The sequence below is a fragment of the Myodes glareolus genome, chromosome 11, assembly GCF_982192425.1.
Source record: "Myodes glareolus chromosome 11, mMyoGla1.1, whole genome shotgun sequence".
Classification (NCBI taxonomy): Eukaryota; Metazoa; Chordata; class Mammalia; order Rodentia; family Cricetidae; genus Myodes; species Myodes glareolus.
The window spans coordinates 65,483,008-65,627,186 of record NC_142036.1 but is presented as its reverse complement, the minus strand read 5'-3'; the positions used below and the strand labels follow the sequence as shown (position 1 = coordinate 65,627,186).

General features: G+C 41.4%; 4 protein-coding genes and 3 pseudogenes across 5 annotated transcripts; 4 read left to right on the top strand and 3 right to left on the bottom strand.

The window, feature by feature from the left end:
- The first annotated feature begins 665 nt into the window (after window positions 1-665).
- LOC125387676 (PRELI domain-containing protein 1, mitochondrial pseudogene) lies at window positions 666-1,307 on the top strand (annotated as a pseudogene).
- Window positions 1,308-4,668: 3,361 nt separating this feature from the next.
- LOC146892400 (RAD9, HUS1, RAD1-interacting nuclear orphan protein 1 pseudogene) lies at window positions 4,669-6,713 on the bottom strand (annotated as a pseudogene).
- Window positions 6,714-36,303: 29,590 nt separating this feature from the next.
- On the bottom strand, window positions 36,304-85,499 carry Sec23a (SEC23 homolog A, COPII component). The gene is made up of 20 exons (XM_048415431.3): window positions 85,352-85,499; window positions 80,153-80,398; window positions 77,865-77,922; window positions 77,326-77,412; window positions 74,575-74,811; window positions 72,919-72,998; window positions 71,407-71,551; window positions 69,066-69,224; window positions 67,948-68,063; window positions 65,322-65,445; window positions 62,789-62,869; window positions 61,812-61,901; window positions 60,128-60,234; window positions 58,396-58,549; window positions 55,516-55,593; window positions 53,992-54,153; window positions 51,913-51,999; window positions 48,551-48,706; window positions 45,907-45,972; window positions 36,304-37,711 (listed from the first exon to the last, which is right to left on the bottom strand). Exons 2-20 carry the CDS (start codon window positions 80,371-80,373, stop codon window positions 37,622-37,624), a joined length of 2,298 nt encoding a protein of 765 aa, XP_048271388.1. The 5' UTR covers window positions 80,374-80,398; window positions 85,352-85,499; the 3' UTR covers window positions 36,304-37,621.
- On the top strand, window positions 46,136-46,430 carry LOC125387712 (small ribosomal subunit protein eS27 pseudogene; annotated as a pseudogene).
- A 1,576-nt stretch (window positions 85,500-87,075) lies between the features above and the next one.
- Gemin2 (gem nuclear organelle associated protein 2) lies at window positions 87,076-104,216 on the top strand. The gene is made up of 10 exons (XM_048415639.3): window positions 87,076-87,317; window positions 87,674-87,758; window positions 90,044-90,133; window positions 90,364-90,423; window positions 92,574-92,687; window positions 96,474-96,518; window positions 97,725-97,793; window positions 100,091-100,201; window positions 102,451-102,509; window positions 103,737-104,216. The coding sequence occupies exons 1-10, from the start codon at window positions 87,181-87,183 to the stop codon at window positions 103,774-103,776; spliced, it is 810 nt and encodes a 269-aa protein (XP_048271596.1). The 5' UTR covers window positions 87,076-87,180; the 3' UTR covers window positions 103,777-104,216.
- Window positions 104,217-116,263: 12,047 nt separating this feature from the next.
- Window positions 116,264-131,453, bottom strand: Trappc6b (trafficking protein particle complex subunit 6B). Of its 2 annotated transcripts, XM_048415634.3 has the most exons (6): window positions 131,148-131,446; window positions 123,462-123,529; window positions 122,105-122,222; window positions 119,689-119,772; window positions 117,654-117,747; window positions 116,264-116,826 (listed from the first exon to the last, which is right to left on the bottom strand). In XM_048415634.3, the coding sequence occupies exons 1-6, from the start codon at window positions 131,226-131,228 to the stop codon at window positions 116,795-116,797; spliced, it is 477 nt and encodes a 158-aa protein (XP_048271591.1). In that variant the 5' UTR covers window positions 131,229-131,446; the 3' UTR covers window positions 116,264-116,794. The 2 variants fall into 2 exon arrangements, with proteins under 2 accessions (XP_048271591.1, XP_048271592.1); XM_048415635.3 differs by lacking the exon at window positions 119,689-119,772 and having other exon boundaries at window positions 131,148-131,453.
- A 3,872-nt stretch (window positions 131,454-135,325) lies between these two features.
- Window positions 135,326-143,893, top strand: Pnn (pinin, desmosome associated protein). The gene is made up of 9 exons (XM_048415553.3): window positions 135,326-135,521; window positions 136,166-136,237; window positions 136,919-136,987; window positions 137,399-137,471; window positions 137,574-137,668; window positions 137,800-137,875; window positions 140,117-140,272; window positions 140,351-140,489; window positions 141,480-143,893. Exons 1-9 carry the CDS (start codon window positions 135,409-135,411, stop codon window positions 142,844-142,846), a joined length of 2,160 nt encoding a protein of 719 aa, XP_048271510.2. The 5' UTR covers window positions 135,326-135,408; the 3' UTR covers window positions 142,847-143,893.
- Window positions 143,894-144,179: the final 286 nt, after the last annotated feature.

The following is a 144,179-nucleotide window of genomic DNA, read 5'->3' as shown; positions in this document are numbered from 1 at the left end:
TTCCTGTAAGTGCCCATGTATAGGAGACCTTCCTTCATAACCTCTGGGCTTCGTTAACAGTTTTCAATTAGGGCTGACCCAGCAACTCCGCTTTTATTCTGACTGTGGTGATATGAATGAGAACTGTCCCCCGTAGGCTCAGGCTCTGGAACACTCGGTCCCTGGGTAGGGGTGCTGTCTGAGACAGAGCGGCACTGGAAATGGGCTTCCAGAGTTGATAACCCTCCCTGCTTTCAGTCCTCTCTTCCTCTGCTCCCTGTTTGTGGTTAAGGACACGACCTCTCTGCTTCCCACTCCTGTCTGACACTTGCTGCCACCCCTACCCACCATGATGGACTCTTCTGGAACTGTAAGCCAAATAAAATTCTTCTGTGAGCTGCTTTGGAAAGTCATAATATCGTATCACACCCGCAGAAGAGTGACTGTACGCTGTCAAGTTCCGCTTTTTTCTAAGTGTTATATCAAAATAACTACCTATGCTACAGAATAGATAATATACAGTTAAAGAAAATTCACAGCCCTGTAGTCCCTATGGCCAGGGCGGCAACTTGTGCCTAGACCAGCAGAGGCTGTGGTGCGAGCCTGGCCGACAGTCAGCAAACCCTGTTCCCCCTGGCGCTGCACCCTGATGCTGTGCTGGTGCTAAACCTCCCCAGGCCACAGTGATGGTGGAGTAGTTCCTGGGTCAGAACGTGCTCTAAGTGTGTGGGACTATGTGTTCACTGCCGCGTGGCAATGGCACCTGAATCCCTATAGCAAACAGAGCTTAACTGGACACGCAGTGCACGGGGAGGTGACCCCTGACTGGAACCTTCCGTCCCAGATTCTTGACCAAGACAAACAGGGTGGCACATTGGGCAGAGGAACTGTTCCTGCCAGTGTTGCTCGCTTGGTGTACATTCTGGAGGACTCTATTGGGGGACCACAGAATCACATGACCACCTTCACCGGGAACATCAACCACACCCATCTGATGGTATAAAGAAACGATATTTTCCCTGTGAGCTCTGAAAACAGCTGCTGAATCGCAACCCACAGGAAGCCTTGGTCTCCTCTAGCTTTTTTGGCATCTCCAGAGCTGTCCAGGAATTTGGTCTTGACCACTTCAAAAGAAATTGTGATCAAGACAATGAAGGGTTTTGAGTACATCTTGGCAAAGCTACAAGGTAGGGATTGCTTTAATACACTTGTTGAGACAACAGAAGAGGCCAAAGAGAAAGAAAACAAAGGAAAGGAAACTGGCAACTGCAGAAGAGGCCAAGAACCTGGCCCACAGGGCTACCACCAAGCAGCAAGAGCAGCAGTAACAGTGCGCACATCCCACGGGTCAGTGCGACTCTGCGCCCTCCCCCTTCTCCCCATTGGATTTTATCATTAAAAGCCCACTTCCAGGGGCTGGAGAGATGGCTCAGCGGTTAAGAGCATTGCCTGCTCTTCCAAAGGTCCTGAGTTCAATTCCTGGCAACCACATGGTGGCTCACAACCATCTGTAATGAGGTCTGGTGCCCTTTTCTGGTCCGCAGACAGAATATTGTATACATAATAAGTAAAGAAATAAATATAAAAAAAAAAAAGCCCACTTCCAGATCTGAAGGATTGGCTCCGTGTTGAAGAGCACTCGCCGCTCCTTCAGAGAACCCGCGTTTAGTTCCCAGCAACCACATGGCAGCTTGCAACCATCTGTAACTCCAGCTCTGGGATTCCAAAGCCCTCTCTGGCACCATCTTCAACGGCACTTGGCATGCACATAGCGCACATATATACGTGCCTATGAATAATTAAGTAAATACATCCACAGAAACAAATTGAGTCCACTTTCAGCCCTTTCTGCTGCCTGGATGGTGGGTGGGAATCTTGTTCCTCGTCTGTGGCACACCAGGCTCGGTGTCCACTCAGATCCTGACCTCAACCCCATTGGGCAGCTGATGACAGGTGCACAGGGGTTCAGCGACTTTCCAAAGGTCACAAGTCGTACATGAGCAAGGTAGTAACAAACAAGCGACAGTACATACGGTCCCTGAGGGCAGGGCTCCTTATTATTCTCTGATACGTCCCAATTGCATAGAAAAATATTTAGCTAATGACAGGTGCTTTATAATGCTTGATTTGATTGACCCCAGAGCAGAAAAGAAAGAAAGAAAATTTAGAAAACCATTAAGAGAATCCCACCAGGTGATAAGATGCTACCCAGGCACCACCATATAGGTCCAATGCACTAAAGAGGGAAGGAGGAGGGGACAGAGACTCTCCTGACAGGTCCCAACATCTCCCTCACTCCACCTGACTGTTTTCCTGTCATGCCCCTGAACGTCACTGGACACCATGGCCCTCAGTCTTGAACATCGCTAGACATCGCCCTCAGACTCGATCCAGCGAATAAGCAACGCCAGTTTCCTCTAGCCTCCGGACAACCTCATCCTGAGTGGATAAAGTCGGTATAGATACTAATGGGACCACACAGCAACATCTTTTGTTGTCATGAGTGTCCTGGGGCTAATTTGGAAACTTCCTATTTAATGAGCTCAAAGAAGAGTTCTTTAAGATGTCAGACAACACAGAAAATGGAGGAAGCGCGAGATAAAGAGGAGGTGGGGGGGCAGGAGGAGAGGAGGGAGGGAAAACTGTAGTCGGGATGTAAAATAAATGAAAAAAATAATTAATAGTAAAAAAAAGATAAAAAATAAAAAGAGGGGATAAGTGAGTGATTCAGACACATGCCAGTCACGAGCACCTTTGCCTCCGGCCTCCCAGCAGTGCGCAGCCAACTGAGCCTCTGCGGATCCGAATCCATTCCATCGCGTAAGGACTCAGTATTTTAGTGTTTAATTTATTTTTAATTCGGCCCAAACTACTAATCTTTAAAAATTAACCCCCACAACTGCACAATTTTTTGCATTTTTACCTTATGTCATTGTGTCTTGTGATAAAGCCTGCTTCTGATTGAGAAAATGAACCCGTGTTTATTTCCAAGGGAAACAGTGACAACTGCCTATTATGTGGTGACTATGTAGGCGATTGCCAGCATAAGAGACTCAGATTTCCAGAGGGCAAATACAGCTCACAGGCATGTTTCAGTGGGGCTGACAGTATAAACTTCAGAGAAATAGAGTGTAGATGGCAGGTAAGACCAATCATAGTGAACTGGACAGCAGGCTTCATGGTTAAGAGCAAGTGTTCTGCTTGAAGAGGACCTGGGTTTAGTTCCCAGCCCCCACATGGTGGTTTCCAACTGTTTGTAACTCCAGGAGATCTGATGCCCCAGGTAAAACACACATACACACACACATACGCATACACACATACATACACACATACATACACATACACACATGCACACACGTACACACACATATACACACATGCAAACACACACACGCACACACACACACACAAATAAATCTAAATTTCTTTGAAGAACAGCGGTATTGCTATGACCTTTAAAATAAATTAGACTTTATTCCATTTTGAAAGCTCTCTTTAAAGTCTCTAATATCCTCTGACAAAGGTGCCTGAGTTAAACCATTTTCTTCACTAAGATATATGTTCTGTCCTTTTGATGCTTTTGCAACAAAAAAAATATATGGTTTTTTTAATATAATGTAATTCTTTGGAGTGTTTAAAAAAACATCCATCTTGAGACAAAATGAGAACATAAATAAGCACTAGATTTGGCTTGACTGGAACAGTTACATTTACAGTAATTACAATATGTGATTACTGAAATTATATATTGGGGGAGGCAGCCATTTATTTACAAACATTATAAATATATGATAACACAAGAAAAACACTTGACAGTTCATCACACTAAATTCAACCGTGATACTAGGTGTCTTACAAAGCAAATCTAGAATGAATTCCCTTACAACTTCTGAGGTCTAGGTAAATCTTTTTCGTTTTTGTCCTAACTCTAATTTATTCTTTCCATATATGCATCTGAGCCAAAAAAGTGACTTTAAAACCTCGGTGACAGTCCACAGTTGTTGAGATGAAGTTGATGTCTGTGAAATCCAGTCAGATCTTCACAAAGGACTGGCTCCTGCCAGTTCTCTCTCTCTCTCTCTCTCTCTCTCTCTCTCTCTCTCTCTCTCTCTCTCTCTCTCTCCTTAAGGAGAGCGAAAAGCTGCCTTCTTCCCTCTCCATTTGACCTTCATCCCATGTTTCTCAGGGTGCCCTTAACCAGAACAGGCCCAGGCTCTGGGCTTTTCTGAGTTCCAGGGCCTAGATTCAGCCTAGAAGACTATTTTCCCTCTAATCTGGAGATGTAATGAGAGAACCAAAGTTACATTTTAATTTTTAATGACTGTACCTAAGAGATCCGTGATCCCTGACGCCTCTGATCTGCAAGCCCCTTGCCCAAGGACAGACAGTTCCTAAACTGCTGGAGGCTGCTGTTTAAGGGAGATAACAAGCCACGTGTTTTCACCTCCCTAAACGAGTTTGTTTGGATGTGCTTGATCACATGTGGGTAGGAGGTTCACAGGTAGGAAATACGTCAGTCTGTATGCTTGTACCTGATTGGATCTGATGGAAAATACTTAAACTATGGCAAAACTTGATTCCGGGCTATTATTTTCAGGGAAACCAGAGATGAACCCATCCACCTGACCAGTATTTAATTAAAGCTTGTTTCAAATTTGACTTTAAACTGTGGTAGTGGTCTTATTCTCATTGGGTGGGATTAACAATGCCATCTTCTCTCACAGATGACCATGGGGTCTGGATATCAGGGGCCATGAACACATGAGGTGAACTTGGAAGTGCTTGTACTGACAGCTCCCCTCTGCTCTGGGGACTGAGCAGTAACCAAAGCCTTCCTGGGAAGGTCTTTTTCTGAGTGACTGGGCTGCCTCTCTGTTTAAGGATATAGCCAGTGTCTGACTAGAAGACTGAACTCCCGTGGGTTAGCCGTGGAAACTTGCAGAGAGATTTTCTAGGTAAGGGTCTTGCCTAGTCTGGGTGACGATGTTTCCAGAGTGCTGGAAACCAGTTTGGAGCGGCTGCATCAAGCTGAGGTGATAACCGGGAAGGGATCCTGCCCCAGCTTGCAGGGCGCCTGTAGAGTGTAGTTCATAAGAGGCAGGAGAGATTCAAAATGGTGTCTGAGGCCCTCCAGTGGCTGTTGGTGAAATAGCAGCGGGGCTTTCTGGAAATGTGCAGTCTCCTTGCAGGACGACTATAGGTAAATAAACGTGACAAGTTGCGTTCCTGGTCTGGGTCAGGCTCCAGCTGCAAACCATGCCTGGAGAGAAGAAACAAAAGAGTTCCGAGATACAGTTCTTTATGTTGGGGAAGTCATGGCAGCAGGAACTTGAAAGAAGCTTATTGTGTTCCCATCACATCATCAGAAAGCAGAAAAAGGCTGAAATTATAGTTTTTAAAATCGGGGTTTGACCAGCTCATCAATGGCTGTGCACACCTTTGGTCCCAGCACTCAGGGGGCAGAGAAAGGCGAATTTCTGTGAGTTCAAGACCAACCTGGTCTACAGAGCAAGTTCCAGGACAGCCAGGGCTGCTACTCAGAGAAACCTTGTCTCAAAAAAAGAAAGAAACAAACAAAAAAAAAAAAAAAACAAAAGATGGAGTGTGACCCTGAGGATCTTACTTTAGAAATAATGTGAACCTACCTCATGATATTAATACATATAAATATATTTGTTTGTTATTGATATATTATTATTAGATAAACATAATGTCTCGACTTTAAACAAATTAATTTCATCACCACAACCATTTAATAATGAGTCTTGCATTAGCTCGCAAAAATTTAGGTGCAATATTTAGTATTAAAGCTCAGAATCATGCCCTTAAGGTAAAATTAAAAGAAGAAGGAGTGATGGTGTAGATTCGTGAAGGAGTTTACTAGCCTGTACAAGGAGCTGGGTTCAATCCTCAGCACGGGGGAGGTGGGGAGGCGGGATTTCCGGGGGGGGGGGCGGGATTTCCCAGTTGAACATAGTAACATTTCAGTGCCGGGAGCTGGGGTTGTGGGACGCAGCTCCATTGGTGGAGCGCCTGCCTAGCTCGCACAGGACCCTGGTTTGAGCCTCACCCCCCCCACACACACACACAGCACATAAAGGTAGCCATGATGGTGCACACTGTGATCCTAGCACCTTCAAGGTAAAGACGGGGAGATCAGAAGTGCAAGGGCACAGTAAGCATGAAGATAGCCTGCGTGAGCTACGTGAGAGCCGGTAACAACAAGCACACACACACACATACACACTCTTCCAGGTGTGGTTTCCACTAGTGATGCACGCCCATCGCCCCAACACTTGGGAGACCATGGCAGGTGGACCAGAAGTTAAAATCATCCTTCCCACACTGAAAGTTCATAGCCAACCTGGCTGACATGGGAGCCTGACTCGAGGAGAAAGGACGGGAAGAAGTGGAGGAGAGGTCAGCTGGGGAGATATTAAGTAATTTATTGTAGACTACATGAAGAATTCTATGCCATTCCCAATGAGGGGAAAATGTGCTGAGGTTAGGTGTTCCTGCCATATTTTTAAAAACTTAAAGGAGAAAGGAAGGAAGGGGATATTCCTAGGGACATGCCCAAACTGTGCACTAGGCCCTGGGAATCCCACAAGGAACAACCCATGTATGCTTCCTTCTCTCCTAGAGTCTATGTGTGAGAGACTTCAGAAAACTCCATATCACAAGCTGCAATGAAGCAATGAGCCCACATAAAGGACGCTGGGAGCCTCCATGTCGGGTTAGGACCTCCCCCTGCTCCCCACATCTTGTGTGCAGATTTTTCATAAAACCTTTATCTTAAGGTTTTTATTGTTGATTACTATGGAGGGTAACAAAAATTAGCAACACTTTAAAAGATTGAGAAACCTTACCTAAGTCTTAAAAACACTGGCCAGGAGTGCAGCTCTTGGCCTTTTCCCCCTCAAGTCATAATGAAGTCACGTTTGCTTCTAATTGAAGACAAAAATTAGGAAGAATAATAAATCCATTCCAAGAGTGTCTTCAGCGTAATGGGAAGTGAGCCTCTGTTCAGCCAGCCTGGAAAATGGGAAGGGTCATCAAGGGCTTCACGAGCCTGAGACTGATGGTTAAAAGCCCAGATCGAGCGCTGTGACGACACCACTTCACTAGAAGAATTCCCGAATATCAGCTACAAACGTAGCTCGGTTCAGACCAAGCCAAGGGCGCAGGGCGTAAACTTAGTGTTAGGCGTCTTCCAAATGAGGAAACTGAAATGCGGAGTGGTTGTGTTTAATTCATGGACGTAGCTCAGTGGTACAGTGCTTGTCTAGGAAGAGTAAGAACCTGGGCTCTTTCCTGGTGCTGTGTTTGGTGGAATGTGGAGAAGAAGGGAGGGAGGGAGGGACAGAGGGACGGTGGGACGGAGGGAGGGAGGGAAAGAGGGAGGGAGGGAGGAAGAGAACTTGAGGAAGGAAAAAGGAAGGAAGGAAGGAAGGAAGGAAGGAAGGAAGGAAGGAAGGAAGGAAGGAAGGAAGGAAGGAAGGAAGCCAAACTTACCTAGCTGGAAACTACCTTCCCCGTATTCAGATCAGTTTGATTCAAACCTTCCTCTCCAGCAGAGCACCCCCTCCCAAACCCTTTGGTCTTAAGAGAGTCACTGAGGTGCTTGCTAGCATATAGATCACTGCCTTACCCCAAAACATCAGAATCAGTCTCTCATAAAGGAAAATCAAGTTCCACTAGGAACAGCACATTCAGGCCAGCAATCTGATTTTTAAAAAAGAGCCTGGGTTAGCCCTTCATTCAAGGAGGATCCTATCTCTACAACCTCGTGTTTCCTTTGCATAAGAACATGCAGAATGCACACAAACTGAAACAGACACTGTTGTGGAATATTATTTTAAGGTGTGTTACATTTGTTTATACTGTGGAATATTTGTTTAATGATGCAATGGTTGCGTCTTTAAACAAGATGCAATGGTGTTGCATTCTTTTATGTTGCATTTGTTTAACTCTGTGAAGCTGTGTTACGTTGCCTGTCTAAAACACCTGATGTTCTAATAAAGAGCTGAATGACCAAAAGGGAGGCAGGAGAAAGGATAGAAGGGCTGGCCGTCAGAGAGAGTAAATAGAAGGGGAGATCTAGGAGTGAGAAAAGGAGAGGAGTTAAGGGGCCAGCTACCCAGCAAAACAATAAATCATGGAGTGAAAAGAAAAGAAAGGTATCTAGGAACAGAGAAAGATAAAAGCTCAGAGACAAAAGGTAGATGGGATAATTTAAGTTAAGAAAAGTTAGCTAGAAACAAGCCAAACTCAGACTGGATATTCATAAGTAAGAATAAGACTCTGTGTGTGGTTTATCTGGGAGCTGAGTTATCAGCCCTCCCAAAGCAAAACCTCCCCCGAAAAGCCAAAAGAGTAAAGAATAACACCGCCAACAACAGAGACGGTGCCTGTGTGCTAACACCATCACCCTGTGAATTCTATCTGGCTGACACATGTGAGTTATTCTCCTGAAATATTATGAACATTATGAAATTCTCATTGTTTTTTCCTATCCTGCACGAACTGCCTGGAAGATGAGATGCAAATTAACACATAACATAATTATAGTTCCTCTCACCCTATTCAGAAGTATTTTTCTTTTCCAACAGACTCAGGTGAGGGACCCTTATTTTGTTTAATTTACAACATCCTGTTCTAGTCCTGGAACCAGGAAAGAAAATGAAGAACCAAAGCAATCCTAGGAAGTAAGGACGTAGATGGAGGTATCACAACATCCAAATTCAAGGTAATTTTGGAGATATAGTGATTTAAAAAAAAAACTGGTGCTGCCATAAAAACAGACAACTAGCCAGATGGAGCAGAACAGTGGACCCAGAAACAAACCAACAAAGCTATGGTCATTGTGCTAGCTGGTGCTATGTCAACCTGACACAAATTAGAGTCATTTAGGAAGAAGAACTTCAGTTGAGAAAGTACGCACAACAGACTGGCCTCTGAGCAAGCCTGTGCTACATTTTGTTGATTGATAGTTGATCTTGAGGTGGTAGGGCCAGTTCACTGTGGGTGGTATCAGCCATGGGCTAGTACTCCTCAGAGCCATCATAATTCAGACTGAGCAAGAAATTGGGAGCAAACACTAAGCAGTATCCCTCCATGGCCTCTGCATCAGCTCCTGCCTCCAAGTTCCTGCCCTGTGTGAGTTCCTGCCCTGACTTCCCACAGTGATGGACTCAACGAGAAACTATCAGCTGAGATAGAGCCTCTCCTAGCCAAGGTGATTGTGGTCATGGTGTTTAACACAAGAGAAACCTAACTAAGGCACTCGTCTAATTTTTGATAAAAGTACAGGGAGGGGAAAGATAGCCAATTCAACAAACGGTACTGGTAAAACTGGATATTCACCAACAGAAGACTAAAATTAGATTCATATCTTTCACTTTGTGGAAAAAATAAATTCAAAAGACATCAAAGCCCTTAATTTAAAACACGAAATGCTGAAACTCCAAGACAAAAGCATGTGAAAGAGACTTCAAGACATCGAGGTTAGCAAAAGCTTTCTGAATAGAAAGAACTTCAATAGCACAGGAACCAGCCCCCAGGATCAACAGATGGGAGAACACAAAATTAAAATTGCTGCACAGGAGAAGGAAATATCAGGGGAGCACACAGAATGGAAGAAAAAATCCTTGCCAACTACATTTCAGACAATTCAGAATTTGTTAATAAAAACGAACCTCGGAAATTCAACGCGAAGGGAGTAAAACTGCCAATCAACAAGTTGGCTAATTAATTGAACAGATAGTTTTCTAAAGAAGAAACACAAATGGCCAATAGCTACTTTTTAAATGTGCTCAAATTCCTACTTCTCAGGCAACCTGAAATTAAAACTACGTTGAGACACCACACCACTCGAATCATAAAGAAATCCAACAACACATGTTGGGAAGGGTATGGGAAAAGTAGAAACATTGTTCACCGCTGGTGGGGGTGCAAATTAATCAATACAGCCATTATGAAAACCAGTTTCGTGGTTTGCCAAAAAATTAAAAATATAACTACCTAAGACCCAGCAATTCTACTCCTGGCTACATACACAGAGAGCTCGGCACCTCATCATTTGCATAGAGACATTTGCACATGTATGTTAACTGCTACTCTCTTCACTAGAGCCAGAAAATAGAATCCGACAGTATAACCATCAAGAGGTGAATGGACAATGAAAATCTGGTACATGAGGACCTGACTTCAAATCCTCTGGAGCTCTCATGAAAATCCATGAGTGGTTACACATGCCTGTAAACCCAGAGTTGTGGGGCCAAAGACAGGAGGATCGATGGCTAGAGTTTACTAGTTGCCAGCCTAGCTCCAGGTTCAATGATTGTCCTTGTCTTAAAAGAAGGTGGAGAGTGAGAGAAGACCCTTGATGTCTTTCTTTGTTCCCTGTGTGCATGCATGGGTGTACATACCTGCATACATGCATACTCACACACCACGCACATATGCCTCATACATACCCAGCAACAAGAATGAAATAACAAATAACAAATAACCTTGTGCTTCTGACGTGTATTATTAACCGGGAGAAATGTGAAAATACATAAAGTATGAAATCATTCTGTACCCCCTTATCTTTTTCTACACCCTCAGTAACCCCTTTCTGCCTTCATGTTTTTTGAGTTTTCTTAGATTTATTTATTTTATTGCGTGAGTGTTTTGCCTGTATGTTTGTATGTACACCATGTACCTGCCTAGAGATGGAGATCAGAAGAAGGCATCTGATATCCTGGAGAGGAGTTTCAGATGGTTGTGAGCCACCCTGTGAGTGCTGGGAATAGAACTGAGGCCTCTATAAGAGCGACAAGATCTCCCAACTGCTAAGCCATCTCTCCAGCCTCTCACATTTTTCTTTTAATCTAGATTCTGCATAATTGAAATTTGTAAATGTATTCCCTGCCCTAAAACAAAAATTTTAGTCTGTTGGTACTTAGTTCTCACACATTTATTTTTGTCGTATTTCCCCAGAATTGTCTGTACTTGTGGTTAATTTCTTGATTTTGTCTTGATTTTTTTTGTGATATTCAAATGTCCACATGCATATTTTAATATAACCTATCTGCTTGGGCTTTCCCCAAACAATAAAGGTAAGATGGGCCAGAGAAAAGGGGACAAGTTCAGAGCCCTAGATGATGAGTGGTGAGATTTTCATCCTGTCTTTCTGTATGGTGGTTAGCCAAGAAGGTCAAATAGAAAATGAGTCACAGTTGAGAGTTTATTGCTAACAGGCATGTAGGAGGCGCACAGCCTCGTTCATTATTCTATTTCGGATTCAATATTAACATGCCTTGGATCATAATGCTTCCTCTATTGTTTCCACCATTAGCATGGTGCACCCAATGGGAACACTGGCCCAACACTAATGAGCTATTCACAGGAGAAACAAGGGCAGGGTACCAGGAGCCAAGGTAAAGCAATTAGAGGGAAAGGGAGATGCTTGGCTCCTGACCTAAATTGAATTGCGTTTAAGAGACAGAAACAGATTTTTAATTATGTAATCTCTTTGTTTCTCATTTCCTTTAAAATGTAAAGGTCAAATTCCCCTTGCAAATGCTAAAGGCCAGATCTGATATTTATTGTCTGTGATGACTGAGTTGACTAAAGCCAGAAGCGCCCCATCTAGCCAGATGCAACAAAGCTTGTTTCGTTGTTGTTGTTTCCTTTCTGTTATCATCCAAAGTACTATTTGGGATAATTAATAACCGCTGTCTCTTTTCCCTTTGCATCCTTTTGCATCTTTTCAAATACTGCTCTAGGATTGGGAACGTGAAAGAGTATTTGCCTAGCATGTGTGAATTTCTGGGTTCAATCCCTAGTACAGGAAAAAATAATAATTAAATAAAACAAAAAACTGTTCTAAGAGACACAGTCCACCTTTTCTAAGGAAGGGAATTATTTAAAGACACGAAGGTTTGCGACAAGCAGAAGTCTAGCTAACTTTTGCTTTTTCAAGACTTCACTTTACTTACAGATTGCTTCAAGCTGCCCCTTTGTGGGCAAGAGAGATGGCCCAGTGTGTAAAGGCACTGGACACCCAATCTGATAACCTGAGTTCAACCCTCAGGATCCACCTGGTAGAAGAGAACCAGCTCCCGCAAGCGGCCACCCGACCTCCATGCATGGGGCATGCATGTAGATGCACACAAATAAAAAAAATAAACAGATGCAATTTTTAAAGTTTAAAGCTGCTCTGCTGCGGGAGCTCCTTCCACTCCTTCAGCCAATAGCCGCTGAGATACCAGCCCATTGGGGCCGTGGTCTCTCTCTCTCTTTAAAAGAGCAGCGGCTGTCCCCCATTCTCTCTCTGGCTTCCGGCTCCACTTCTGGCTCCTAGACTCCTTTCCTGGTCGGGTAGAGGGGCTGTTGTCTGGGACGGTGATCTGTAAGTTTTTCCCCTTTGAATAAATAACCATTCTATTAATCATAATTCCAAACTGGTGTGAGATTGTTTGTGACTTACGCCTTCCCTGCTCTTCCTCTTCTTGCATCTCATTAAATTTTCATGTCAGTAAAGAAAGAGAATTTTCTTCTCACACCTGCTTTTCAGCCTTTTATCCTGCTCCCTTCTGCCCCCATCTCATCTTCTCCCTCCGTCCTTGGAGGCCAGCGAAAATAGCCTCTACAGCAGAACCCCCCCCCCAGCTCCGTCAGCTCCCCTGCCTTGCTGTTCCGCACACTGCCGTGCATAGTGTTCGTGTCAGTACTTAAACTCACATTGCTTCACCTTTCAGTGACAAGAAAACTATCGAGTGGGCTGCATTTGTTCATACAACAGAATGTGGAAGGTGTGAAGGGGCGGGTGTGCCCAGAGCTTGGGTCCCCATCATCAGACCCTCTTCCTCCTTTATTTCTTGACTCTGCAGTTTCTTTCTCATTTGAACTCCTTCAAAGTGACTTATAACCAGCACTTAGAGGATCCAAGAAAAAGAGACACCATTCCTGCAGAAAGCGTGAAGACATTTCCCCCTACAGTAGACAAGCCTGAAACATCAGCCAGTCTCATCCTTGTCTTGATTTTGCCAAATACTTTTCTTCTTTTCCTTTGCCACGCACATTTCTTTCCCTGCTGCCCTAACCTCTACCTAATAAATTAGAAGCCTTCTGAGGAATGATGGTGGCCTAGAAATACTCTAAAACACATCTATATGGAGAGAATAACAATCATCAGGGGTGTGGGGCTATTGCAGTCTGGGTGACCTTGGAAACACACAGTTGACTGCCTCCCTCTTGGCAACTTCTATCAATCTCACAAGAATTGAGCTCATTCATTGCTGTATACTAGTTTTCCTCTGAGATAAAACATTCCATCTTAGAGAGAGGCCCCTTAAGATACCTGATATTCTCAACAACAACAAAAACAACAACAACAACAACAACAACAACAACAAATCATTCCATCTTGCAGGGAAATTTGCTAAAACTGGGCAACTAAATAACTCAATCGCTTCAATTCATTCTAATGCACAGCCAAGTTTGAAAGCCACTATGCTAGTCCATTTAAAAAAAAATATATCTACTTCAAGTAAACTATTAGTGTTTACATCTCTGAGAATTTGTTCTACTGATTGCATGTGAACATGATGTGGCTTTTAATTATATGGGTTGTCTGTCTTGACATCTTCAATTCTCTAGATGTCACTAGCCAGACAGACTCTCTAGTGCTGACTTGTCTAATAATGTAATATCTGAAAGCATGAGTTCTTCAAAACCATAATGATCATCCTAAAGATGGAACCACTCCTCTACAAAATGACAAAGGAGATTTAGGTTTGGTTCTTTGAACAGATGCTAAGTTATCTTTACTATAATGTTTCCAGCTATTGTAAGTCTTATATATAACCAATAAGGATATTTCAATCAATATCATACCACATCAAAAGTGGTATATACTGTTTAGCCTAGGTACACAGCAAGCTATACCATCTAGGTTTGTGCAAGCACACTTTGATGTTTCTGCAACTACAGAGTCACACAACAATGCATTTTACAGAACACAGATCCATCACTGAGTAATATACCACTGTAGCTCAATAAATATTCCTTAAATGTATTTTAAAATATTTACTAGCCTTTATGTTTCTCTCTTTACTAAATATTACTAACGTCAAAATTAAACTTATTCTGGTTAGAATCCTCCAAAAGAGCTACCTCTATATTTGCACAAAAATGTCTATAAAAAATATGTGGCAAGGGACCATTGAAATGGCTTGCTGATTAAAGGCACTTGACACCAAACCTGATGATCTGAATCCAATACCTTGATCCCCAAAACTCACATGGTAAAAGGATAGAATCAACTCTTGCTAGTTGACCTCCACTTGTATACTGTGGCCTATGTGTGAACACAGACAAATAAATAAATGAATGTAAATTGTGTGTGGGTTTGTGTGTGTGTATGACCAAATTGATTACACACAACTAAGTGATGAATAACTTCCTGCCAGGGCTCCACAAACTAATGAGATAAAGACAAGCATGAATATTGGGAAAACAATTTAACAAAGTAACATCAAAATATTATTGACATATTCCTTTTCATATTTTACAGTGATCTGCATATTAAAACCCAGATTATGCTAGCAAAAACTGGATGTAAATTAGAAATTGGTAAGAAATTAAAAATTGAAAAGTAAACAGGGCCTCTCAAGTAAGGTAATCAAAGACATGGCTGTACTCCTCAACACTTAGAGAGATGTAAGTGAAGAGGTGCTTTGGAAAACAAAAATTTAGAGCGAAAGAGACGTATTGGAACAAAGTGTAATGTCATCTATGTGGAGGAGAGAGACTGCAATAATGAAACCCACTGCTTTGCGTGCTTACTTTAATTTTAAAAACATGATCTTTGAGCTAGGTGGGACAGGCCTGTAATCCCAGCACTTTACAGGCTGGTGCAAGAGAATGAGGAATTCAGAGTCATCCTCTGGATCACAGCAAGCTGGGAGTCAGGTTGAGTGACATGAGTCTGGTCAAATAATCCGAAAACACCAGCAACAAAACTTTGTAACTAGGAGAGAGAGAGAGAGAGAGAGAGAGAGAGAGAGAGAGAGAGAGAGAGAGAGAGAGAGATCAAAGACAGATGAAAGCAAAAGAAAATAAGATCTGTATTTCAAAACAATGGAAATGCAAAGAATTATGAAAACAGAACATGAAACAAGATAAGAGAGACTAAACGTGCAGAAGTCAAAGGGCTTCAGGCTGGATGCAAAGCCGCTATTTTACAGAGATCCACAGAATATAAAGTGACAAGGATGGGTGAGATAAAAGGAAAATAAAAGGAAACAAAGGAAGGGAGGGACGAAGGAGCAGTGCTGGAGTTATAGGCATCACATGAAGACAGTGCCAAGGCAAACAGGGGCACTATTAATAAACATGTATAAGGCAGTATTAATAAACATGCTCCTTGGGGCCACATTAATAGTCATAAATGCAAAGTCTGATCAGAATTGCTCTGAAGTACACGCTAGAAGTGATTTTCAACACCGAGGTACATTTTCGGTAAGTCAGCAGTTGTGAGAGACTGGCAGAGCCTCCCTTCATTCTCACAAATCAAGTAGGCAAAATGTGAGCCAGGCCAATGCTGTAACAAATGCCTCATAAGACCAATTAATGGTAATTACCTGATGCAAATCGCATCATGCACCCCACAATCAAAAAGTTACCTCTCAAAATCTTCTAACCATTTGTCTTAGGGGGAAAAAACTGTTATTAGAATCTATTTAGAGATAACAAAAATAAAAACATAACTTAGAAAAGAATATGATATCAATGAGGCACTATAAGAAAACATAAACTCTTTTAATAGTAAGAATAAGGGATCAAAATTAATTAGTCGAGTGCACGTGAAAACAAGCAGTGAAGCAAGTTGGGGTAAGCTAAAGAAAGAAAGTTCTGAAAGGAAGCTGGGAAGCTGAAAAGGTTAACGCGGCAAAGAACCCCCAAAGACGGCCTCCGGAAAGAACCAGTAACATGACAAATGTCCTTTAATAATCTCATGCATGTACACAATGCTTTTAGAATATACCCACCTCCTACTACCTCCTCCACCTCCTCTGAACTCCCACACCACATTTCGCTCTCAACCTCGACTTGGTCCGTTTTGTATTTTAATAATCCACTGACTACAGTTAATACTGCCTATAAGCCATGGGTTTAGAGACATCTACTAGAGGTTTGGCCACCTACCATGGGCCAACGAAAACTGACTCTAAAGGAAACTAACTGACTGCTCTCTCCCCCAGCAGTTCCGTGGGTACGGGTGGAACCTCACGCGCTCCTCCCAGAACGGTGATAGGATACTGACTGGCTTGGCCTTGTGCAGGTCTTGGACAGGCCATCACAGCTGCTGTGAGAGCAGGCATGACATGGCCCTATCATGTCCAGAAGACACTGTTGTGCAGCAGCCCCCTCTGACCGCTTTAGAGCTGGAGCGGTGGGGCAAGCAGGGGTGAAACTGTGGCTCCATAGAGGGCCAAAAAATTCCAGAGTTACTATATTTCTTGCATTTGACCAATGCACAAACAAAATATCACCACGATGAGTCTCTATATTAACTATATTCAGCTACAAAAAAAAAGGCTTCTTTGATGAAGAGAGGAAACTGCATTATCTATAGGGATAAGGGTAAATACTGTGAAGGCAATTTGATGCTACACCCACTTAGCCAAATGGTCGTAACAAAGCATGGGTTCCCGCTTGTGGAGTGGGTCTTAATTTAATCAGAAACCTGTTGGCTACTCCCAAAACGTTCATTTCACTATTGCATTCATTTAGGCAGATTTTGCTAGGCTAGTTAGTGTAGCTCCCAAGGGTCACTGCTGGGTAAGACTAATGATAACTCCTCCCCCACATCTTGTGTAGCCCCTGTCAGCACAGTGAATGTAAGGCAAAGAAAGGAACTGAATAGTAAAAACCTAAACAACTGGCAGAATATAACTGCTGAGTAGAAGCAAATGCTACAAAGCTTCACAAAAGTGAACTCCACCATGAGAAGGTGGCGGGAAGAAAAACTGGTGGCTGAGGTCCTACTCCAGCCATCTTGGCCATCCCGCCAGTCCTAACCAGCCATCTCTCCTGCTAATGACTTCGTCTTCCTAGGGATAAGCTTTAGTAGCAATTACTTTTCCTGGGGGGGCGGGCGGGAAACACTTGTCTTAAGGCATCGCTTTCATTTTCATTTAAAATATTGTTCCCTCAAATGAAAGAAAAGTAAAAAATACTGTAACTTAAAAACAAGAGGCAAGGGCTGGGAGATGGCTCAGAGCTTGAAAGCACTGGCTGCTCTTCCAGAGTCCTGAGTTCAATTCCCAACACCCACGTGGTGGCTCACAGCCATCTGTAATGAGATCTGGTGCCCTTATCTGTCCTGCAGGCACGCATGCAGGCAGAATGTTGTATGCATAATAAATAAATAAATCTTTTTAAAAAAAAGCAAGAGACAAATTTGTGCAGAATCAAATTAGGAAACAAGAACAGAAAGACAATCACAGAGGACTAGACATTCAGGCGGGAAAATATTTTTAAATAAAAGATTGAAACATAGTACTGGGAAAATAGTTTGATAAATGAAGGGGTAGCCTTGTAAGCTCAAGGACTTGAGCTAAATCCTCAGAATGCACACATACACACACATACTCACACATACACACACACACTCAAAAAAATTGGGGAAGGAAAAAATTGGTAAAATGTGTTTGCAATTCAAGTGCCAGGGCAATGGAGAGCAGTGTATCTTTGACATCCATTGACCAGTTATCCTAGCCTATGTGGCATATTCCAGGCCAATGAGAGACACACACTCCCCCTTTAAAAAGAAAATAAAACATTTGAAAAGTCTTTACAAAAAAAAAAAAGATACAATACCCCGTATACACATCCCCAGTTACTCTGAAAAAAATTCTAGCTACTACTGCCTGGATATAGTTGAACACATTAAGTTTGTCCCCAGATGTAGTAGAGGCTGCTCGTTTGTTTCCCAGCTGCCCAGACCCAAATAATCACACAGAAACTATATTAATTACTACACTGCTTGACCTATTAGCTCAGACTTCTTATTAACTAACTCTTACTTCTTAAATTAACCCATATCTACTAATCTGTGTATCAGCACGAGGCTGTGGCTTACTGGTAAGGATCCGGCATCTGTCTCCTTTGGTGGCTACATGGCATCTCCCTAACTCCGCCTACTATATATATATACTATATATATATATATATATATATATATATATATATATATATATATATATATATACCAGCCTGGCTATAGTCTGCCCTGGCATAGGCCAAAGCCAATCAAAGCAACACATATACAGAAGAATATCCCACATCACCCTGAAAACTGCTTTGGATTTGAGGAGAGGTAAGACAAGAGATTAAGGAATTCAAAGTTGTTCTCCAAAAGCAGCAAACAGGAAGTGCAAAAGATGTCTGCCTAGGAGATGGGAGGGAGAGCAGACGGCTCTCTATGACATCTCATATTTTATTGCGGCAACACAGCAATCTCTGTCCTCCATGGTCAAAGGGGCATATAATGCAGGGCTACCTGGCTTTTTATCCCCAAACCCATTAAAAGTTGAAAATAATTTGAACTCCACAAATTGACGAGGATCACTCTAGGGCTGTGCCTTCAGGCGCACTGCAGGCTCTAGGAGTTCTCATTCATCCCCACTCAGGGGCCTCCATAAAAACGCATGGCCCTCATCGTTCACAGAGTGATACCTGCAACACTGTTTCAATTGATTCCTTCCACTCAGTGAACAAAAAAATTGCCAGACTTTTAGATGATAAACATTGTAATAAACCCTAGAAGTTCCAGGCTTAGGGGTAAGAATGCTTGCTCCCATGGAGCATGTGTGTTTTCATGGGAAAGAGAGACAGAATGGGAACACAAAAAGGTCATCATATTGATTATATATGTGGAGAGCTATGAAAGAAAGGGAAATTTCACTGAGAAGGAATCTCTAAGAATAAGTAGGGGCGGGAGACAAGATAGCTCAGAACGTAAAGGCATTTGCCACAAACCCTGATAACCTGAGTTAGAACCCGGAAACCTACATGGTCTAAAAGGAAAGAACCAATTCCCAGAAGCTGTCATCTGATCTCTACATGTGTACACACCTGTATATAGAGACACAAAATTAGAAAATAGGGTGCAAAATCAGCAAATGGTTTTAAGAATGAGTTTGTCAATGGTGACATTGGAGCATTTTTATCATGAGGCTACCCACCTGCTGTCTAGTTGGGCTTAAGATGTACTCAACAAGAAGGGGTTCGTGCCTGCTACACCAGGGGAGGTTACAGACTTGAGAAGAGAATGTACTTCCTTCAGCGTCCTAAACTAATATAATTTCTGTTTCTTAAATACCTACCTTTATACCCATATAAGTGTGTAGCTCTCCTCAGCTGACCTGAGTTCATGGGAGCTCCCCGACTCTGGACCAACAGCTAGGAAGCCTACATGGGACCGATCTAGGCCCTCTGCATGTGTGTGACCGTTTATATGTTGGTCCGTTTGTGGGGCTCCTAGCAGTGGGATTAGGTGCCTGTCCCTGGCACCTGAGCTGCCTTTGGGGAACCTATTCCCCATGCTGGGGTGCCTCACCCAGCTTTGGTGCAGGGAGAGAGCTTGGTCCTGCCTCAACTTGATGTGCCATATTTCATTGATGCCCATGGGAGGCCTGGCCCTTTCTGAATGGAGACAGAGGAGGAGTGAATGGGAGGGGAGAGGGGAGGTAGGGGAGGGGAGGAGGGGAGAGGGGAGACTGTGGTCAGGATGCAAAATAAATGAAAAAATTAATTAATAAAAAAGTGTAGCTCTCACGCACACATCATCTATGGAGACTACTGCAGAGATCCACAATAGGTCAAAATGCAGAGACTGAGTGATCGTGGGGTGCCCAGCCCCACCTGACACTCTGTAATACAAGCCCTACACCTGAAACTCAAGGAAAATCACAGAAGGGAGGGAAAAAAGATCGTAAGACCCGAGGCTCAAGACGCCTGTGGATAGACAGCACCCTCTAGACACGACAGAGAAAATACTTCAGAAGCTACCAGAAAGCCTAAAATCAGCACACTGGACTTGGGTGGCAGTGAGCAGTCACAAACAGTGGACACAGGGACAGATCAGGAAAGTTATGACGGTCCACAGCTAAGCTAGCAAAAGGACATCAGCGTCCTGGCACCAGGAAATCTGGGCTGATGTCTCCTGGGATGGTCACTGAGAGAAAAATCCTGGACTATATGGTGACTGTCGGGTAAGCCAGAGACCAAATGGGCTAGAGTATTGGTCGCTGTCTGGGGCAAGGAAAGGGGAAGGGTGCGTGTTCCGGGGCAAACTCTCTGCTGACAGCGCAGATCAGTGCTATGGGGCCTGTCTCAAGGCAATCCTCAGCACACAGACCAACCACATGCTCTCCGTGTGCAGTGGAGCCTCCGTTCGTGCCAGGCGCCACTAAAGACTGTAAGTTTGCCCTTTGCCAGGCATCCGTGTGCAGTCTCCTATCCACGGAGTAATCTGTGGGTATCATCACTGTTTGCCGACACGAAACCCTTATTGAGATTCCTAAACCTTTGTTTCCATCTCTGGAAGGGCAGCTGACGATGTGGTGTAGGTCACACATGAGAGACTCAAAGGCCTCCTGCGATAGGAGGACAGACAGAAATCACAGAGCATTAATTACAAGACAGACAGTGTTCTAAACATGTTAGAGCACTCAGCCATTAACTCTCACACACTCTGTGTAGGTCTAGGATTTTCCCTTCATGAATATAAGGAAGCAGAGGCAGAGAAGTTAGAGAACCTGCCCAGAGACGTCCAGCAGCAGGTGGCACAGCTGAGCCTTGGACCCCCATGGTGTCCCAGAGTTTCTGGGGCACACTATCACTTCCTATGTGTGTGCAAAGTTAACATGAATCAGATTTCTCCTTTTAAAAAAAATGCCCTTGTACCTGTTTCCCCTCTTTGCTGGGTAAAGAGCCATTTGATAATACTTCTTCCTTATTTAAAGTCTACTGCTGCTGGCCCTGTCAGAGGAGCAGCAGATGGCAAATGACCTCAGGGGACCGGCCCAGCAGAAAACAAAATCATGATGGGTAAAGCTGGGATAGACAAGGTTCCCGGACCACAGCCCACAGCCCCAGTGTCTTTTGCCTCGCTCCTCCTCTGACATGGCCACTGGCGGTGTGCAATGTATTGTATTATAAAATACTAAGTGGATGAAACACATACAAGAATTGTGAGCAGCCTATAAACTTAACTGAATATGGTAAAAGAGTGTAGCTACTGGAGCAGAAGAGAAGTTTCTGATCCCAGAACTACTAAATCAAACCTAATCAAAACATAAATATAGTCTTTCCCATTGGAATTAGCACTTCATCTTTTAAATATCCTACATATACACTGAGATGAGTGACAGGGCCCTTCTAAAACAGTTGGTACATTTTCTACTGCTTTTGTAAATAATCACTAAATGACGTGCCTGGATCTCATAACTTGGTGAGAGAGACTGAGAGAAAGAGGGAAGGGGAAGGGAGAGGAGGGGAGAGGAAAGGAGGGCAAGTTTCATAGTAAAGCACCGGGTTTCTCAAAATAATAATAATAATAATAATAATAATAATAATAATAATAATAATAATAACCTCCCAAATAAAGGGAGAGCCTGTTTTCTTTTTGTTTCAGGAGCACAGTCGTCTTGGAAATTTTCTTAAATGTTCAGATGGCTAGAAAGCTGAAATGGCTTCCCACAACTCAGTCATTTATTCTTTTCTTGCTGACAAAATGGACCTCAAATGGAGTTATCAAATCTTCATTATCGGAAACAAATGAATAAACAATAACATTGGCTTTTAAAATACAGACAAACAATTTTCTGGACAATTTCAGTTTAAATATTTCATTTAAAAATTACAAAAAAAGGCTAAAAAGCTATACTCCCATCCTGACAACACTTTTTAAAAGATTTAGCTTTTTATTTTATGCACATAAGTATTCTACCTAAGACATGTATGTGCACCACAAGAGTGCCTGGTGCCTTCACCTGCCAGAAGGCGTCGGGTCCCCTTGCACTGGGACCACAGACAGTTTTTAGCTGCTGGGTAGGTGCTGGGAACTGAACCCAGGTCTTCTGTGAAAGCAGCAAGCCTGCTTAAGCACTGAGTCATCTCTCCAAGTCTATAGCAAAATTCTACGAGCGGAAGATGTAGACCAACTGGTAAAGTGTTTGCCTAGCATGTACTGGGTACGGTCACACACACCTGTAATCCCTTCACTTCAGAGGTAGAGGCAGGTGAATCAGAAGTTCAAAGTTATTCTTAGCAACATAGTGAATGGAGGCCATCCCAGGCTACTTGAGACTTTGTCTTTAGGAAACAGTTCTGGGGGGCTAGAGAATGGTTCAGCGGTTAAGAGCACTTTCTGCTCTTGGGGACGACCTGAATTCAGAACCCCGCACAGGATAGCTCACAATTGCCCGCGACTCCAGCTCTGTGGATCTGATGTTGCTAACTCTGTGGGCGCTGGCACTCAGGTGCAGAAACTTGAATGAACAATATACACAACTACAAATCATTAATAGCAAAATAAATGCTTTTTTAAATTCTCTATATAAACGGTTGGGTTATGCAAACTGGATCCAGCCGGTACTCAGAAACGGCTGATTAGAAATAGCTCTCCACAGCACTTACCACAGTGGCAGAACTCCACGGAAGAACTCCGGTCACGTGGCAGGTGATTGGCGCAAGCAAGGGAACTGGACGCGAGGCAGCGTCAAGCTGTAAAATCGTCCCGGTTGGGGCTGACTCTTGCTGAGTTAGGAATAGCCTCATACCCCCCAATCTATGCTCTGGTTGTAGACAAAATGGAAATTTAGCCAGTATATTAAACGCTGTGCATAAGGATGGAAGCCAAACTTGGTGTCACCTCTAGGGATGCAAGGCTGCTGTGACTTCCATGGCCACATGGGCTTCCATGTGCTGCCGGGTAATAATTTCCACTTTTAAATGAACTGAGTCACAAACAAAATTAAAGGCCTCATGTACTTACCATTTTCCTATGGGAACACAGACTCTACAAGCTTTTCACTTGTGTTGGAAAGCTAAAGTGTTTTCCCATTATGAACGCTTTCAGCAAACTGTATTTTACTTTTAGGGTCCAGTTATTTCAGACAGAAACAGATATTAGCTTCCGAAGATGAATTATTAACAAAGCATGAATGTTGGTAGGGTGAAAAATCACTTAAAGTATTAGAAAATTTTTCCAAATTTAGAGACCAGAAAGGAGTCCGGAGTTTCCTGTTATGTGGTAACTCCTGCCGCCTGGTGGAGCAAAGGTGCTAGTGCATCCAAACTGCATTTGGCGCTTGATGGGCATGATGACGTATTGTCCTGTTTCCTTTCAGTGTATGGTTCCTTATTTCATTTCTTTAGGAATTGCATCCGTTGTTCACTGAAAGATTCATAAGGACCGGAGTGGATTTAAATGTTCCCTCAAGAGCTACGGGAGCAATTCTCCAAGTCGGTGGGTAACACAACAGAGAGAAACACAGTGACACACGTCCCAGCCGAACGACAAGTCCGGAATAAACTGCATCTCTTGAGTTTTGCTGTTCAACACTCTAAAATTTAGCGATAAATAATACTTGGCTAGAGATAAAACTCCATAGCTAATTTTGTCAAATCACAAGATTCACCAATAAAGGACAAAACTCTAATGCCTGAGTCACCTAGCCCATGGAAAAACCTTCCACTGATGATCTGAAATGAGATCATGGTTTTCGTCCCAGAGAGTTCGGGGAGGGCAGAGGATTAAATATCGTGTGCCTCCCTCCCTGAAGATATATGGCTGGTGGGTTATTTCTGTTCCTGCCGTTCTCGAATCATCAGCAACTGATACTTTTAGCACGGGGCGCTGCTCTGTAAGTCATTCCTCCTCTAGTTTATCAGCGCGTACGTCACCTGCGTATGCTACAGAGAAGACGACTGAACGGTAGCATCCCTGGACTGACATTTACCAGTGTCATACAAGCCTGTAGACGCCAAGCAAGCAGGAACTTTCCTGACTAAATGCCTCTCCTTGCCGTAACTGCAGTCTGCAAAGGATACAACCCCCATCCCCCGCCACTGCTCAGAACAAAGCCAATGGACAGAAACTCTCACACATACCAGGCCATATGTGGTGGTGACCTCAAGTAATCATTTGCATTAGGAGCAGAAGGGGGCCACTACCCAGCAGTTTAGAGACAAGCATGGATTATCTATCTACCTATCTATCTATCTATCTATCATCTATCTATCTATTTATCTATCATCTATATCTATCTATTTATCTCATGTGATACCTGTATGCATTTTTTGCATATGTAGGCATGCTCATGTGTGTGCCGGTCCACAAGTGTGTGGAAGCTCACAGTCGACAGTGGGTATCTCTGGGTGGCAGAATCTCTTGATGAACCTGTAGATTGCCAGGCCTCCTGGTCTAGCTAACTAGCCTCTTGCAAGGATTCCCTAATTCTTCCTCCCGAGTGCTAGCAACCAGTATTTGCATGGGTCCTCACACTTGTGTGACAAGTGCTCTCTTCACAGCCAAAGCAGATTTTCATCAGGATCAGTTGCCATTCAATTCTTGCCATTGTACACATGATGAGAAATCAGATTATGCTCACAAAATACTTGCAATTTCTATGTGTCTGTGCTTAGGGGGAAAAATCAGCTTTTAAGATTTGGGGGAAAGTTGATAAGCAAAATCTATGATGATGAGTGAAAATGTTTTTAAAAGAATTTTTTTAAAAAGAATTTCTATGTACTAGAGAGATCATTGTGGGACAAGAGTTGAGTGGATGAATCGCAATGGAAATCTCCAGGGACTAAATGAAGACCAGATAGAACAGAGCCATTCCGAAGACAGTGATTAAGAACCATCCCTTGGAATCGTGATGAGGATTGACTGTATCATTTATACTCCTCCGGTGCATAAATATGCAGCAAATGGCTTGGACTAAAGTCAAGAAAACACAGGAGATTCCACGTGAGCTGAGCTAAACCATCACAGGGAAGCATAGATAAAATGATTTCTTAACACAGCACAGGACAAAATGAGGCCGTTGTTGAGTGGAGATATCTGTAATGGAGAGGCTTTTACGTGATGCCAAAATCATCAGGCTGACAGTGTTCCCTGAGTGGCAGGACACTAAACAAGATTAAAGGGACAGCTGGAGACAAAAATACAGTAGGTGTTTTTGATAGGGCCTGGTAGTGTATAGTTCAACAGTACTCAGTGCTCAGAATGCATAAGGACCTGGATTCAAGCCCCAACATCACACACACACACACACACACACACACACACACACACACACACACACCTGTCAAGGGACAGGTGTGATGAATCACATGCCTTTAATCTCAGCACCAGGGGGTGCAGAAGCAGGCAGATTTCTTTGAATTCAACTCAAGCTTAGTGTACAGTGAGTTCCAGGTCAGCTGTGGCTACATAGTGAGGTTCTGTCTAAAAAACAAAAACAAAAACAAAAAAAAAAAAAAAAACAAAAATCACCTTCTGTGATTATGTAGCCCTTGTTTAGTCAGTGTGCTAACTACAGAGGCCTGTGTTGAATCGCCTGTATTTCCCATTACTGATGATGCCCTTCTGTTGTTGGAAGATAAGATGACTCCATAGGTACAGGTGCTGGCCCCCAAATCTGATGACCTGAGCTCGGTTCCTGGAACAGAATGGTAGAAGGAAAGACGCCCACATGGTTGACGCTCACATGGTAGACGCCCACATGGTAGACGTCCACATGGTAGATGCCCACATGGTAGATGTCTACATGTTGTCCTCTGACCCGCACTCATAGCTGTGTATACAAATAAATAAAGGAACTTTAGTGTTTTTAAAGTCCTAGTCTACTTAGAAAGTTGTAAACATGAATTCTGCTGGATATTGTTAAATAAGACACCTCAGCTGGGTGGAATTTATCTTTTCTAAGAAAACAGATGCCAGGTGGTGGAGCACATGCCTTTAATCCCAGCACTCAGCAGGTTGAGGCAGGAGGCTTTTTGTGAGTTGGAGGCCAGACTAATTTACAAAGCAAGTTCCAGGACAGCCAGAGCTGTTGCACAGAAAAACCCTGTCTCAGAAAAACAGAGAGAAATAGAAAAGAAAAGGAAAGGAAAGGGAAGGGAAGGGAAGGGAAGGGAAGGGAAGGGAAGGGAAGGGAAGGGAAGGGAAGGGAAGGGAAGGGAAGGGAAGGGAAGGGAAGGAAAAGAAAAGAAAAGAAAAGAAAAGAAAAGAAAAGAAAAGAAAAGAAAAGAAAAGAAAAGAAAAGAAAAGAAAAGAAAAGAAAACTATTAGAAAGCATCTCCTGGACTCTGACCCAATATGCCACAGAATTCATTTGTGGGTTGGTTGGGAAACACTGGATACCTACTTATTCCAACGCAGTCAGGTCAAAGGGTAAATCATTAGTCACCAGGACCTTTTACCACAGGTAAGTTTAATTTGTCTCAAATAATGCATAGTTATTTCAACAGTTGAACTCACTTAAAAGCAATGGTCAAAGGAACTCACGGCCATGCTTCAAGCTTTAGCACAATCCGGGAACCATGTTGCAGCAGCAGCCACTGGCAAGCCTTCACCTTCATGTCCCAGCACCAAGTCACTGCTTCTAGAGCGTGTTGTTCCTCTGTCTATCCTCTTTCTTCTCATCACGGGATGCCTGGTGCCTTTGAATGTCCCTATCCATCCTTTGTAGAATATAACTGCTCATTGACCATCATTAATTATCCTTAGATGGAAACTTTTCTACACCAAACTATTTCATAGATCAGCAGTTAGTCTTCGGACTTGGTAGAAGAGAAAACTGGGTCACATACCTTTGCTTAAGGAAAAGACTGACACTGGTTGCTTAGTTCAGCAGAGCAGCAAATGAGAGGATGTGAAAACAATCACTGACAGGTCTAATCTCCTGTGGTGAGGATTTGGATATTTTACTCTGGATACGAAATTATTAACAGGTTTTAGTATAGGGATAGATCAGAACGTAACCTACAATGTTAGCTACATCATTATCAAATCTATTTTGTGATTACCTTCTTAACAAAAGTTGGCTTTGCATAATCTAACACATCCCTGATTGGCAGTCACCACTTTAATAATTTAACCATTAGAAATGCATCAACCGGGGCAAGGTGGCATATTCATTTAGTCCCAGCACTAGAGAGGCAGAATCTTTATGAGTTTGAGGCCACATGGTGAGTTCCAGGACAGCCAAGACTACATAATGAGACCCTGTCGAGAAGGAAGGAAGGTGTGTGTGTGTGTGTGTGTGTGTGTGTGTGTGTGAGAGAGAGAGAGAGAGAGAGAGAGAGAGAGAGAGAGAGAGAGAGAGAGAAGGAAGGACAGAAGGAAGGGTGAAAGGGAGGACAGAAGGAAGAATGGAAGGAAGGAGAGGAGTCCCTCCACAAAGCTATTGATTGTTTTGTGGAAGAGCTTGCAGAAGGTGGAGATTTTCCAGTCCAGTAGTCAGTTTCCTTAGCAGATTCAGGAAGACTCTTCAGTGTTACAGACAGCTGATGATATAGACTTAGATTCAAAAGGTGCTGAGGGAGAAGCAGGTATGGCTGTCATTATACACGCCGAGTAAGCACACAATTCTGTCTTGCCAAAAAACGTGCAATAATAAAACAATAGCTCCCTGAAACCAAGCTGAACTGTAGATACCAAATGGAAACTAATCATCAGTCATTTACCATGAGTGTGTGAAGAGTGTACATGGCACTCAATAAATAGATGCAATTGGAGTGCCCTCTTTAAATGAGAAAAGCAATGTACAGCAAACACTATGCAGAAGTCTCTGTTTCAAAGTCAGATCACAGTGAAATTTATTTTTTTTAGTTTCAGGTAGAGCCATGTCTATGCACCCTATAATAGTTAGCTAACCAATTACTAAGCATACCTAAGTAGGAGCATTTAGTAACCTGCTTTGGCGTTCTTTTACAAATCCCTAAATATAAGATCTTTCTTAATTAAGAGAAACTGTTAATTGAACCATTTACAATGTATTACTCAGGATCTTATTTTCTTCACATTCCCATTAAAATACAGACCATAATTCTGGGTATTATAACCCAGGATTCAATGAAAACATTCTCTTTAGTTAAATGATATCGTACTACCATTAATATTTCAGCAACTTGATAGCTTTTTTAATAGAAATACTTCCTTGCTGAAAAATATATATTTGATAAATCAGTAGGCTTAATGTTCTCATTAAAAATAGAGGTTTAGAATTAAACATCATAAGAGCCCATGCATGACAGTATAATCCAAGCCCAAGGAGGAAGACTGTGTCTGACACTTTGCTCCCTACATACCTTGTTAGTTCCTAATAAATAATTAAAGAAGGGACATCTCATCTAGTTGAATAACTTGAGTTATCAATTCCATGCCCGTGGTCCCCAAACCTGAGTCTCAGGATTCCAAAATGCACATTACCCACTGTCTATCTTCCCCAGAAAGTCAGGAAACATCGAAGACACATTAGACTCCCACAGTGGCAGTGCTGGTATCTCCTTGGAGCTGTTAAAACCAAAAACTTCCCTACAGAACGGAAGGCAGCATTTTGTCACCACACACACACACACACACACACACACACACACACACACACACACGTGCACACGCACATGCGCACACGCACGCTCACACACACACACACACACACACACACACACACACACAGTGTTTCTATGCACGTTCAAGCTGAAGCAGCACTGAGTTGGGTGCTCTTGTTTCTGTTAAATTTTACCTCTTCACAAATGTTTCTCAACAGTTAACCTATGAGCATCTCATGAAGATTTCACAAAGATTAATTTTTAAATCTCTGGAGATTAAGGTATTTTTACACTGCCTTGAAGAAAGGGCTCTAAGTCACTACAGAGTAAAATGTGATTCCTTCTTTTTGGAGGCTCTTAGTAGATATGCCACTTCAGAGCAATCTTTATTCACAATTAATCTCCAGATTTGTTATTCTTAAGATTTTAATCCCTATGACGACTGATTTTATGAATTTCCCGATTCATCTGAAACATACAGTGTGGAGGCCAAAAAAATGCAGGCCCATTTCCACCTTCTCTGATGGTCAGAGAGTTTGGAGATTGACAGGTATAGTTGCCCATCCTAACTCAGGAGGTGACTTATTTAGTTCTTTTGAAATTAAGAGAGCTCCATGCTATCCTGACAGGTGGTCAGGATATACAAACGTACTTCCTCTCCTTCTTTTCTAACTATGAGGTCTCCTAGGGAGGGCCGGTCTTCAGCACCTTTGCTGACAAAATGCTAATGATTTGATGCCTCAGAGTGATAAAACCATTGACTGTGTGTTATCCTTTTGTGTCATGTTATTAGAGTCTTTTGTTACCTTCCCCATTTATATTGGGTATAAAAGCTGTGTAAAAAAAATTCAGGATTTCAGTCACTGGAATACCCTCCCAATACTTTCTATGGTTTCTTTCCTGTTACTTTTTTTTAATGTGTCTTCACATTCTTTACTTATATTTCTTCAGTTCCCACGCCCGTACCCTGGTAAGGAGTATTTTTGTTGAGGCTAGTCATTGACATATGGCACCCAATGTGGGACTGACCGGTAAACTCCAAAATGCATAGAAGTGTGGCCAGGTGTACAAGAGAGTACATGAGGAAATGCACCACAGGCAGAGAGGTGAATAATAGGCACTCAAAAAAATATTAGCTAATAAAAAAATGATAAAAAAATTAAAAGTAAAACTGTAAATAGTTGTAAATATGGGACAAGAAAATAATATTCAGTTATTGGTACAGTTGCTTAAATGTACTTTGATATTTAGAGCGAAAACAAAGACAGAGATATTTAGAGTTTGTAAATATATTTCTGACCCTTTGCTGGCAGGGCTATTCCAGGTCTCAAGGAGGCCAAAGTGCGGCCTTGCCTTCTCCTGCAAGCGGTGGTGATTTGGTCACTGAGCCACAGCCTCTGTTGCTACTGAACAGATGAAAAGAGTAGCAAAAATACATTTGGCTTAGCAATGGCCTAGGTTACTGCTGAGATTGTGGCAGTTCACCCACACACGCTGTAGCCAGCTGAGTCTGACACACGCTGTGCAGTGGAGCCAGAAAAGGCAAAAAAAAAAAAAAAACAAGTTTATAGGGCTCTACCTCCTATAGTCAGCGTCCAGAGCCGGGCAATGGAAATGCATACAGGCTATTTGACCCACAAGCCAAAAAACCTATATGGATAAATCTATAGCTTTTAACAAAGGTGAGGATTCAAAAACTCTCCTAATTTTATAATTACAAGATTTAAAATAAATAAAAATAATAATAAAAATCAAATGGCTCTACCCACCTAAGCTTGTAGTCTCACGCTTCGGTCTCAGAGCCGCTACAAAGGCAATATCTGAGAGCCTGTAAATTATTCAGCCTCCTCTAAGACTGGCCTCTGATGGGACTGTTAAACGTAAAACACATGGCCTGTGCCCAAACACTTCAGGCAATGAGGGACAGGCACCTCCTGGTCCCTAGTACCCAGACAGGACAACTAAGCAGCAGAGAAAACATGGCTTGCACCGTGCCAGGCAGCCCAGCTACCAAAAAAAAAAAAAAAAAAAAGCCTCAAAAAACTGCAGTTTCAGGCCAGTCAGGTATCTGTAAAAAGGTTAAACATGCTTTCTTTTCTCCATTTTATACTTGTTTCTTTGTCAAAAATCAGGTGTGGTCCCCAGAACGGGTTGAATACACACTTAGGAACAGTGTGCAGATGTGTCCCCAATGGGGCTGGGGAATTGGCTCAGCAGTTAAAGAATACTTGAGGCTCTGACAAAGGACATGGGTTCAGTTCTCAGCATACACACACACATGGTGGCTCACAGTCATTCATAACTCCCAAGCATTCACATGGTGTAGATTCACGTATTTATGTATGTATGCACTTTTTTTTTAAATTATTTATTTATTTATTTATTATGTATACAATATTCTGTCTGTGTGTACGCCTACTGGCCAGAAGAGGGCACCAGACCTCATTACAGATGGTTGTGAGCCACCATGTGGTTGCTGGGAATTGAACTCAGGACCTTTGGAAGAGCAGGCAATGCTCTTAACCTCTGAGCCATTTCTCCAGCTCCATGTATGTACTTTTTTAAGGCCATGTAGCATTAATCCCAGCAGCACTCAGAAGGCAGAGGATCCGTGATCTACATATTGAGTTCCAGAACAGCCAGGGATACATGGAGAGACCTGTTCTCAAAAAAGCCAAAAAATAAAACAGTGACTTCCCCAGCACATCAGGCCATGTTTTCAAAGTAATAGATCCATAACACCAGGATTAACTAAATTCCCTTCTCTGACAAAATATCCAGGTTACTGCAGCTGGGAAAGGGTTCGCAGTCCTGTGGGCCATGTCTCTCTCTGATGAACTAATTCAAACATTTTTTCCACCTAGTCAGCAACTGAACTGGCTGCCCTAAATTCCTTAAATGACAATATCATAAAGTGTCAGGTGGTTTAATAGGTCAACAGTCATAGTCCTTCAGAATGTGCTGGTTTTGTAAAAGAGATTTAAAGATTGTCCTGTAAAAATCCTGGTCAAACCTCATTTGAGTATGTAATATTTAAATCCTATCCAATACACTGTTTACTGGTCTAAAAGTATAAGCTGCCCACAGCACTCAGCAACTTGGTTTAATTTGTATTAAACTGAAGAAAAAAGAAAATCACACACACACACACACACACACACACACACACACACACACACCTTTGAAATTGACAAAGGGGCTCTTCAACAATGAACAAGGTCAGAGTAACAAACTTGAGTAAGTTTGATAGAAGATGGTTATGTTACCACCATGTCTTATGACATTTGCAAGAAAACTAGTAATCTATAATACTATGAACTCATCACTGTGACAGACCAGAAGATATCGTTTGCATTTTCACAAAACACATTAAAAAGTTTTAGCCTGTTATTTTGTTTTTGTTGTTTATTGGCTCCATTTTTCCTTTGCTAGTCTTTCCTCATTTTGATAAAATCACATTTGTCCCCTACTTTCCTCTTCTGGTTTGTAAGTTGTGCATCTGGTTGAGATCTATCTCTATTATCCCTTTTTTTTAGTGTACATTTACACTAACTTCTTTTCTCATTGTTGTGGCCAACAGCCTGCCTGGCAAAAGGCTGCTTAAGGGAGGAAGGTCTTACTTTGGCTTGAGGTTTGGTGAAAGAAGCAGTTCCTAATGATGGGAAAGGTTTTGTGGGAGCTGTCCTCACCTTTGGCTGCAGGAATAAGGCTGCTCCCATCTGGGCAGATCAGAGAAAAGGGAATGGCAATCTTTCTCTTCTCCCATTTAGGTGGACTTTGCCTCCTAGTCAGTCCTCTTTAGAAACAATCTTGGGGACACACCCAAGGCTGTCTCCTGGGGTTCTACACTGAATCAAATTGGCAGTGCAGATTAACAGTCACAATACTAAAACTATTACTCGTTGGAGGAGAAACAATATAGAAATAAAAATGTAAAGACGGAGAAAGAGGAAGAATGAGTTGAATTTTTAAAATTAGATGGTTAAAACAGGTACAAAAGATAAGTCAAGATGATCAGAATGAACTGTTTTTAATCTGTTATTTGCTGCCTCTAAAACTGTTATGACCAAGGCAGAATGATTTAAAAAAAAAAAAAAGTTTGGAAATAAAGAAATAAAAGACAACATCTGCTCAACAGAAAGCAAGCTGGTATGTTTTTATTAATGATACAAAATGATATAAAGTATTATACAGGACAGAGCAAACACTATCCGACTGCTAATATATTCTATTAGGGGAAAATGGTAAAATCAAAAAAAGTATGGCAAGACGTAACATGTAAAGGACATAGGAGTGATACAGAACATAGCCAAGTACAAGAACACAGACAGGCACACTGCAGTCGTGGAAGATGAAAACAATTCCAAAAATGGCGTGGGAAGGTGGCTGACAGGTCAACGGCATCTGTTGTCTTTTCAGAAGACCTGGATCAGTCCAGAACCCACAGGCACCCGTCACTCCAGTTTCCAGGAGTCCGACACCCTCTTCTCATCTCTAAGGGCACCGGACACAGATGTGGTGCACGCAACACGCATGTGGACAACACTCATACACATAAAAAAACTAAACATGCTTTTTAGTGCCAAGGTCATTAGAAAAAAATAAATTTGAATTTTCAATACTATTTTTAAAATGACTGAACAACTACATGCTTACAGATGTCGTGACAAACGCCCATAATCCTCGCCTCAGAAGGTTGAGGCAGGAGGATCGTGAGTTTAAGGCCAACTTGAAATACATAGCAAGACCCTGTCTCAAAATAAAGAACTGGGCAATGGTGGCACACACCTTTAATCCCAGTATTCAGGAGGCAGAGATAGGAGGATCTCTGTGAGTTGGAGGCCAGCCTAATCTACAGAGGGAGTTCTAGGACAGCCAGGGCTACAGGGAGAAACCCTGTCTTAACAAGGCAATATATAAATATATAAATAAAGCCAGGTGTAATAAGCCACAGCATTTAATTTACAGAAGTCGACAAAGAACATGGTTTGCAGCCAAGTAGATTTAAAAAAAAAATGCTTACTCTGTATCACTAATTGTCAGAGAAATGCAAAATCACACTGAGGTACTTCGCCCCAGGCAAAGTGGCTATTACCAAAGAAGTGAAAGCTAACACACTAATGAGAATGCAGAGAACACAGAACTTTTGCAAACCTCTAGTTACTAGAGTGTAGTTCTGCTTTCTTGTTGGGCTGCCTGCCTGCAAATGATGACACAGAGACATTATTAATTATGAAAGCTTGGCCTTAGCTTAGGCTTTTTCCCAACTAGTGCTTATAACTTAACTTAACCTGTCTCTATTAATCTACATTCTGTGACATGGCTTGGTTACTTCTGTCTCTATTAATCTACATTCAGAGTCTCACTGGCGTCTCCCATCTCTCTTCTTCCTAGAGTTCTCTCTCTCCCCAAAGTTCTGCACATTCTCTCCTGCCTAGCTATTGGCCATTCAGTTCTCTATTAAACCAATCACAGTGACACATCTTCACACAATATAAACAAATATTCTTCAACCCTAGAGTCTAGTGGGAATGCAAATTCAAATACCTCTTAAAGAAAATAGTTATGGGGTTCTCAAAAACACTAAAAATGGACTCACCACAGGATTCAGCTATCACTTCTGGGTTATTTACAAACAGAAATGAAATCATTCTATCAAAGATTTATCCGAACTCCTATGTCACTTACAGCACTAATTTATAATAATCAAGGACTCAGATGAAGACATAGATAAAATCTGGTATAAGCAAGAGTGGAGCAGGGGAGTGGGAGAGGGCAGTGGGGAAGAAAAACAAACAGGAACAAAGTGTAATGACATATATGTGTAACAATGCCATAATGAAACACATAATTCTGTATACTGACCTAATACAAACTTTTAATTGTATACACACACACACACACACACACACACACACACTGGGGTATTGCTGAATCATAAGAAGTTTTAAAACTTACTATTTATAGCAAAATGCATAGAACTGGATGTCATTATATTGAATAAACCAAACCTAGAAAAACAAATACATGCTCTCTTTCATATGTGAAAACTTTTTAAGTTAGCCAGGCATGGTGGCACACGCCTTTAATCCCAGCACTCAGGGGGCTGAGGCATATAGATCTCTGAGTTCAATGCAGTCTGGTATACAGAGTAAGATCCAGGACAGCCAGAGCTACATGGAGAAACCCTGTCTCGAAAAACAAGAATGTAAAGTTAATCTCAAAATAGAAGAGAACAGTGGTTGCTGGAGGTTAGTGGTTGCAGGCACCAACAAACAGATGGAAGTCTTAGATTCAAGAGCAACCATGGTTTAAAATAACCGTCCATGACTTTTGTAAGAACCAGAAGACATGAGTTCCAAAGTTAATACATAAGGAAATGAAAAAAGAAGACTGATAACCCTGACCATTGCATGTTACATGTATGTAACGTAAGAACTGGATCACATTATGAGCCTAAATGTGTATAATTATCTCTATTAAAAGGAAAAGTAAACAAAGAAAATATATATTGGGTTTTGTTACTACACAGATCCCAAATAACACACCTAAAGCTAACACTTAGGTCAAATTAGACACTCAGCTCCACACTACTTTTCAACTATGTCTTTTGCACCATTACCTAGGTGAAGGGCTAGACTCTGGAGTACGTTATATGAGGTGACTAGGCTGAAATGTTTGAACTTTGTTGTAAGGGCCAAGGGAGGTCCAATTTGTGTTTCAGAAACAGAATTTGGCCATCAAGATGCCTTGGTGAATAAAAGCACCTGATGCAGAGGTCAACAACCAGGGCAAAAGCTGGATACAGTAACACATGTCTGTTATCCCAGCACTCCTAGGGAAGATACCAGTGCAGACAGGACAGTCATCTGGAGGCTCAAAAGTCAACTATCCTGGAGCAGCAGCATGGCAGAAACTAGAGACTGTGCCTCAGAGTACACAGGTAAAACTACTCTCAGAAGTTGTCCTCAGGCAGAACATGGAGGTGCACGCCTTTAATCCCAGCACTTGGGAGGCTGAAGCAGACAGATTTCTGAGTTTGAGGCCAGCCTGAGGTACAGAGCGAGTTCCAGGACAGCTAGGGCTACACAGAGAAACCCTGTCTCAGGGGAAAAAAGTCATCCTCAGATTTCTACCACTGTGGCACTCATGCACTGGAATTCACATATATGTCTCTCTCTCTCTCTCTCTCACACACACACACATACTCATACTAAAGTAGCATAGTAGTCACTGGACACTAGGAAGAAGGGATAGAGAGGAAGGTACCAAATTATAGCTGAACAAAGTCCCACTGTTCTTAGCACAGCTGAGTGACAACAGTTTACAATTTATTGCATATTTTATAAGAATCAGAAAAGTCTGAAGGTTCCCCACACAAAGGAATGTTGAAGAAATGAAAATGCTAATTAAGGTAATCTGATCATGACTATACAGAGGTATTGAATTATCACACGTACTTAAAATTTGTACAATTGTGTGTCGATCAATCAAAAAATTTAGGCCTGGCATAGTGGCGCATACCTTTAATCACAGCAGAGGAAAGTGGATCTCTATGAGTTTGAGGCCAGCCTGGTCTACATAATGTGTTCCAGAACAGCCAGAAATAACATAGTGAAGCCCTGTTTAAAAAAAAAAAAGTCTAATTTTACATTAAGCTTCCTGGGCTTTACTAGATTTTAAAATAATCAAGAACACAGAGAAAGTTATATTTTATTGGCATATTGGCCTAGCACAGTTCAATTCAGATAAAACAGAACAAAGCAGTTTATTTAAAGAGTTGAGTATAACAATTAGATGTTTCTGTTTTGCCATCATCTGATTGTGTTCATGCAAGTACAATCACAGTCACCACTGTCAGAGCACCTCCGTGACATCACCACCGTCCTCAGCACCATCAGAGCACCACCGTGACGTCACCACCATGCATTTGCAGCACGGATACACAGAATTCATTGTCACACTTATCTGCTTTAGCAATGTAAACATTTGCTACAAGTAAACTTTAAAGGTAAAACTGAATGATATTAATCAATAAATCAAACAGAACTATCTCCACATGACATAATTAAACATTATATAATACTGTCTCAGTAAGAACCACAAATTAATAAATTTCACAAGAAAACAGAAACTAAAAGTAAAGTGAAAACTCCTAAAATAGTGTTACAAAAGGATACAATGGGAAACTTATCTAAGAAGGGGAAACAATCAAATGATATAACAAAAACAAAATGTGATTAATAGTTAAAAATAATCTTTTTACTGCAAAGAATTTCTTTAATCACCCTAACAATAATGCTTTATTTTTCTAGCTTCCTTTAAAAAAATTACTCTAGTTAGTCACAGGAGTTGGGTACTTTGTGGGAATTTCACATTTAATGTCAGCAGTGAGGTTGTAACCTCACTCAAATTTTTTAGCTCTAAATAACTTTTGCAAATAACCAAAAAAACATTAAATTCCCTTCATAAGAATTACTACTATAAAGTCAAATAATTCCTAAATAAATCACAAAAATAAATCTACCTTAACAAAATACAGAATAGGGTATACATGTGTGCTTAAAAAAAAAAAGCAGAAAAATTACTTAACAAAGAAGCAAATTGTTCGTATACCATCACTACTAATTTGTTCCTTTCTGGCTGCTATTAAATACTCCCTAACAGGTCAGCGAGGACACAGGGCCACTTTGGATCCGGCTGCAGACACAATTAGTGGTTGTCTGCACTACAGCGCAGACCATTCTAACTCTTTAAACATAATTAAATCATAAAGACCTCAAATTTATAAAACCAGTTATAATACTGTACCAAACAAAACAAACTTGTTCTCATTGCTCTTATTATACTTCAGCTTAACCTACAATCATCAACATTTTTTCATAGGTCGCCTCAAATCATATTGACACAAAACAGATTTAGAGAGAGATTTCTGTTGTTTCCACAGATAAATGGAAAAAGCAAAAGAAACCGGAGTAGAATTTCATCTTGAATGTCTACCACGTCTGGCATGTCAAGCAGCACTTGACACAGCAAGTTTCTTCAAATGATCCATGAACACTTGTAAGCTAACGTCATCTGTGAGAATCGGTGCTCCAGACTCCTGGCGGAAAAGAGAAGGATTTGTGATTAGAACACACAGTGGCACTAAGAATGTACACATAAGCTCTACAACAGACAAGGAACTCACTTTTAATACTGTAATGGCTACCGTAAGGCATGGTTCCTGAGAGGGAACTCAACTAAATCCCCAGGGCATCCTGAGTAGCAAGACAACTTAAGTCTCTACTAGGAAATGAACTACCTCAGGATGGAGCTAGTTACCACAAAGACCAACAGTATGAGGGTGCAGGATTAGGGCTTCCAGATGGCCTGACCTGCGGGGGATGCAGGGAAACAGGAGCCACCATTGCTGGTGGAAATGTGTGCCACCATAGATACACTACAGATGCTCTTCAAAAACACGCCTTAATATTTTCATTGACGTGTCAGCCAATGAAAATGTTAGCAATTCCTTCAAGCAACAAGCAAAACCGGAACTGTTGCTTATGAGCCTGCTGTCCTGCCTCTGAGTGGTACTCAAAGGATCTAAGTCCCATCACAGAGATGCTTGATATTTGCACACTCACATTTATTACTGAACTATTCACAATATCTAGGCTAAGATTTCTATGAACAGATGAACAGATACAAAAAATGTGGTATGCATGCACAATGGAATATTATTTAGATGCAAAGAAATCATGACATTTGCGCAAAAATGGATGAAACTTGAAATTATTATTAAGAAAAGTAAGCCATTACTGAGTGAGGTAAGCCAGACCCAAAAAGAGGAATATGGTATGTATTCACTCATAAGTGGATTCTAGCCATAATTAAAGGTCTTTGAGCCTATTATTCATGATCCTAGAGAAGCTAAATAAGAAGGTGAACCTGAAGAAAATCATGTAGTTATCCTCCTGGAGATTGGAAATAGACAAGAGGGCCAGAACCTTCATCTGGCAATGGATGGAGATAGAGACAGAGCCCCACATTGGAACACTGGACTTCACTCCCTAGGTCCAAACAAGAAGCAGAAGGAAAGAGAACGTGAGCAAAGAGGGCAAGACCAGAGGAAACCTTCATCTTCATCTGACGATGGATGGTGATACAGACGGAGACCCACATTGGAGCACCGGACTGAGCCCCCCAAGGTCCAAATGAGGAGCAGAAGGAGGAAGAACATGAAAAAGGAAATCAGGACCGTGAGGGGTGCAATCACCCACTGATACAAGGGGACTGATCTAAGGAGAGTTCACCAAGGCCAGTTGGACTGGGACTGAACGAGCACGTGATCCAACCAGATTCTCTGAATGTGGCCGGATTCTCTGGATGTGGCTGGCCCAGAGTCTTTCTGAAAAGCCATTGACAATGACACTGGGACTTGTTTCCTCTGCATATACTGGATTTTGGGGATCCAGTCTGTCTGGATACTCACCTTCCTGGACCTGGAGGGAGGGAGGAGGAACTTGAACTTCCCACAGGGCAGGAAACCCTGACTGCTCTTAGGGATGGAGAGGGAGGAGGAGAGGGAGTGGGGGGAAGTGGGAGGGTGTTGGGAGGAGGGGCGGAAATGGGAACTTTTATAGTTTAATAAACTTTGAAAAAAAAAAAAGAAAAGTAAGCCAGACTCAAAAACACACACAAACACGTTTTCTCTCACACACAGAACCTAGGCTTTAGAGGGAGAGTGTGTGTGTGTATGTGTGCATGTGAGGTAAGATGAGGAGATGGTGAGAGTGGAAGAAGTTATTTTAATGGAAGAGTATTGCAATAGGGTGTATTTGATATGAAAGCAGAAAGGGATACTTAGGACAAGAAAAGGGAAGAAGACATAGGAGATTGAAAAAGGCAGAAAATCAGGTAGACAAATTTGAATAAAATTGAGGGCTCTAACTCTACATGTGTGCATACGCGCACACCCACATATCCCAGTAACAAAATTTAAAAACAAAACAAACAAAATACATCCGGGACTAGACAGCGAGGCTCAAGCTCTCCGTCACTTAGGATGTGAAGTGCACAGCAGTGTTCAGAGATGCCCTCCTCAGGCCACTCACGGAGAACCCTCATCACTAGAGCTCTGGAGGTGTACACATGCATGCGTTCTTTTTATTATTATTATTAAAAGTCATCATTAAAAGCCTTTATCCTCCACAGGCCAGGATCTTGTTTATATATTTTGATTATTCATCAACGTGTTTCTTTTTCCAGAAGCAAAGATATCATTCAAAATGTTTCTGATGTCCTTATTTTTAACTTGGTACTGGCTGAAACAAGTTCACTATCATTCCCCTCAAGGACTAACTCATCTCTCTGGGACTGAGATCTGAACAAACAGCACGTGTCCCCCACGAACTCTGCTGGAGAAGCAAGCACAGGAAGATCTCCTTCTGTGATGGAAGCCCAAGTGTGACATCCTTTGCCACGGTGTGCACTGACCACAGACAGTACAGCAGCCAGGTCCTTCCCAACCCTACCATCCATCAGCCCACAGCCACAGCCTGCTCTTCCCAAAGAAACTGAGTTTGAGACAGATGTGACCAAAGTTCCTCCAGAGACTTCCTCGGGAGCCCTTCACAGTAACTGTGCATCCCTTCACAGTGATGTTGACGTTTTCTGGCATGCTGACATCTGAGTGCTGAGAATGGCCTTCATCCTCGTAACACTCGAGGCAGAAAAGACTTTTAGACTTTTAGACTTTTTCCTTTGGGGGGGGGCAGGAGGAATAAGGACATGTACCCAGGGCTATCCCCAAACTCACTATGTAGCTAAGGTTGACCTTGAATTCTTGATCCTCCTGCCTCAACTTTAAAGGCTGAGGTTCCAGGTGTATGTTAACATGTGCAGCTATCACTGGGTTCTTGATTTTTAGGAAAAGAAGAGATCAGATTCCATCAATTTTTAGCAAAATATTTAGCTAGTTATTCCAAAATTGCAATTATTAAATTAATTTTAAATATAAATTCTGAATCTGGCCTGGGTTTAAAACATGTCCTTGGCCATCCTGGATCTCACTCTGTAGACCAGGCTGGCCTCAAATTCACAGAGATCTGCCTGCCTCTGCTTCCTAAGTGCTGGGATTAAAGGTGTGCGCCACCATGTCCAGCTTTTGTTTGTTTGCCTAAATAAGTAAATAAATGGTTTGTTTTTGCTTATGTTGTTGTTTAACCACATGTCAAGAAAGACCTCCAGGCCAGGGTCAGGTGTAGTGGCACAAACTGTGATTCCAGCCCCAGGAAGATAAAGCAGAAGGATCCTAATTTCAAGGCCAGGCGAGGCAACAAGGTAAGATCTAGTCAAAAAAAAAAAAAGGGAGGAGGAGAGCTGGGCATGGTGGGATACACCTGCAATTACAGCACTCAAGAGGCAGAAGGCCTGGTCTACCTAACACATTCCAGACCACCCAGGGCTCACAGTGAAGTCCTGTCTCCAAAAGAAGGGACAGAAGGACAGAGGAAGAAAGAAACAATCCTGTTGTTCAAGTTTACGCTTTTAAAACCCTGCTTCTGGGAGGTAATAATTAAACTCCAGGTCCAAAATAGGTTTTCTTCCCTATGTTAAATATTTTGGGGTGTGTGTGTGTGTGTGTGTGTGTGTGTGTGTGTGTGAGAGAGAGAGAGAGAGAGAGAGAGAGAGAGAGAGGAGGAGGAGGAAGGGCCACAGTGTCCCTGTGGAGGTCAGAAGACAACTCTTGAGTTGGTTCTCTCTTGTAGAACCAGGGGATTGAACTCGGGTTATCGGGCTGTCCCAAGAGCCTCTACCTGTGGAGCCATTTAACCAGCCCCTATGTAATTTTTTTGGTTCTGTTTTTGGGTTTTGATTTTGTTGTTGTTTTTTGAGACAGGGTTTTTCTTTAGCCCTGACTGTCATGGAACTCTATAGATCAGGATGGCCTCAAACTCACAGAGATCTGTCTGTCTCTACCTTCCCAATGCTGGAATTAAAGATGTGCGCCACCACCACCCAGATCTGTGTTATTTTAAGAAGTTATTTTCCAATGGTAAACGGAAACTAATAGTCAATGTGTACTAGGTATCATTGTCTGCATGGAGGACATATAAATCTTACACTCTGCAAACAGGAAGTGAAGGCAGAGAGAAGTAAATAATTTAGAGAGTTTGCAGTCCCAACTAGCATTCCAGAATGATGTTCCTTCCAGATTACCAACCTGACAAGTTATTTCCTATATACGCCTGTCAACTATATCTTCATACTGAAACTTAAAGCCAAGAAAGAGCAACGACAGGAAAGCACTGCTTCTTTGAAATGTTTAATTTCATAAACTCATGGTTTACAAAATACAGAAATGTAGCAGCAGAAAGCTAGTAGTGTTTTATTAGCTTTTCTCTTTACTATTTCATTACATTTGTGTGTGTGTGTGTGTGTATCCCCGTCCGTCCGTCCTAAGGTCAGAGGACCACTTGGGAGCATTAGTCTCTCTTCCACTATGTGGTCCTGGGAACTGAACTCAGGTCACCAGGCTTGGTGTGAAGAGCTTTACCCACCCATCTCACCTGCTACCTGCATTTGGTTTTTCCACTTAACTGTGTCAATGGTCTTAATCAGCAGAAGGGAAAGTGTAGTTGCTGCCTTTAAAAAGGAAACTGCTCGCTGGGTGGTGGTGGCTCATGCCTTTAATCCTACCATTCAGAAAGCAGAGACAGGGGGATCTCTGTGAGTTCAAGACCAGCCTGGCCTACAGAGTGAGTTCCAGGACAGGCTCCAAAACTAAACAGAAAAACCCTGTCTCAAAAACCAAAAAAAGGAAGGAAGGAAGGAAGGAAGGAAGGGAGGGAGGGAGGGAGGGAGGGAGGGAGGGAGGGAGGGAGGGAGGGAGGGAGGGAGGAAGAAACTGCTCTTCCCCACAAAGCCTAGCTCACCACAGACTGACACTGAGTGCCAGGTTTTCTTAAACCCAGCTAGCCAGCTAACTTTGCTTGTCTGCCAATCAACTGGCCCTTTTAGGAACTCACCTGGTTTTTAGGAGCACTTAATATATAATCCATCACAAATATTATTTTATAACTTTATTTGTTATTTTATGTGTATGAATGTATGTGCATGTATGTATGTGAATCACATGCATGCAGGGCCCACAGAGGTTAGAAACAGGGGCATCAGATCCCCTGGAACTGGAGTTAGCCATGACTGTGCAGCTATATAGCTTGCTGGGAACCACACTCTAGTCCTCTGCAGGAGCAGTAAGCAGTCTTAATGACTTACCTATTTCTCCAGTCCCACAAGTACCATTTTATTTTAAAATCTCCTCTTGCCCCCTTTTCTCCATGTTAATTATTACTTACTTCTTTGAACTAGTTATTGGTGCTATTTTCTTAGCCTCTTGGTTTTGTTTTTAGTTTACGTTCTTAACTATATCTAAGTTTTCTTACTCTGGAATCCAAAACCAAATTCAAAACTCAGTTCTCAAAATTAAGTACAGTAGAAGGCTGGTTGATGAAATACTCTGTGTCAAAAACTCTATTTCTTAGTATTACACTTGACTTCTTGCCCCTCCAGCAAAACAGACGTGGGTGAAAGACGATACTGATAATGTATATGTATGCTTAGTCATTAATTCTTTCATATAGTCATGCCCTTTCCACACTCCCAAGATTGAGTTTCTTTCCTTACTATAAATATCTCCCCATCTTTCATGACTTTTCAATTTTGGATTTGATGTATGTGCATCACAAAACCTAAAACAAAAAAGAAAAAAACCTCCCTAATTCCAAACCACCTCCACATATCTCCCATACACTAGGCTCTGCTCTCCTGGCACGGCAGGGATAACACAGTCATCAGTCACACAACCACAGGACAGATCTCAGGGATTCAGTGAAAGGGCACCAGCCTGGAGCTGGGGTAGAGTGAAGAAACAAAAGGGCATCAAAGCAGATGAGCTTTGGCTAATTTGAATAAAAGGTCAAAATAATAGCTTTGTTTGTTAGTTTGTTTGTTTAAGGCAGAGTTTTCCTGTCTACAACTAGTTCTCCTGGAACTCGCTCTGTAGACCAGGCTGACCTCAATCTCACAGAGATCCACCTGCCTCTGCCTCCTGAGTGCTGGGATTAGAGGCGTGTGCCACCACTACCTGATCAAAATGGTAGCTAACCACAGAAAAGATATTTGGGTAGAGCAGTAAGAACCCAGTTACAATATAGTGAGTAGCTGATATCATATGTAATTTAGTCAAGAGTGTTGATTTTAGAAAGACTAATCTGAGGACTGTGAAAATGGGATAGCTGAAGTCTTAATATCACTTAGCAAGGAATTCCAGCAGTCTGTGACAGGAGTAAGCGGGCCTGGCCTTGGTCAATTGCAAACATGAGAGGAAATGGGTAAATGAAATAGACAAAAAGGACGTGAGTAATCAGAGATGAGGGAAATGTTGTAAATGACTAGCTTTGAGCCTTGGGCATGAAGAGACCTGAAAGGTGCTCTGTGGAAACAGAAAATCAAGAAGGTCAAGCTAGTGTATAAAAGGAGGTAAGGTCAAGGCCTTCCATGTCCATAGGAAATTCAAGTCTACAGCTCACTTTGAAGCCAAACTAAAGATGAAAGCTGAAGCCATAGCATGGATGCAGTCACCCAGAGAAATCATCAGGACAAGTTTTGGCACAGGTCTATAAGCAAGAGGATGTGCTTGTGTGATTGCTGTTTCAGAAGGAAAAACTGTGGTGGGCAGGGCTGATAAGAGCGGGCTTGTTAGAGCAGCGGCTGCAATGAGGGCTCTTAGCACCAGGCAATGGTGCCTGTGGGCTACCGGCTTGAGGTCTTCCCTGAACAGCTAGCTATTGCTTATTATTCTTCCCATCCTGGGTCCCATAGCTAGTCAGTGAGCACCACTCTACAATATCAATATCAAAAATCAGTATTTTCTTTCCACTCTCCCACTTACTGGCACATGTTCTCCCAGAGATGTGGGCACAAACCTCCAACTTACATTGTTCCCCTCTCAACTATTTTTAAGATAGTTAGGAAGGAAGTACAATATGCAGTCACACATGGGACACCTAAATTCACTGGTTAACACTGAGCCATGATGACTTTATGTTTTTAAATTTTCCCTTTTCTTTTTTCTACTGAATCATTTCTGAAAGTGTGAAGATGTCAAGACATTTTACCACTAAATGTATCCAGATGGACCTTCTAAAAGTAATGACAAACGTCACATAACTCCAAAACTATAATCACACTCAAGGTACTGCATTAGTTATCTGACAGTGTGTTTTCAACTTCACAGTACACCACATTCACATTCCTTGTAGCTATCCCCTCCATCTAATCCAGGATGCAGTCAGGATTCAGACTGTGTACGGAGCTTCCCTACCCTGGAGTAATGGAATTCCCGCAAATTCCACTGAAGTGCCATGAAACCTCCTTTGGAAAAATGTCCTGAATCTATTCTCAGTGTCACCTTGTTCATTCCTCCTCGCTTGCATTACTTCAATTAATACCTGCACATGTCTAAGACTCAAATTTGCTCCTCTGTCAAGTGAAGACAGCTCAGTCTTCACCCGGGCATTCAAGTTCCTCCACAATTTACTCCACAGTTTTAAGATCTACAACCCATCTCTACATACACCCTATCACCTTAGCCCATACTTTCTGCTAGCTGAATTCCCTGCTCAGCCATCTCCACCTATGGAGATAAAGCCTTCCTTAAACTAAGGTCTTCTGACTGAGCTCTTTCCTCCTCACACATCACACACCCTCTCCTGTCACCACCACGGGACCGCTTCTTTGTCTTCCCCTCCAATCCTCTCTAGTTCTCTGTAGTCACACTTTGCAGATTCCGTCTTGTACTTCACTGATGTGGCTTATCTCTAGTACTAGACCACGAGCTCTCCAAAGATGGGGTAGGCAGTTTTCACACACCCTGACGTGCTAGCACAGAAGCCCAGGAAGACTGAGTAGTCTATGAATGTTGGCATGTTTGCTTCTCCTTCTTAATCAGAATTCTTGGGGTCTCCTGGCTTCCTGTGGTCTTCTGTAGCTCACATTACATTTGAATTATCATATGCCTATCTTACAGACGTGATTGCTTTTGTCTCCAGTGTATTGGTTCTAAACTTGAAATCCGAGGAAGTTTTATGTGTCAAGATTACTCTTTTATTTTCTAAGGTAGTACCAAATGTTAATTATATTTTCTATTCTCTTAGAAATCATCATTAAATACACAGGGAAATATAGCTTTTACTGAAATAACTAAGAGGACAAAAAGAAATTATTTCTGAGACTGTCATTCACACTTACCTGTCCCCAGGCATACATGTTATTATGAGTCTGTGAGGGGTTGACTTTGGAAAGGAGGAAACGTGCCTTAAAAGCAAACATAAATAAATAGATAAGTAAATAAATGAAAGTGCCGGTCAGAAACAGACTTAGTAAGAAAAGCTACATACAACCATCTAACATCAACTTAACTGAATATATTGGTAAAAATAATTTTACTACTTTCCGGCGGTGACGACCTCCCTATGAGAACATGCCTCTCGCAAAGGATCTCCTTCATCCCTCTCCAGAGGAGGAAAAGAGGAAACACAAAAAAAAAGCGCCTGGTGCAGAGCCCCAATTCCTACTTTACGGATGTGAAGTGCCCAGGATGCTATAAAATCACCATGGTCTTTAGCCATGCACAGACGGTGGTCTTGTGTGTCGGCTGCTCCACTGTCCTCTGTCAGCCTACAGGCGGGAAAGCAAGACTGACAGAAGGATGCTCCTTCAGGAGGAAGCAGCACTGAAAAGCACCTGATTCAAGATGAGTGGGAACCATCCCAATAAACACATTTTGGATAATAAAAAAGGAAAAAAAATAATTTTACTAAAATTTAACACGTAAAAGGATTACATTTTAAAATGCACAGGCCACAATATAAATAATATATTCTTTCAACAATACATATTTTAACAGTCATAAAATAATAAACCACTGAATCCCAAACTCAGCATATAAGAATTATATATATAGGACTAGAGAGATGGCTCAGGGGTTAAGAACACTGGGTGGTCTTCCAGGGGACTTGGGTTGGATTCCCAGCAAATGTAGTGACTCAAAATCATCTGTAATTACAGTCCTAAGGGATCTGATACCCTCTACCCACTGCCTTTGGCTCTACATGAATGTGGTCTACAAATGTAAATGCAGGCGAAACTCCCAAATACATGAAATAAAAATAAGTTTAAAAAATGCTTTAATTGGGGGCTGGAGAGATGGCTCAGAGGTTAAGAGAACTGACTGCTGTTCCAGAGGTCATGAGTTCAATTCCCAGCAACCACATGGTGACTCACACCCATCTATAATGAGATCTGGTGCCCAGAATACTATATACTATATATAAATAAATAAATTTTAAAAAAATGCTTTAATTGTAAACATAAAAATTATGTTAAAATATGTCTGAAAATACAAGTTTTAGCAACTAGTCTGAAACCTCATAAAATGATGCAAACAAAAAAAAACATGAAAATCTACATTCTTTTACTTTACTGAACCTCAAACTTTTTTAAGTCACAGACAATAACTTAGGTAAAATTTTATCCATCTTTACTACAGTTAATCATCATGAAATCAATCATAAAGTAAATAAATAAGGAACATAATACACATTAAGATATTGATGAGTGAATTTGCCAAAAATTTTAACTCATTTTAAAAGAACAAAAGCAATCTAACCTTGAAAGTTAGAACCATACAAAATCTTTTCCTGCTCTTAAGCAGCACTAGTCCTACGGTAAGAAACCTAGAATTCAATTACTAATGACTAGTTGGGTCGGCTGGGTTACAAATGTAACCTCAGCATCCAGGAGGCTGAGGCAGAAGAAATGTTCAAGGTCAGCCTGAGCTATACAGAAAGATACTGTTTCTTGTTAAAAAAAAAACAAAAACAAAATGAAAATAAAAATCTTAGCTTCATCATTTAATGTGCTTCCTTGACTACAAATAATATGTCTTAACTCTATTACATACACAGTAGCGATAACAACAGATAGGCATGAGGCGCAAATGAAGGAGGCATGGAAAATACTTGCAAAGTCTCACTGCATGATAGCTCGTATTATAAATACAGTAAAACTAATAACTGACACTGTATCTAAAGTTGTTGAATATCACTGTGCTAGAGGCTAGGGACATGACAATAAGCAGACTATGCCCTTCTCTTATTTTTGGAGCAAGTAAAATGTGTAATAACTTAAAATTAGAGTGTTGTTGTAACTGTGGCCAGAACAACACTGGCAAAATTTCATGAATGCGTGCTAGGCAGCCCTAACCTGACTATGCACATGTGTGTGCACAGATCTAATCACTGCGCTGAACTCTAAGAACCATAAAGCCCTTTTCTTTCTTTTTTTTTTGGTTTTTCCAAACAGGGCTTCTCTGTGTAACTGCCCTGGCTGTCCTAGAAAGCATTCTGCAGATCAGGCTGCCCTGTAACTCATAGAGATCCACCTGCCTCTGCATCCCTGAATACTGAGATTAAAGACATGTGCCACATGTGCTCACAGAGTTCTCTTTAATGCCACAATGCTTTCCTTTAACCTGATAAGTTACTTTCTACAAAACTAAAACAAATTACCAAAACTTCATATTCATAGGCCTTACCAGTAAACAACTTTAAGAAAAGCACACTAAATCATTTTCCAAACTGTTGCTATGTTGCTATGGCACATTGTCAGGATGGCACAGCATGGCTGCTCTAAGAGCTATGGTGGAAGCGGAACTAAAGAATGCAGCTGTTCTAGGCAACTAGGCAATAACTGTAATGCTTTGTTTTCAAGGCATTGAAAAAGGTGCCTTCGCTTCCTGTCTCTTTCCCTTGCCCTTGGCCTTCTGTGGCAGCCTGCTCAGTTACAATCAGAACAAGCAGCAGCCTGCACACAACACGGGGACGCTCCTCACCTGGCTGCCACCGTGCTCAGTGTCGATGTATCTCGGCATTGGAAATCTGGAGTGAAGAATCTCCTGTGCGTCATCTACTGGGGCTTGCAGAAGGTGCCGGAAGTTTTCATATTCTGGCATGTCCTGATATCCTGACTTCCGCCACTGTGCTATGGTCTAATTTTAAAACAATTAAAGAAATTATTTTAAATTTCTTGGTAATCTAAAGTCCTTGAGTAGAATCTTCTTCAAAGGAGGTTATCTTCAGAAAACAAGAGAATAAAAGAAGATACTTCCACTTACCTCAATTTCTAAAGTTACAAGTACTTATTTCAGTAGAGAACATTTAAGTAAAAGAATATATTACTATATTAATATTATTAATATAATATTAATAATATTATATTAATAAATATAAAATTAGCATACTTCTTCCCCAATTTAAGAGTAAAACAAAACCAGGAACATGCCTGCATTGTTGGTGAGAATGCAAGCTGGTACAGCCCCTTTGGATATCAGCACAGAGATTTCTCAGAAAATTAGAAAACAACCTTTCTCAAGACCCAGTAATAACACTTTGGAGTATATACCCAAAGGATGTTCTATCATACCACAAGGACATGTGCTCAACTATGTTCATAGCAGCATTGTTTGTCATAGCCAGAACCTGGAAACAACCTAAATGCCCCTTGACTAAAGAATGGATAAGGAAAATGTGGTATATTTACACAACGGAGTACTACACAGCAGAAAAAAATAATGACATTTTGAAATTTGCAGGCAAATGGGTGGTTCTAGAAAACATCACATTGAGTGAGGTAACCCAGACCCAGAAAGACAACTATCATATGTACTCACTCATAAGCGGTTTTTAAACATAAAGCAAAGAAAACCAGCCTATAAATCACAATCCCAGAGAACCTAGACAACAAAGAGGACCCTAAGAGAGACATACATAGATCAAATCTACATGGGCAGTAGAAGAAGACAAAATCTCCTGAGTAAATTGGGAGCATGAGGACCATGGAAGAGGGTTGAAGAGGAGGGGAGAGGAAGGGAAGGGAACAGAGAAAAATGTACAGCTCAATAAAATCAATAAAAAAGATAATAAAGTAACAATCAACCTTTAAAAAGTTACATTCTGATAAACTTTACTAATGCTAGCAATAATGTTATAAAGACAATGCATTGTAAAAGGGCAACTATATCCACTTTTATATTAAATAAATGAGTGTAGAAGCATATCATTTAATTCAGAATTTTAAGGCTGGTTTAGAATCTAAGTTATCTGAGTCAGCCAATGTGTAATATGTATAATTTTATATTTTGCATTTCAAAGACTAATGAACTTTGGACTTCTTCAAATAACAAAGTTAAAGCAAAAATTACCATTAAAGAAGAAAAAACGAGAAACCCTGTCTCTATTATTCTTTCTAAAATGTAGGGTGCATTAGAAGCTGGTATCAATTAAAAATAAACAAAAACCATAAAGTAGTAGCTAGAGAAGTGGCTCCATGGTTTAGAGTACTTTGCAGAGGGTGCAAGTTCAGTTCCTAGCACCCACGTTAGGCAGTTCCTAACTGCCTGACTCCAGCTCCTCTAACTCCATTAGCTACTGCACTCAGGGGTGCATGGGGTCCATGAGTAAACACTCACACTTAAAAAAAAATCTTAAAAAATACAAAACAAATAATTTAAAAAAATTTTGAGACAGAGTCTCACCATGCAGCCTGGCTGGCCTAAACTTGCTATGTAAAGCAGATTGGTCTCAAACTCACAGAACAGACTTCCAAGTGCTGGGCCAAAGACATATGTCACCAAGCCCAGTGAATAAATCCTTTTTTAAAATACTGGATAGTATTATTTAAAAGGATATTAGATGGCCACCTGTGGTGGCTAACACCAGTAATCCCAGCACAGGAGGTTGAGGATGGAGAATTTGGAGTCCAAGGAACGGCTGGGCTATCATATCAGTGTGTCAACACTCAGTCATCCTCTCCAATAAATAAAATATAAAATAATATACAAGTAAGGCAACTAGAAAAATAAATCCATTTAAGATATAATATACATTACAAGCTCAAGCATGGATCCAGGAAAAATAAACTTGCCTTCCAAACTGCCCGTGGCAGTATTTTCATACATGGGGGATATACTAAGGTATTGGCTAAATGAATAAATGCAGGAACAGATTTCTGCTAAATACCCAAATTAGAACTTAACAGCTATCCACTCTTTTCTTCCAGCCACTCATCACTTCAAAAAGTTACAAGTTTCCATTTATGCCTTATGAGTTTTCAGGTTATACTGAACATGTAGAAAAACATTTAGAGCCAGGCAGTGGTGGCGCACACCTTTAATCCCAGCACTAGGGAGACAGAGGCGGGCAGATCTCTATAAATTTGAGGCCAACCTAGTCTACAAGAGCTAGTTCCAATATAGGCTCCAAAGCTACAGAGTAACCCTGTCTCAAAAAAAATAAAACAAAGCAAAAAAACAAAAGAAAAAGAAAAACGTTTAGATTATATTTAGTAATGAAAAGACAAGTTTGCCCATTGACAAAAGCTGACTTTTTCCCTCTGTTTCTTTAGATGAAACCTAAGAGAGTGACACGTCCATGTTTATAATCTTTCATAATACTGCGCTATATGTAAATCCATTTGTCCACTAGTGTGTGAACAAAACAACAAAATAAACACAAGCAGGCTAAGTTAGATTGATGCCTAAAATCCTATACCACAAAGGAGCACACACACACACACACACACACACACACACACACACACACACACACACATATATATATATACATACATATATATATATATATATATAATATTTTGTATATAAATCCCTGAGAGAAGAAGTGCTATGGATTTCAGGTCCTTTTATGTATTTATATGTATATGTCCTAGGAATGTATAGGTTCATATTAAGATACTTTGGGGAATGGGAACCAAGTCTAACACAAAATTCACATAGGCTTTAAAATGTCTTATGCCTAAAGACAGTACTTGCATTTCAAATAATTTTGAGCATTAGGGCCAGGAAGATGGCTCAGCGGGTAAAGGCATCTGCCTCTGATGACTTGGATTGATGCCAGGGACTCGTATAGGGAGGGAAGAACTGATTCCCACAAGTTAGTCTTTGACCTCTGCACATGTGTGTACATTCCTCTCTACACAGAAAATAAATAAATAAAACTAATTTTACTTAAAAAATTTAAATAACTATGAATGTACTCAAAATATTTAGATATTGAAATACACTAATTTTTTAATTTTGGGATTAGACAGTCAACCTGTATCTTATTATAAATCAAGGCTTATCATGGACTAAATATGAATCACACACATACATAACTTTAAATGTAATTGTCTTACCTCTCCGTGATAAATCAAAATCTGGAAAAACGTGTCCATGAGAAGAATGCGATCTGCAAGAATGCTGCTGCTATCCAGAAGAACTGGCTGAAAGGAAGCAATGATAGATAGGAAGGTTACCATCTAAGTTCTTTCCATTTATGTTTTAAATTTGCATATCAGGTATTAGCTATTACAACACTATCCAGCAAGTGTGCTTTTGTAGCTACTTCTCCCTCTTCATCTGATTTCTTAAATTTTAAATTTACCAAACATAATCTGACATTATAAATTCTCAATAGATTTTCATTTTCTAAGGAATCTAACAGTGAAGTAACAATTTTAAAAATCAATGTGCCAGGCATGACAGTAAACAACTCTAATCCCAGCATTTGGGATGCAGAGGCAAGGACCTTTGTGAGTTCCAAGCCAACCTGGTCTACACAGCAAGTTTCAGATTAGTCAAAGCTATATACAGAGACTCTGTCTTAATAAATAAAAGAATGAATGAATGAATGAATGAATGAGTGAATGAATAAATAAGATAATTAAGGAGACATCAAAGACAGTCCTCAAGCCTGATGACAGTAACACTGAGGGAAAGAGGAAGGCTTGGGAAATAAGAGATTTAGGGTACATGAGAAAATAGCTCTGAATATGAAATAGAGCATCCTGAATTGTTTATAAGTTTGATTAACACATAAACCAAGACAGCAACCAAAGCAATAGGTTTAGACTACATCATTTAAAGAAACTGAAGGTAAGAAAAATGCAAAGACTGAGACCATGTCAAGTAGAGAGGCGTATGCCTGTCATCTCGGCTCTTGGGAGGCTGGAGCAGGAGATAAGTCCAGGCCAGTCTAGGCTACAGAGGAGGAGACTGTCTCAAAACAACAAATAAAAGATTAATTTCTTAATCTCTTTTAAAGACTTGATTTAGAAACCAGAAAAATAAGACTAAAAAGTTATTTGTGGGTAGAAAGAAAACCGAGAAGGAATAATAGGAGACAAAGTCCAGAGCCAAAGTTTTGAAGGAAAGAGCCCTCTCCAGAGAAATGCTGCTGAGAATTTGTTGAAGGACACTGTCCAACAAGTTTGCTGCATATAAGCTGAGGAGAGAATGTGAGGTCAGAAAGTACAGACAACAGGACTGAAGAGAGAACACAGAAGCTAACAGCACTTGCTGCTCTTCCAGAGGTCCCGAGTTCAGTTCCCAGCAACCACATGAGGACTCAAAACCATCTGTAATGAAATCTGGTGTCCTCTTCTGGTCTGCAGGCATACATGCAGGCATTATACTGTATATATATAATAAATAAATAAATCTTTATTTAAATAAAGAAAAGTTACTATGCTAATGAGAATGGCCCAGATAGAGGAATCTGAAAGAAAAACATTAGCAAACGCAGTTACACAGTGGCTGGGACTGGTCAGGGACAGGTGCTCCAGCTGGAGAACCCCGGCTCTCTTCTAAAATGTTCTACAGTTATCAGCTGGAACACACCTGTACTGGAAAGCAGAAGCAGGAGGATCTCTGCCTCAGTGCTGGAATTAAAGGCAGTTATATAGTTTTATATGGTAAAACAGACAATTCAAATTATCATAAAGAAAGCTATTTATTTGATAATGATAAAGGTGTGTGGAACAGTTTCCCAAAATAGCTGAGGGTGACTTTATCACTCTTCCAAATCCATACCTTTATAATCAATGTATCATATGTTATCAAAGGACCAGAAGCAAACAAGACACGTGAAAACAAGAGACTTGACTGTACACCTTGTCCTCTCAGACAATAAGCTATGAAGCCAGTCATCTCCTCCAGAACCAAGATCATTTCTGAGCCTCCAAAGACTAATCATAAACTCTAGGGAGCGTTGTCAACCAAACACTAAACACAGTCACCTGAGTATATTCTATAACAGTTTTGTATTATTTTATAATATAACTACCACACTATATAGGGAACACAAGTAAGTATTTTTAAAGTAATATCTTGCAATAATAACTTAACAAATTCCACCTTCATTTCAAAACAACGTTGTTTTCACTCTCTCATGCCACCCGTCACAGTCACAAGACAAATCAACTCTTTCCTCTTACCTCTGGGGGGCCACTAAACGAATAGGCATACAGGATGGGCTGAATCATGATTAGAGACTGGGTCAGATCTTGACGCATGAAATGGTGACGATAATATGAACTCTCATCAGGACTATTATTAAAAACTTGCAAGAAAGGAGATCTTCTTAAATGAAACATAAACTACAAGATAAAACAGGTGAGATAAGCTTTTACTGATTTTAATATAGCAATAGCAGTTTTCTAACAAAACATTTGCTTACACTATTGTGTGTCACATTAACAACATACAAAAACACATTCTGTTAAGAATATACTAAAGTAAGACTAGAGAGATGGCTTAGCGGTTAAGTGTACTTACTAATGAATTCAGGGGTAAGAGGCTTTCAATTACCAGAACCCACAGTGGGTGGCTCACTACTGCCTGTAACTTCATTTCAGAGTATCAGAATCCCTGACCTGTGCAGGCTATTGTACATACATGGTGCATATAAGCTCATACAGACACATACACAGGCATTTAAAATAAAAATTAAATGTTTTCTTTAAAATATTCTAAAGTATACCCCAAGAAAGCCTACCCTGATACTCATGAGCTGTGTCTGGGCTGGTGAGAGAGCTCTGCTGTAAGAGGGCTTGCTAGGCAAGCGTGGGATAGGAGCTCTGCTCTGGCACCCAGATAACGAGCTATATGAGAAGTCAAGGCATGCCTAGGCTGGAGACCTTGCCTCACGAGGGAAAAAAGAAGGGGGGATTGAGCGGTAATGGTACACACTTTTAATCCCAGCATTTAGGAGACAGACGCAGGTGGATCTCTGAGTTTAAGGCCAGCCTGGTCTACAGAGTGAGTTCCAGGGCTACACAGAGAAACCCTGTCTCACAAAAAAAAAAAAAAGAAAGAAAAGAAAAACATTAAAAGTTGAAGTTTCAGAACAGTTTCTATGAGCAAAAATGAATTTCACTGAAGCACTAAAGTTACAAGTATATAACCCCAGCATTTGGAAGACTAGGGCAAGAACATGTCAAGCTCAAAATGAACTCTGGCTACAAAACAGAACCCTGTCTCAAAAACGGTGGCGGGGCGGGGGAGAAACGACTCGACAGACAAGCACAGAGATGGTAAAGGAGCTGTAAGGCAAGTTAGACTCACGTCTCTCACCTGGTACAGCACTATAGAACTGTTCTCAGATGATGAATATCCCCAGATTACATCATTGGTAAAATTACTGCACGGACACTCTATCGGCATTGCTGTAATTAGAAGTTCTTACCTCAGATGGCCCACTAGTGGACATTAGCCTTGCCTGCACCCACAGCACCTTCAGCTAAGCCTTCAGGCACCAAACAGTGACTATTTATAAGGCCCATATGGGGATATTATATTCTTTTCATTAACCACAGAGCATAAAATTAATTGCTGAGTTATCCAAAAATTTACCAAACTAAAAGAATAATCTAATAAAATAAATGCACAGATGATTATTAAAAGATGAAACTCAGTGCTATTGGTAACAAGAGAAAAGAGCAGCTCTTTGACCTGCTTACCTGTGGATAAAGGGAAAATGTTTCTGAAAATCGGAAGGAACTTGGATCATCCTTGTGATATTCTCCAAATTTCTGACACTAAATGGAATAAAATATTAGCAATTTGTTTCTAGTAGACTAAAGAAAATTCTGCACATAAATATTCTACTTATAAAAAAGTTGCTACTTTTTAGGAGACAGATATTCAACATAGGGTAAAGTTGGAATATTACATATTGACTTAGCAAGAGATTAATTATAAGCAAAAAAAATTTGAATTTCAGAAATGCTCTAAATATACTCTAATGCTCTAAAGGTTTATATTTGTTTTAAGCAAGTGACTTTTGTAGCAAATAAAGATTATGTAAAGGCCAATGGGGTGGGCAACAAAGCTACCTAAGACTATCAGAGTATCTTTTTCAATACTGGCCAACATACCACAGCAGCTGTTAGCACAAAGTTTGCCATACTGAGAGTACCCAAAAGAAAAAAATAAATTTAGTAAAGAAAAGGATTTACAGAAGCAAAATTAGGATAAAATAAGGTCACTTGCACAGGTAACAGGGAAGCAAGTCACATACAAGAATATGGCAAAAGGCATCCAGCTGCCTTACACAATGGTGAACTCTTACTACAACAGGCAATGGCCTTAACTACCAGCCTCTCTTTGTCAAGCAAAAACTCTCTGTCCTACAGGCCTATGTGTTAGAGGCTTGGCCCACCAGTCACAGCACCAGTGGGGAGGGAAAGGGCCTAATGGGAGGTATTTTCATTTCTAGGGGCATGCTTGAAGGGAACTATATAATCACAGTCTCCCTTTCTGCCACAACATCACAGGCCAAGGATCATAAATCAAAAACCAAAAAACTATGAACCAAAATAATTCCTTCCTGTGCTGTGGTGAAGCAAATGTGACATATTTGGATAAAATCATTCTCAGTTTTGGACACCATAAGCTAAGGCACAAAAAATGAGCAATAGATGTTTCACAAAAAGTAGAATAGTAGCTTGATTGCACCAGCCTTCCTCCCAAATGACCTCCACTAGTCTCCTCTTGATGGGTCCCTCCACTCCGTCTATAACCTGCCCTTTGGCCTAGCTGCCTTGCTCTGTGTACGTGTTACAGAATGTTTAGTGTGTGGCTAGGAGCTGGCTAGACACAGTGAGGAAAATGTTGCTTTGTGCCTAGTACAACTGTCTCGCTTGGTTATTCACTAGACCCTTTTGATTTTTATTAGTGTTTCTCTTTTTAAAATATAACAGGTAATTACAGCAGTTTGTGAAGGTGATATATGAGATAGAAAAGAAGCCTAACCCTGTTAAGAACTCTTTTAAAAATTGCAAGCCTAAGTCTTTTGTGCAGCAAACGTCAAAGAAAAAAGACCACTTTTTTCCTCAATAAAAGGTACTTAGTGGATTTTGTTGCTAAAAAGCATCATATATGACAACCTATGAATACAATAGCTTCAGCAAGATGGAAAAGGTACTTTACTAAAATCAGCACTGCCCAAGTACACACACCAGATACTTCAGCTTTTAGAATCTCAAAACAATAGGGTATTTATTAAGACAAATCCAAGGCCAGGCAGTAGTGGTGCAAGCCTTTAATCCCAGCACTCTGGAGACAGAGGCAGGTGGATCTCTGCGAGTTCAAGGCCAGCCTGGTCTACAGAGCAAGTTCCAGGATAGTCAAGGCTGTTACACAGTGGAACCCTGTCTTGAAACGCCAAGATAAATACATAAGACTCAGTTATTTTCTTTGAAAAGGCTTAGGAAGCAAGCTATTTCAGAGCACAACTTATTAGCCACAATTGGAAAGTTCACATGGTTGGTAAGATCCCAAAACGCCAACATGTAAAATTACAATCATTTTGCTAGGGCAAAATGCAACCCAGGAAACAGAAACACTGCTATCTGAGAGCATAGCGCTAGAGCAACAGAGTCAGCACACTTAAGTATGATCACCAACACAAGAAAGGTTAAAAAAAAGTTTCATTTAAAACAGTACACTGAGTCAAAGTGCTGGCTACATGTCATGTGATGCTAGGAGGGCTGTGCAATAAACTGGAAATAGCTTTTATCCTGGTTGCAGGCTCAGGAATGTATATGGATCTAATGATAGTCAAGAAAACTTTTCTGCTACAAATACATTCTGTTGTTTTAAAGAAACTCAAATAAGATCAAAGACCCATGGAGGACCTGTGCCAGCATTTGTATTGGCAGTGTTCCATCGCTGGTGGACTGTACAAGGTTGAAGCTCACTTGAAAAGACATATTTACTGTCACAACACTGCTTTCTTCACAAAGAGGAGGTGGGAGAAAGGAAGTACTCTTAGGTTGGAGAAATCTAGACAATACTGCACAATAGCTAACCTAAACAAGCTTAGCCGTGATACCTCACGGACAGGTAAAAGGCACTGCTCTTGGTTGCTAACAGAATTCTAAACCAAGTGTTTAAGTTGATGAGAGAATTAAAAAAAAAGACAGAATTTATAAAGTAAAAATTAAAGGTTAAGAACTACTTGAGCTAATAATCCCAGAGAGTACATTTTAGACCAGCCTTACATAGTGATATTCCACTGAAATTAAAACAGAAAATAAAGAGAGAGTAAAGACTAACACACACAGTAAGCTTGACAGCAAGCTCCAGACCAGCCAAGGCTACACACAGAGACCCTATCTCAAAACAAAATCCTTAGATTTAATGATATAAAATTAATTTCTAAACTAACTTCACACCAGCCAACGTAAAGGGGAGCATACTTGCCATTCACTTTGAGGGAGGTGAGTAGAAGGCTCTTTACCACTAGGTCTCGTCCTTTGAGAGTTCTTCCTGCAGTTCTCCCCACCCACTGTAAGTGCTTTAAAGGACAGCTGAAAAAGTACATGTCTGCTTCTTACCAGGCGAATGAGCTGTCTGTCCAGCCATCTAAGCACATCTGGCCCTTCCTCTGTTTCTGCTCTGTATATTGCCAACCGGGCCATGAGAATGGCAGCTGCTTCCTGGTCAAAAGATGCTGCAATGTTTTGGATTTGAGTTTGAGCATCTGCCCAGCTAAAGAAATAAGAAAGCACAGAAGTATAAATGAGTTATATAATACCACAGTTGGCTACCACACAGAGCTACACTCAGAGAATATAGAGCGCCTCAATATTTCAAGATTATAGCTGGGTGGTGGTGCTCACCTTTAATCCCAGCACTTGGGAGGCAGAGGCAGGTGGATCTCTGTGAGTTTGAGGCCAGCCTGGTCTACAGGCGAGTTCCTATCTCGAAAAACAAAAAATAAAAACAAACAAAAAAAAAGGTTATAATACTACACAGATTAATTAGCATTACTAAAACATCACAACTAGCTGTTCATTACACTGATTTTCTTAAAAATAAAACCAAAACCTTAAAATATTTTCTAAAATAACTCTAAAGAAACATCTCCAAACATATTCTTTAAGACATCAAGACTTTTATAGTAAAAATAATAGACTATGTATGGGTCAGAAGGATTGCTCAGTGGGTAGACACACTAGCACAAAGACCTACAATATTTATATATGACATATTTTATATATGTGTATATATACATAAAAGTATATATGTACATATACATATGTGGCTACTAAATAACATTTGATTATCCCCATGGAGATAATGTAAATAAATCTGTTTACTTATCTATTTATATTTTGCTGTTGTTACTAATTTTTATTCAGGAGTGTGTATATGTAAATGTGTCTATATATGTGTAGGTGGGTGCCTGCAGAGGTCATAAGAGGGCAGTGGATGCCCTGAAACCAGTTACAGGCAGTTGTTAGCTACCTGACATGGGTGCTAGGAACTGAATTTGGGTCTTCTCCACAGCAGCAATGCTCTTATTTACTAAGTCATTCCTTCAGCCCTTTGCTTGTTTGTTTGTCTGCTTCTTTGAGAAAGTTTCATGTATGTCAGGCTGGCTTAACTCCATTAGAATGACCTAGATATCCTGATCCTTTTGCCTCTACCTCCCAAGTGCTGGGATTACAAGTGTGTGCCACCATACACGCTTTTAAGTGTGTGACTCAGGAGCACTTCTGTGTGCATGTGTGGTTGCACATTTGTGCATTTGGATATGGAAGGCAGGGAAGTATCTCCCTGAGGTGTCGTCCTCAGAAGCCAGGCACCTTGAATTTTGACACAGGATTCAGACTAGACTAGTAGGAGAGTGAGTCCCAACAATGCATCTGTCTCTATCTCCCAGAGCTGGAATTACTCATGGGTCCACCACATCCAGCTTTTTCTCCATGGGTTCTGGGGACCAATCTCAGGTCTTCATGCTTGCAAGGCGAGCATTTTACCAACTGGGCTATCTTCCAACCCTGAGGAGTATGTTTCATTTTGTTTTGTTCTTGGTTTTTGAGACAGGGTTTCTCTGTACAGTCCTGGCTGTCTGAGGAGTACTGTTTAAAAACTGACTATTCTACAAAATAAGCTAGGTTTGAAAGAAATAAATCACAAATAAACCCTTAATCATAAATGCTTATTTTCTAGTCATAAACATTACCCAAATAAGAAACCTAGTTTCAGAGTATGACCTACGATAGTTTTAATATATAATTAAACCTCTAATAAAAAAATTAAAATTAAATTTTAAAAACTTACTTCCTAGCAATCGTGGTCACTCGGATACGCCTCTGCCCACTTGAGTGCTGATACTGGGTCACAAATTGGACTGCACCTCGTCCTCCTTGAGGAATTGGAGCATTGTGCTGTACAAAAATAAAGAAGCAAGGATAAAATCTAAAATCTACTAAGGACAAAAAGGAAAAATCTACTATGGTGATGTCACAGTATCAAAGACTACATCTTCTCTAGCACAAAAAAAAAAAAAAAAATCATTCTAGGGCAAGGAAAAGTCCAGGGGCTAAAGAGATGACTCAGCAGCTAAGAGCATCAGGCTCCTATCCCACTTTCCAGTCATCTCTCAGCACTCTTCCCCTTCGCCCACCCCCAACCCAAACCCTCAGTTTCCCATACCCACCCACACACAGTCCAATGAGCTCTCCTCCTCTATTTCCCCTTCCCAGAGAGATCCCTGTGCTCCCCCCTTGAGCCCTTCTTGTTACCTAGCCTCTCTGGAAACGGCTAGCCTGGCTCATGGGAACTCACAGAGTCTGAAACGACAACCAGAGAGCCTTCATGGGATGGACCTAGGCCCTCTGCATATATGTGAAAGAAGAGTAGCTTAGTCTATTTGTGGAACTGCTAGCAATGGGAGCAGGAGCTGTCCCTGGTGCTTTGCTGGCTCCTGTGAACCTATCCCTCATGCTGGACTGCCTTGCGCAGCCTGAATACAGGGAAAAGTGTAATCCCTGCACTTGAGAGACAAAGGACCAGAAGTTTAAGGCCATCATCACCTATGCAGGGAATTCAAGGCAGCCTGGCTACATAAGACTGTCATAAAAAAAAAAATCAGTAACATTGTCAAACACAATTCTCTGACATGAAAAATCAACACTAGCATAGAGAATTCAATGGTGGAACATCTACCTAGCTACCTAGCAAGAATAAAGACTTAGTCGAAGGGGGAGAAACTTGGTTCAATCCCCAGCACTGCTGAGGGACAAAAGGAAAGGAGGTGGAGAGAGGGGGAAGAAATAATCCCATTTATAATAGTGAAAAAATATCTATAAATAAATCCAAACAAAGAGTAAGGAAATTAAACAAAGACTAAACAAATGGAAAGATATCTTTGTTTGTGGACAGGAAAAACAGTATTTTTAAATTCTGCTTACAGATCCATTGCCAATCTATCAAAATACCAATGACATGGTTCACAGAACTAGAAAATAAATCCTTCAATTTATATGAAAGATTCAGTGTCTTAGTTTAGTAATTGTTTGCTGTAGGAAGTCTTACAGCTTGTGGTTACCTACCTACTGGGGTGTGGCCTCTTATACTATATATGTTGATGCAGAGCCTATGTCTGCCCCTTCTTCCCCAGCTGCTCTTTGGGATTGCTGGATTTGGTCTCTGTTCTCCATTCAAACAGAGAATTCTAATTTGTGAGTTTACCCCTAAATAAATAACCATCTATTTCTCAATTCTGAGCTAGTGTGGGATTTCTTTTAAGCATCCTTTCCACACTTGTTTACCTTCCAGTATTAAAAGGCAGTCAGATATGGTGGCATACACTTTTAATCCCAGCACTTGGGAGGCAGAGACAGGCAGATCTCTATGAATTCAAAGTCAGCCTGTTCTACATAGTGAGTTCCAGAGAATGGGAGCTACATATTCTGTCTCAAAATACAAAAACCTATTTTTAAAAAAATATAGACAGTCATACCTGGTTAACAACTTCAAAATACATGGCTAAGGTTGTAGTGGGACTGAGTCCACATATCTTCCATTGACAAGTGCCACCTGTTCCAATCTCCTATAAAAATAAAACACAGGGTGCTTGAAAGCTAAAGAATATTATTTATCAATTTATAGGAGGAAGAAAAGCAGGAATAAGCCTCCAGTAAGAAAAACACACAGCGTTCAGATTTATTCAATAAGTATCAAAAACTTAAATAATTTAAACACCATAATCACAAACACATAATTAAATACAAGTAAGCAACCTTTTATGACAAAACATTAAGATCATTAAAAGGTTTGCTGAGTAAATTAAAAGGATACAAGGTATTTTGAAGCATGCACTATTTAACGAAGGATTAATCAGTAACATTATCTTTCTACCCAACCTTCCTATCTCTGTAAAGGGATTCTATATATATGCCTATATGACTAGGTCCTCTGCACGAGGATTATAAGCATTCTAAATGTCAAGAAAATTTAGACACAAATGTTTTCATAAAAACGGCATATAAACTGATTTTTTTTGCTTTGTTATTTTCAAAAGCTGATTATTTTGTGTTGTGTTATCATCCTATCTACAACTACATATCTGTAATTTTGAAATGCATCATAGTCTCTCAACAGGCAGAGAAAATAAAAGGAGTTGAAATTTAAATCTCTCTGATTTGATTGTTCTGTTGCTAATTCTGATGACAACCACTTGAAATTAATTCTGGCTTTCAGAAACCTAAAAATTTCCAAGTCGTGAAGATTCACTTAAGAGCACACTAAGACAAGGAATCGCTCAACCACATAAAGTAGAGCACTGGTGGCAGTGTACGGGGGAGAAGAACTACACATGGAAGTGCAATGGAAACTCAACCACGCAACAACTTTAAGGAAAATTAGAGGCTTCCATGATGGATCTGTTTTGTTCTAGCCTAGAAATTGACTGTATTCTTTAGGACAAACATTACTTACATTTTCAGATACGCAAGGTCCTTTAGAGTTAAGAGACACACAGGGTCCAATAGCTCCTGAAATCTTTATTTCCCTTGAGGTCTGTAAATAAGAACATGGTACATTGGTTCCCTCAAAAGTAAAGCCAGGGCTTGAAAGACGCTTGACTGAATAAAGGCACTTGCACCAAGCCTGACCACCTGAATCTGAATTCCAGGGACTACAGGGTAGAGAAAGAACCAACGCTTCTAAGTTGCCCTCATGCCTCCATACAAGCAACACAGCATGTGCATGTGCGCATATGTACACACACACACACACAAAATATAGTAATTTTTAAAATCAATTCAGATGTTTATAAGTGTTTAAGAATATAAGACATTCTTCCATATTTAAATCTCAAAAGTCAGTGAAGAGACAGGTATGGTGGAGACCACCTTTAATTCGAGCACCTAGAGACAAAGACAGGTAGATGTACATGAGGTTGAGAACAGTCTGGTCTATATAGCAAGTTCCAGGACAGCCACAGTCACATAGAAAACTCCATCTCAAAAATAAGGCAATAAAAATATGCTAAAATTAAAATAATTAGCCATTAAGCTCTAATTTAATTCTTGTCTTCTATTTCCACCAGCTGTAGGAGAACTCCATTTGGGAATCTGACCCTAGCTCCAAAGTCATGCCATACCTAAGTTACGTACATCAAAACCCTAGGCTTGTCTACTGCTTCTCCACAGAAAACACTTTAAGATTGATCTCTCTTTTTTAAATATCTTATGTGTTGGAACTTTTTGCCTGCATGTATGTCTGTGCACCACAAGCATGCCTAGTGTCCACAGAGACAAGAAGAAGGCATTGGATGGCTAGAAACTAGAGTTACAGGCAGTTATGAGTTAATGCTGAGAATCATATCTGAGCCCTCAGGAAAAGCAGCCAGTGCTCTTAACCACTGAGCCATCTCTCCAGCTCCAAGACCAGTCTCTTTTCAGTTTCTCCTGCTATCAGATTTAGGTTACTACATTGTCTTACAAACAAAAATTAAAAAAGGCTGGGAGTGTAGCTCAGTGACAGAGTACTAGCTTAGTATTGAAAAAATTTCAATTCCAGCACTGGAAAAAAATCTACTTTTCTGGGCATGGTAGCACATGAGTCAAGTGGCTCTTCATGAATTTAAGGACAACCTGGCACACATAGTGAGTTCCAGGGCAGCCAGGCTATACAGGTGAAACAAGGTTTCTCATTAACCCTCAAATGACAGAATTACACATCTCCAATCTGCAAGCAGCTCACATAATTAATTCTATGGTTCTTATATTTCAACAGAAACCATCCACTCTCACAAGACATTCTTCTCCAACATCTCATGTTGATGCTCACCTTCACGACTCCCCTCACACTGGGCTACTGAACAAAATTCATTTTCTTCTCATGTTTCAGAAATTAATAAAAGCCACACTCCCCTGCTATTTTGTTTTAATTTTTGAGACACAAGCTTTCTCTGTTGGACCTGACTGTCCTTTGTAGACCAGGATGGCCTTGAAGTGAGTGATTCATCTGCCTCTGCCTCCCAAGTCCTGGGATTAAAGGAGTGTACTACCACACCCCACTCTTGCTTCTCTTCCTAAACTACACCACTTTGTTTTCTACTGCTAGTTCACATGATCATATACATTAGATTAATCTCTCTCTCTCAAGATGAAGTTTCCCCATAACAAGACCTGTAACTGGAGGTTTCTCTCCCACCCACCAAATTACCACTCTGAGGCCTTTAATCCCAGCATTTGGGAGGCAGAAATAGGTGAATCAGGTCTCTGAGTTTAAGGACCTCCTGGTCTACAGAGCAAGTTTCAGGAGAGCCATGGCTACACAGAGAAACTCTACCCCCCAAAAAACAAACAAACAAAAAGCCCACACACACATACACACAAACAAACAAACAAACAAAAACTAACATATGCTGGGCATGGTGTTGCATGCCTTTAATTCTAGCACTCAAGAGACAGAGGCAGGAGAATCTCTGCATTTGAGGCAGTCTGGTCTACAAAGTGAGTTGTAGGACATTCAGGGCCACACAGAGAAAACCCATCTTGAAAAATAAGACAAATAAATAAACAAAAACTGACATATAAATTTAGTATTTATATATATATATATATATATATATATATATATATATATATATATATATATATATGTAATGTTTAGTGCCAGGCATAGTAGAACACATCTGCATGGCAACACCTAGAAAGTTGAGGCAGAAGGACCAGGAGTTAGAAGACAAACTGGATGAGACCTTATCTCTAAAAAACAAAAATACCCAACATAAGAAACTTTACTTACATGACTCCCCTTCTCTAACCATTATTAGAAACGATCCCAGTCTCATATACTCTTAATGAAACCTTTTTTTGGGAAACAAAATCTCTAATTCAAGGTTCTAAAGTAACCATTATTTTTAAAGTATATCTGAATTTGACTAATATTTTAAAGTTACCATTAAGCCTATAAGGTTCTCACTTGATAAACATCACAAATGTCAAGTTTGGGTTCTTACCTTTATTTCTAATGTGCCACCAAAGCCCATTTTAAATTGTCCATGTATATCTTTGGTGAAGACTCTTTGAAAAGTCTGCTTGAATAAGGAAGTGTTGAAAGAGTCACCCATTACCATGTATCCTCTGCACAAAAGAAAGCAAATAAACATACGGAACACAATTAACTGGGCTCATGTGTTACCAGAAAAAAAATAAATTACTTAGACTATGAACAAATAGTAAAGACATTCCCCAAAACAAATGTAATCAACACTATTTTCATTAATAATTCTTAATTGCATTAATTACATTGTGTATATGGGTATGCACACAACACAGCGAGCATGTGAAGGTCTGAGAACAACTTTCAGGTCACCAGTTCTCTCCTTCTACCATGTGGGTCCCATGTACCCAACTGAGGGCATCGGGCTTGCCAACAGAGCCTTTGCCCACTAAGCCATCCAACCAGCCCAGATTTGCTTCTTTCATGCACATCATCTAAGATTATCCATTCTACACAACACTTGATCATGTATAATGTATTAATGACTGCTCATTTTTACAGTAAATATCTACAAAAGTTGTCTCTACTTCTCACAGTGTGGTCCTTGGTCCAGCAACATTAACACCACTAGCAACCCTAAAAAGGCGATTTCAAGCCCCATCTCACACATACTAAAAAGAGCACTGTTTTTTAACAAGAAACCCGAGTTACAATACCTGAGAACCTCTTGTCCATATCAGCTACTTCCAAGTCTCTCCTGTTGTCTTTCTAATTCACTCTAGGTCAACTTTCATTGTTTTTAGTGAGATTTTCAATGACCTTCACAATGCTGAATTAATTCATCTCCACCCTGCATTACTTCGTGTCTATAAAGTTTGGCACAGATGACCAGGGCCTTTACTTCTAGACCTTCCCTACTGAGCTCCTACCTGTTTACATTTCCACAGGTATATCTAAGAGAATATCAGATGAAGCTGAACCCCTACTTTACTTTTTTTCAGCAATGAAAAGAAATACTGGCTATCCTAAATGTGCATAATAAAGAAGCCCATGGAGGGCTGGAGAGATGGTTCAGTGGTCAAAAGCACTGGTTTCTCTTGCAGAGGATCAAAGTTCAGCCTCCACACTTACAAGGTGGCTCATAACCATTGGAAACTCCAGTTCCAAGGATGCAACTCTCTGTTCTAACCTCCTTGGGCACCAGGCAAACACACAGTACTCATACATAGGCAAAATATTCATACACATAATTTTTTTTAAAAGAAGCCAATGGTAAACCACCACTTATTACTCCTTTTATAAAAAACATCCAGAAGAGGCAAGTAGTATTGCCTAGGCAGGAGAATATGGTGAGACAGGAGAGAGGAATGGAGAGTGAGAGGTAACAGGCAGTCTCTCCAGGGCCAGACAAGTGTTCTAAATTTAATCACAGTAGTGGTCATATACTTGTGAACATACTAAAACTTCATCAAACATTTAAATAAATAAATTTCAAGTTGTGCTGTTGTGGAATATTATTTTAACTAGGCAAAGATGATTACATTTGTTTACACTGAAGAATATTACTTTAACTGTGTAAGGGCATATTACATTTGTTTATGCTGCATTTATTTAGTTATGAAAAGATGTGTTGCTGTTTCGTCTTGCCTGCCTAAAGCTCCTGATTGACCGGTCTCATAAAAAGCTGAACAGCCAATAGTTAAGCAGAAAAAGGAAAGGTGGGACTGGTAAGCAGAGAGAATAAATAGGAGGAGAAATGGAGGCTCCGGGGAAGAGAAGAAGAAGAGAAAAAGAGGTACATGCCCAGGGCCAGCCAGTCAGGCAGCCACCAGACAGACAGACATGGAAGAAGCAGGAAAAGTAGGACATACAGAAAGAAAAGGTAAGAAGTTCTCAGGTAGATAAAGAGAAACAGGGTAAGTTAAAAGAGCTAGCCAGAAATGAGCCTAAGCTAGGCCAAGCCTTTATAAACTAATAAGTCTCCTTGTCATGATTTGGGAGTGATGTGGGATTCCCCTCTGTATGCTGTGAATACCACTGGTGAATAAAGAAACTGCCTTGGCCTGTTGATAGAGCAGAGCTTAGGTAGATGGGGAAAACTAAACTGATTGCTGGGAGAAAGAAAGAGTCAGAGAGAAGCCATGTAGCTCCACCAGAGACAAATGCCAGAATTTTATCCGGTAAGCCACAGCCTCATAGCAATACACAGATTAGTAGAAATGGGTTAAATTAATATGTAAGAGCTAGTCAATAAGAAGTTAGAGTTAATACGCCAAGTAGTGATTTAATTAATACAGTTTCTGTGTGATTATTTCAGGGCTGAGCAGCCGGGAACCAACAAGCGGCTTCCTCCCTTCAACATGGGAGATTGTTGGTAGCCCAATAGACCTGTTACAATGTGCTATCTCAAAAACACTACCAAAACAGAGCAACTTTAGAATAAACTTTTTCAAAAGAACTTGTGCCTTTCTAATCCTGCTTTTTCAGAAAAAAAAGTAACATAAGATCCAAAGAAGACACAGCAAAGCTGTCAGCAAATATTGCCATAAAGCTGCAAGATGATGAGTAAGTTTTTCATTTCCCAAGCTCTCAATGTTTGTTTATACCTGTAAGCAGGCATTATTAGATATGCACATACATACCCAGTAAGGTTAGGGCAGCACTTCATCTCCAGAAGACCGGTCTGGTCTAGTGCACATGCGTAGATATCAATAACATGCCCAGTCGTAGCAGCTCGATTAGCCAATGCTTCAAAATGCTACAAGAGATTTTTATTAAATCAAATATATAACCTTTCCAATAAATCTTTTCCTATTAACAGATCAAAATAGTTTAAGAGTAAAAAGATAATTCATCATAATTTACATATGATTTAGTCTCATTCAATTTTCTACAGTTTCATAAAAATGATAAAATGACTTCTAGAAGTCTCACCTACAGCCAGACATGAAGCAGACATCTGAAATCCCAGCACTGGGGAGGCTACAACAGGAGGATCAAGGGCTGTACTATATACAAAGATTTTGTCTCAAATAAATAACTAAAGCCTGATATTTTAACATCTTTGATTTCAAAGCCATTATTTTCAGGTCTATTCCTAAGCAAAGCAAAACTGAAGAGAGGCATACATTCTCTTCTTCAACACAAACACACACAAAACAGAGAACTACACAGCTCTTTTTCCTAGTAACCCATAGGCAAGAAACAAACACATCTGAAAAGAGACGGAAAAAAAGAAGATAAGTAAATCTAAAGCATTTTTGGCAACTTTAACAAAAAAATAAAATTTCTGAGCTCAAATGGGAAACTCATTAGACAAAAGCACTCAGTGTCAAAAATTATGACATCAATTATTGTTTAAAAATATATCAGTGGCTACCAAAAAATAACAAACAGTACAGCAAAATTAAACTAATAGTCTGAACTAAAAATAAGAATAACAAGGACATCAACAAGCAGAAATAATACCAAAAATTCAAGAATCACCATTAGCAAAATATAGCTTTGCAAACCACTCCTTCTAAAAATGTAAAGTTACAGTCAGGCGGTGGTGGTGCATGCCTTTAATCCCCACATTTAAGGGGCAGAGGGAGGCGAATCTATTTGAGTTCAAGGCCAGCGTGGTCTACAGAGCGATTTCCAGGACAAGCTCCAAAGCTACACAGAGAAAGCTTGTCTAAAAAACCAAAAAGAAAAAAAAGAAAGGAAGAAAGTTACACAAATAGAAAATAATTCACAAGGAAAAAAAACTAAAAATTACCTTAGTTCCCTTTTTAACATACTTGGCATTATCCTTTTCAATGTCATGCCAGGATCTTATTGGTGTCTTTAATTCATCTCCAACCACCATTCCAGGCCCCTGGGTAGCAGGACCACCAATGAACATCATAATCCGAGCACCAGTGTTGGGGAAAGTACACTGTTGGAGAAAAGAAACTCGGTCAGAAAGTATAAAGGACGCAGGTACATACACTCTGTCTCAAATAAATAATTTCCCAGCCCACACATAGCAGCTCACAACTGCCTGCAGCTCTAGTTCCAGAGTACAAGACACCCTCTTCTGTCCTCCAAGGGCTGTTACACACACACTCACACAAACACACACAGCACACATGAACTCTCTCTCCCTCCCTCCCTCCCCAGATACAAATAATAATAATGAATTTAAAAAAAAAAAAAGACATCCTTCTCCAAGTCTAACCAGTAAGTGTACAGGGAAAGCATCACAGAAAACCACAACCAAAGAAAACGCAGAGTGGAAAAGCACAGTCCATCTGAAACATCCACAACACAACTCTGGATGTTTTTATGTCAACTTGATACAAGCTACAGTCATCAAAGCTCCTCTCTGATGACTCATTTGAGAACTGCCTCCACAACATCTGGCGGTAGGCTGGGCGATAGTGGCGCATGCCTTTAATCCCAGCTCTCAGGAGGCAGAGGCAGGCAGATCTGTGTGACATATTTTTCTAGTCTAATCAGCACTACACAGTAAAACCTAGTCTCAAGAGGAAAAAGGAAGGAATGAAAGAAAACGAATAAGTATAACCCAAGAAATCACATGGCCCACTAGATACTAGAATAAATTAACTACAACAATCATCCCACTAACAGATTTCAAGCATAAAGAAAGCTTACGAGCTGAACACCACTAGGCAGTGACGCAGTCAATCACTCCTCTGTAGTGAAGCTATTATAAACAAATCAGGATGCAGGGGTGCTAGAGAGCCGGATCAGTGATAAGAGCACTGCTGTCTTTGCAGGAGACCCACACTTAATTACCAGCACCCACTCGGCAGCTAGCGATCATCTGTAACTCCAGTACCAGAGGAACCAATGCCTTCTTCTGGCCTCCATGGGCAACCAGGCATATACATGGTGTACACACATACATGTATGTAAAACACTCATAGATTTTTATTTTATATATTATAAATAAATAAATAAATCTTTTTTTTAAAAAAAATCAAGTTGGAGATGGCTTACTAGAAGAGCAAAGTTCAATTCCCAGCATCTATGTCAGTTGGCTCACAAACACCCATAACTCCAGCTCTGCCTCTGACCTCTGAGGGCACTTGTACACACACACGCACACACACACGCACATAATTTAAAATAGCAAAAATAAATTCCCTTTTTAAAAATCATATGGACTGGATTTGGAGAGCTTCTGGATAGCTAAACCCATGCTGCTTTCTAGAGTGTGGTGTGTAGAAGGGACATGCCCTTTCTCTGATATCTCAACTGTATGCATTTCTTCTATCAGGGTGTGACTCTTGCAACACTCTATCAGTGATACATAAAGTAAAAGGTTTCTCTAAGTTCTCTGAGCCAGACACTATAGCATTAATCAAACCTGAAAAATACCCAACTCATAGATAGAAGTACTTGTATCTGGCATTCCAAGTGAACAGCAGGTTCATAGAACCAAGCCCTTAACTGTGAGAACTAATGCTACTTCTAGTAAAAATACACACAGTTAGCTTCCAGAACTGTGCCGTCCCAGAACGGCCTGAAATGTGGAGCTTAAACAAACAGTATTGGGGGGCTGGAGAGATGGCTCAGTGGTTAAGAGCACTGGCAGCTCTTCCAAAGGTCCTGAGTTCAATTCCCAGCAACCACATGGTGGCTCACAACCATCTGTAATGAGATCTGGTGCCTTCTTCAGGCCTGCAGGCATACACTGCAGGCAGAACACTGTATACATAGTAAATAAATAAATCTTTAAAAAAAAAAACAGTACTGTACATCAATTACTGAATGAGAGAAGAGAAGAGCCACGCAGGGTGGTGCACAGCAATGAGAGTCCTACGTTCAGAAGTCTAAGGAAGGAGGACTGCCGTTAGTTCAAGTGTAGCACTAACTGAACTATATAGCAAGACAGAAAAGTAAGATGACAAAGATGAAGACAGAGCAAGAAAGAATAAAAAGATGAAAAGAAGTAAGAAAAGGAGGAGAGAAAAATAAAGGACACTCACACCAACCACCACCACGGTGTTCAGCTCACAACTTTACTATTCCACATGTGCACACACACTCATGTGCATACACGCACACACACAGACTCTTACATTTCAAAAGTACATTTTCATCATCACTACCTCAAGTAGCCCTACAGCTATAGAAAGTGCCACTCCTGAGGAACGCAAAGGTCTCTTTCCTTGTGGTACAGGCCAAGGATCTCGCTGAAGTTCTCCCAGAAGATCCGTGAGATTCATGTCTATTTTCTGTACTGGCTGTAAGAATCTACAAAACAACAGTAAACCAAATGGCATTTACAAACGTGATATCTTAAGAATTTTTCCTAAAAACAGAAAAATATTTGATGCACAGCAGACCAGCAGTTCACAATTTTCTGGGAGCAGCAGAACGCACAGGAGTGTCTCTTCAAAAGCGGTTGCTATTGGGGAGGTAGCTCAGTCAGTAGAGAGGGCTTATCTAGCAGGTAGGAGGCCCTAGGCTGGATCCCCAGCAATATATACTCCAAGGAAGTGGGGGGGGGGGGTGGGGGAGGAGACTGAGAAAGAGGAGGCAAGAGGAGGAGGAAGAAAGAAATGAATCAGGCATAGTGGTATATGCCTGTAATACCAGTACTAAGAAGGTGGAGGCAGGAGGATCAAGAGATCAAACTCATCACTAATATATACTGATGTCCAGAGAAAATGTGGGAGGGCTATTACTAGGCCCCATACTATAGTCTGTTTCTCACTTCCAGTCGTATTACTGCTACCAACCAAGGAATTAATACAATTGCTATCAATTTCATTTAAAGTTTTAAGGTTACCAACATAGTTAGAAGACACATCAGTACATCAATCAATTTTATTAACAGCACCTCTGATTAGGTTACAGGAAAAGCTACCTGTAAAAACAAAATTAGAAGTTTTTGAGGCCCTATTTTTAGGGCCTCAAAACCACATAAAGGTTTTATGAACTTAAAAATAAATAAAAAGAAACATGTCAAAACTAAACTCCTAACATCATAACAAAAAAGAAATGAACCGTTTCAGTAAAAAAGAAAGTGCCTCAAAAAACTATAGTTTGTTTTTTAAAATTATTACTGCAATATAAAAATATTACTGCAATCTATTTATATCCCTGACAATACTAAATATTATAGTATCACCTAATGCTTTTGTTCAAGTTGAGGGCATGATGTTTGTTTGTTTGTTTTAGTTTTTCAAGACAGGATTTTTCTTTGTAACCTTGGCTATCCTGAAACTCACTTCTGTAAAGCAGGCTGACCTCAAACTCCCAAACTCTGCCTGCCTCTGCTTCGCAAGTGCTGGTATTAAAGGTGTGAGCCACCACCGCCCAGGCAAGGGCATAATATGTCTTTTGTTGTTCTTGTTGCTGTTTTGTTGTTTTTTGTTTTTTAATATTTATTTATTTATTTATTATGTATACAATATTCTGTCTGTGTGCATGCCTGCACGCCAGAAGAGGAGACCCCATTACAGATGGTTGTGAGCCACCATGTGGTTGCTGGGAATTGAACTCAGGACCTTTGGAAGAGCAGGCAATGTTCTTAACCTCTGAGCCATCTCTACAGCCCCCCATGATATGTTTAAGTACTTGCTTGAATTATAGAATTCTGTTGCCATATTAATTACCTATTGGAAGGAGGTGGCTGCTGGACCTGAGGACCACGTGTGGCTTGAGTTACAGGTACTTTTGAGAGTCCCAGCATTTCCTGTGAAGAGATGATTTCGGTGAGATCAGTTTATTTACTTCAACAATATTTGTCAACTTCTTAAGATGTTCACAATGCTACGCTACAAATTAGGAACACAAATAAGCATAAGGTCTCTTTTCCCAGAAGGCAAACAGTCTAGCTATGGAGACTGAGCTCCCTAGAAACTCACCAGGAGAGAGCAAATGCAAGGTATTAATTTAGGAGTACTTCTTACCTAATGCAGTCAAAATACATTAATGATTAACTTAAATGTCTTTCTTCTTAACTTATATGCATTTAAGCTTTTCAGCAACTATTTTCTTAAACACCTACTCTGTAGCAGGAATATAGTAGTTTAAATAAAAATACTTTTTGCTCTCATAGTAGTTAAAATCTAGGAAAAATGGTATTATCTAATAAAGTAATGTAAAATCCTAAGAAGAAGAAAGGAATGAAGCTATTTGATACAGCAGTTAAAAATCTTAGCAGCAGCATCATGAGGAAGCACATAAGGGGCTGGAGACACAGCTCAGCAGCTAAGAACCTTGCAGCTGCTGCAGAAACCAGAGTTTGATCCAGCACCTCTAGCACGTGGCCCTCACATCAACCTACCAGTCTTTAACAGCCTGTAACCCCAACCCTAGGGAATCCACTGTCCTTTTCTGCCTTTGCAAGTACCTGCACTCATGTGCCAGGCACTAGTAGTTTATGCCTTTAATCCCAGCACTTGGGAGTCAGAAGCAGGGATCTCTGTGAGTTTGAGACCAGCCTGGTCTACAGAGCAAGACAGTGTAGTCAGGAAGAATGTTTATGACTTAGGAAAAAATTTGCCTCAAAAGCATGAAGAACTGTGTCAATTGCAGAATGAATTAAAACAATTTGGGTGAGTCAGGCAGTGGTGGGGCACATCTTTAATCCCAGCACTTGGGAGGCAGAAGCAGGCAGATCTCTATGAGCTTAAGGCCAGTCTGGTGTACAAAGTGAGTTCCAGGACAGGCTCCAAAGCTACAGAGAAACCCTGTCTCAAAAAACAAAACAAACAAAAAGAATCTGGATGTAGTGGTGCACACCTGTAATCCACTACTTGAGTGACAGAGACCTGGGGCTTAATGGCCAGCCAGCCTCGCCTAATCATCAGGTTTCAGGCCAAGGGGAGGGCCTGTCTCCAAAATAAACAAAATATAAAAATAAAGTAGAGGGTGCCTGATGAATAACAATGCCTTAGGTTGTCCTAAGACCTACACACACCACAACACACACCTGCATATACACAATCACTAACTAAACAATGCATACAGTAACATCCTAATAAGAACACACAGTGAAATTCTAATAAAGCCATTTACAGAAATAGAACAGGTTACATATGTGGTCATGAAGAGATATCAAAGACACATGAAAAATAGAAAGTCTTCAATTTTTATGACAGCTAAATTATATAAGAAACAAATTGAAGTCAATCAAAAGTTAAAGCCTTGTCATAATGTAATTATAATAAAATGAATTCATCATGTTTCTTAAAAATGCATGCATCTAGAAAGTATTAACATACATAGTACACGAAGAATCGGTGAGCACTCCCATTCTCACTCACCTGCAGCTGTTTGGCAGACAAATCCTTTGTTCCCCTGAAGACATAGCTTTTTGAAATGCCTTCACATCCAAGTTCATGAACCTGCACCATTCTCCCAAAAGTAATAAGTCCAACCAAAGCTGTAGGTGGCAAAAGACTCAATGACATCTGCATGGATTCCTTCAGAGCTTGTAAATCTTCATCTTCTATGCAAGTATCAACCACATACAGAAATATCAAAGGCATTTGGGGACCACGCTTTAAAAAAAATGCAGTAAGAAATGGATTTTAGCACAATAATCAAGATAGTCAACAAAGAACTAACTAAAACTGTAAACAGTGAAATATTAATATGTGCATACAATGGAATGCTAATAGCGTCATCATGGAAAAGAAACAGGTTATATATGGTCTAGGAGAGAGCTCTGAGGCACAGCACTGAATGAAGACTGAAGTTTAAGGGGCTGACAAGGTGACGCAGCAGTAAAAGCATTTGTGGCACAAGCCCGACAAACTGAGTCCAGCCCCAGAATCCTCAGTAGGAGGACAGCTCTGACTTCTGACCTCCAAACACATGCTACAGCAGCCACAAACCTGTGCTGTGCACACATGTAATAAAATTTTTTAAATTCAAATGTGAAAAATTAAACTTAGAAGCATATGTATAACTGGGCATGGAGATGCACACCTTTGATGCCAGAACTTGGAAGACAGTCAGGTCAGGAGGATCAACATAAATTTAAGGCCAGCCTGGCTTCACACAAAGACCCTGCCTCAGGTTGGGGATTTAGCTCAGTGATAGAGCACTTACCTAGCAAGTGCAGGGAGGTCCTGGGTTTGGTCCTCAGTTTGGGGTTAAGGGATGACACACAAAATAGCAAAACAGACCAAAAAATAAAATAAAAGGAGAGTAACAGAAAGACCCTGCAAAACAATATGTGCATATACGTATATTTAGCTGGGTGTGTTAACACACCCCTTTAATCCTGGCACGTGGGAGGCAAGAGGCAGGCAGATCCCTGTGAGTTCCAGACCAGCCAGGGCTGTAGAACAAGATCCTGTCTCAACACACACATACACATGCATGAGGGGTTATTTAACTACATGAGGTCTAATTTATTATAAGCATTTATTACTTTTAAACTAAGTGTGGTAGTGCACACCCGTGACCCCAGCGCAGGACCACCAAGAGTTGAAGGCAATCTTCATCTACATAGGAAACTCGAGGCCAGCATGACATACATGAGAATATGATGTAAATAATAATAATAATTTTAAAGTATTTTCAAATAATCATTTAACAACTACAAAGTTCAGGCCAGGTATGGGCACACCTGTAGTCTCAGCTACTCAAGGAGAGCTCACTTAGAATAACAAAATTAGGACAAGCTTGGTTTAATAACAAACTGGGGTACTAGATAAAAAACAAGAGATAATATATATTACTTTAAAATTATAAACCATGTACCAAGTTTTTGGTCAAAACTTGAATAAAAATAGAGTAAGTTAATATCCTTCTACTATGAGTAAAGTAGCATACAGCTCACGTGAGTGTATTTCTGAAAGTACAGTCACTTTAAATTATTTTTGTTTGTTTGGGTTTATTTCACTTTTAACTATGTATCTGTGTGGGTATGTGGATGTGTAGATGCAGGTGTCCCCAGTCCAGCACAGAGCGTCAGATGCACTGGAGCTGCAGTTACGGGCAAGTCTGAACAAACTGACACGGTGCTGGACACTGAACTCAGGTCCTCTGGAAGAGCAGCAAGTCTTCTTCACCACAGAACCAACCCAGGACCGTGACATTTAAATAATTTTTAAACTAAAAAATAACAATGAGGAGCTGGAGAGATGACTCAGAGGTTGAGAGCACTGACTGCTCTTCCAGTAGAACCGGGTTCAATTCCCAGCACCCACAAGTCAGCTCACAACTGTCTGTAACTCCAGTTTTAGGGGACCTGACACCCTTACACAGACATACATGCAGGCTAAACACCAATGCACATAAGATAAAAATAAATGATTATTTAAAATAATAATAATAATGAGATAATGTTCAGAAAATGATTTCCTAAGCCTGGGATGACTCTTCAGAAAATCAAAACCTAACCCGGTTTGACAAATACAGTGACAAGTTCTAGCGAATCACAATTCTGTTCCTGTACCACATTCATATACTTTTTACTGTCCAGGCATACTGATGCACACCTTTAATCCCTGCCCTTGAGAGACAGACAGAGGCAGCCTGCTTTACAGAGGGAGCTGCAGGTCAGTCAGTGCTTTGGAGACAGATACTATCTCAAAAATACATTTATACTTTTAAATTTCCATACTCTTGTGATTTTTGCTTTGAGACAGGATCTCATAAAGTCCAGGTGGACCTTAAACTCATAGACCAAGATGACCTTGAACCCAATCAGTCTGCTTCCACAAGCAAAATTCTGAAATTACATACATGACCAAACCTGCCCAGCTTGCCACAATAAAATCCATAAGCAACCAGGATATGTTGATTCATAAGCTCAGGGACACATCAGCAGACTTTAGCACTTTACTGATCAAATCACACCATGCCACCTAGCATCTGACTAATCATCAGATAATTTCAGTTAGAAATGACCTTCATCAAATCGACCTTGATGTTTCTTAACTGTGAAATGCTCAATTCAATTTGCTGTCAGGCCTTTAATGTGATCTCCATTTTCATAATGATTCTGACATAAGCCCTTGCCTACTTATAGCTTCCTTAAATACCTACTCTCACGTTCTTACCAGAACTACATATTCAATGCTTGAAAACTGGGGTAAAAGCTCAGCAGGCTGATTCAGTTCAGATATCCCAGCATATGTAGGTGGAAACTGCAAACAAACAAACAAAAAAAATTACCAAATTATTGCCAGAAATAAGGTTTTAAACTTAAAATTATTTCTTCATCATTTAAATTTTTGTCTGGGTTTCTGTTGTTTGTTTTTGTTTCATGCAGCCCTGGACATCCTGGAACTCACTATGCAGACCATGCTGGTCTCATTTAATTATTAAAAAGGTATTTTCAGGCTAGTGAGATGATTTACTGGCTAAGGGCTCTTGCTTCTAACACTAACTACCTGAGTTTGATCCCTGGAGCCCCTGGAGTATAAGGAAAGACTCAAATCCCTCAAGCTGTCCTCCTACCTACACATGCTCACCACTGCACATGCACACCCACCACAACCAGTGAACGCAATGACAACAACTATTTTACCCTTTTTCACATAAGCATTCCCTATATGACCAGCACTACAGCATTAGCATCAGTAAGAGACGTCCTTACCTGATTCCTTTGGTAACAAAAGTTGCAAGCCCAGAGTTTTGCTCGATAATCCACTTGACTGTTTTAAGAAAAGACAGATTAGTTAGGCAATGTTTCAGTTAATTTTACAAGGACCTTAATTTAAATAAAATTAATTTCATTTAAAGACATGAATGGATTAAAATTGATGATCAAAGTGACTTGTTTTTAACTGGGGGCATAAGAACCCAGGGCCTCATATATTAGGCAAACATTTACCACTAAATAAACTGTACCTTAAGACAGTTTTTTTTTTTATAGTTTGTTTTTTGGGGGTTTTATGTTTGTTTGTTTGCTTGCTTTGGAGATAGGATCTTGCTAAAATATCCAGGCTGACCTAGAACCCACAACCCTCCAAGTCTTTAGAATTACAGGCCTCTGCTACCACACCCATCTTAAAATACTACTTAAGTAGCAATAATAAAGACTAATGGGCCAGCAAGATGGCTCATGGGTCAAAGTGCTTGCCAAGAAAGCCTAACAATCTCAGTTCAATACCCAGAGCCAAGAGAGAAGGAGAGAACCAGATCTTAAAAGTAGTCCTCTGACCTCCATACAATAGTGCCCCCACACACATACATGATTGATTTAATAATACAGATAAGAAAACAAAGAGAGGACTGGAGAGATGGCTCAGAGGTTAAGAGCATTGCCTGCTCTTCCAAAAGTCCTGAGTACAATTCCCAACAACCACATGGAGGCTCACAACCATCTGTAATGGGGTCTGGTGCCCTCCTCTGGCCTGCAGACATACACACAGACAGAATATTGTATACACAATAAATAAATAAATATTTTTAAAAAAAGAAAGAAAGAAAACAAAGAGATATTATTAGAGTGTGTGTGTGGAGCAGTTACTTTACAGCACAGCCTCCTTGGGTAAGCATGGCACCACATATGTGCAATCCCAGCACTTGGGAGGCAGATGCAGGAGGACTGCAGACAGCAAGTTTGAGGCCAGTCTGGCCACATAACAAGTTTCAGGCCAGCTGGGACTACATTGTGAGACTGTCTCACAAAACACAAATCGACAACAGCAAAGACAATAACAAATAAAAACAAAAGAGATCCTTCAAAACTTGAAGAGAATCCTGAAGGAAAAGAAGCCAATGTCAGAAAAACTGGAGGCAGAACGTTAGATGAAGATACAGTTCCAGGTTGTGAGTAAAGCTGGTATGCTCAAGGCTCAGGAAGAAAAGAGATGTTAAGATGGTACATCAACCAGGAAGACTAGGTAAGCCTATAATTCCAGCACTAGCAAACACCAAGTAAAAGACGAAGACTCCACAGTGCTCTGGATTAGACCTGACTGCATTCACTAGCAAACTAGATTGGAGAAAAGGCAGAAGAAAGAGAAATTTTAAAAAAAATGTTTCCTGAGATTTTGCCTTAGAAATAAATAGCACCTTTTGAATATCATGCTAACTCATTTATAACTTTTCCAAGTCCTAAGATGGGTTCCTACATAGCCAGTACCATTAATAGGATATAATGGTTTTTATAATGATATTTATATCTGGTCTCTTTACATTACTAATTCATTATAACTAGAATACTAAATTTTCTATTTATTTAATTATTTTGGTTTTTCGAGACAGGGTTTCTCTGTAGCTTTGGAGCCTGTTCTGGAACTACGTTTTTTTTTTTTTAAAGATTTATTATGTACACAGTGTTCAGCCTCCATGTCCACATGCCAGAAGAGGGCACCAGATCTCATTACAGATCGTTGTGAGCCACCATGTGATTGCTGGGAATTGAACTCAGGACCTCCGGAAGAGCAGTCAGTGCTCTTAACCTCTGAGCCATCTCTCCAGTCCTGGAACTAGTTCTTATAGCCCAGGCTGGCCTCAAACTCACAGAGATCCACCTGCCTCTGCCTCCCAAGTGCTGGGATTAAAGGTGTGTGCCACCACCACCCAGCTAAAATTTAAACTCTTGGGATTTCTTTGACTATAACTCCAAATACAAAAAAATGGAATTCTTTAAATAAATGGCTAAGAAATAATTTATTTTTCTTTTCTTTTTGTTGAGATATATTGTGTAGTTCAGGCTTTGAATTTGCTATGTAGTTGAAAATAATCTTGAGCTTCTGATTCCCCTGCCTCCACTCTCTGAATGCTGAGCTCACAGGTGTGTGCTGGTTTATGTGATGCAGGGGACTGCACCCAGGGTTTGTGTGCTAGTTGTACTCTATCAGCTGAGCTAACCCCAGCACAAATCCCAGTTCTGAACTATTCTACCACAGTAGTTACTTCCATGTATTTAATTACCATAAAGGATTCAAAACTGCACGGCAAGTCGTCCTACTGCACAAGACAGGCTCGTATTGAATGGGCGGCAAGTCGGGTCTCTCCTTCAGAGGTGTAAACAGGGCTGCCACTGGAACAACCATTCTCGTAGCTTCCAGCCGACTAGATGGCCAAACATTCCAACTGAAGCGGACGCCATCTCGTTCTTCATTTTGTTGGATAAATTCCAAATAGGTTGTCATTTTAGTGCTTGGTTCTTATTTCTGTCTGAAACATAAAATAAGATATTTAAAAATCCAGAAGCCTCATAAGAAACTCAAAATAAAAATGTTTTCCTACCTCCAGCAATATTAACATATTAAAAATTATGACCAAATGAAAATATAGTAACTCCACTCATAATCTATAATGGCTCTACAGAGCCTAATGTTCGTGAGGCTTAGTGAGAGGAAGGGATTTTAGCTAACTTAATTCTTTCTTAAAACTACTGACAAGGTAAGATGGCTCAGTGGGAAAAGGAACTTGCTGCCAAGTCTGATGACCAGAGTTTGATCCCTGGGACCCACATGGTACAAGGAGAGAACCAAGTTGTCCTCTGACTTCCAAATGTGTGCTATGCACAAACGTGTACTGTGCACACAATGAGCCACGTGCACTTAGTCACACACAAAAGAAATAATTAAAAAGCCGTGAAGTGGTGGCGCACATGCCTTTAATCCCATCAGTGGGAGGCAGAGGCAGGTGGATCTTGGTGAGTTCGAGGCCAGCCTGGGCTACAAGAGCTAGTTCCAGAACAGGCTCCAAAAGCTACAGAGAAACCCTGTCTTGAAAAACCAAAAAAAAAAAAACCAAAAAAACAAAAAAAAGAATGAATGAATGAAAGAAAAGAAAGCAAGAAAAAGAAAAAAGTAAAATTTAAAAAATAAGAAACTATGACAAATATATAATAAACGTCATCATTATTTATCTAAATATGTATAGAGGAAAAAGGACAAAAAGGGAATTGGGACCTAGACCCTATGATTCTCATCATCAAAAACTTTGTAAATTATGTAATTCTAATAAACATATAAAATCATAAAATTCTAAAATGTATATGGTTTTTAATTCGAAAATGGCAAGCTCTCATCTGTCTAGAAGAGAGCATTTAATAGCATTTCTGCTAACAAGAAAGCTTATCTTGAAACTAGGTAGAGAATACTAGAGGCAAGGCAAACAAATGCCTGTTAAGTGGTATCCCAGGACTTACATACCACATAGCTCCTCATAGAGACTGAATCCTAACTTGTGAAGGCATTTTGAGACATAAAATTTTAAGGTAATATTGCAAAATCACAGCCAGGTTTAGGCTTTCTGGTTATTGTTTGTCACTCTCATTGTTTTGAAAGGTCTCACTAGATAATCCAGGTCACCCTCCAGCTGCAGCCTCCCAAGCTCTGGGATTATAAGTGTGTGTTGCTACAACCAGGTAGCTTATCACTTTCTAAGTGGTTGGCTAAGGTGCTGGCTTTCCCATCTAGAATACAGTCCTGCCTCAGAGTGTATTTGTCACAGAGTGATTTGTCATGAATGGAAGCCTAGAATTTAAACAAAATACAGAATTTCAAGTACTAATCAACAAAATTGAAGGAAATCAGGCTAAAAGACTGAGGCTGGAGAGATGGCAACAGTTAAAAGCTCACTGCTCTTTGCAGAGGACCTAAGTTAGTTTTTAGCACCTACATGGCAGCTTACAAATAGCTGTAACTCCAGTTCCAAGGGCTCTGATTCTGTCTTCTGGCTCCCAAAGACACCAGGCACACAAGTAATGCATAAACATTCTGGCAGGCAAAGTACCCATAGACATTTTTTTAAAAAGAAAGAAAGAAAGAAACAACTTGAAGGAACAGGAGGGCTGCAGAATAGGTCAGTGTTTAAGAACACTGGCTGTTGGGTTCAATTCCCAGTGTCCACATGGCAGCTTACAACCAGATTCTATAGCTCCCGTTCCAGGGGATCTGGCATCCTCTTCTGGCATCTGAAGGCAAGAGGCACACAAGTGGTATACAGACATTCACACGGGCAAAGCACCCATACAGACAACACAAAATATTTTTCAATTAAGTTTAAAAACAGAATTGAAAATCATGGACCTACACTGTCAGAAGAAAGAATATGAATGTTAAAGTTGCCGAGAAGAAAGGTGGGAAATGAAACTGATTTTAAATGAATGGGCTTTTGGCTTTATTTTTAAAAGACTGCAGAAAACTGTCCTGCCTTTTCTGCTATGTGAGAACACACTGCAAAGTGCCACATGTGCACCAGAGGGCAGGCCTCCCCAGACACCCAATATAGCATCTTGATTTGGGATCCCTTCTAAAACTGAGAAATAAGTTTCTAGTCAATAAAAAATACTGATATGACCAGGTTGGAACGGTTTTAGGTGTTGTCAAACCTAGGATTAATTCTGTGAGCCATCCCTCACTAATGGATGAAGTTGCTGGAAACCACCCAGCTTTCCATCTGCTGCTGTCCTATGTGCTAGGCTCTCTCCTTGGAAAGAGAAGCAACAAAACCATCTGGTATAACCAGCAAAGAGAGGCATGACGGTACAAACATGCGACCCAAGCACTAGGGGAGGCTGAGACAGGAGGATTGCTGTAACCTGTGTTACAGGTTGACAGAGTAAAATCCTGTCTCAAAGAAACAATACTAAAGTAAGCGGAGAAGAGAAACTGAGCAGAGATCATAGTAAGACAATGGTTACATAAATAAAATCTTCAGCTGTTTCCCTTCTCTGTTGGAATGCAGACTACACATAGCATTCTTTGTTTAAGAGATATAAAAGTAAGCATGCTTTTCTTTGGATCCTCGATAATGTTTAAAAGGAGGTCCTGAGAACCACTGCTTAGCTCCCTCTCAGTGAGAAAGAGTCAAAGACTCAGAAGGTGTTTACAAAAGAGCCAGGTTTAAGTTTCCACAACAGGTTGTCGACTGGATATTATTAAGCATGTTACATCCAGCATACTTTCTTAAATGATTTACTGTTCTTTTTATGTGTATTGTTGTTTTGTCTACATTTATATTTGGTGAGGGTGTTGGATTCCCTGGAACTCGAGTTATAAACAGTTGTGAGCTGCCACGTGGGGAGGGGGGATTAAGCGCTGGTCCTCTGGAAGAGCAGCCAAGGTTCTTCTTACTGACTGAGCCATCTCTCCAGCCTATGGACTGGATTCTAACTCCGAAGGCTTGTATTTTATTAGGATATGCAAAATGTCACCTGAGTGCTATCTGGGCATGATTTCCCTTTCCTCCATGTTTTCCTCCCAACCTCTCTGCTTTAAAATCACATTCACTCAATGACATCCACTGTGCTTCTGAACTTCTGCGCAGGCCGCACCTGCTCTCACTTGGTCCAGTTACACGGCCATGCACAACACTTCCTTACTTTCCAAAGCAGTACCTGCTCAAGCTGAAAATCACAAATCCCAGCACAAAAGCCCTTTCACAAACTTCCTTAATGTGATGGCATTATTTGGCAAGCACTTTGTTACCTAGTATTAGCATTAGCCAGGCATTATTTTATATTACCTAATATAAATGCAGCCAGGTATGTTGGCATACACCTTTAATCCTAGCACTTGGGAGGCAGAGGCAGATGCATCTCCTGTCAGTTCCAGGCTGCCAGAGTTAAACACACACACACACACACACACACACACACACACACACACCCTGAAATATCATTAGAATGCAGATTTAACAAATTCATCTTTTAAAAAAAAGACATAAGATACAAAAGGCCATCCTAAAGAAATGCCACATTTTTCCAAAGATTTATAGCAGTGAAAACTATTTTAATAATTTCTCCTGGTAGAACAAAAGCATCATGTCACTTTAACGTAGCACAGCAAATATTTTCCTATAGTATCTTGAAAGGCTTTCCCTAGTATTGTTTTTTTCTATATTCCAACTTTAACCTCCTTATGCATTCTTAATTGAAAAACACACAAATTGCAACTAAATTTAAGCTCCTTAGTTATTTGTTACCATTGTTGCTCTCTACATTTCAGTTGGAAAATATTTTACATATGTATTTATTTTATTTCTTTTTTTGTATAGGTGTTTTGCCTGCATGTGCATCTGTATATCATGTGTGTGCAGAGTGCCTGTGGAGGCCAGGAGAGAGCAGTGGACGCCCTACAAATGGAGTTACAGATGGTTGTAAGACAGTAGTAAGCCGCTGTGTGTGTGTGTGTGTGTGTGTGTGTGTGTGTGTGTGTCTGCGTCTCTGTCTGCACAGGCCCTCTGGAAGAGCAATCCACTGATTGCTCTTAACTTCTGAGCCATCTTCCCAGTTCCAGTTGTAAAATTTTCAATGAAATGAACTGAGTAACAAATGTTAGGCTCTTGGGCAATAAACTTCTCTGGCCCTCAATCTTCACATTTAAATGAGAAATTTGAGCAATAATACTATAGGTCTAAGAAACAATTAAAACCGTGTGGACTTTTGAAGATCCTGGAAAGAAGAAATTTAATATGCATTTATATTTAAATTTCTTTAAGCGAATATACCTAGTTGCCCGCGGCTTAGGGTGGGAGTATGTTAAGACAGGACCGGACAGAAGGTGAGGTGAGAAGATGAATCCAACATCCCTCTAGTCTACCTATGCATTTACTGTGATTCTTACTCTTCCTTTTTCACAAACAGACAGACAGAATGGATGCCCGAGCGCACGGTACTGCTCCGTTCCGAAAAGCGAGCATTAGAAACGGGCCCAAGGCATCAGCTTTCCCCGGTACTTTTCTCCTTAACCTTTCCAAGGCCCAAGGCCGAAATTACGGATGATGTAGTCACCTGGGTTCAAAGTCTAGAGCACTCCTGATCAAGTCAAGAAGCGAACCCGGAGGGCCCAGGGCCCGGGAGCCCTAGGCAGGGATGGGAAAGCGTGTCATACAGGGGGTGCGGGTGGGCGCAGGGCCAGCTGCTCGGACCGCCCTTCTGCACCCCGCTCCCAGGCTTCCACCTGAACTAGGAGGGCTGGAGATGGAGATGAGGACGCTCGGTCGCCGTGACAGGCTCAGTGCTCTCGGGTCAGCGCTGGGCCACACAGCCTCCGGCGCGCCTCGCCCTTAGGCTTGGGGACAACGAGGACAGAGTCAACACCGTCCTAAGACCCCGACCCGCTGCCCGCCTCCCAGCCCGGGCGGAGCAGAGGTGGCAGCGACGCCCGTCCTTACCACCCGACTTTCCGACGAGCTCCGCGCCGGTCGCAGCCTCCGCCGGGCAAAGTCTGTCTCCTCCGCCGCCCCGGAGCAGCCGTGGCACCGCAATCAGGGGCGGCACCGCCCCGCCCCCGGCCTCCAGGACGGCCTCGGCCTGGACAACATGGCTGGTGCCGCCTCTGCCACGTCAAAGGGGAGGAGGCGAGGAGGGGCGGGCAGGGGAGGGGCGGGGCGCTCAGGTGGTAATGGGCGGGATGAGTGGCGGAAGGGACGGAACGGGGGTAATAAAGAGGGTGGGGCGAGCGAAGGAGTCCCGCTAGCCCAAGCAGAGGGCGGGGATAGTTCAGGAAGGGGCGGGGCAAGCGGCGGAAAGGCTCTAACCCGGGTAATAAGGAGTAGGACGTGGCGGAAAGGCTCCGCTGCGAAGCTGCAGGGTTCGGGAGTCGGGGGTCCATATTAAGGATAAAATACTCGACAGAGATAGGGCGGTGGTGGCGCACGCCTTTAATCCCATCAGTGGGAGGCAGAGGCAGGAGGATCTCTGAGTTCGAGGCCAGTCCGGTCTATAAGAGCTAGTTCCAGGACAGGCACCAAAGCTGCTAAAGGTAAACCCTGTGTAGAAAAACTGGTAACAAAAAAAATAAGGAAAAAGTAAATGCACAACTGGGATACAGTTACGAGAGAAAATATTTCCTGTTAACCACCAGAGGGACCTTTCGTGTCTACTGTTTGAATAATTGTTTTCCAGCTTTCTAATATATAGAAAAAAATTCCTGCGGGCTTTTTTTTTTTCTGACAGATCTTATCCGTTCAGATGAAGAAAGAACGAGGCACTAGCCAACAATATTTGAAATATTTACTACAAAGAAGTGCTCAGGTCCTTCTAATTTTGAATTTTCGTCAGTGTGTTAAGAGTCGATGAAATGGCTCAGCCAGTAAACTCGCTTGCCACACAACTCAGAGGTGAAAGGGGAGAACCTACTCCCCAAAGTTATACTCTGCCCTCCGCACCTGCTATCACATGCACGCATCCACGTGACAGATGCAAAACCACGAATACCGTCATTTTACACTTTTTAAATGTCTCTCTAAGGTGGTGGTGGCGGCTTGTGCCTGAAATCTCCAGAGTCAAGGTAAAAAGACAGGCCAGCTCAATTTACATTGCAAATCATAGACCCTTCTGGACTACAGAAGAGGCACAATCTCAAAACCCTAAAAACTATCCACGTGGGATATTTGGCTCATGCATATAATTCCAGGACTAAGGAAGCGGAGGCCGGAGAATCGCTACAGATTGTAGGACTACTTGAGCAACCTAATAGGTTCGAGAATAGCATGAGCTTCACACCACTAAGATGCTCTCCGAAAAAGTAAAATAAAAATTAAGCTCTCCATCCATCCATTTTGTGTCAATTTCTTCCCCCGCAAAGCCAAAAAGGCACCACCCTCGTCAAAGGATTGTAAGATTTAGATGTAATGAGCTTCAATCAGTGGTTGAATTCTTTAGAACTCTAAAAATGATCAGTACAGCATTAATTTAGCAACTATTCAATGCTATAAAAGTTCATCTTCAGTCCCAGCTCCCTACCCAAGCTTCAGAAGAGAAAATGGAATTAGGTTTAAAAAAAAAAAAAAAAAAAACTAGAAATTCTTTCAGAACCACTTCCGTGAGGAACTATATGCGCACGCTTCATTTCACCGCCGGAGCCATAAACTTGATGCAACCAGCAGGTTTGCGCGGTTCCGCCCCCATAGGCCCGTCCGCGCCCCCGGAGGTCGCCGGAGCTCCTGCGCCGTGTACCGACTGAGCGCAGGCGCAATAGGGCTTGGCGGGTTTGACCACCATGGCGTGGGTTCAGGCCGAGTCTGCGGTGGAAGAGTTGATGCCACGGTTGTTACCTGTGGAGCCCTGTGACTTGACGGAAGGTTTCGACCCCTCGGTGCCCCCCAGGACGCCGCAGGAATACCTGAGAAGGGTGCAGTGAGTGATGTTGCCCTGTGCTAGTGGGCGTAGACCTGGTGTCGCGCTTGACCCGCAGTATGCAACAGAGTCGGTCCCTCCTCTGTTTGGGTTCCTGTCTTGGGAGGTCTGGGAAGTTTAAGATCCCTGTATATACGACCTACCGTGGGCAAACATGTCTTGAACTTGGTTGCACGTTAAAAGGTGTGCTCTTAAATCTCGTTGCATTTAATCTAGGCAGTGTCAGGCGTTTTGTTATTTCATTGGGAGTCTGAATTTTATTTGCGATTTCATAATGAAGTAACATGCATCTGTTGCACTACACACGAGACACGAGCAGAGTGCAATAATAAGTTTCACACATGTACTGCTTGTAGGATCGAAGCGGCTCAGTGTCCAGATGTTGTGGTAGCCCAAATTGATCCAAAGAAGTTGAAGAGGAAGCAAAGTGTGAATATTTCTGTGAGTTTGACTAACCAACTGGGACTCTTCTAACCACACACAAACAAATGACTGAAGCTTTTCTATCTTATCAAGAAAATCAGTTATGGCCTGACAGTGGTGGTGCACATCTTTAATCCCAGCATTTGGGAGTTCAAGGCCAGCCTGGTGTGCAGAGCTAGTTCCAGGACAGTTAAGGCTTCACAAAGAAACCTGTCTCGCAAAACCAGAAAAAGAAAAGGGGAAAAAGAAAAGAATATTAATTATGGTGCGTAGGGTAAGGTTAGATTGCTCCCTACGAACTTAGACACCATTTGCAGGCTAACAAATTTTGATTTGGATGCCAGCCTGCCTTATGAGACCCCTCTGAAAGTGTAAATATGTGTGTGTCACTTAAAAGATTACATACACACACCCCGAAAAAAATACTTCAATTGCTTGCTAATGTTGACCTTTATAAGTAAAATATGAAGGAATTTTTTACTGGCTATACCTTTATAGCCAAACTGGTGCTTGATGCACATTCTCCATTTGACCTGGTATTTTCTCAGAATGGAAACACAAATGTCATAGCATCTTTCTATTATTTCCATGCACACTCTGGTCATTATTCATTTGCTTATCCTGCACACCTTTTATTAAGCAATTGGGTTGCTCTGGATACTAGGAACACAGCAGAAGATAATAGAGAAAAGGTGTCTACAGAACAGGCATGTTGGTGAACACTTGTAATCTTAGCACTTGGAGGCGGAGACAAGAGTGTTGGGAGGTCTAGGTAATTTTCTGTTAAATAGAGGGTTTCAGGCTAGCCTGGACTATATAAGACCCTCATCTCAGAAGGAAAGAACGAGGGAAGTCACCTGTGCCTGTACAGTAACGGTCTCCTAATGGACACAGAAAATAACCAAATAATTACACCAACTGGTCATTGCATGAAGAAAATAAACAGCACTCAATTAATAAAATGACTGCAGGACTGGAAAGACGGCACAGTGGTTAAAAGCACAGGATGTCCTTCCAGAGGACGCAGGTTCAATCCCCAGCACCCACGTCACTACTCACTACTATCACTAAGCTCTAGTTCCGGGGGATCTGATGCTCTCCTTTCACCCCTTCAGGTACCAGGCCTGCATGTAGTACACAGACATGCATGCAGACAAAACATGCGCACAAAGTAAATGAAACTTTTTAGTTAAAAATCTCAGCACTAGGGAGACAGACTGGCAGACCTCTATGAAGTTCAAGGCTAGCCCAGTCTACATAGTGATTTCCAGGACAACCAAGGCCATGGAGGGACCTTATCTCGGAAAAATGGGGGTGGAGGGTAGGCGGTTGCTGAGGTCAAATTTTGGGGGTTTTCTGGAAGGTTTTTGGTAAATATTTTGTGTTTGAGGTAACTCCTCTAATGTTTATAATTACTAGGATGCTTTAATTCAGGCACTATAAGGTTTTACATAGCTTCACAAATTTTTACTTGATGGCACATGATTTCATGTAAACTTAGCTTTTTTCAAACTTACCCCACTGTTTTATTAGAAGACGATGCCTGGATCTGTGTGCTGTTTTGGGAAACAAGAGTAAGGTTAGGCACATAGGGTGTTTAACCACTTTGTTTGAGAACTCCCGGGGTCATGATGCCGTCACCATGACCACCCCTACCCCCCCCCCAAAAAAATAAAGTTTAAAGAAATGTAGATCTCTTCAAGTCAACTATCTTTGAGTTTTGGGATACATTTTGACCATTTCAAAATTCTTTATTCTCTCTTGTTTCTCCCATCTATTATAGAAAAATAGAATTAAGTTATAATCCTTTAGATTCATATCCTTCATATTTCATAAGAACTTCACCTCCAACATTCAGCCCATAATTTTCTAAGTAAAATGACAAAGAATCTCTTTTTTAAAAAAATGATTTCATTATTTTTATTAATATGCATTGGTGTTTTACCTGCTTGTATGCCTGTCTGTATGAGGGCATCAGATCCCCTGGAACTGGAGCTGCAGACAGTTGTCACTGTAATATGGGTACTGGGGATTAAACCTGGAACCTTTGGAAGAACAGTCAATGCTCTTAGCCACTGAGCCATCTCTCCAGCCCCAAAAGATCTCTTTTATTAACTGGTTCATAGATGCAAAGTGAACTACCTGCCTTTATGCTCCTATAAAATGTACCTTCATTCTCTTAAATAATCTTATCATTCACTAAAACATATTTACTCTTCATCTTGATTTTGCTCTTACTCTGCATAGGCGTAGATTTTAGTTACAGCACTGAAACAGCCTAACATCTGTGAACTGATTTCCAGCTTTCAGGGTGCCAGCCTGCCCCAGAAGGTTATTCTCCAACACTTCAGTGGCAGCAGCAGCAAGTGGTCCAGTTCTCAGCTGTTCGACAGGCAAGTGTCAAATTAAACCTCCTTCAGATGTATTTCTGTTCTTAGACTGTAATTGAAAAAATTATAAATACCCAAGTATTTATGAATTAATTACCAAATATATTCTAACTACTAGAATATATTTGGCATTAATGTATTTTTTAAATTTTAGGGTAGTTGAAGTTTTGTAGAAAAACTTGTTTCTTTTTAGTTTTTCATTCTCTGAAGATCATTAACTTTTCTTCCTGTAGAGTGTGAACAAGCATAGACATCACTGGAAATCTCAGCAGTTGGATAGCAACGTGACAATGGTATGTGAGTTTCTCAGCTTACGTCGTCCAGTATGTGCCTGTGTGAAATAATCCATATTCTAGTCTTTAAAGAGTTAAATGGTTAGTCTATATTATTTTTAGTTTCCTTCCTGTGCCAATATGTACATATATCACTTTGTTACAGTAGTAGTTCGAGTCAGTTCATGTTTCGGTTTTGTGTTTAGTATTTTGAGAGAGGGTCCCACTACCTTGCCCCAGCTGGTGTGGAACTCATTATGTAGACCAGGCCAACCTTAAACACAAGGGGTTTGCCTGCTTCTGCCTCTGGAGTACTGGAATTAAAGGCATGCACCACCAAGCCTGCCCCATGACTGTTTGAATTCACCTTCTCTTGAGAGACTTAGGATATGTGAAAGTCGTCAGGAACAAAATAGAGTATTACTGCTGTATCAGTTCTGACAAAATAATAAGTAAGACTGAGAAGTCAGATTGTGTCCTTAGGATTGTAGCCTACTAATATCCATAAAAGACTGTCAAACTACAGTCTTACACAAGACCACCACCACCTTATAAAGGACTTCTGAGTCAGGAGTAGTGGCACCTCCTAAATCCCAGCACTCTGGAGGCTGAAGCTGGAGGATCACAAGTCTGAGGCCAGCAAGAGTAATTTAAAGGTCAGCCCGGGCTTATAGGATAATCTCATCTCCAAACAGCGAGTAAACACAGCGTCTCCCGGACTGTCCAGCTGCACTTTGTTTGCCCTCAGACTTCTTCTCCAGAGTTTGCTGTGGTCCTTTCCTCCACCTCCCTAAGTACTCCTATGGCTTCCTATGTGTTTAGTTTTCCTTGCAGTGCTAGGGATTGAACTCAGGGCCGTGCATATGCTATGGAGTTCTTATCCCTAGCCCTTGATTTCTTAAAACAAGTTTTGCTAATGCAGCTCAGCCTGGCCTTAAACTTGGAATCCTCAGGCCTCTACCTCCTGAGTGCTGGGATAGGCATGTGCTGCCGTGCGGGCATCTCTCTATTTTTTTTCATTTAGGTTGACAAAAGGTGACTGTGTGGCCTCTCCAGGCTTCTAAGTATTCTGTTGCTTTTTTTTAGAATGTAAATACATTTTCAGGATCTAAAAACATTGAAGGGGGGATTATTAGATTTTCATGGTGAGATATTGTTGTCATGCAGTGAGCATATTATTTATACTGCTTCACAGTAACCTGTGTAATAGTGAAGCCTGTGGTTCATATTGGGAGATATTTCTTTCTGTATCATAGCAACTTAGATATAATTAATTAGCCTCCTAAAATATTAGCAGTTAAAGATTAGAATTGGGGAAGAGATGAATACATTGTTCTAGGCAATTTTCTCTAATCTTCTAGAGAATCACACATCTAAGAAAGTGGTGAAAGAGATTTTTTCTTCTGAAAGAGAAGAAAATGTACTCCTTTTTTTTAAGATTTATTTATTTATTGTATATACAGTGTTCTGTCTGCATTTCTGCCTGCAGGCCAGAAGAGAACACACAGATTTCATTACGGATGGTTGTGAGCCACCACATGGTTGCAGGGAATTGAACTCAAGACCTCTGGAAGAGCAGCCACTGCTCTTAACTGCTAAGCCATCTCTCCAGCCCCAAAAATGTATTCTTTATGATCCAAATTCCCCCTTATAAATAGACCGGGCAGGGACCAATGATATGGCTCAGTTTGTGAAGGCAATTGATGACCCAGTGTTTAATTTTCAGGACCCACATAGTGAAAGGAAAGAACTGACTCTTTCAAGGTGTTCTCTGACATGTACACGCGTGGATGAATAATAGAATTGGTTTGGGTTTTTGGAAAAGAGAACGTCAAGTTAGAGTTCACTATTGCAGCTTTAAAGGTCACATCTCCAATGGCAATCACAGCCTACAGCTCTCACAGTTAGTCCCAGCGTTGGGGTCTGGAGTGTACACAGTTATGCCCATAGCTAGCACCATGTCTTTGAGTTGGGGTAATCAAGATATAGGGAACCCTCAGTTTCCTTTCTTTTTCTTTTTTTTTTTTGTTTTTTTGAAAATGAGCCAAAATTTTTATTTGTTTATTCCTTGCATATGAAGTTTCCTTCAGTGACATCTTTAGCCTCACTTCTTTTTTGATGATCAGTATAAAAATAAATAAATAGAAATAAGTAATTTTCTTTTCTTTCAGCCAAAATCTGAAGATGAAGAAGGCTGGAAAAAATTTTGTCTGGGTGAAAGGTTATGTGCTGAAGGGGCTCTCGGACCATCTACAAATGAAAGCCCTGGGATTGACTATGTCCAAGTAGGTGATGGCGTGGATGAACGTAAGCAGTGACAGAAATGCAGACATTGACTAGTAGGCTGGAGTTCTCACGGCCTGTTTGTGTACGCCTCGTGACCTGAGAGTGGCTCGCTCTCTTCTCACAGGTCATTAAAAACAAAACCGAGTGCGACTAAAACACTGACTGGCGAGGACGAAATACTGTCTGATTCTGTGTAGAAAACACTTAGCAACTTCCCACTTAGTTCACTGCCTTAGAAAGTGTCAGCCCACTTTCTAATTCACTGGGCTCGTCCTCTCTCATGTGTTAGTTATGTAATGATTTTGTAAGTTAAAAGATTCTGTTATGGAAGGTGGAAGGGGGTTTGTGTTTGTTTTATTTTGGAATGGGGTCTCATTGCAGGGCTGGCCTTGACATTCCGTTCCTCCCGCCTTAGTCTGCTGAGTAAGCTAGGATTGTGCATACATGTTGTCCTGTCTGTCTAGGATTCAGGGTTTGCTGGTTTGTTTGGTTTGGTTTGGTTTTTGTGAAGCAGAGTTGGGAATTAATAAAGAACATTTTAATCTGGATTCAAAGCACAAAGGGTAGAAGAGAAAGAGGCACTCAAAAAACTACATACCCTAGAACGTAGGTGTGTACTTGTCAAGAGTTGCCTTGGTTTTGTTTTGTTTTGAATGATTGGGCATGGGCTAAATACTAAGTTATGAGTAGTCAGAAACAAGAAAACATGGTAATTAGAAGACTCTTGCTTTTGTTGACTTTTTGTTTTCTTCAGATAGAGACTCACTGTGCAGCCCTGGCTGAACTGGAACTCCCTATGTAGACCAGGATGTTGTCAAATCCACAGAGATCCTTCTACCTTTGATTTCTGAAAGCTGGGAATAAAGGCCTGCACAACCGTGCCTGACCCAATTAGGAATTTTTTTAAGTTATTGATAAACTTATTCTACAGATGAAATACTGAGAGTATTTTAAAATTTTTCTCTTTGTGGAGAATATTGAGACAGAGTCTTGCCCAGGGCTGACCTGGAAGTCACTGTGTAGCCCAGGATGCCTCAAGCTCATAATCACGATGACTCAACCCCTAAACTATGTACATGGCAACAATCATAAATTTTGTGTCTAACTGCTTGTTCTTCATAATTGACCTGCCTCTAAGTTTGAAGATGTTCCCATAAAACCTAAGGACCAGCAGATGGCTCTGTGGGTAAAGGCGCTTGCCACCAAGCCTGACAACTTCATTTCAACCCCCAGAACCCACATGGTAGAAGGAGGAAGTCAACACATGTTTGCCCACCTACATAAACACAAGAAAAATAAAAGACAGGGACTCTCTGTATGGCTAAAGCTGGAACTCACTCTGAAGACCAGGCTGGCCTCGAACTCACAGAGATCTGCCTGCCTGCGCCACCACCACCCAGCCCATTTTTAATTTTTTAAGACCCACTGTATACATCTACATTACGGCATCTATAATATATATTTAGTTTGCTTGTTTTATTGCTTTTTCTTTTAATGATTCTTTTCTATTTTTTATGTGCATTTGGTGTTTTGCTTACTTGTATGTCTGTGTAAGGCTTTTGGATTCCCTGGAACTGGAGTTAGAGAGAGCTCTAAGCTGCCCTGTGAATGCTGGGAATTGAACCACTGATCTCTGAAAGAGCAATCAATGCTCTTAACCTCTGAGCCATCTCTCCATCTCATCTTATGTTTTTTGAGGTGGGGATTCTCACTATGTAAGCCTGGAACTCAAATCTACACCTATCTTATAACTGTAGGGATCAAAGGTGTGTTACATGTTATCTAACAGATAATTTGTTTGGTATGCAATGCCATATTTTTGCTTTTCCTGTTTACAAAGCCAGGCCTCGTGGCATGTGTTCCATCTCAAGAACAGCAAAAACAATAAAAATCTTATTCTCAAAATATAAATAGCTCCAAAAGTCACTTGAAAAAGAAAGAAAAGGACAAAGGTTATAAATAGACATCTCACAAAATAGAAATATCAACTTTTTATAGAATATGTGCAACCTCACTCCTCAGAGAACTGTTACTGATTTGGCGAGTTATTACAGAATATATCAGACTGTCTCAAACCGAATAAGTTTATATTTTCATATAGTGTTGTCTTTTGATTTCTTTTTTTGTTTGGTTTGGTTTGGTTTTTTTGGCTTTTTGAGACAGGGTTTCTCTGTAGCTTTGGAGCCTGTCCTGGATCTAGCTTTTGTAGACCAGGCTGGTCTCAAACTCACAGAGATCTGCCTACCTCTGCCTCCCAAGTGCTGGGATTAAAGGCGTGCGCCACCACTGCCTGGCTGTCTTTTGATTTCACTTTAGTATTTTAGCTATTAAAATCTTATTCTTAGCCATGCATTGTGGTGCTTATTTGTGATCTTAGCACTCAATACCTCTGAGACTGAGGCAGGAGGATCATTGAGTCCAGCTGGGTTATACGGTGAGTTCAAGATCAGCTTGGGCTGCATAGAGAGAACCTGTTTCCAAAAACCAAACCAAAAGTTAATTAAAAGCCAGGTGTGGTGATACATTTCTTTAGTCCCAGCATTCAGGAGACAGAAGCAGGCACATCTCTGGCGTTTGAGGGCAACTTAGTCTCCCTAATGTGACACTATCTTCAAAACAAAGAAGCAGCCAGGCAGGGGATGCATGCCTTTAATCCCAGCATTCCAAAGGCAGGGCTACATAGTGAGACCCTGACTCAAAAAATTAAAAAAAGAAAAATTATTCTTTTTTGAAAACCGTATGCTGAGAATGTGTCATAGTGAAGAAATTTTCTTCTGATTGTATATGTGTGGGTACACATGTATGTGAAGGTGCATATGGATGCCAGAGGCCAACCTCAGCTCTTCTTCAGATGCTATCCTGAATTTCATTAGCCTAGGCCTTGCCGCTTCATCTAGACTGATGGGCTAGTGAGCCCAGGGATCCGCCTGTCTCTGTTTCCTCAGCACTAGGAGTACAGGTGTGCACCACCACAACCTGTGTGCCACACAGGTTCTGCAAACAAACTCAGTTGCTCGTTCTTATTTGGCAAGCACTTCACCAACTGAGTCATCTCCTTAGCCTCCAAGGCTTCTTTCTTTTTTAAAGGATATTTTGGCTTGTTTTCCTAAGAATCTTTTAATCTCGTGTATATGTGTGTTTGCCTGCCTATTGGTGCCCCAGGAATCCAGAAGAGGAGAAAGGATCTCCTGGAACTAGAGGTACAGTGACTGTGAGCCACCACATGAGTGCTGAGAACCAAACCTGGGTCCACTAACAACTAGTGCTCCTAGCCTCTGAGCCATCTCTCCAGCCCTTCTTTTTCACTTGTAAAATTGTGTGTGTGTGTGTGTGCACGCGTGTGCATATGTGCCTGGTGCCTACAGAGGGTAGCCGGGGGCATCTGACCCCAGGAACTGGTTGTGAGCCACCTGATGGGTGTGCTGGGAACTGAACTGGTCCTCTGCAAGAGCAGAAAATATCCTCCACGCTGAGCCATTTCTCCAGTCACTTTTCTCTCTCTCTCTCTCTCCAGTCACTTTTCTCTCTCTCTCTCTCTCTCTCTCTCTCTCTCTCTCTCTCTCTCTCTCTCTCTCTCTCTCCATTTTTCTTTTCCCTCACATAACTAAGACTTAAGCCCCAGCATCTAACACACACGAACCAACTACTCTATCACAGAACTACATCCCCAGCCCTTGGAATTTTCTCTCCTTTGTTAAGCAAGAAATTTTTCAGTTTGACCAGAAGTAAATGAAGCCCGACTTGTGCTGTCATTTAGTAAACCTCAGTCTCCTTCTCTCTTTCAGATTGGTTTTCCTCCCTTGCTTAGTATTGTAAGCAGAATGAATCAGGTAAGCATCATCAAACAGTACATGCAGGCTTTTGCTTGCAGTGTATATGAAAGGGTTTGAATCCATTTACTCAGTATTTACAGTGTACAGGGTCTTGTCCTAGGCCCTGCAGTGATTCTCATTATAGTTCTATGTGAGAAAATAATGTTAATGGCTGTTTTATAGCTGAGCAAACAAAATTCCATCGAGTAAAAGGATCACGTGACAGATGGCCTTTGTGTTCCTGATATGGTACTAATGTGTTCATTTGTGTACATTTAATTATGTGTGTTAAGTCTACATCTGAAATTCAGTACTTGAAGCCAAGACACAGTTCTAGTTTTAAAGGACCTGTTTCAGCATAATTCGTGAAGGTTAAAATAGATAATTATTGGATAAAATAACTAATTTATTAGACCGAAGGGAAAAAACAGATAGAATTTCATTCATTAGTCCTTTAGGAGAGGAGTTTTTACTGCCAGCTGTAAAGCAAAGGAAGCTGCTTTTAACCCCAGCACTCAGGGCGGATCTCTGAGTTCAAGGCCATCCTGGTCCACAGAGCAAGTTCCAGGACAGCCAAGACATAGAAACCCTGTCTCAGAAAGAAAAGAAGCTGGTAGTCATAGCTGGGTCTTTTTTTTTAAGTACCCAATTACATTTAATTAAGTAAGAAAATATTCTCCGCGCATTGATGATTCCATCTGTGTGATTTTAAAACAGCCTTCTCTAGCTAAGTTTGCTTCTCTTTAGAGTTGGTTTTCAACTTCGCTTGAATTGGTAAGTAAACTAAAGGCTCTTTTGTAGGCATATTTGAAATTTTTTCCTAGTTACAAACTAAATTTAAAGCCTGAGTCAATACTGGAGACTGTAAAACTATGTCTCTTAGATGACTTCAAGTCAGGCTTCTGCTCACACTTGGGAGGCAGAGGCAGCAGGACGGCCACAGATGAGGCCATCCTGCTCTGCATTGTGAATCCAGTCACAGCCACATTGCGAGACCCTGCCTCAAACAAAACAAAAGACCAGTGCTAGGCGTGAGCCTTACCCGTTACTGATTGATTTCTTTGGGAGCCCAAAGAACAAAGCCATTTTAACCTTCCAGCTGCTTTTTAGCTACAGTTAATGAAGCTCACGTTGAACTTGTCAGTGTTTTACCTCTAATGTCGCTGCCTGACCCCACCCCACTGCTTTTTTCTTTTAATTCTATTTTATTTATTTTTTTTTTAGGCAACAGTCACTAGTGTCTTGGAATATCTGAGTAATTGGTTTGGAGAAAGAGATTTTACTCCAGAATTGGTAGTATTGCATCTTTTTTCTTTTCATTATGCAGGCAAAATTATTTTACTTATATGAGGTGTGACTGGGGTATTTATACTTACATATGTGTATGCATGTATATGTATGTATTCATGTGTTCTGCAATATAAAATTCAAATCTTGTTTATAAATAAGCGCCTTGTTTTCCTCATTAAGAAAGTCATAGGGACTGGGATTGCAGTGGTACCTATCTATGAATTGTAGCACTTGGGAGGCGGATGTAAGAGTTTGAGGGCAGCCTCAGCTCCATAGTGAACTGTAGGTCAGCCTAGCTACAGAATAAGACCTTATCTCAAAAATACAAAGTGAGGGGCTGGAGAGATGGCTCAGAGGTTAAGAGCATTGACTATTCTCTTCCAGAGGTCCTGAGTTCGTTCCCCAGCAACCACATGATGGCTCACAACTATCTACTATGAGATCTAATACCCTTTTCTGACGTTCAGGCAACATGCAGACAGAACACTGTATACATAATAAATAAATAATAATTAAAAAATATAATGGAAGCCAGATGGTGGTGGCGCATGCCTTTAATCCCATCACTCAGGAGGCAGAGACAGGCAGGTCTCTGTGAGTTTGAGGCCAGCCTGGTCTACAGAGTGAGTTCTAGGACAGGCTCCAAAGCTACACAGAGAAACCTGTCTTGAAGGGGAAAATATATTTTTAATATAATATATATTAATTACACATTAATATATTATTTATAAATTTAATAATATGTATAAATATCTATAATATAGTAACATATATAAAATAATATCATATGTAAAGTGTTTATATATCTATGAAATATATATAATATATGTATATAATGCAGGTTTTAAACATGGGTATTAAAAGAAAAAAACTTTCTAAAGAAAATTAATACTCACCAGGAACCTGGTTGTGGTCTTCTCTGAGAATCACTCTTTCAGTCTTCAGGCAGGTGTAGTAGCACATGTAGTCCTGAAATCCTAGCACTGAGGGCAGAGGCAGGCAGATCACTCGTGAGTTCAAGGATTGCCTGGACTATATAGCAAGTCTGAGGCCAACAAGGTCTACAAAGTAGGCCCTGTCTCAACAAAAACAATTCTTTAGCATATTTTTTAATGAGATAATACACATTAAAATCACTCATACCAATTATTTTCCCCCTAGGACCATAGCTATTTTTCACATAATTTTAATCACTCTATATACTGTAAGAAGCCTGAATTCTAAGCATTTCCAAATCCAGAACTCTTCTCTGAGTGTTAAGACTGAAGATAATGTTTCTATTTCCTTAAAATTTTTATGTGTAAATTGTGATTACTTTTGTATTTTATAATTGAAATAACATTTCAAGAGTGTAGCTCCCTGAAGGCCCAGAACTGTGGTTTGGGCTTACAATTTCAGGGTCCTCTTCATTGTTCCTGGCTTTGGTGAGGCAGATACTGTGATGGAGGGAACAGGAAGCTCAGCTGCTGGCATGGCCCAGACCACTACTTTGTTTGCAGTGTAGTTCCTTTGTGTTGACCCAGGAAACAGCTTTTAATATTAAAACAGTTTACACTACTATTTATGGAGAGCAAATTTCTATATATGTCTTAATTAAGATGGTCTTAAGTAGTACTGAGGATTGAGCCTCAGCTTTATGAATCCTCAGCAAGTGCTTTACAATGCATGTACCCTCATTTTATTTTGAGACAAATAGGCATTTTATTTTGAGACAAAGTCTCATTCAGATGGTCAGACTGGCCTTGAACTTGCAATCCTCCTGTCTCAACCTCTCAAGTGATTAACACTACAGACCCGCAAAACCTAGAAGTTAAGTGTTTTGCTTGCACCCCAATGTGGTGATACACACCTTTAATCACAGCATTGTAGAGGCAGAGGCAAGCTGGAGACCAGCCAGAGATACATAATGAAACTTTGTCTCAAAAAACAAAAAAAGACTTTTGCTTATAATTGATAGCCTCAGAACAAGGCATGGTGAGAACCCCTTCTGGTTTCCAGGCCAGCCATGGATACACAATGAGGCTCTGTATCCACAGAAAATAAGTAAATAAATAAATAAAATTTTAAAAAGGTGGGGAGGGTCCTAAACAGTAGTACAAATATCAGAAATGAGTATTTTGGGAATCAGATGCTATTTTGAAGGAGCAAGTGGCCTAGGTCTGTGACTGTGAGACAGAAGAACTATCATTTGATTTATTTGTCCCTTGATTTGTTCATAGCATGTAAGCAGATAGCAGCATTAGGCATTTAGAAGAGCAGCTTATATTTGTCTATTTATTACTTCTTAAATTTCTACTTAGGGAAGATGGTTTTATGCTTTACTGGCTTGTCTTGAAAAGCCTTTATTGCCTGAGGCTCATTCACTGATTCGACAGCTTGCAAGAAGATGCTCTGAAGTTAGACTCCTCGTGGTGAGTCACAGTGTATATTTCAGATTCTAATTGTCTACTCATGTATATGGTGGGAGAAAAGATTTCAGTGATATATGACGTAGAAAAATGTGGGATTAGCCAGGCTGTGGTGGTGCACGCCTTTAATCCCAGCACTCAGGAGGCAGAGGCAGGCCGGTCTACAAGAGCTAGTTCCAAAACAGGCTCCAAAGCTACAGAGAAACCCTGTCTCGAAAAGTTAAAAAAAAAAACAGTGGGATATGTTATTAGGTGAGAATAAAACGACCACAAAAATAAGTGTGAAATATACTAAATTAAATAATGTAAAGGCAAATATGGTAGACAAGACTGTAATCCTGTCACCTAGGAGGTGGAAAAGGGGAGTAATGCAGTTTAAGTCCAGCCTGGACTATACAAAAGACCCTCTCCAAAAAAGGGGGGAGAGGGGCAAGCATGATGGTGTACACCTTTAATCCTAGCATTTAGAAGGCAGAGGCAGGTGGATCTCTGTAAGGCCAGCCTAGTCTACAAGTGAGCTTCAGGCCAACCACAGCTACATAGTAAGACCTGTCTCAAAAAAAAAAAAAAAGAATATGAAAAAAGTACAGTGAGGATTTTCCCCCAGGTAAAGGAAGTGTGAAGGTACAGACAAGATCTAAAACGACCGAGTCCCAGAACTTCGGCTCTGATGCTCGTAACTTCTATCCTCCGTAGTCTGTTTTGTGCTGCTGTCCCTGAAGCCGGTGTTTATTATGTATGGGGGAATCAAATCCAGGGACCTGAGTGTGTGCTGGGCAAGCACTCTCCCAAACTGAAGAGAAATTGATTTTAGTTCAATTTTGGAAGCTCGGAGGCCCAATCTATTCTACCTTCAGCTACATCGTGATATAGTGGGGAGGATCACCTAACAGGAGTGTATTTAACAACCCCTGTTGTAGTGCCCATAAACCTAGAACCCTTGTAAACAGCATTAATTTTTTTTTAACCTGAGACAGAGTCTCTCCATGTAGCCCTGGCTGTCCTAGAACTCATTCTGTAGACCAGGCTGACCTCAAATTCAAAAGATCGCCTGCCTCAGCTTCCTAAGTGCTGGGATTAAAAGCGTGCACCACCACTGCCCCAGCATTAGTTATTAATCTTTCTGAGCAGCATCTTTCTTTAAATAATGATCTTGGGCTGATGACTGAGTTTGATATACTGGGAAATACACACACTCTAAATAGAAACATAATTAAAAAATAAAATAAAGCTGCGTGGTGTTAGCATTTCCCTTTAATCCTAGCATTCAGGATGCAGAGGCAGGAGAATCTATGAGTTCAAGGCCAGCCTGGTATACAAAGTGACTATTAGACAGAGAAACCCTGTCTTGAAAAACTTGTAAAATAAAATAAGAGATTGTAGCTGGGGCTATAGCCTGTTGATTACAGTGTTCATCTAGCATGCACAGGGTTCTAGCCATAGCACTGTGTATTTCAAGTGTGATAACCCAAGCTTGTCAGCACTGGGGAGGTGGAGGCAGGAGGATCAAGGACAGCTTGGAGACTACATAGGAATTTTAGGCCCCACTGGGCTACATGGAACTTAAGCCTCAGAATAAAATAAGGGGCCTCTTGTCAGTAACTAAGGAATGCAGATACCTGGAGGCCCCCAAATTGGTTATCCAACACCAATTGGCCAGCCCCGAAATTGTGTGCATAGGTAACAGTATATGGACTAAGCAGATTGTGTGTGTGTGTGTGTGTGTGTGTGTGTGTGTGTGTGTATGTAAAAACAACAAGGAAAAAAGGCCATGAATTTGAGAGAGTGTAAGATGGGAGTACATTGAAATGATTGGACATAGGAAATTTGGGATCAGGGAAAATAATGTGTTTATATTTAAATTTTATTTTATAAATAAAAGATGGCCCAGGTGTAGTGACGTGCCTTCAAACACTCAGGAGACCCTGTCTACATGGGGAGGTTCAGGCCAGCTGAGGGTATACAGTGTAACCTTGCCTCAAAAAAAAAAAAGAAAAAATACCCCAATGTTTTCAGGGAACCTGTAGTTTTCTTCTGTCTGTCCATTTTGAGAACAAGGCTGGGCTTAAATTCACAGCTCCACCTGCTTATGCCTCCCAGTCTCTGCTGTCTAAGACATGAGTCAAACACCAGCATTCTGACAGTTTTTGTGGTGGTGGCTGTCACCTAATAACATTTTCACGTTTTCATCGTAAAAGGAAATTTATTAAGGAAATATTTGAGGGATAAAGTGTGCTTTTTCTGTTTTTCAGGGCAGTAAAGATGACGAAAGAGTTCCTGCTTTGAATTTACTGATCTGCTTAGTTAGCAGGTAAATTAAGAAATCTGATTTCCTGTTTGTTATCCATATAAAGTAGAACATGTTTAATGCTTCACTCATTTTCAGTTGCTGTATTTTTTATCTAGTATGTTGAATTTCTTTATCTTTAAATATCTTCTTTTTAAGATTTATTTATTTTATGCAAGTGCTCTATCCGCGTGTGCACCTTTATGCTAGAAGAGATGGTTGTGAGCCACCCTGTGGTTGCTGGGAATTGGACTCGGGACCTCTGGAAGAGCAGCCCTTGTTCTCTTAACTGCTGAGCCATCTCTCCAGCCCTTTCTCAGTACTGGGGAGATTACCCAGTGCCATGTACACGACAGGCGAGGGTCTACCAGCTAAGCTACTTCTCCATTCCTTGATTGATTGAATACTTTGTATCAGGGTTTCACCTACATTTATTTGAAAATATATTCTAAATCTAAACAAAAGGCACACATTGATTTTAGGTCTCTTTCGGGACAAGTTTTTGCTCGTTGGTCAGTGGTTATTATTGTTTGTTTGCTATGTCCTATTTTTGCTAGCACCTTTGTAAAGCTTCATAATGTGCTTAACTAAATACCCAGAAGCCATTCCCTTCCCCAGACAAGATAGGTTTGGAAAATGCACACATACTGAACTGAGCTTCTAGGGGTTTTTAGTTGTTTGTTTTGCTTTTGTTTTTGTTTTTTTTTTTGTTTTTTTTTTTTTTGAGACAAGGTTTCTCTGTCTAGCTAGTCCCTGCTGTCCTAGAATTTACTCTGTAGAACAGGCTGGTGTCAAACTGAGACATCCCCCTGCTTCTGCCTCCCCAGTGCTGGGATTAAAGGCATCCACCACTGCTGCCCAGCTCATCTAGTTTATTGATCTATCAATAATTATGCTGTTTAATATATTTAATTTTACTGAGTACTTTATATCACGCATTTTTCTTAGTGTTTCATAATAGGTACTCATTTAACCCTACACCATTGGTTTAGAGATGAGGAAACTGGCAGAAAGATGAAAAGTTACTTTCCTCCTTCCTGAACATCACAGGCATAGTATGGTAGATAGCATCCTAACCCAGGCAGCTTTACTGAAGAACTCAGCGTCCCCCTCCATTTTTTTAATGTGTAAGCTGTTTTCCCATTGGGTAGAAGGCTGTAGTTTAATCTCTTTATTGAGTTATGAGCTTTACTGCTACGAGTAGTGCTATACTTGATATGAATGCATACACTGAATTCCACTTCTTACTAGGTATTTTGACCAGCGTGATTTAGCTGATGAGCCATCTTGATAGAGCTTAACTCCTGGGGATGGAAGATAAGTTCATCGAAGCCGGCCTGAGTCCGAGGAAACATAATGCCAATTTGAGGACAGAGTACATCACTTCTTCAGCACTCTGTGAAGTGTTTCGTCCTAATCTGCAGCTCAAGTTGATATTCAAAATGTAGATAGTATTGGTTTGAGTGTCTGAAATAGCTAAGAAATAGCCCACGGGGTATCTGATGAACAGTTGGGATAGTTTCTTCAGTCATGTGCATTGAAAATGATCAAGGGTGACTTATTACATAAGCAACTTACATAAAAACTGATGAAATTTTATACAGGTCCCTGGTGCTGTTTCATTGTTTGTTTACAAATATACATATGTATTCATGTTGAAATGTATTTTGGCTACTCAAATTTTGTTTGACGCTTGAACAAAATAAAAGACAGTGGGTGTCCTTATATTCACACAGATGAAATGGCAAATATGTTCATCGTCAACAAAACTAACGAGATGTTCAGGTTTAAACTCAATCATTTAATTGTACCACCGAATCTTTCTAGCAGATCATTTTCAGTTGTGTCCTAGTTAGCTGTGCATGGTGGTATGAACTTGTAATTCCAGCATTTGGAGGTCTAAGCCAATTTACGCTACATAATAAGACTCTACCTCAAAAAAAAAAAAAAAAAAAAAAAAAACAAGGGACTGGAGCTGGATGATGAGCGGTTCGGAGCACTTGCTGCTCTTCCAGAGGACGTACGTTCGGTTCCCAGAACCTGCATAGCAGCTGCCAACCATCTGTGACATCAATTCCATGGGATCTTGCTATGGACCAGCTCAGATGGGACAGGGTTTCAGGAATAGGTGGATAAGGAGGCGGCGAATGAAAAACAGATACAAGACTCAAAGGAACTGCACCTGAATGCATCTTTACTAGACATGAGGCTCATCCCTTATACAGAAAAGATTGTTTAACAGCATGTATTGTTGTTTTTTTTTAAAGATTTATTTATTACATATACAGTGTTCTGCTTGCATGTATACTTGCAGGCCAGAAGAGGGAACCAGATCTCATTACAGATGGTTGTGAGCCACCATGTGGTTGCTGAGAATTGAACTCAGGACTTCTAGAAGAGCAGTCAGTGCTCTTAACCTCTGAGCCAGCTCTCCAGCCCACATGTATTGTTTTTTCATGTGGTACAAATTATTCTTTGAATCATTCTATCAGATACATGAGAAGAGAGTTTCATCAGACAGATGTCTCCAGTGTGAGTCTGCGGTTGGTCATGCTACACATGGCTTGACATAAGTTTCGATATAAATCTTTATCTAGGCTATGAGTTCATGGCATTTTGAGCTAAGGGTAAGCGATTGTGGTAAACAGTCACACAGTCTACTGTCTTTTTATATTTCTACCATCTATGCAGAAGAACTTCTTTCCTTCTCCTCCATGTTTCTAACTCCTTTTCAAACCTTCCCCCAAAACCAATTTCAAGATATTACAGGCAGTTATCTCTTCTTATCCCATCTTTGCTGAATCTGTCTTAATTGCTTAATTAAGTTTGCTTTTGTTCTTTATTTCCTAAGCCCCAGATTAAACCTGGAAACCTTTTTCCCTTGAATGTTACCCCATCTTCCTCCATTAGCATCATACACTCCTGTATATGGCAATGTCTCATCAGTAGACTCTGGGAACTTAAATATACGATCTTCCCTTTCAGAAGAAACTAGGCTGTGTTTCTTAGAACGTTAGCAGGTAATGCCAAAGGTGCAAGGGCTCCAATGAAGGAAGCACAGCGCACACACCCCTCTGCGGGCACACTTCCTTGAAGTTTGTGCCACATCTTACGTGAGAGATTAGGCAGGCTCCACAGGAGGTGGCGTCAGGGTCTTACATCCTGGCCTGCCCTCCAGGTGCCAGGCATGCATACTGGTATACATAAAGGCAAAGCACTTCTATACATTAAAAATAAACAAACCTTCACAGTAAAGTCTAAAAACAACATGCACCACAGCTGGACCTAAAGCTTCACATTGTGAGGCTATAGAGATGGCTCAGCAGCTAAGCGCACTGGCTGCTCTTTGAGAGGTACTGAGTTCAGTTCCCAGAAACCACATGGTGGCTCACAATCATCTGTAGTAGGATCTGATACCCTTCTCTCATAAAGGTGTACATGCAGATGAGCACTCATATACATAAATAGGGAAGGATGCGCTGGGACTGATGATACGATACAGATGAAGTGTCAATTACGGTTTGTTTTAATTTTCATAACTAGTAGCATAGTTATATATGCTACTTATAGTAAAATTCCTGAGTAGGTAACATTTACAAAGAAGTTTTGCTTATGCAGTGGATAAGAGATATAAACTATTACTTTAATGCAGTTCCATCTCTTCTAGCAAGCTAAAGAATTGTTATTGCTAAGACAGGATACTACTCCATAGGTCAGCCTGACCTTGAAGTCACTCTGTAGCCCAACATGGTCTCAAATTTGTGTGAATCCATGCCTCAGTTTCCCAAATACCGTAATAACAGTTGTGAGCCACCATACTTGGTTTAGCATGAGGATTGTGAACAAAAGTGAGAAACCATTTATATAATGATTTAATTTGGTGTAGGGGTATTTTGAGTGCTAGAGACAAATAGAAGTAAACATTTTGAATCATAAGACCTTTGCACAATAACCCCATGGGTTTTTTCAGGACTCTAGATTGTCCTCACCCTTCATCCAGCTCCTAACTTCTCATAACAGAAATATAGTTATTGTGGAGGTAATTAATAACCCACTGTGGTGATCTGAAGAAGAATGGCCCCCATAGGCTCATATAGTTGAATGCTTATGGGTATGAGGCCGTGTGACTCTTGAAGGAAGTGTGTCACTTTCAAAAGCACAAACCAGCCCCAGTGTTTCTTCCTGCTGCCTGCCCATTCCTCTCAGCTCCTCCTTCAGCATAGTGTTCACCTGCATGCGGCCACACTTCCCATCCTGACGGTAATGGACTAACTGTGAAACCGCAAGCAAGCCCCAGTTAAATGCTTTTATAAGAGTTGCCATAATCATGGTGTCTTCACAGTAGAATACTAAGAAGCCTACAAAATGTAAAGGCTGAATGTCAAAAGCTTTGGAGGACGACTCCACAATTTATTTGTAACTTTCATGCCTGGAGCATTAATGTTAACTGTTCATATGTATACTTATAAGTGCAGTATTTTGTGACAATTTTGGGGGTGTTTTTTTATTCTACCTCCATGCGTGCCAGGAGTGACCCACCATGTGGTTACTGGGAATTGAACGCAGGACCTCTGGAAGAGCAACCAGTGTTGTTAACCTCTGGGCCATCTCTCCAGCCTGACAATTTTTAGTTTGTGTGTGTGTGTGTGTGTGTGTGTGTGTGTGTGTGTGTGTGTCCCCCTGTGCTGCAGCGTATGTGTGAAGGTCAAAGGACAACTTGTGGGAGTTGATTTTCTCCTTCCACCATGTAGCCCCAGGAGTTAGATCATATGAAACCAAACTCCAACTGTGTGAGTAACTCAGGGTCCGATGCCTAGGATCCCCTTACAAACTTCTGGGCTCCTCCAAAAGGCCTGGGTCACTTCTCGGACTCCACCCACTGTAGCCTACGCAGACTGTCTCCTAAACTCAGGCCGGCTCCACTCCACTGCTGCTAACGTTCTTGATGGCTTTTCCATGCTACTAGCATCTCCAAAATGCTAGGGTCTGGTTTTTTGAGACAGTTTCTCTGTGTAACATCATTGGCTGTCCCAGAACTCATTTTGTAGACTAGGTTGGCTTCAAACTCAGAGATTCACCTGCCTCTGCCTCTTGAATGCTGGGATTAAAGGTGTGTGCCTGAACACCCAGCTATGAAGTACAATCTTGACCACCTCTGGAACATGGCTTTCGTGTGATGGATGACTGATCAAACACTTCCCATTTCACTTCAGTGATGCCAGTCTCTTCTTAATCACTGCTAATTTCTCAGCTCCAGCTGACCAGCATCAAGTATCCCAGCAAAGCAAAGGTTTCACTTTAGTGGTTCTGGTATCTTGTAATCATAACCATTCTTGAGCCCCAGATAACAAGAACCACAGATTCTTAATTTAAAATATGCAGTGGTTGGGGGCTGGAGAGATGGCTCAGCGGTTAAGAGCACTGACTGCTCTTCCAGAGGTCCTGAGTTCAATTCCCAGCAATCACATGGTGGCTCACAACCATCTGTAATGAGATCTGGCGCCCTCCTCTGGCGTGCGGGCATAGATGGCAGAATGATGTATACATAATAAATAAATAAATCTTTAAAAAAATAAAATAAAATATGCAGTGGTCTCAGGGCGTGGGGGTGGGGGGTGTGCAACTGCCCAGAAAGAGTTGGAGTAACTCTCACACTTCTCTCTGGAACTTCATAAGCCAGGCCTTCCTCCATTGTCTGCATTTCTCTCAATAAAATAATCTTATCTTTCAAGCTTCCACAGAACAGTTCACCAAGCCTTAAACACTCAATGGCTTTTCTCTCCGCAGAGTTCCAAAGTTCTTTCACAATTCTCCCAAATGTGAGGTCTGTCACAGCAATACCCTACTCCTGGTACCAATCTCTGTCTTAATTAACGTTACTATTACTATGATGAAACACCATGACCAAAAGCAACTTAGAGAGGAAAGGATTTATTTGACTTAGGCTTCAACATCACAGTTCATCAGTGTAGAAATCAAGCAGGGAGGGAACACAGAGGTAGGAGATGATGCAGAGGCCATGGAGGGATGCCTCTGGCTAGATCAGGGTGCTTTCTTGTTGGTTTTTTGAGAGAGGGTTTCTCTGTGTAACAGCCCCGGAACTAGCTCTCTGTAGACCAGGCTGACTTACGAACTCAGAGATCCGCCTGCCTCTGCCTCTCAAGTGCTGGGATTAAAGGCGTGCACCACTACCGCCCGTCTCTTCTGAGTGCTTTCTTACTGAACCTGGAATCACCAGCCCAGGGATGTCCCCACTTACAGTCACTAATTAAGAAAATATCTTACAGGCTCCTCTGCTTACAGCCCGTTCTTATGGCTGCATTTTCCCAAATGGGGTCCTTCCTTTCAGATGAGTATATGTCACACCCGCCTCGCCAGCAAGGAAAACACAACCCCGGAACTCTTCTCACAAGCAGTTTTATTCAGGACCTTTTACAATGGCTTCTTGGCTTCTTCTCTCGTTTCTCTCGCTTCTCTCCCCAGGCAAGCCCCTCCCAGCCCTTAAGTAGGCCTGGGCCGCCAACCCTGGATTGCCACGTAGGCACTGTCCATAGGTACACACACACACACACACACACACACACACACACACACACACACACACGCAAGCATCTCACGGAGAGCACTCGCCTTCGGGATAACGGGGGCGGGGGGCGGGGGGGGGGGCGGAACCCAGCGCCATTTTCAAGGTGCGGCTCCACGCAGCTCTCCACAAGTATAGTTTGTGAAGTTGACATAAAACTAGCCAGCAAGATATGTAACCAATACTGGCTTCAAATTTGTAGCCTTTTCCAACTTCTGCAACCTGAATGCTTGGAGTATAAGCATGCAATATCATACCAAGCATACAAACCTATTTTTATTATGTTCTGTTTTTAATTTTTTGAAATAGTATCTCGTGTATATCACAAGCTGGCCTCAAATTTATGTAGAGAATGACCTTGAACTCCTGATCCTCCCAAGTGCTGGAATTACCATATTAGGGTTTGTTGTTTTTGAAGCAGATTTTTAATTAATCTGCCCAGGCAGATTAATGATCTTCCTGTCTCAACCTCCTGAGTGCCAGGATCACAGGCATGTACCAATAATTGTTTATAAGGTTCCAGGCTGAGGCTAAGCAATGTGTGGTAGAATCATCACCTGGTACATGAAACTGAGTGAGGCTTAAGGTGCCATGGAGACCCAAAGATGTTAGAGATGCCAGGACCATAAGATATCAACAGAGGAAAGCTGTGGACATGGAGCAATGCTGGCCCAAGAAAAGTTAGAACATGTTGCAGGTGTCAGAGCTGGAGAAGCAAGTCTACCCACGTTCTTTGGCGTGGTCATGATTCCCCAGATGCCAAATATGGAAGTGGAGGATATGGAGTTTGTCCTGCTAGGTTTTGGTCTTGCTCAGGTCCGTCTTTCCTGGATTTGCCCCCATTCCTCCCTTTTGGAATAGGAAGATTTACTCTGCCATTCATTATGCTGCAAATACGTAACTCGTGTTTTATGAGATTGCCTTAACTTAGAAGACTGACTTTGGACTATGGGACACTTATGAGAATACTAAGGATTATGGATATTTGCAAAAATGAATTAAGCATATTTTGTATTATAGGGTAAAAAGAATTTTATGATTTAAAGTAATTGTCAGGTTTTCAAGTGGACAAGGATTGGAGATTTTGACAATCTTCATTGTCAGTATGACTGGATTTAGAATCTTAATGAAAACAGTGCCTGGCTTATTTCATTTAACATATATTTGCGAAGTTCATCCATGTTGAAGTTGGGAGAACCTCCTTTACTTTTTCTTTTAAAGTCTCATGTAGAACAAACGGGTGAGTTTCAAACCCCACAAAGACTACAGTTGGTGTCTACAATGTACTAGTGAATGGCCTTGAACTCTTGATCCTCCTGCATCTAGCTACCAAGCTCTGGAATGCTGTGTCCCATCTTGTCCAGTATGTGGTGCTGGGGTGACACCCAGCCTCATGCATACAAGACGAATACTCTACCAACTCTGCTATATCCATAGTCCCAGAAATTTTCTTAAAGGCTGTTAATATTATATATATATACGTATATATATATATATCATATGTTGTACGATGTTTTATTCTTTTAACTTTTCGAGGGGCCCACCACCCAGTTCACAAATAAATAACACATGGGGCTTATTCTTAGTTATGAATGCCTGGCCTTAGCTTGGCTTGTTTCTTGCCAGCTGTTCTTAACCTACATTAACCCGTCTACCTTTTCCCTCTGGGCTTTTACCTAACTTCTGTATATCTTACTTTCCTTCTTATTCCATGGCTTGCTGTATGGCTGGCCCCTGCTGGCCTCCTTTCCTTCTCTCAATGTTCCTTGTTCTCCCTCCTCCCAGATTTCTCCTTCTGTTTATTCTCTCTACCTGCCAGCCCTGCCATATCCTTGCTCCTGCCTCACTATTCGCCATTCATCTCTTTATTAGGACCATCAGTGTTTAAGACAGGTACAGTAAAACAGCTTCACAGAGCTAAACAAATGCAGCATAAACAAAAGTCACACAGTTGAAAATAATATTCCCCAACAACCGTATTTTCCTTATGTCTCCATTCCTGCATACTTACTATTTCCCCTTCTTGGCTATTGTGAGAAATGTAGTGAACCTGGCAGTGATCACTCCAGGGTCCTTCATTTCAATTATGCTGGATAAATACCATTTATCCCAGCAGCAGGGGAGTTACTGCAAAGGACTTCCCAAGACTGTCCATAGATGATGGCAGCAGGATGTCAGCGAAGCATCCAGAGTGACGAGTCAATTGCCCTTGTGACATGAAACTGCACACAGAAGGGCTGTATCGTATCAATCCTGGGGGAATACCAAGTGTTCCGCCTATTATATCCACAATGGTATAGAGGATGGAGTTTCTAGCATTTAAAAAAATGAAGCTCAGGACCAAGGCTAGTGTCAGTGTTTGACCTAAAAGCATCTTTATGAGTACTCTGGGAATGTTTAAGGTCTCAGGTTCTACCTTACCACCCTGACTGTCTTGACCGAAAGGACAGTCAGTGAAACAACTGTAAGACTACCCATAAGGCAGCACAAGCGTCTGCAGATGCCTTAAGAAAGAAATATAAACTATGAAAAAAGAGGCCATGGATTTGAAAGAGAGGAAGGTGAGATGTATAGGAGGGCAGAAAGGGAAGGAAGAAATGAGGTGATTATATTATACTCTCAAGAAATTAAATATTTAAAAAAAAACATACACTATGATTATAGATGATTGCCCTACTCCTCAGAGCAATGCCTCAGTCGGGGCCGTTTAAACAATTTGCAGAAGACTCTGTTACCTGCCACAAGCCTCGGTGACCTCTTTGTGTCCATGTAACCTAGGCTAGAGAGGGAGCGCTTTCCCAGGGGGCTAGTAAAATGCAAGGCTGTGATTGGTCCAAACACAAACCCCCATGGCTGTGATTGGTACTAAGACACAAAACAGTAATTGAGCTCAACCCAGCTTCCATGGTTATGACTGGTTCAGACGCACCTTTCTCTGGCTATATAAATAAGCAGGTTCAATTAGCTCATCTGTGAGACTAACTTCACTGCCTCCTCCAAGTACTACCACATTGTGAGCAAGAAAATGTTTCTGGCCAGGTGACGGTGATGCACGCCTTTAATCCCAGCACTCGGGAACCAGAGACAGGTGAATCTCTGTGAGTTCGAGGCCGGCCTGGTCTATAGCGCTAGTTCCAGGGCTGCCAGGGCTACACAAAGAAACCCCTTCTCGAAAAACCAAAAAGAAAAAAAAAGAAAAGAAAGTGTTTCTCTTGAGTGGTTATTTCTGGGGTATTTTCTATAGTGCAGGCTGAGCAGACCCCAGAGAAAGAAGCAGGGATTGGGGATGTAGTTCAGTCGGCAGAATCTTTGACTAACATGAGTGACGCACTAGGCTTGATCCAGCATTATATAAAACTACGTATGGTGGTACACATTTATACGCCCCGCACTCGGAGATGGAGCTAGGAGGGTGGGAATTGAAGCTCCCCAGCTACATTACGAAGGCAGGCAGGAAGTGTGAAGTCAGTTTGGGCTACGTGAGACCCTGTCTCAAAAACAAATAGCAAAAATGAGCAGTGGGGGAGGGGGCAGTGGATAGTGTTAATTATCATTTGACAAGACCTAGAACTGCCTAGGAGAAAGGCCTTGGGGCCTATATGTGAGGAATTAACCAGATTAAGGCTAGCCTGGAATGGTTTATTTTATCAGGTTGATTGCAGGTTAATTGGTGTGGGAAGAATCATCTTAATCCACAGGACCAATCCCTGCTGGGGGATTCTAGACTATAAAATGAACAGTGAGCTGCTGTCTACTTCCTGATGTGGATCCAATGTGACCAGCTGCTTCACGCTCCTAACTCCTCGACTTCCCAGGCCTGACTATACCCTGGATTGAGAAGCCAAAGTAAACAGTTCCACTCTGAGACTGCTTCCATCACGTGAAGGAAGAGCTGAGAGTAAGAGGAAAAAGAGCAGCAGAGAAACTGCAGGCCTCGGTCACCAGAATTAGTAATTCAGGTCACAATGTGAGAACCTGGGCCAACACTGCTAATATAGTTCTATTTCACAGGCTAAGGAATCTTGACTCCTAGGCCTACACAAGAGCCCGAACACTCACTGCTGTTGAGGGCTAAGGAATCCTGCTATCGAGGCCTGCCTCAAAGCTGTGATGACAACCGCAGCCAGAGACGGAGGAGTCACAGGGCCTGTAACTCGGTAGCTGAAAACAGCCCGAGTGAAAACGGCTAGGACTGAAGAGACGTTTCTCCAAAGGAGGAATACAAATGACCAAAGGAAAATGAAAACATACTCAGTACTGGACTGCTCAACATTGCATAGGAAAATACAAACAAAACTGTAAGATATTACTTAGTGTTTATGATGGCCAATATATAATAATGATTAACATGTGTGTGTGTGTATCTGTATATGTATGTGTGTGTGTCTTCCACACAAGATCTCTAACACATTTACACAAAGTCCCTAAGCCCCGCACAGGGCTGTTAACACCCTGCAGATGACCAAACCCCACACACTGCCATCACATGCTATTACCAAGTATGGGGAAACAAAGGCTGCCAAACACCGTTAGGAGATTGGGGAGATGGCTGAGTGGTAAAGAGCGTGCAGTTCCCCGAGCTCATGTCAGGCAGCAGCTGTGTGAAACTCCAGCTCCAGGGATCCCATGCCCTCACTTCCAGGCATTTGCCTTCACGCGCACATGCCTACACACAGGTGCCCATAATTTAAAATGAATTCTTTTTAAGATCTCGTTTACTTAAAATTTGTATCTGAGTACAGCAAGAGGAGCTTTACCAGCGGCTTGGTAAGAACTGGAATGATGCTTGTAATTTTTCCCCCTTTTATTTTCCATAGCAGCTAGCTGTAATAATTTACACCCTAACAGTACACAAGCGATCGAGAAATCTGATGTCTCTACATCGTCAGGAACGTCTGTTGTGTTTACACACCCAGGTGTATTGCTCATATACTATATACTGGCCATCCTAGCACAGTTTGTTTGCATTTCCCTATGCAGTGTTGAGCATGTTTTCTTAGCTCCTGTAGACCAGGCTGGCCTCGAACTCACAGAGATCCGGCTGCCTCTGCCTCCCGAGTGCTGGGATTAAAGGTGTGCGCCACCACCGCCTGGCTGCTGAGCATGTTTTCATATTCATTTAGTCATTTGTGTCCCTCCTTTGGAGAAATGTCTCTACTGTCCTAGCCGTTTTCGGTCAGGCTTCTTTTCTGCTACTGAATTAGAGTAGTTCTTTTTAAGGAAAAAAAGCTTTTTTCTTTTTGACAATGACTTACATGCATATATTGTATTTTGATCAAATTCATCCTACACTCCTCACTTATCCCCTTCTTCTCCCTCCAGAACCTCTTTCCCAATACCCCCTTACATGTCTTTTTTCATCACCCACTGAGATGAAATAGGGTTATTCCATACATACAGATCATGGCAACTTAGCGGTAGCCACAGTCCTGTGAACTGTAGATCTTTATGAACCCTTACATATTTGCAGTATTTTCTTTCCGTCTACTAAGCTGCTTATCTTCAAGGCTTTGGCCATGCAGCTTCTCCAGGTAGACCTAGCTGTTTATCTTCCTACTTCTGCTGCCTAGCGGAGGGCTTGAGAGCCCAGGAATTATTACCAGGACAAATTTTATGCTTTTCTCATCTCTTCTAGAACTTTTCAGGGTACGTCTGTTCTGTTTGAGGCAGGAGTATGACCTTGAATTTCTCCCTCACCTCACCCCACCTCCACCTCCTGAGTGCTGGTGTTGTGTGTACAGTGCCACCATGTCATTTATACATTCCTGCTGATGGAATGTAGGGCTTCATGAATGCTAGGCAAGGACTCTACCAACTGAACCACATCGTAAGGCCAATTTTTCAGTTTTTATGTTTAAGTCTTTGATCCACACAAGTTAATTCCTGGATGTATTATTAGTCTAATCGTCCGGTTTCACTCTTTTGCATATGGTATTACTTTTCTAGCATTTGTAGAAGAGATGAGCTGTTTGGATTTTTTTGTCAACTTGACACAAGCTACAGTCATTTAGGAAGAGCAAACATCAGTGTGCTTCTCAGCACATCTGTGGGGTGTTTTCTTGATTAATGACTAATATGGGAAGGCCCAGGGCACTGTGGGCAGTGCCACCCAACAGCAGGTGGTCCTGGACTGCATATGAAAACAGGGCAGGGGGTGGGGAGGAGCAAGCCAATAAGACTCATGCCTCCATGGCTTCTGTCTCAGTTCCTGCCTCCAGGTTCCTGCCTTGGCTTAGATACGGAAGCCAAATAAAGCCTTTCCTGCCCAAGCTGTTCTCGGTCATAGTTTTAATCACAGCAATGGAAACCTAACTAATACAGATGTTTGGGAGGGGTTGTTTGTTTGTTTTTTGGTTTTGTTTTGTTTGCCATTTTCCTTTATCATTTTTCTACTTTTGTTTTGGAAAGGCCTTTACCAGAAGATCAAAAAAGTAGTACTTTATGACTTTATTTTTATATGTAAGCTTTTTAAGTCTGCTATAACCTCAAGAAAAAGCATATTCAATTTTCCTTATAATCTAATACCTTAACTTTCTCCTTGTTTCTACTAAAAGAAGTTACATTTTGGCTATAATTAACAAATACACATTGACTAATGAAATGAGTATACAGTTCTCACAAAGAAGGTCCAAGAGACCTACAAACATAGTGAAACGCGCTCAATATCGCTAGCCAGAAGAGAACTGCAACCTGAGATCCCATCTCAGCATCTCAGCACGGCACTGCCTAAGACAATTCTGGTCAGACTGGACAAAATGGTGGTGCTGAGAATTTAAACTTGTTCAGCCAGTACAGAATCAGTATGGAGGCTCCTCAAAAAGACAACTATGTGGTCCAACTCTAGCATTCAGGTATTACCTGAAAGACTCCAAATTACCAAACCAGAGATTTTTGCTCATAGGTGTTTACTATAGAACTACTTACAAGCGCTAAGTTATGGGATCAACCTAAGTTTCACCAACAGAACAGATAGGAAAAGTGATACACCCCCCCACACACACATACACACAAAAAAAAACTAAAATGAAATATGTTTTAAAGGATAATGAGCAGGGGTAAGTATAAAAATGACTTCCCAACATACCTAGTATTCTCTAGCACTACAGTTACCAAGCTGATCTACATTTCACTTCGATTAATCGGTGGAGGGCTCAAAGACTGAAATCTATTAAAGTAAAATTAAGTCTTCAAACAATTTAGACAGTAACATATGTATTTATATATACATATAAACATACAATGTATAAATGAAATCCTTATATAAGCACACAAATTCTCGACAGAAATAAATTATAAACAATACAATAAAAATTAAGCTTAATTTAGCATAGTGGTTTGTTTTTTTTAAATAACTAAAACACATTTATACTTTAACAATTTTGGTCATTTGAATAGAAACTATTCTGATTGGTGCATATTTTTCTATACAGCAATTCAACACACCCTGAGTTTCAGTTCTCAATCTATGGTTAAATACATATCACACTAGGAAATAAAGATGTTTAAAATAAAGAGCTGTACATCTTGGCGTCGAGTTCACTGACATCAGTCAAACAGTTCAGCTAGTTTACGTCATGGTGGAAGGACCTTATCGATAGCCTTCGATTTGGTCTGTGTGACTCTGGTGAGGTAAGCCCTCTGCTCCGCACAGACCGCCAACAGTGAGCAGAGATCCGCACTTGCAGTACTTTGCACAAGAGCAGCCCCTCTCGTGTTCCACTGCACCCTACAGCTTCTGTATCATCACCTGGAATTTGCCTGAAGAACAGAACAGAAAACAAGACAATCACTCTGATTTTCAGGCACAAGGAAGACAAGCATATTCATCTCCATTCGGGAAGTGGTTTCACTCAAAGAACTTGCTGTGTCAAAGGTCTTTTCATACTCCTTAAGGTAGCCAATAAAGTCTATCCCATTGGACGGTTGTCTGGTTTATGAGGAGGTATCCTTCCTACATCCTGAGTCCCCTCTTCCCTGTGTGTGTGTGTGTGTGTGTGTGTGTGTGTGTGTGGTTTTCTGAGACAAGGAGGTCTCATTATGTAGCCCTGGCTTGGAGTTCACTATGTAGACCAGACCAGGAAAGCTTTGAACTTACAGATACTGCTTGCCTCTGCTTCCTCAGTGCTAGGGTTAAAGGCGTGAGTCACCATGCCTAGCAATTCTGAGTATTTCATTACTAATTTGTCAGTGGATAGAAAAGAAATTCAGTTGGGCAGTGGTGGCGCACACCTTTAATCGCAGCACTTGGGAGACAGAGACAGGAGGATATCTGTGAGTTCAAGGCCAGCCTGGTATACAGAGAGTTCCAGGATAGGCCCCAAAGCTACACAGAGAAACCCTATCCTGGAAGAAGAAAAAAAAGAAAAACAAAAAGAAATAAAAAGGAAAAGAAAAGAAATACATTGAAACTCAATTAAATTTTGTTCTTGGTTAGTCCTTGAGTGAAAAGATATTACATATTACCAAAATAGGTGTGAAATAAATGATACTAAAATGAAAGTTTCAGAATTTTTAGTTTCTTCTACATTTAAAAGAAACAGACCTGAAAAAATGATGTAAAACATATGTAAGATGAACAAACTTACAGGCAGGCATTGAAGATACTTCAGCTGTTACAATACTTTTTATTCCCAAGTTTGACAAGCCACCTCTGATTAAGCCACATGTAAATGCTAGATACTAAAAGGAGGAAAAAATACAAAAACTATTAAGGATTTACTAAAAGAATAAGGTATCGGTAAACAGGGAATTGATTTAAGCAATGGCGTCAATACATCATTGCTGTATTTAGACAGGAGACTGAGAGGAGAGGACAAGGAGGTGAGAGCAAGAGGAAAAGGCAGGGATAAGGAAGAAGGAAGCGGTGAAGCTGGCCTTTAATCCAGAAGCAGGCTGATCTCTGAGTTCAAGGCCATGCAACCTCTAACTAGAAAGAAAGAAACAGCACAGACATTGTAAAAAGACTTTTGGAGTAATGCTACATGTACATGGCATGTACATGTGTAATTGCACATGGGCAAATGACTAAGCCTAACCAACCTGGGGCTGCAGAACAAGGCTCTGCATCTAGTGTAACCGCAGAACAGCAGCAGGTTAAGTTTAGGTCAAGAAACAACAGCGTTGGCCAGTGCTGTGCACAGGGATCTAACTGCACACTCAGCACAGCTAGTCACTTTAGCCTCCTGAATTTCTATCTTCTCGGCCTTCCTACCAATATTGATGACTAAGCAAAGATCTCTGTGCTTCTTTTTCCTTTTTCTTCTTTGAGACTGGGTCTCAAGTAAGTCAGTCAGGCCTCAAACTTCCTACTCCAGCTTCCGTCTCCCAAATACTGAGATTACAAGCATGTGCTATCACATCCAGCTTCCTACAACCAAACATCTCATCTTGCTTAAGACTTAAAGCACAGCTATGAAGCTTGTCTGTAATCCTAGAACTCAAGCAGCTCATGTAGTGGATCACTACAAGTTGGAGACTAGCCTGGGCTTTGTAATAAGTGCTTTTAACTCAGCAGACATCAATTCTGTACCCCAGCAAGAAAAATCTTTAACTTATTCTTCACAACTGAAGAAAGTAAGATGCCCCAAAGTTAAGTGGAAACTGAAAATTGTAAAATGTGAATAAAAAGAGCAATAATGTGTATGTGTGTGTAATGTATATGTATGTATGTATATTAACCATAAAATGCTTGATGCCTAACTTCATATGGTTCTAGCTCTGTGATTTCTACATCATAACTACACTGTATTTGCAATCTATTTCAAATATAGGAGGGAAATTTTTATAGACAAAGAAGAGTGCCCTATAATCCTTGTGGCATGAAGGCAGAAGGAGGCTATTAGGAGGAGACTGAGGAGGTCAGCACGAAGAAGGCAGACAAGAGGAGGGTGGTAGGCTAGGAGGACCAATAAGAACAAAGCAGACATGAAAGAAGAATCATGAAATCTTTGTATGATTTATCTTTGTATGGTAATTTGTAAAACTTAATAGAAAATTAAAGAATGAACAAATATTTATAGATAAGTAGCAAATTATACTTGCTTAGACACTTTAATTATTGCAAAGGAATGCTTACATTAAAATTTGTTACTCTGTCAGGCACAGTGACATAGGCCTTTAATACTAGCTGGCCTCAAACTGCCTACCCCTGCCTTCCAAGTGCTAGATAAAGGCGTGTGCTGCCTCCGCCACTGACAAACAGTTTACTAAAAGGCATTCTTAACTTGGATTGCTATCGTTCAGGTTAAGAAAAAATAGGGGGCTGGAGAGTTGGCTCAAGGGTTAAGAACACTTGTTATTCTTGCAAAGGACAGGAATTCAATCCCCAGCACACACATGGAAGTTCACCATCTCCCCAGGCATGCGGCACAGAAATGGTGCACAATATATAAGCAGGCAAAACACTGATACATGCAAAATAAGAAAATAAAAAAATCTAGAAAGAAAAAAAAGAAAGATCTACTTTTAAGAAAAAAAAGGATCACTTAAGAACATGAGCATGGGCTCCTCAATGAACTGCTGAAATTACTGTTTAATTTCAATCAGTTGTGATTGGCTTTGTAATTTTTCCTGTTATTCTAAATTTTTTGTTTTATTACAAAATCAAATTTTATTAAATACCTTTGATGCATGTTCTAAATACTGTTTTCCTGCAGACAGCTGAGTAAGCAGTCGAAATTTGTTGTCCTGAAGCACATATATGCCCTGTTTACAATCAAAAAACAATATCAGAAGTCAATCTAGTCTCCAATCCTTAAAAATTACCTTACCCTAGGCAGGTGTAGTTTCCCATGGCTATGACTCATCACAAAGTCAGCAGCCAGACTATAGAGTGAATCTCTGTCTCAATAAATAGATAAAATAGATAAGACAGGTAGATAAATAGATACATACAGATAGATAGATAGATAAGTGAATGAATCAATGAATAAATAAAAAAATACAAACCAATCACTGCACATCCAAACAAGTTCTTTTATAAGATTCCTTTTTTAAAATTATTTGTGTGGGCTAGGCAATCTTGGCACATACCATTAATACCAGCACTTGGGAGGCAGAGGGAGGCGGATCTCTATGAGTACAGGGCCAGATTGGTCTACAAAGGGAGTTCCAGGACAGCCAGGGCTGTTACACAGAAAACCCTGTCTCGAAAAACTAAAAAACAACAACAAAAAAAAATTTGTGTTTATCTGCGTGTGAAAATGTGCACATCGGTGCAGCTGCTCACTGAGGTAAGAAAAGACATCAGATCTCCTGGAGCTGAAATTACAGGCAGCTATAAGTGCCTGACAGGGATCTCAGGAACTGAACTCGGGTCCTCTGTTAGAACAGCACGAGCTCTTAACTGAGCCATCTCTCTAGTTAAACCAAAGCAAGTTATTTAAGAGTTAAGGATGGTCTATGAATTAGACTTTAGAAATTATTCTAGCCAGGTGGTGGTGGCACACACCTTTAATATCAGCACTGGGGAAGCAGAGGCAGGCAGATCTCTGTGAATTTGAGGCCAGCCTGGGCTACAAGAGCTAGTTCCAGGACAGGCTCCAAAGCCAAAAAACAAAAAATCAGAAATTATTCTAAAGATATAAATATGACATAGTTCTGAATACTATCATATTTCTGAATAATAATGAATCAATCCTACACCAATTATTCTGCTGTGCTACATTGCTACATTCTACAAAGTTTGTTTTTCCTAGTTCTAACAGTTTTATTGAAAAATATGTTTTGGAAAAGAAGATCCATTTTATCATTTCTAGTCAGTGGGTTGAAGAGCTGTGTCCAGGGACCCTTAACTAATGCTAAAAAGGACCCTGTTTTGTCTACCTCTATTCATAGACCTAGTCATGGCACAAACTTGGGGTCAGTGAGTTATTCAGGTTCAACCCACAGACTGATCTCTTTCTCACTGAATCACTTACTGCCATGAATGACGTTCCTGCCAACCTGAACATAGAAAGCCCCCAGGTATAAAAATACCAAAAATGAGGTGTCCCTTTGCCCACTGATAGAGGCTACTTTTTGTTTTGTTGCATGTACCAACATGCCCAGCTGGGTTTTTATTTTTAATTATATGTTTATAGTTATGTGCACATGCATGTGGATTCCCAAAGAAGCCAGACACAACACACTGAATCCTCCTGGAACTAAAATATTAAGAGCTGTGAGACATCTGTCATGGGTTCTGGGAACCTCTAGAAGAGCAATACATGCTTAGTGGTTACCACTGAGTCATCTTTCCAGCCCTCATTTGCTACTCTTTTTTTTGTTTGGTTTTTGTTTTTGTTTTTCAAGACAGGGTTTCTCTATGTCACCCTGGCTGTCCTGGAGCTCATTGTGTGGACCATGCTGGCCTCGAACTCAGTGATCCACTTGCCTCTGCCTCCTGATGCTACATTTTAAATTTTAACACAACTTATGTAATTAGAGGAAAGAAAGTTATAGTTAATGATAACTACGCTCTTCCTTTTTTCCTTTACCCTACTAGAGAAAAAGACTTGACTTACCAATATTATTAGAAAAACATGAAGTTTATTCCCCTCCCCCCAAAAAAAGCATCCTAGGTGAGTGGAGAGACAGGTGGCTCAGCTATTAGGATCACCTGCTACATTTGCGTAGGACCCAGGTTCAGGGCCAGCAGGAACACTGAAGCTCACAGACTCCTGTAACTCCAGCTGCAAAAAACCCGGCAGCCTCTTATGGCCACTGTATGCACCTGGTACTCGTATATACATAAAAACAAATTCTCAAAAAAATTAATTTAAATAAGTAAATTAAGGGCCAACAAAGATAGCTCAGCATGTAAAAGCACTTGTGCACAAGCCTCACAATCTCTTCTGGATCCTAGAACCTTCAGGAACAACTCCCGAAAGCCGTCCTCTACCCTCACTGTGACGTATGAGCCGCGCAAGCAGCTACATTCCCACACACACCACACACAGCCATAGGAAAGTAAATACTTGATAGAAAGGACATTCCCAGTGAGAGACTTTCAGAAAATAGGTCTTCAAATCAACAAAGAACAGATTTATCTAAATACCTGATGATTTGTCCTTAGATTATCAATTTGTTTCTTGAATACTGTAGTCCAAAAATCTTTACATATGAACTTCATGATGTCTAATTCATCCTTGAACCTTGCAGTATCTTTCGTAAACCTAAAAAGATCAACTTGAAGTAATACAATATATTTTTTCCAAAGGAAACAAAGGAGGAAGTTTTTTCTAAGAAAAAGCAATTTATTTACTAATTTCTAAATGCCACTAGCACTAGACATGTACTGACAGTCATACAGGGATAAACAGCAAAGCCATCTCATCTCAGTGGATGAGCAATCTGTTATATAATCAGGGGTTCAAGAGTCTATTTGCTATTCGTCAGTCATACTTTCAGTGATAATTCAAATTAGCACATGAAAAAAACAAAAATGGCACAAGTGAGCATGGTGGTTTGTGCTATAATCCAAGACTCTAGAGGCTGAGGCAAGGTCTTCACAGGTCTGAGTCCTAACCTGGACTATACGAGTTCCAGGGCAGGGTAGAACGTTGGGATACAGTATGAAACTCTATCTCAACAAGAAAAAAAGGAAAGAAAAGACAGAAAAAGTCGGGCAGTGGTGGTGCACACCTTTAATCCCAGCACTCAGGAGGCAGATGCAGGCAGATCTCTGTGAGTTTGAGGCCAGCCTGGTCTACAGAGCAAGTTCCAGGACAGCCAAGGTTAACACAAAGAAACCCTGTCTCGAAACCCCCCGCCCAAAAAGTAAACATAACTGGAGTGTTTTATGTAAAATAAAATCAATCTAAATTCAACTATTTAGATATTCAGAAAGGAATACAAAAAAAGCAAAGATCATGAACATAGATTTCAAGGCATTTCTATGCCTATGCAGTTAAACAAAATTCCATTCTGCTTTTAAAAACCTACTAAGCCCTAAGCAGAAAATGCAATGAGACTGTAAATAGGAATTTCAATATATTAGTCTTTTCATGGGGGGAAAAAAATCGCCTATGTAAAATATGTCTTCCTCAACTATGAAAACAGGAAACTGGGCACAGCAGAGAACGGTTATAATCCTGACAACAGGAATAGTAAGTCTGAAGACAATCTGGGTCACACAGTGGGGCCATGTCCATAAACAAAAATAATAAAGTCTGAATAACAGACTTAAAGTAGCATCAGATCAAAAGAGAATTATTTTTTTTCCAGGGCCTCACACTCACTAAACACATGCTCTACTACTGATACACTAGAAGCCTCTTAAGAATGTGTTCAACTTATCAACCACAAAACAGAAAAGAATTAAAAACAAAACATCTCAAGCTTCTGTAATGATTTGAAATTGATCTGTGTTTATAACCTACCTGGAAGAAAATTTTCAAATCCATACTGCTCACCTTTCTATCAATCCTTGTCCCACTCGAAACCCCATGTTTTCCAGCTTAGTAATACATCGTCCATTTTCCTAGCCAAAAAAAAAAAAAAATAGTTTTGAATACTCTTAGAATTCTAAGACATCTGTATTTTAAAACAGTGAACTAGAAATCAGAGGCCAGGAAGATGCCTCAGCAGGTAAAGGTACTTACCACCAACCCTGACGACTTAATCCATAGGACCCATGCTAAAGGAGAGAAAGAACTCCAGGAGTTCTCTGACCTCCACATGTGCACGATGACATGCACATGGCATGCTTGGGGACATGGGCACACATGGACATACACACAAACTAAACTTTTTTAATCAATACTCTTTTTTTAAAATTCACAATTACTTTAAAGGCAGAAGAGGCTCACAATAAAAACTTTAACAACTTTCTATTTAAATGTTTTATTTTAAGCATTTTTTTCTTTTTTAATTTTTTTACATTTATTTTACCTTTATGTAAGTTGGTGTTTTGCCTGTATGAGGTGTCAGATCTTGGAGTTACAGACAGTTTTGAGCTGTCATGTGGGTGCTGGAAATTGAACCGGGGTCCTCTGAAAGAACAACTAGTGCTCTTAACCAGTTCCTACTATAAGTATTTTGAGGGGGCCATCACGACACACAAGCAGAAGTAAGAGGACAATTTGTAGACATTAGTTCTCTTTCCCCATAAGAATTCAACTCAGGTCCTCAGGCTTGGCAGCAGGCACCTTTGTGAGTAAGCAACTCAACAGCCCTAAATTTGTCTTACATGTAGTGTGTGTACGCATGTCTGCGCCATACTCACAATGCACATGTGGGAGTCAGAGGACAAACTGAGTTGGCTCGCTCCTTCCACCGTGTGGGTCCAACTCAATTTGTCCTGACTCCCACATATGCACTGTGAGTATGGCACACACGCACGCACAGACACACACGCACTGACACACTTGAATGAAGTTACACCACATTAGGAGATAATGCTCACCCCAGAGCCACAGGCTAACTAACGAAAACCTCAGTGCCAGGTGTGGGACACTGCTGAGAGCTGTTGCTAAGAGGAGCTCAGGAAACTTTCCAAAACAATATAGGCTAATGCCCTTGTCCTTGGCTGCCTCCCAGAACCTGAAGTAAGAAAACCCTATTGATGAAGACACAACACACTTCATGCACAGAGCTTGGATGAATTGGGCTGGAACGGATTAGAAGTACACTCCCTGAAGGCTAGCTACCACAGTGTCCAAATACAGTATGCAAACTGCCAAGGGAGAACAGCAAACAGCCCTACCCAGCTGGGATGCCTAAAAACCACAGCAATAACCAGCAAAGCAGAATGTCCCCAAGGGTACAACAGTGGCACTTATATCTTGGGGTAACCAGCAACCACCCAATTGGACATAAGCCCTATTCAAGAGGAAGGAACTCATGCCTGGTACGATGATCCTAGCTTGTGAAGTCATGAACTCTAGAGGAGAACCTCCACTGCCCTTTTCCTAGGCTAGTATAATTTCTAACTGCACTCTCAATACTTACTTTATACCTAGATGTGTTTCTTCTGCAGCAGATGGAGACCATTTCAGAAAGACAACAGTAAGAGAAGACAACTGACTGTGACCTGCCCAATGCCAACTGATACATGTACAACGCAACCCCTATACGTAAGGCTCAGGGAATATGGGGAGAGGGACAGAAAACTGCAAGAGCCAGAGGACCAGAACATCTGCTATGAGACTTTGTCGTGCCTCCTGTATATGACAGGGAAGTTGCACTCGTAAACTCTCAACAACACACTCACCTAAACACAACCTACACAGTAACAATACCAGCTGGCATACCAACAGAGGGGAGACCTCACAGGCCCCGCCCCTAAATAAGGAGCTATGAGCAATTAGGGACAGCAGAGCGAGAGAGAATCAGTCTTCTTGAGAGAGGAGTCCCTTACAGGTTATCCAATCCCAAGTGGTCAGCCCTGAAAAAGACATACAATAATACAGCCCTAAACAACACTAGAGGAACTGTGTGTGTGTGTGTGTGAATAATACAGCCCTAAACAACACTAGAGGAACTGTGTGTGTGTGTGTGTGTGTGTGTGTGAATAATAATTAAGAATAGGTCATGTTTGAAAGTGTGGGGGGGGGACATGGGATAAGTTGGAAGAGAAAAAAGGAGTGGAAATGGTACAAAAACAGTACTAATGCACCAAATTCGCAAAAAAAATTTAAATTAAAAAATAAAGCTGATGAAAAGAAGGAAAAAAGAAGGCAGTAGATGAAATACCTCTCGTGTTCATGGATTAGAACATATACTGTGGAAGTCGGCACCCAACCCCTATCAAAATTCAAGTAAAAATCGTCACAGAACCAGACAAATGAAACCTAAAAACTGTATCAGATTCACATAAACCAAAGCAATCCTGAGTGGAAAGAGTAATGCTAGACATCACAATGTCTGATTTTATATTACACTCCAGTTCTGCAGTACGAAAACAGCATGATATTGGGCAAAAGCAGACACAAAGACCAAACCCAGACATAAAGATAGCAAAAACATATATTAGTGAACAAAGCTAGGGATGCAGCTAAATGCCAGAACACTTATCTAGTGGGAGAATCACTTAAGATCCTGGGTACAGTTCCTAACATCTGGGGTGTATGCCGGGGGTGGGGTGAAATCCCTGAAAAAAAAAACTGGATGGTAAAGGTAAAAGAATGAAAATAGATCTCTAGCTCTGCACAAAAATAAATTCAAATGGATCAGAGACCTTAATGTAAAAATCTGAAATTCACCGAGCGGGAAAAGCACTTGGGAGGCAGAGGCAGATGGACCTCTGTAAGTTCGAAGCCAGCCTGGTCTACAGAGTAAGTTCCTGGACTGGCTCCAAAGCTACAGAGAAACCCTGGTCTCAGAAATAAACAACTGAAATACAAGATCAAATGCAATAAAGGATTTCTACATAACAGTCAGCAAAGTGAAGAGACAGCCTATAGAATGACGGAAAGGGAAAACCATCTCTGCTAAGTATACATCAGCCATGGGATTAATATCTAGGTTCTATAAAGACCTCAAAAAAAAAAAAGTCCCAAGGGGAGAACCTACTACTACGACTCTGCTAAATGGATATAGCACTGAAGCAACACCTACTAATTCATATTTATATCCACAGTTAATGCATCTCTCAACCCTCATCGGGGACCTTGTTTGCAGTCGATGGTGATTAACAAAGGCCCACTCCGGTCACCAGGAGGAGAATAAGACTGCAGAGTGCTCATCCCTACACAGGACATCTATGTCATCCACCCTCCTCTCAAGGTTCAGGGATCGTCGCAGAAGTGGAGGAGAAAAACTGTAAGAAAAGCCACATCCAATCTCTCCACCCAGCAGACTCTGCACGTTCTTCCCAAGGGCCTACCCCAGTAAATGGACAGAACATTGTGTGAAGCAACCCCAAAAGAATTTCATCACAAATTCCCTCTCATTTGAAGTTCCTAGATCAAAATCTTTAGATATGGCGTGAAGATCTCACCCTTCACCAAGGAAATCTCTTTTTTGCAACAGACGAGACCACTACAGAAAACCACAACCGTTCAAAATGCAGTGGTAGAGTCCAATCCCAACTGATACATCTACAACACAACTCCTGCACCTGAGGCTCAGGGAACGTTGCCAAAGAGGCAGAACGATTGTAAGAGCCTGAGGAATAGGAAGTTTGCTGTGAGACTGTCTCCTAGAAAAGCTACACCCATGAAGGCTCACTGACACATCACAGTATTTTTTCTCTTACAAGCTAGTAGAACTACCCCTGAACCTAAAACAACAGCAGGGGGCTAAGAGAGAAGACTTAACCAGCAAGAGCTCTTCCAGAGGACCTGGGTTCAACTCCCAGCACCGTCTGTAACTGCAGTTCTAGGAGACCTGATGCCCTCTTCTAGCCACTTGCATACTGCATAGATAGAATGCATATATATGTCTATGTGTATATACATACAAGCCAAATATCCAGACACATTTTAAAAGTTTTTAAATTAAAAAATGAAAAAAGAAGTCATTGAGATGGCTCAGTAGGTAAAGGTGCTTGCTAGCAAGAGTGGGCTAGCAAGCTGATCCTAGGAACCCACTGAAAGAAGTAAAGAGCTATCAGACGGTGATGGCACATGCCTTTAATCCCAGCACTCGGGAGGCAGAGGCAGGTGGATCTCTGTGAGTTCGAGGCCAGCCTGGTCTACAAGAGCTAGTTCCAGGACAGGCTTCAAAGCTTCAGAGAAACCCTGTCTCAAAAAAATGTAAATATATATATATATATATATATGTATATATATATATATATATATACTTTTGTAACAAAAACAATCTCACAGCAACAGTATCACCTGATACTAACATACGGGCCACCAAAACAGTTTGCATGTGTGTTTCAGACTGTGCTCTCAACCACTGTCACCTTCTCGACCTCTGGATTCCTCTGCCATCTCTAGCTGAAAACATTTTATGGCATTTTGTAGCATGATCAGGATCAGACCCTGTTGTTTTCTCGACTTTGTGAATGTCTTCCGCACCATCTCATCAAAAGCAAACTATTTTGCAAGTGTCTGAAAATAGGATAATGGGCCACTGTCTGCCATAGCATAAATCACAGAGGCCACTGGAGCGGGAAAGTCTCCTCAGAAAGTTACTTAAAAAAAATAAAAACGAGGTGGCATGGTGGCGCACGCCTCTAATTTCAGCACTCCAAGGCAGTAGAGCTCTGGGAGTTCGAGGCAAGGTTGGTCCACAAAGGGAGTTCAAGTCAGTCAGGATTGAATAGTGAAACATTCAGTTATCATCCTTGTCATTGTTGCTCCCTGTCGATTTTCCCCTCCCAATTACAAATACATTGAAATAGGTAAACAATTCCAAACTTTTGTTTGTTTATAAGGATCTGTTGTGAGCAGATCAACTATGTTTGTATTATTTTGGGCTAACCCACTGAAAAAGTGAATAAAAAGTAGAAAGAATAAGAAAAAAAGGTGGGAAGCCAGGCAATGGTGGGGCACATCTTTAATCCCAGCACTCTGGAGGCAAAGGCAAGTGAATGTCTGTGAGTTCAAGGCCAGCCTGGTCTACAGAGTGAAGTTCCAGGACAGTCAGAGCTGTTATACAGAGAAACCCTGTCTCCAGAAAGAAAAGAAGGAAGGAGCTGGGCGGTGGTGGCACACGCCTTTAATCCCAGCACTCGGGAGGCAGAGGCAGGCGGATCTTTGTGAGTTCGAGGCCAGCCTGGTCTACAAGAGCTAGCTCCAGTACAGGCACCAAAGCTACAGAGAAACCCTGTCTCGGAAAAAAAAAAAAAAAAAAAAAAAAAAAAAAGGAAGGAAGGGAGGAAGGGAAAGGGGTGGAATTTCATGATAAAAGATAAAAGAATAAAATGTATTACTAATTGTTTGGGGGTGAGAAAAGCCTAAATGTAAGCTTAGGGAAAATAACAAATGTGTAAAGGTGGAGGGTATCTGTTATAGATAGGTATAATTAGAAACAGGATTTGAGCTGGGCAGTGGTGGTGTATGCCATTGGAGGTAGCACTCAGGAGACAGAGGCAGGTGGATCTCTGTGAGTTTAAGGCCAGTCTGGTATAACAAAGTGATACAGAGAAACCCTGTCTCAAAATATCCAATCAATCAATCAATCAATCAATCAATAAATGAAAAGCAAGCAAGAAAAAAAGAAGAAATAGAATTTGAGGAGGCTGCTGGGATGGCTCAGCAGTTACAAGCACTAGCAGTTCTTCCAGAGGGCCTGGGTATATGGCAGCTCACAACTGTCTGTACCTCGAGTTCCAGGGACTATGAAGCCCCCTTCTGGCTCTGTGGCATTGGGCATGCATGAAATGCACAGGCATACACGCAGGCAAAGTATCCATATAAATAAATTTTAAAAATTTGAAAACCAGGTGTGGTGTCGTATGCTTTTAATCCTAGCCCTTGAGAGGTAGAGTTTGGGGCCATCCTGGTAACACTGAAGCTCCAGGTCAACCAGGGCTACACTGTGAGACCCTGTCTCTAAACAACCAAAACCCTTGGTTTCAATTGTCTTCCTAATGGTATTTTTAATTGCCATGCCCACCTTTCTTATAGCTTACAATCTGTCAGCACCGTCCCTTAAGTGTCTCAGAAATTAAACCTGCATATAACTCAATAGTCTCTGTACCTCTTATCTTCACCCCTCTTACTAACCGTGCATCCCTACACGGGATAATTTTACCTCCATTCCCGTATTGAGCCAAGCTTAGAGTCCACCTCCCTCCCTACCTCTTAAGTCTCCTGTCTGCTCTATCTGTTTTCGTTCAGACCTCCATCATCCCCTGCCCTGACTCCTGCAATAACACATCTCATCACTACAAAGATCTTTCTCTAGCCCACAAACTGAGCATCTTCATAACAAGCAAATGGACCACTCCATTCCCTAACATTAAGTCCCGCACTGAGAAACATCTGGGAGACAGAGGCAGGAGTACCTCTGCGAGTTTGAAACCAGCCGGGTCTACATATAGCAAGTTCCAGGCCAGCCAGAGATAAACAGTAAGACCCTGTCTCCAAAACAAAATCCTCACTCTTTCCTAACTCTGTGACTGTATCCAGGATGCTTTCCTTCCCTGGCCATCACCCTCTTTATCAGCAACATTAAAGAAGGGCTCCTGCCAGGTGTGTCAGCACATGCCTTTAACACCAGCACTAGGGAGGCAGAGTTAAGAGGATCTCTGTGAGTTCCAGGGCTAAAGGATTTAAAAAAAAAAAAAAAGCCTGCTGACCTGACCAGACCTTCAGACTATCTCATTCCTAAAATCCGATAACATTCTGTGATTGTATGCCTAACTGCGACCCAATATTTTAATCATTAAATTCCAGTCCCACTAGATGTTTTCCAAGACTCATGAGGAAGTAAGAACTTCCACATCCGACGTAACCTCCATAAGGATGGGGCCAAACTCCTAAAACCAGCTCTGATAAAATGAACACCAAATATTTTAAGTAATTAATTTAAGTGTATTCATAATTATTGCTAAAAATCTTGCAAGGTTTCCTACGCTTTAACTCCAAGGTTCATCACGGTTCGGCCCTGGAATTGTGTGGAGTGGTATTCTGAGTCAAGAGATGGAAGAGTCTCTCTGGGATGGGATGGCGGTAGTGGGCCTCTCCAAGTGCTGGGAGCACCAGGAAATTTAAGCAAATATGCCAAAATCGGCTGCTCTCCAGCAAATCCTCATAGGGCCAATTATAAAAAAAATCCGTGGTATGCACTCAAAAGAACATACTGTACTGACACGAACACCCCAAACTAAAGACACGAAAAGGAAAGGGATGCGAGACAAACTTGGAGCAGACAGCCGAGACACAGGCTGTGGGATGTCTCGAGGTGGACCAGTTCGGTCTAACCTAATGGGTATCTGCGGCCGCGAGACGGGAGAAGAACGGAAGAATCCCGCAGGGCCTCGGGTGCATCCTGCAGGAACCCGGGGTGCATCCCGCAGGACCCCAGGGTGTGTTCCGCAGGACGCCGGGGTGCGTCCCGCAGGACTCCAGGGTGCGTCCAGCAGGACCCCAGGGTACGTCCCGCAGGATCCCGGGGTGCGTCCAGCAGGACCCCAGGGTGCATCCCGCAGGATCCCGGGGAGCGTCCAGCAGGACTCCAGGGTACGTGGCAGCACTCACCACTTCCCCCTGCTCGGCGGATTTGTACACTCCGGACACCATCTCGTTATGGAGAAGCAAAAACAACGCCTCGTCCGCCATTTCCCGCCGATGCCTCCAGCGCCGAGTCGGCTCCAATTTAGTGCGGGACTTGCGGTTCCCGTTAGCCCCCGCCGACGGCCCGCGCCGGACCCCGAGAGCAGCGACCTAACCCTGCCGCCAAGGCCGCGGAAGGCCGCCGTGGACCGACCGCGCCCTCCCCAGGGCCGCAGCCACTGGGCTCCGAGACGCTGTGACAGCTACACACCCCGCCAAGACTAGGGAGCCGGGGCGCGGGGCGTGAGCAATTTCCGGTCTGGGGGTGAGCGACTTCCGGTGTTCTGCCGGGCTCTGGGAGGGAGGTGATAAGGGAGCTGCTACCAGCTAGCCCGGGACGAGGCAGAGCCGAGGTGCCCTAGGGCTGGAGGGTAAAACCCAAGGGTCTGCCTTGGAAGTCGGGCATAGTGGTTCATGCATGTAATCACACCCAGCATGCTGAGGCAGGAGGATTGCCTTGAGTTTGAGACAGCATAAATTACAAAATGAGACCTCTGTCAAAAAAAAAAAAAAAAAAGCAATTAAATTGCAGAAAATCTGTTTGGCCGGGCCGAGGTAGCTGACATGCCTTTAATCCCAGCACTCGGAAGGCAGAGGCAGGAGGATCTCTGTGAGTTGGAGGCCAGCCTTGTCTACAGAGCGAATTCTAGGATAGGCTCCAAAGCTAAACAGAGAAACCCGTCTCCAAAAAACAAAACATTCAAACAAAAACGATTCTGCTATCTCAGTGCTAATTATAAAACGTGGGCCGGAGGTATGGCTCAGTGGTTAAGAAAACTCAAACTCAGTTCTCAGTGCCCACATTAAGTACCTCTTGACAAACTACGGGGAGGATCTGATTCCTTTGGCCACTGTGCCCACGTGCACTTAGGAGCACAAGCAGACACACAATAGGGTTTCTCTGTGTTGTTTTGGAACCTGTCCTGGAACTCGCTCTGTAGACCAGGCTGGCCTCAAACTCACAGAGATCTGCATGCCTCTGCCTCCCGAGTGCTGGGATTAAATGCGTGCGCAACCACTGACCGGCAATAATCTCTTTTTTAAAAGATTTTTTTTTTATTCGAGACAGGGTTTCTCTGTAGCTTTGCGGCCAGTCCTAGAACTCACTCTGTAGACCAGGTTGGCTTTGAACTCAGAGATCCATATATCTCTGCCTCCCAAATGCTGGGATTAAGAATGTGGGCCACCCAGCAAAATTTATTATTAATTTTTTATGTGCATGGGCATTTTGCCTACGTATATGTTTATGCACCATTTGCACCCCTGATGCCCTTGGAACACAGAACAGGGCATCAGACACCCTAGAACTGGAGCTACAGATGGTTGTGAGCTGCCATGTGGGTGCCAGGAATCAAACGCCAATCCTTTGGAAGAACAATCAGCATTCTTAATCACTGAGCCATCTCTCCAATCGCATAAATTTATTTTATTCCTAATTGTGTGCATGTATATGTACATGTTCACAGGCGTGAGTGTGGATGCTCCAGAGGCCTGAAGGTGGAGGACCCCCTAGAACTGGATTTACAGATAATTGTGAACTACCTGATATTGCAGAATAGTCCTTTGCACTGTGTGAAGGCGTATCACTGTGATTGCTTTAACAAAGAGCCGAATGGCTAGTAGTTAGCCAGGAAGAGGGCTCAGTGAAGAGAAAAAAGGAATCACCGCTAGACACAGAGGAAGCAAGACATGCAGGAGAGATAAAAGCCATAAGCCATGGAACGGCATGTAGATTATAAAAAAATGGGTTAATTTAAATTATAAGAGCTAGTTAGAAACAATCCTAAGCCAAGGCTAAGCTTTCATACTTAATAAGTCTCTGTCATGATTTGGGGGCTGGTGGTTCAAAAACCATGCTACAACCTGATATGGGTCCTGAGAACCAGACTTGCATTCTTTGCGAGAACAGCAACAATCTTTTGTTTGTTTTGGTTTTTGAGACAGTGGTTCTCTGTGTAGCCCTGGCTGTCCTGGAACTCGCTCTGTAGGCCAGACTGGCCTAGAAATCACAGAGATCCACCTGCCTCTGCCTCCTGAGTGCTGGGATTAAAGGCGTGTGCCACCACTGCCTGGCATCAGCTACCAATCTTAAATGCTGAGCTGTTTCTCCAACCCTCAAATGCTAGCATTACAGGCGTGCTCCATCAGTCCCAATACTAAGTAGTGTTCTGGTAAGGTCATTAAACTAGCCCCCTGTGTTAGAAACATGAACTTGTGTCTTCCCACAGTGTTAGAATTTATTTGACTGATGAGATGATCAAAGGTCAAAGGCACTTGCCACACCAAGACTGACATATTACATGTCACACAGTTTATATAAATATATACAGACTTTGTCTTCAGCGCTATAGAGGTGGGTCATCGTTTGAGAGAACTGGTAATCTGTAACTCCAGTGCCAGTGATCCAACACCCACTTCTGGTCTCTGAGGGTATCAAGCATGGATGTAGTGTACAAACATGCATGTGGGTAAAACACTCATACACACAAAATGACTATAAAATTTAAACGATTCTGTCTTCAATTATATAAACAACTCAGCGAGACCATGTTTACAATTAGAATTAAATAATTTTAAAACTTTATAACCTCTCACCCAATCTTCGTTTTCTGTAGCACTTCTTGCTAATACACTATAGCATTCTTTTTTTTAAAAAAAAAGATGTATTTATTTATTATGTATACGGTGTTCTGCCTGAATGTCAGAAGAGGACACCAGATTACAGATGGTTGTGAGCCACTGTGTGGTTGCTGGGAATTGAACTCAGCACCTCTGAAATAGCAGTCAGACTGTTAACCTCTGAGCCACCTCTCAGCCCCTATATCATTCACTTCTTTTTATCAATATCTTTACACTTTTTTCCCACGCTCTTTCAAAGACATTTCTTCTCCTCCTCCTTCTTTTTCTCCACCTCCTCCTTCTTTTCTTCTTCTCTTTCTCCTTCTTCTTTGGGGATGATGGGTGGCAATTGTATTCGAGACAGGGTTTCTCTATATATTGCTGGATATCCCTGAACTCGCTCTGTAGATCAGGCTGGCCTCAAACTCAGAGATCTGTCTGCCTCTGCCTCCCAAGTGGCTGTTTTTGTTTTGTTAGAGAGGGGGTTTTCTCTGTGTTGCCCTGGCTGTCCTGTTTTGTAGATGATAGGTTCTGTAACATTTACTATTTAATAAGATAGTGAAATTCTTCCTCACCTATCCAATTATGGGCCTCCGCATAAATAGTATACAGGTTAAGACCAAATTACTGTTACTAAAAACAATCTTTTCTTTCGCAAACAATCCTCTAAGGTTTTGACCTGTATGTATTATTTTCTGAACTACAACCTGTCCATTCATTCTGGAACAAAACCAATTCCAATGTTAGTATTGCAGGGAGGTCAGAGTGGAATCGGGAAAACACACAGCAAAAAACTGACCACTTCCCCAGACTTACTATTAAATTAGCCGACTCTAGGCTAGGTGAAGAGGCCTTGCTAGGGTCAGATCATAAAGTACATTTCAACAGAGATCTGACTTGATCTGCTTGACCTAGGGAAACCAACGCCTCAATTTCCTTATCATTAATAACCATTTTACCCCAAGTTCCCAGTTCTTATCGACCAAGGCACGCAAAGTTATTTGCAGTGTCCACAATAATTATTAGCTGTTGGGATGAAGACTCGTGGTTCTCTCCTTTACATCCAGTTCACTTTAATGGAAAACAGCCAGCACCTCCGAAGCTGCACTCTGGGCATGCGCAGCAACCATAACTTGCCATGCCTGTTCCTAATGCAATCTCTTGTGGAGGGAAAGAGGGAAGGTATGGTCGCTCCCGACCCACGGGTGTCAGCAGCTGTTGAAAATCACTATAAAGTCGGCCACAAACTCCGGTGACCGCCTTCCCAGACCCGCCAGCCCGGGTCTAGCACGCCGACGTAGTCCCACCCCCGCTCTGCGCAAGAGGCGGAGCGCAACCACCCGCCGGCGGCAAGGGGAGGGGCCGACCGCCCTGCCGGCTTCTCATTGGTCCGGAGTCACGGAGCGGCAAGAGTCTTCCCCTTCCGGTCCCTGGGTGGTGGAGGCCGGAAGCTCCCGCCTGCGCTCATTGGCTGGGACGAGCTGTCGGTCTTCTTGCGTCCAGCGGCGGGCGCGGCGCGGCACTGCGCGGCCTGTAGAGCAGTCGCGAAGCCTGCTGCAGAGAGAAGATGGCGGTCGCGGTGAGAACTTTGCAGGAGCAGCTAGAAAAGGCCAAAGAGAGCCTCAAGAACGTGGACGAGAATATCCGCAAGCTCACCGGCCGGGACCCAAACGATGTGAGGTGAGGGTCGGACGGGACGTGCGAGGTCGGCGAGGCACTCCTGGGGTCGGGGCGAACCGGGGCGGGAGGGCAGCCGGCCGGTTGTGGGCCGGCCGGGGTCATGAGGCCTTTTTCCCGGGCAGCGGCCGAGCATGCTTCTCGGCTAAGTGAAGGAGACGCCATCCCTGCGCCCTAGGGGCGCTGAGCTCAAGTGCTGACCGAGGGAGAGCGAGCCTGGCTGCGCGGCATGGCTTCCGCACCCGTGGGAAGGCCGAGCCCACGGCTTCCCGCCCTTGGCGCTGCAGGCCCGGAACTGCAGTACAAAGCCCCTTTCCACCCCGGCGGCCCCCAGCCCGGGCCAAACCCAAGACCCTCGGGGGACACGAGTGGCCGCCTCTTCCCATGCTGGCCTAGGTGTCCCTCTCTTTGGGCAGGCAGATAGGAGCTAATCCAATCAAGCCTTATTAATGTGTTACGGCCTCGAGATAAATGTATTTTCCGAAATACTGGTCTTGGAGAAATAAGGAAGAGGAATATAATTTCCCGTTTCAGAGAAGTGGATCCGAAACTCAGTTTTCCTTAGGGTGTGCCGTACCTGTGGAAGTATGTGATGCCCTTGCATATGTTTAAAAGGGACTCGTGCACTGATTATAAATCTCTTATAGGCCCATCCAAGCCAGATTGCTGGCCCTTTCTGGTCCTGGTGGAGGTAGAGGACGTGGTAGTTTATTGCTAAGGTAAGATCTTTCATGTATGTTAACTAATGCTAAAATTTATAAACTTAATTATGAGGAGTTGGGGTGGTGGCGCATACCTTTGATCCCAGCACTCAGGAGGCAGAAGCAGATAGATCTCTGAGTTCGAGGCAAGCCCGATCTAAAAAGCGAGTTCCGGGACAGCCAGGAGTGCTATACATTGAAACCCTGTCTTGGGAAGAAAATAAAAATCAGATTGAATCAAATATATGACAGATGTAATGACCTGCTAGGTTTTTAATGAACGTATTGGAAAAGTAGAGGTTAAAGTATTAATGAGAGCGGGGCGGTGGTGGTGCACCCCTTTAATCCCAGCAGTCAGGAGGCAGAGGCAGGTGGATCGGGGCCAGCCTGCTCTACAAGAGCTAGTTCCAGGACAGCTAGGGCTGTTACATAGAGAAACCCTGTCTCACCCCCAAAAAAGTATTAATTAGAACAATTCTTATAAATACTGTCAATGCTTTTTGGCATCTGAGAATATAATTGGTGGTAGAGTGTTGATCTGTAGAAGGGGAGAAGGCAGCATTTTCCTGTGAATGTTCACTTAAGTTTACTACATTTGGAGATGTTTTTATTTTCTGTGAAGTCAAGTTCTTTCACCAACTAGAAATATCAATTTAACTTATGTTTCTCAAGCTTTCTGTTGAATGTTTTTCATTGCAGGCGTGGATTCTCAGATAGTGGAGGAGGACCCCCAGCCAAACAGAGAGACCTGGAAGGGGCAGTCAGTAGGTATGTTTTCAGAAGATTTGTGAAGCGTCAATACCTGCTTTGTTTTCTGGGACATGACGAATATTTCCACGTTTGTATTAAGATTTAGCAGCCTATCACCTCTCCCTGGATTCCCTTGGTGTTTGACCTGGGCTAGCCAATGTCTTAGAAAAGTCAGTAAGATTAGAAGATGTAACTAACACTCTCTGTTTTGTTAATCATCTTGAAATCACTGTGAGAAATGTGGGTACCATAAGAGAGCAGAGTTTGGTTTGAGCGTTTTGCTTCTATTTTTTTCACTGACAAAAAAGTAAAGGAGGTGTAAACTGATGAAATGTGGCTTCTGGAGCTGAGTCCCAGAAAACTCCTTTGCCTTTGGTTACGTGTACACTTGATTCTGCAGTATTCATTTAGATTATTTTTCTGTGATAGGCTGGGTGGGGAGCGGCGAACAAGAAGAGAATCACGCCAGGAGAGTGACCCGGAAGATGATGATGTTAAAAAGGTATTGGAATTAGATATTAGAGGATGAACACGATTCTTAGTGCATTTTGAGAAGCATGTTCCCCGTGTGCAGGAAATCATGAAGACTTCTTTTCTCTTGTAGCCAGCACTGCAGTCTTCCGTTGTAGCTACCTCCAAAGAGCGTACACGTAGAGACCTTATCCAGGACCAAAACATGGATGAAAAGGGGAAGCAAAGGTATCTGCAGGACATGTCAGATAGTAGAGTATTAAAAAAAATTACATTTTGCTAAATGCCTGTAGGAGCTCTTAAATGGCAGATTTGGTGTAGATTCTGCAGATGTTGATTTTCTTCTGCTATTTTTTTAGGAACCGACGAATATTTGGCTTGTTGATGGGCACCCTTCAAAAATTTAAACAAGAATCTACTGTTGCGACTGAAAGGGTATTGGTGCAATTTTGTTTTTCCTCATTTATTCATTGCCAAATGGGGACTAATGTTTCTAAAAGAGCTTGAAAATTCCCACTGCTTTTGTGCTAAGGGCTTTTGCTGTGAGGCCCTGGCTCAGCTGGTATTGACTGTATTGCAGAGTGTGACCTTGACTTCTGTGCCCCGCTTCCACCTTTAGAAGTGCTGGGGCTGGCTGCTGGATGGGTTACTTGTCTGCCTTTGAGTTTCTGAGAGGGGAGCTTTGCTGTGTAACTCTGTCTGTTGAAACTCACTATGTAGACTAGACTAGCCTCAGATCTGCCTGCCTCTGCCTCCTGAATGCCCGGGTTAAAGGTGTGAGCCACCATTCCTGGCTTTCTAATAGGATTTTGCCTTTATTGTGTGTCTATGGGTGCTGCCTATATATATGTCTGTGCACTTTGTGTATAGTACCTGCGGAGGCAAGAGGTTGTTGGGTCCTCTGGGGCTTGGAGTCAGAGCTGTGTGCTGCCTTGTGGGTGCTTAGAATCAAGTACAGGTCCTCTGGTGTTTTGTTTTGTTTTGTTTTTCTGTTTTTTTGTTTGTTTGTTTTTCTGTATTTTTAAACCTCAGCCATTTTAACCAAAGAAAAGATTTTTTTTTTTTTGAGACCTCGTCTTAGGTTTTCCAGGCTGATCTTAATTCTTAAGATACTCTTGTTATTTTATTGTGTATATGTATGTGGTCACATGTATTCCATGTTGTCTTGTGGAGATAGCAGGAAAAAATTTGCATGTAGACCCAAAGTCCTTTATCCCCTAGTCCACCTCACCTGATCCTGTCTTGAACTGTTATTTTGCCTGTATCAGTGTATGCTGGAATTATGGACCTGTGATACTTCATCAGCTTTAAAGCTCTTCTTCATAGTAAAAGCCTGTCTCAAAAATTCTGTCCTGGGGAGTGTTGGTAATAGTCCTTGCCCGGGATAATTAAGGCCCTAGGTTCAGTTCCCAGTACAACCCTGGCCCTCCTACCATCACCAATAAAAAGGTGGGGTGGGGGTAGATTTTCTTGAAAGAACACAGGAATACAAAATAAAATCTAAGGAAACACTAGAACCTTCAAAAATTGTTTTATTTTCAACTGATTTTTTTTTAAGTGTTCTTTGTATAGTCATAAAGAGCCTGAACCTGTAAATATTGAGAGCAAAGGTTCTGGCCTAAGCTCTGACAGTCTCATCGTGGGGTCTTAGTACAGTCCTAATTACTTAGATATTGCGTTTTGTGGGGGGGTGGTGTTGTTTTAATTACATTTATTTATGTGGTAGGAACGTGTATTGAGTGAGGTCAGATACAGCTTTTGGGAGTTGATTATCTCCCTCCAAGATGTGGACAAGTTTATGGAACTCAGGTTATCAGGCTTTGATGGCATTCATCCTTACCTGTTGAGCCATCTTACTGGCTCTAGGTCTCAAATTTGTCTTCAAATAAGGAGTTTGGGGTTTTACAACTAATTCGAGTATTTGGTTTTGATTTTGTCTTTTTGGAATAGGGTCTCATGTAATCCAGGCTGACTTGGAACTACCTATGTAACTAAGAATGACCTGAGCAATTGGTCTTCCTGCCTCCCACATGCACATAATGGAATTACAGGCATTAAATCACCAGGACCGGCTCAAGGGTTGTAATTGAGTCTTATTACACACTCTAAGGCAATCCTTACCACTCTAGAAGCAAAAGGCTGCCCTTTGCAGTTTATTTCATTTGGCTTCTGTACATTTTTATTTCGGTACATTGAGTGGAACTGATGTTAATGCTTCTGTGGGAAAACTAATAGGGAGAGAGGGAAGTGTAGCTACCTGTGGAGGTAATAGTGCATCCACCCCCATCATGTGCTCTGGGAGTGGAACTCAGTTGCCCAGGTCTGGCAGCAAGCGCCTTTATCCAGGGAGCCATCCTGCAGACATACGTTAAGTAATATCAAAGAAACTTTTATCATACAGTGGGGTGGCTAATCTTCTGTGACTAGTCACTTTCAAATTTAGATATTTATGGGAAAGGGCCTTAGTCACTATTTCTTGAAATTGTCCGTTGCAATCATTCCCAAATATTAAGTTCAAATTACTAGTATCTTGAAGTGTGATGCAGATAAAAGTGTGCAAATAAATTTATTTGGTGAAATTGTAAGCTTTAGGTAATCAAAACGTGTGGTGTTTTTATTGTAATTGAGCTAAAACCTTGATTATCTTACATACTAAATCGGGCTATTTATTTTTAGCAAAAGAGACGCCAAGAAATTGAACAAAAACTTGAAGTTCAGGCTGAAGAAGAGAGAAAACAAGTGGAAAATGAGAGGCGAGAACTGTTTGAGGAGAGACGTGCCAAGCAGACAGAACTGAGGCTTCTGGAGCAGAAGGTTGAGCTTGCGCAGCTGGTGAGCCGTGTTTTATAAGTCCTAAATTAGATGATCCTTCATGTTTACAGACAGTTGACCTTTTTACCTTTTCTTTAGCAAGAAGAATGGAATGAACATAATGCCAAGATAATTAAGTACATAAGAACTAAGACAAAGCCCCATTTGTTCTATATTCCTGGAAGAATGTGTCCAGCTACCCAAAAACTAATAGAAGAGTCACAGAGAAAAATGAATGGTAAGTAAATGAAGTCCACTGAAGTTTTCTTAATGTTAAAATCATACATTCACACATGCCTGCTTCTTAGAAATGATTTAATAGTTCAGTTTTGGGTTGTTTTTATGTTATACTGAAATTGATAGTGGGGTTAGGTAGGGTTCAGGAGTATTTTCTGCATAATTGAGTTTAACCTCAAACTCATTTTGTACATGGTGATTATATGTAACAAGATTTTGTAAGATTACTTTGTGCTTTATAATCTTAGTAGGCACTGAAGAATGCTAAAGAAATAAGACAATTCAAGCAGTGGTTGTGCATGCCTTTAATCCTAGCACCTCGGAGACAGAGGCAGGCGGATCTCAGTTTGAGGCTAGCCTGGTCTACAGAACGAGTTCCGAGGCAAACAAGTGTGTTACACAGAGACACTCCTGCTCCCCCCCCTCCCCGAAAAAAAAAAAAACAAGGCAAAATAAACATAAGTTCATATCAGATATTCATGTGAAGGGCTAGTCACTGCTAGGCTGGTAATTGGGCATTTTGTTGTGCCTAAGACCAGGAGTGTTAACTATACTGGTGGTTCTGCTTTAAAAGGTTTTGATTTTTATCTAGCATGAAGTTCAGCAGCAAAGATGTCCCTGTTTGTCCTCAGGTAGATATCCAGGTTTACAGGAGTGTAATTCCTTGGTCTATAGGTATCCTGTCAATATTTGATTTTAATGTGTGAGCTTGTAATACATTTACAATAATCAGTGTTTTGTCATTTATTCAGAAAAACATTCAGGGACTTAAGTTTAGTTCAGCTATGGAGTGCTTGTCTAGCTTGCATCATAATAAGATCCCTGAATTCTGTTCCCAGCACTGTCCCTGTTCACCCCCCTCCCAAAAAAAGCCACCTAGAATTATAAGAAGATGATTAGGTGACTGTGATAATTTGTGACATGGTATAAAATTATTATTTTAAGTTTCTTAACTACTGTAAGTTGTACATACGTAATTTTTGTTGTTTAGCTTTATTTGAAGGTAGACGCATCGAATTTGCAGAACAAATAAATAAAATGGAGGCTAGGCCTAGAAGACAATCAATGAAGGAAAAAGAGCATCAGGTGGTGCGTAATGAAGAACAGAAGGCGGAACAAGAAGAGGGTAAGGTGGCTCAGCGAGAGGAAGAGTTGGAGGAGACAGGTAATCAGCACAATGAAGTAGAAATGGAGGAGACAGGAGAGGACGAGGAGAAGGAAGCAGGTGCAGTTCATAGTGATGCAGAGAAAGAACAGGAGGAGGAGGAGCAAAAGCAGGAAATGGAGGCTAAGATGGAGGAGGAGACTGAGGTAAGAGAAGGTGAGAAGCAGCAGGATAGTCAGCCAGAAGAAGTTATGGATGTGTTAGAGATGGTTGAAAGTGTCAAAAATGTAATTGCTGAGCAGGAAGTGATGGGAAGTAATCAAGTTGAAAGTATAGAGCCTTCAGAAAATGAAACTAGCAAAGAATTGGAGCCAGAGATGGAATTTGATGTTGAGCCAGATAAAGAATGTAAATCTCTTTCTCCTGGAAAAGAGAATATTAATTCTGTGGAAGTGGAAAAGGAGTCTGAGGAAAAAGAAGATAAAGAACCTGAGCCCCAACCTGAGCCCATGGCTCAGCCTCAGCCCCCGCCTCAGCCCTTCCCCCAGAGCCAGCCCCATTCTCAGCCCCAACCCGTACTCCAGTCCCAGCCTCTCTCTCAGCCTGAGACTTTGCCGTTAACAGTTTTGCAGCCTCCACTTCAGGTGATTCAGGAGCAAGGGAATCTCCTACCTGAGCGGAAGGATTTTCCTATAGAGTCTATAAAACTCCCTGAGGTGCCTCTAGAGCCAGTCTTGACAGTACATTCAGAAAACAAAAATAAAAACAAAACTAGGAGCAGAAGCAGAGGTCGGGCACGAAATAAGACAAGCAAGAGTAGAAGCCGGAGCAGCAGCAGCAGCAGCTCCAGTAGCAGCTCCACCAGTAGCAGCAGTGGCAGCAGTTCCAGCAGTGGCAGCAGCAGTAGTCGCAGCAGCTCAAGCAGCAGTTCCAGCTCCAGTGGGAGCAGCAGCAGAGACAGCAGCAGCAGCACTAGCAGTAGCAGTGAGAGTAGAAGTCGTAGTAGGGGCCGAGGACATAACCGAGATAGGAAGCACAGGAGGAGCATGGACCGGAAGCGAAGGGACACTTCAGGACTAGAGAGAAGTCACAAGTCTGCCAAAGGTGGTAGTAGTAGAGATACGAAAGGATCAAAGGATAAGAATTCCCGATCTGACAGAAAAAGGTCTATATCAGAGAGTAGTCGATCAGGCAAAAGATCTTCAAGAAGTGAAAGAGACCGAAAATCAGACAGGAAAGACAAAAGGCGTTAATGGAAGAAGCCAGGCTTTCTTAGCCTATTTGCAGCAGAAGATTTGATGAGTGAAAAGGATTACCGTGTAAGGAGGATGCTGCCTTAAGAATTGCATGTTGTAAAAATTCTTTTTGGAAAATACAGACTGTTTGTTTACCAGACATTCTTGTACTTTTTGCATAATTTTGTAAGAATTATTTATCAAAATTATGTGAGGTTCTAAAATATGTAAAAATAATAATAATAAAAAAGATTACCATCCCTTGTCATCTTTTTTAAATGCCCAATTACTCCTCAGTCAGAATCTGTATATTTTAATAGGTAAATCTTTAACTCGTTCCTTTATGTTCTGTACCATACATTGCTTTTGTAGAAATAAATGTGCATCTTCCATTATTTTTGAGATGTCCTTGTTAACACTTGTATAATAAATATCTTTATATCATTTTCAGTTTTTGTCACAAGATACTGAACATGATTAGAATGTTTTTGAAAGTTTCATCACTTGGATTTGCCTGAAAACAGTTATTTTGAGTTACCAGGTCTTTACAGCTTTGACGGGGAATAGTTCTTTTAAAACATTTAAATATTTCCTATCTTACTATTTTAACCTAAGCATTTTCCTGTTTTTCATTTAATCCATTCAGTTGGTAGATAACTTAAACAGTATAATTTGGTTGTCATTTCATGATTATGGGAGCATCGTTCTCTTGTCCTCACAGCTACTTGTGTGATAACAGCATAGTGTATAAATCTGTTACAGTTATCACCTCCTGGGTGGTGGGGGGTAAAAAGTATCTTTTAAACTTGGTTTTTGAATTTGTGGTCTTGTCTTTTCCGTTGGCTATAACTGAAACATGCCAATTTGTGTTCTCAAGAAGTTTTGTTTAAGGAAGTATTGTATGGAAGTTCACACAATGAAGGAAGCTCATCTAGACTTGACTATGTAAACAAGATAACACACAAGTGTACCAAGTGATTATTAACCTTGTTTATAAATTTGTATGGACTTGGAGTATCTGTTGCCCATTACTATATATGTGCAAATAAATGTGGCTTAGACTTGTGACTGTTTAAGATTAGTACTTGTATTAGCGTTCTGATGCATAAGAGAGCATTAAATGACAGTGGCTATTTTTGAGTTGATATTTTAACATTGTAGCTTTAGCTTGACTTTAAATATTAAGTATGCCGTCTACAAGTAAACAGTTTGTGTGAAAAAAGAACAAACATCTTCATTTAGTTTTGTGTCTGTAACAATCCATGTGTTAAAGCAAATGCAAAAAAAAAATTTAAAAATCCATTTCTTGCCGGGCCGTGGTGGCGCATGCCTTTAACCCCAGCACTTGGAA

What these genes read in the sequence shown, in the direction of transcription:
- Pnn (XM_048415553.3), top strand. Translation starts at nt 135,409, where the DNA reads ATGGCGGTCGCGGTGAGAACTTTGCAGGAGCAGCTAGAAAAGGCCAAA. An exon ending in CGGGACCCAAACGATGTGAG is followed by an intron (nt 135,522 to 136,165) that starts GTGAGGGTCGGA and finishes AATCTCTTATAG; the next exon opens with GCCCATCCAAGCCAGATTGC. An exon ending in CGTGGTAGTTTATTGCTAAG is followed by an intron (nt 136,238 to 136,918) that starts GTAAGATCTTTC and finishes TTTTCATTGCAG; the next exon opens with GCGTGGATTCTCAGATAGTG.
- Trappc6b (XM_048415634.3), bottom strand. Translation starts at nt 131,228, where the DNA reads ATGGCGGACGAGGCGTTGTTTTTGCTTCTCCATAACGAGATGGTGTCC. An exon ending in CCGCCGAGCAGGGGGAAGTG is followed by an intron (nt 123,530 to 131,147) that starts GTGAGTGCTGCC and finishes TTTTTTGGCTAG; the next exon opens with GAAAATGGACGATGTATTAC. An exon ending in GGACAAGGATTGATAGAAAG is followed by an intron (nt 122,223 to 123,461) that starts GTGAGCAGTATG and finishes TGATCTTTTTAG; the next exon opens with GTTTACGAAAGATACTGCAA.
- Sec23a (XM_048415431.3), bottom strand. Translation starts at nt 80,373, where the DNA reads ATGACAACCTATTTGGAATTTATCCAACAAAATGAAGAACGAGATGGC. An exon ending in CAGCCACCTCCTTCCAATAG is followed by an intron (nt 71,552 to 72,918) that starts GTAATTAATATG and finishes GTTGTTTTGTAG; the next exon opens with ATTCTTACAGCCAGTACAGA. An exon ending in TAGCTGTAGGGCTACTTGAG is followed by an intron (nt 69,225 to 71,406) that starts GTAGTGATGATG and finishes TTTCTCCAACAG; the next exon opens with TGTACTTTCCCCAACACTGG.
- Gemin2 (XM_048415639.3), top strand. Translation starts at nt 87,181, where the DNA reads ATGGCGTGGGTTCAGGCCGAGTCTGCGGTGGAAGAGTTGATGCCACGG. An exon ending in GAATACCTGAGAAGGGTGCA is followed by an intron (nt 87,318 to 87,673) that starts GTGAGTGATGTT and finishes TACTGCTTGTAG; the next exon opens with GATCGAAGCGGCTCAGTGTC. An exon ending in AGTTCTCAGCTGTTCGACAG is followed by an intron (nt 90,134 to 90,363) that starts GCAAGTGTCAAA and finishes TTCTTCCTGTAG; the next exon opens with AGTGTGAACAAGCATAGACA.